Genomic DNA, 121,422 nt, shown 5'->3' with positions numbered 1-121,422 from the left:
TAACCCGAGGTACCATTGTACTTTTTAGGCTACAAATGTTTTTCCTTAGATCTTGATTGGGAGTGGAACATTTTCAAGATTGGGAATCTACGGGCACATCTTTCCCCAGTAATACGGGTATTATTTCGTGCCAGTTGTGTGCTAGACCCTACCAAAAAGTTGACATAGTCACGATGTGCCTCTGTCTCTAAAGCTGGTATAAGGCTTTTCAGTAAGGGTTGAGGCATCAAACTTCAAAGTGGAAACTGTGCCTTCTAAGTGATGGGTCCATAGATCTGATTAGCTAAGGCAAAAGGTGGGGAACCTGTGGCCCTCCAAATGTTGCTGGACTCCAGCTCCCATCATCCTGGCTCCTTTGGCTATGCTGGCTGAGGCTGATGGGATTTGGAGTCCAATTACCCATCTGTGGAATCTTCTCCCAAGGGTTAGGCGCCTGGCCCCACCACTGTCAGTTTTTAGGTGCAAGGCTAAGACAATTTTTTATTTACCTAGGATTTTGGTGGTTAAGTGTATCAGACATAGTTTGCAGTTTGCCTTTCAGCTGGCTTTATATGCTTTTTATTAAGTCACTTTGAGAAATTTCTTTTCTGACCGTTCATTTGATATGGAAGTTAAGCGTGTCAGATTAGATGAGAACTAATAAAAAATAAAAATTATTAATTACAGTAAGAGTGTCAGATTAGGACCTGGGAGTCCAGGGTTCCAATCTCCACTTGGCGACCTTGGGCCAGTCACTTCCTCACAGCCTAACCTACCTCACAGGGTTATTGTGGGGATTAAATGAGTGAGAGAACCATACACGCCACATTGAACTCCTTGGAGAAAAAGGTGTGCAGTATAAATCCAGTAAATAATTAAATAAAAAGTAAATAAATAAATATAGAGTGATGAAGAATACAATCAATCAACAACAGTATATGGAAGGGCAGAATTCCTCCTATCCCTGCCACTTATGGAAGACCTTCATCTGAATTAGAATGGCTTTAGGACATGTGGATTTCTCCAGAGTAGTTTTTGCACTTGAAGACAAGAATAAAACCCAAAGAACATTGAACTTGTAAGCACTGTTCCTAAGGGGAGTTTTCTATGAACTTTTAACCTCTTCCTCATAACATTAATTTCTAAGACTCTATTAGACAGGGTCCAGAAATGGAAAATGTGTAATATAAAGAACTCAAAAACGATCCTTTACAGGCGAAAAGCAGCAGAAATCCAAAAGTCCCCATTTCAAATCTCACCTCTGCCATGAACTCAGTAGGAGGCCTTAGGCAAGCCACCCTCTTCCTGCTCCAGTCCCCTCATCTGCATGATGGGCAATAAGAATACAGACTTACCTTATGGAAGCCCTCTGGAGGGCCCCAGGTTTGTGAACATTCCCATACAGGATTCTTGCAGAGGTTACTAGATTAACATTCAGTGTTCTGAAGAATTGAAATTGCTACGCACATGTTAAATATTACTACTGAACTGTAAGACATCAGGCAGATAAGGAGGAGTTGCTGTTTAAGTACTTATTTTTGCTCTCAGTGTTCTTGTGGGAATTATCCGTTGCCTTTTTGGAAGGAAAAGGGATCCATTTTAATACTTTTGAAACATTAAACAAAAGAAAGTTTAAGATTGCCTCTCATGGGAAAATGATGAAAGTTACTGACCATACAGTTCGATGGCCACCCCACCATGGGGCCTGGCTATGGCCCATCATCATCATAGTCTCCTCCTCCTCCTTTCTCCCAAGCAATCTGTTTTGCTGGCTTAGGGGAGGTTGTCTTTCTAAGTACTTGCCAGGCACTTCTAATCCCATGCAAAACCGGGTGTCCACAGGATTAGCTTTCAGCACAATAGGGGAAGGGCAGGCTAATGAAACCCACCCTCCAGCACTGCAGGTGGCTCTCATCTTAGGCCACTTGGCAGCGCCTGGGGCCAGGCACTGGTCCAAGTGCTGGCACTGGCCGTGCATGTGACAGCTGCTCATTCATGAGGAATCGCTCCCATGCGTAGCAGCTGAGCAAGTGCATGGCTGGAGCAAGAACCTCGGGGCCTGCGACAATTTAAGCATACAATTTGACATTGCAGGCACTGGTAGGGAGTCGTCCTTTTGACAGCTGGGTGGCATCAACAGGGAGAAGAGGGAAGCTCTGGTAGCAGCGCCTCGAAGCCATCAACACAGGACATTGAAGTCACACTTTCAACACAGTTTACTACAGCTCTCTTGTGTAATGTATAAAACATTTAGTGCAACATGGTACAAAGTTCTTTAATAATAATAATAATAAAAACCCCACACTGTTTCCCCACATCATGCAAAGGTAGCTTGTTCCTTTTCCTCTGGGTTTATTGGCAGAGAAAAAGTTGTCCATAAAGCTTCTTATAGGCAGTGTCCAACGTTTTGAAAAGAAACGAGATCCTAAAACTGGGCAGCAACTTGGCAGCGTAATGGACAAGTCCTCTGCAAGGTAACCTGTGTGATCATCGGTGCTGCTAAAGGGACAATCCTCCCACTTGTGTCTACTGGCTTTGATAAAACACCTGCATATTTTCCAAGAGTCCACAGCCACAGACTGGAATGACTGGCCGCTGGAGGCCGCTGTGGGACAGCTTTCCGTAGACCGAAGGAGCTGGGAGGGGAAGGGAAGGACTGCTGGTTATATAGAGAAGCATTGATGCTACTAGGTCAGTACAACAGATTTTTCAACGCGAAGATAAAGAGCAATGTTCTTTAGGGCAGGAAATCATCTTGCTGACTTGTTTCCTTTTTAAGAGCTGAAGTGAGTTAGAGCTCCTGCCCCGAAGCAGTATATGTACAGGACATTTTACATTTATAAAACAACAGACACAACCTAGGGGCTCTCTTTCTGCTTTGCTCTTCATTCCCATTCACTTTTTTTGTTTCCTCCCTTCTGTATACACTAGGAAGGCAAGGAGGGTGGAAGGGTGTGTGCGTTCTCAAGTTACACACACGGAGGGGGTTTTAATCTAGGAATAATAGTTTGCAGAGGCAGATTTGGTCCGGGGAACATTCTGAATGCTTTACTGGAATGCTACAAAGCCCTCCTTTGCGAAGGAAAGAAGATGATTTTTTGAAGAAGCATTAAAGCTTGGGTAAATACAGCAAGTTTACCCAGAGAGTAAGTGAGGTGAACATGTGCAACCAGCCGCCTGGCCGAACACATGGGTGACATAAAACCTCGGCGTGGACACATACCACTTGCAAAGCACCATTAATTAAAGCAAATGCGTTTATCTCCACAAGATGCTCTGATAGGGGCAATCAAAATTTACGATGTCACTCCACAGGAAGAGCGCGCTCTGCTGCCCCCCCCCCCCGTCAGCCTCCTCCTGCCAAAGCAGCTAAGCAGACTGGCATGTGTGGCTGGCAGCAAGTGCCCTTGCGTAGATTCAGTTGTCTCATGAAAAAGGTTGCAACTAGCTGCCAGGAAGACTTTTAGGAAGACAGCAAAACAGCAATTTTCTAGAAAGCACAACTTCCCCCCCTTTATCCTAGAGACTAGAACGAGGGGATGTAAGAGTGCTGGTCCACCAGGTATAACAAGCATTTCCAAAACAGCACAGGAGGAGCACAGCTGGCTTATTCTACTGAGCCCCAACATTGTTAACACCGTGTCTTTCACAGAAAGAACAGCAGGGCTGTGAGGAATGGTGGTGAAGGGTGTTGCACCTGGAGAAATAAAGCTGAAGAAGCAAAATGGCACACACACATAACGAGAGAGAGAGGAGGCTATTCAGAGGTCCTTGCTTGCCTGGTGAAAATTCCTTGGGGTAGTTAGTGCAACTGGAAGTAAAACTTGGGTCAACGTTTCCACACATTCTCTGCCCTGTGTTTCGGCATCCCAGAACCAAGTCGGAGCCAGGCCCACTTAAAGAGGCAGCCACCTCCCCACTTCCTAAATCATTACTTTGGTCAGTTTGAATGTCTTTAAAAAGTTCAGGTTTCCACCCCTGCAGTCTCCAGAGGCGTGGCAGTGGGGTTTAATAAAACCCAGAGGGCAACCAAATGCCTTTCTAGTAAACAGAACTGTGTATAGGCAGCAGTACTGGGGGGAATCAAGGCTCGTGGGCTAAACCTCAGTGACACACACACACACAGGCCGTTGCTGGATTGCAAGTGGCACAAGCAATTCAGTTGTGGTGCCAATGGCAAAACAACCTTATATGCATTTTCCGTCCCCAAAACAAATCAGAAACACCTGGAGACGGAGGGAGGTGGCAGAGGCTCTCTGCCCTGGAAGAACTGCTTGCTGCTTGGACTATAGGAGCAGTTCTGGTTCTATTCTCTCCCAGAGCAATAGGCAGCCCATTCAGTCCTTTCTGGCCCTCTCCCAATACCAAGGCTCAAGTTCTGTCAAACCCAGCCCATTTGATAAAACAAGCTTCCTCAAAAAACAACGCGCCCAGCTTTGGCACAACGAGAGCTCCAACAAAATCAATGCACTCTGGGGATTGTCCTCTGCATAATAATACAAGAAGAATATTGTGTGTCTTTGAGCAACAGAATGACAGGGCAAAGGACAACCGATGAGAACTGATGGAGGGGGAAAGCCCAATTAGAAAAAAACACTATATACAGTGAACACATGGACCTTCCATCTCCCTTTGCGGTTGGGCTGGGTCTTCACAAGCATTCTGGGGTGCCTGAGTTCTTCCAGTCCCAGAAGTTCAGAGGGACCTCATGGTGGAGCTGAGTTGGGATCCAAAAAAGTACAAAGGTTGAATAAAAAGACAACAAAAACACTTCCTTTGGGTTCCAGGTGCATCTTCACCTCTCTGTGGGTCTCTCACTTTTAATCTATAGTCCCTGGGTGGATGCTGAGGACAGGAGGCTCCAGGCAGGTGGGCGAGTAGTTCAGGTGTGGCTCTTTGATCCACAGCAAGGGGACTCCGTTCTTGCCTTCGGAATTCTTGCTGGAATTCCTGCTTTTGAATCGCACCAGCAATATGGTGATGATGAGGATGCCGAAGATGGGGAAGGGGTAAAAGAACACAAAGTAGAAGAGGGAGTCATTGGAGCAGATGACGGACTGTAGAGACGAGCCTGGAAGAAGTTCACACAGGGAAGGGGGGAAGAGTTAAAACATTCAGAGCAATGAAACTTCACTTTCTGAGCACCCGAACCCAATGGCCACTAAACAAAGGCAATGGTGGCTTAAATGGGGGACCAAGACAAGCCAAACCATGTGAAGCAGCTGCCATTTTTCCCCCTTGGCTTTTCTGCCTCAATACCCCAAAGTTTTATTTTGTTTACCCTGTGGAATGGGCACTAAAGTGGGATTGATTTTTTTAGATTCTCTGCTCCTATGAAAAGGGCTCTTTCCTAGCCCTAATCTGTTTAAAAAACACACATGGATACACAATGCAAAGGCTACAGCCTGTTATACTCAGAATTTTAGGATGTAAACTTGAGCCGAGCCTTGGAGATCAAGAGTAGTGTCCTGCCTATTTTGCCTGGCACTGGGCCACTACAGCATAAAGAGCTCCTGCTACACAGAGGTAGGGAGGGAAGTTGTAGTCCTCCAGCTGTTGTTATCGACTCCAACTCCCATCATCCCTGGCTGGCAATGCCAATGGTCAGGGATGATGCAGGTTGTAGCCCAGCAACAGCTTGGGTTGGGCCACAGGTTGCCCACTTTCATAACTCTAGATTTAACACTCATTACAAAGCCTCTTTGTCTGAAAGCTAGTGGGCTGTCCTACTTTTGGAATGCAACAGGTGCCCCATTGGGCTGCAGGAGACGTGCGTTCAGTGTCATCACAATACATACTCGCCCCTCTCAGCTGATTCAAGGAAAGCTTCAGCTGTTAATGGGCTACACAGAGTGCCACAGTCACTATTATTCTGCAAGTTGCTTCTATGCTCCACCCAGTGAAGTTTGGAACTTCCATATGGTTTCACCCTCGCAACACGCAGCATGATATATGTAATTCTCAACCCCTAAACACATAAGCAGAATTTGCAGGTGTTACCAGGAACAGCTGAGGGATTATGGCAAGATGCAAAACGGGACATTCTCTAAGAATAAGGAGACTCAGCCAAGCCCATGCCTTTTAGGCCCAACTGTAATCAACAGTGAGCGAGCCCTGACAGCATTGATAAATTGGGAACTTCTCAACCAAAAGAACCACTGTCTCTGTTAGGTTCTGGCTTCCCTACAAAACTGGAATTCCAAAATCTTCCCCATTGGCTGATATTTTGAAAAAACCTTAGCCCATTTCACTCCCCTCAAGCTGTATTGCCCAAGGGCCTCTACACACAAAATCTACTCCCTCCTAAAATGCTCACCATCACCTCACCTGAGTCTTGCACATAAACAGCCATAAGGCCGGAATCCTCCTCTGCGAGTTTGTACCATGCTCCCCTGGGGTTGGGCAGCCACTCTTCCACCCGGCAGGAGTAATTGCCAGCATCCGTAGACCCTGCTTGCAACACAGTCAGCCGATAGAGCACAGCCGAGAGCCTCTGGAAGCGCAGCCGGCCTTCCCAGGGGCTGGCTTCTCTGCTGAAGATGGCATCCTGGCCTACTCTTAACAAGGCCTCCCTTTCTTCTGCATACTTGCGACCAGCAGGCCCACTTTTCTCTTTAATCTTCACGCTGAACCACGTCACGGCAAAGCGGGAGTCCCGGCTGGAGAGGGAGAGGATGTTGCAATCCAGATGGAACTGCCCCTGCTCTGTCACGGTGAGGTTGGCCATGGTTGTGTCCACTTGCAACGAGGCATCTGAAGATGGTGGGAACATGCACAGAGACTGGTTAGCTTCTCTCACCGTACAGACATAAATGCACAGACATGGCTTCTTAAGGAGGCCTGATCACTGGCCAGCTAAGCAGGACTTAATCTCCCTCAAATTGGAACGGAGTTTGCCTGTGAGGGCTCTCTCCTGTCTTCAGGACTAACAGATCCAAAGAGGGAGAAGAAATGGAAAAGAGCAGCCTTTATGGATGCACTGCATACTTTTAGATCATTAAGGAAGAAACTGTAGGGAAACGAAGGGTTTGAGAAGAGAGTAAGCCCACGACGCAAACAACGCAATGGGTGGGGCTGTGCAGCCTCTTTTATTACACTGATTGCAACTTGCTGACAATGAGCTGAAGGCCATGTCTCTGTCCCAATCAAGGCACCCTCTGGGAAAGACAAGAAGTTGCTGTGTGGCCTATTCTTTACTCCAAGAGCCACCATTATAGAGAGTCATGATGTAACTGGAGATTCTGCAAAAAAAAATTATTCTGCTCTCCAGCCAGAAAGAGCTCCTAGAGTAGCTTACAAATAAGCTTGAGGTATCCTGTTGAAGGGTGGTATTTGCATTAACAGGAAGGACATGGCTACTAGGCTCCTGACACCTCTAGTAACATTCAAATGAGGGAGATCATGACTAAGGGCTGCAGTAAGGGCATATTTATAACACTGCCCCTCCCCACCCCCATGTCTTGTTCACCATTACTGGAGCTGTGGGGGATAGGACCCCAGGGAGCAGCAGAGATGCCACTTCTGGGACATAGGAACTGGCACCAAAATGCAGCCAAACATTTTCAAGAGTGGAATTTCATAAGCCCTAGCACATAGCAATAGGCACAAGGACTGCTCAATACATACAAAAACAGAGGGATGTAGTGCATTGGTATCATTTTCTACAAGACAAACGGGAGGGATATAAGCTATGTTATTAGAAATATGGCAATACTTATACTGTACATTCACATTGCACTTATTAAAAAACAAAAGCATTTCTTATATAATTAAGAATACAACCAACTGTATATTAATAAAGCCTCATCAATCTTTTCCCCTCCTTCAGAGTTTGCACTATTTCACTGGCCTCAGGGTTGGAAAATCTGATCAACAGCCTCAAATGATGTTTTTGGGAGAAGCAGAGAATTCATAAAAGTAAATGGACAGGACAAAGAATTCCTGATGTGTACAAAGACATTTAATTATTTACAAACCTTGTGAGTGAGTCAAAAAGTTTATGGGGCATAATGATTCCCACCACCTCTTTCCCATTCCTCACAACTCAAAAGTAGCTGTTAAGGTTTCCACCCTCAAATTAGAACCGTTGGTCTATCTTGGGGCTGTAACAGGTCATCTGAGAACTTTCAGCCCAAAAGGAAGATTCTGGAAGCTTAGTTGCAATGTGTGCAGTGTTCGCAATTACTAATGCCTGGAGACAGCTCTTTCCCCACAGAGACACATAGCTCTTTCTTCTTTAGCCTGAAAAATGTTTCTCTAGCAAAGATGTTAGTGATAAGATTTTCACGTTCTCCCAAGAGCTGGCTTGCAAATCCTGTCCTCAGCCCTGGAAAATCCTATTCAATCACAAGCTACGCTTTGGACATTCCACAGGCACCAACCAGTCTGGCTGAAGCACACAGGGACTGCGAGAGGCATCTGCAAGCAGCTGCACCAATCTGAAGGGTATTTCAGAGGCCAAATTTCACCATCTTAAACTTGTGCTGCACGTTAGAAGCTGTGACTGAAATGCGTACAGACTTAATTTAAGCACTTCAAAGCCACATTATTTCCCTAGTTCTTAGAAATTTCTTTTGTACTTTCATTTTACCTAATTTACCTCCTTGTGGGAAATTGTGTTGCCAGTAAATTCACCGTAAAACTTTCCGCATGGACATCTCACCAGTCAAACTGACTGTGTCCTCACCCTTCCATCCTATGAACTCTGAGGTTAAAATCTTAACCTGAGCTGCCAACCAAGCATCCAAAGTGTACAATTATCTCCCATTAACTCTCACACAATATCACAACAAACCAATGTGAGTTTGTAAACAGAAAGCTGTTTTATAACCCTTCCCCCCCCCCAAAAAAAACCCCATTTAAATGCATTAAATCAAAACAAGATGACCTTGTTTTCCAATCATGCCTAAGCTTCCTTTGCTCTTGTCAAGCTCTGGGGTTTAGGGGCTTAGAGACCTTGCAAATGGGGCGGGGGGGGACGGGACGAGATGACAGATCCTTCCTCAGTACCAGGGAAGAGAGATGGCAAATTTCAAAATCCTAGTAAAGGATCTCTGTGTTTGGAACACTACTGCATTCGCTGTTTCATATTTAGAACAGAGGGAGGGTCCTGAAGAAGGTAAAATGCGTATTACCAGCTGCATCCTAGTGGCTTAGCTGCAAATGGTAAGGTGTGATGAATCTAGGCAGAAAAAGAAAGGTGAGAGATATTGACCATGTCCCTACTCCTATTGCCCAGCTTAAAGAGCAAGCGCCAATATTTATGTAGCCAAAAGAGCATCGCCCATGCATAAGAGGGGGGTAAAAGCATGCTTGGGGGAAAACCTCAAGATCTGCAGAACAAACGGGAAAATAACTGAGGAAGCAAAAAGCTCCCGAAACCTGGAAGGGGGAGCAAGGACTGTGGGGTAGGGGGAAAGGGGAGGGGAAAGAAGTAGGGAGAGAACAAAGGTACAGCTGCCCCTAAATACTCAGCCTAGGCAACTTGTCTTTCTCCAAATATTAAGCTGCAGTTCCTGTATCTACATGGTGCGCAGTAGGGAGAGGCATTCTATATATATATAGCAGCTGGATGTTTCTCACAGCAAGTTCCCTCACCATAAGCAGTGATTGAGCTTTTATTTCTTGGTGGCCCAAAGCCCCGGACCCACAGATAACTTTACCTGGCTGTTTCACCACAATGGTTGTCAGCCCAGACAGGTCCTCTGCCCGTTTGTACCATGCGTTTGTGGGACCCAGTATCCACTCCTCCACCCGGCAGTCATAGGTCCCGCTGTCCTGCACAGTCATGTTCTGGATGGTGAGCAGGTAGAGGCCTGGAGAGGGGCTTTCCAAGCGCAGCCGGCTCTTCAGATCGTTCAGGGCTGACAGCTCTCCGTATAACAGGGTGGCCTGGCGAGTCAGCTTGAGCACTGCTTCTTTCTCCGGGTGGCCAGATTTCCACACATACCATTCCACAGACAACTGGGAAGCCTGGCTGCTCCGGTTGGTGACCAGGCACTCTAAGGTCACCCATTCATTCTCCAGGATTGTGATGTTCTTCTGAGTTTGGTTCACTTCCAAAAGGTTATCTGGGGTTTTTTTGGGTGGGGGGAGAAGAGGAAAAGCAACAACATAAAATTAAAAAGAAAACCAGTTGACAATGCAACAGGACTTAAGCAGTAGTCTTTGTTTTATACTGCTTCAGCATTATATATTTGCTTTTAATGGTATTAATCTAAAGAGATCCCTCCAGGGGAAGGTCTTTGGGTTCCTTTGTGCTCCGCACACTGTTCAGGGTGGCCCTGAAATTGGAAGAACAATAAGGCATTTTCGTCCTCCATGCAATCTGCAGACACAATACCTACTAATAAGATTTAGGGATTGCAAATGTACCAACCAGACTATTTGGAATATCAGCAGCAGGTCATCACCAGGGATTAGGAACTTCCTTTACAGCTGGCCTTAATTGGACACAACTTCCTCCAGACTGGCTGCCTGGAGCTCTTTTATACCGATTTAGTGTGATTTGCTCTACAGTGCCAACCACATGACAATGTGCTTTCTTGAATAGCATGGGCTCTGATTTTTCTTGCAGGTTTCTCACCTCTTTCTACAGAACTGAGGTTCAGAGGACTTTCTTCAACAAATGCAAGGACTGAAATGCAAAATTCCACAATATACTCCATCGCAGGGAAAGCATTAAACACCACTTGAAGCTCTCCAAATGCAACGTCAGCTAGTTACTGAGGACTAGCCACACCTTGGGCCAGTTACTGAATCCCCTGGCACACTCAGAAACCCAGATATTGTACGGCCTGGAAATTCAGGTCTCAGCCTAACTTGTGGGAAACTCCCCTATGTGCTTTTGTAATATTGAGGATTATTTTTCAATGCTGAGAAAGCAAATGGCCCTGGCTCCTTCCTCTTTGCTTCCTGTGTCAAAACTGTGACCTGTTCTTCTTTCCCAACTCTGCTGGGCCTGATATGAAAAAGCAGGTTGTTCTTCAAGGACAAAATGTTTAGATGTCAACACAAAGCTTTCTGGAGCAATGCTTAGCTGCTGGGAATTGCCAGCCCTCCCAGGCTCTGCTCTATAATAGACCTCACCTTTCTGCCTCTCTATTTGTTGGCTGGCGGTTCATTGATTTATTCAACACTTCCTTACTTCCTTCACTTTCCATTCCTGTCAGGGAAAGGATCGCCCCTTAGCAGCCAACTTCCCTCTTCATTAAACTCTCATTTCTAAGAGCTCAGCACATGAGAACAGAAACCATCACTCCACATCACCACTGGGACCCAGGCAATAAATAAAATTAAAGTGTACAGAAGGGGAGGAATTTGACACAGAGCTTTCCCAAGCAAACGGATACCTCTCCATCTGATCACTATCAATGAGATACCATCTCAGAGGCATAGAAGATCGTCTCCTTCCATTAAAGCCTGTTTGAGCAAACAGGGGAAAACACTTCCTTGCTCATGCACCAGGGCCATGAAAATCTAGACTCCTGTAGTCAGAAACAGAGGCATTCTCAAAGCCAGACGTTTTATAACAGCCTTCCCCAACCTAAAGGTTAAGGTCCAGTCGCGGACACTGGGGTTGCGCGCTCATCTTGTTCTATAGGCTGAGGGAGCTGGCATTTCTCCGCAGACAGCTTCCAGGTCATGTGGCCAGCATAACTAAGCCGCTTCTGGCAAACCAGAGCAGCACACGGAAATGCCGTTTACCTTCCCGCCAGAGTGGTACCTATTTATCTACTTGCACTCTGACGTGCTTTCAAACTGCTAGGTTGGCAGGAGCAGGGACCGAGCAACGGGAGCTCATCCCGTCGCAGGGATTCGAACTGCCGACCTTCTGATCAGCAAGCCCTAGGCTCTGTGGTTTAGACCAAAGCCACCCGCATCCCCAACCTAGTGCCCTCCCAATGTTTTGGACTACAACTCCCATCTTCCCACACTGGCTCAAGGCTGATGGCAGCTGGAGTCTAAAACATCCAGGTGAGGAGCTAGGCTGCAGAAGGCCGTTTACAGGCTTTCCCCATGAACCACAGTCTGCAAACAGTATTATCAGTTGTGTCCCAAAATACTTTCAAATAGCAAAAGCAGCAGTCTGGTGCAGGCAGGGCAGGGTGGCGTTGCTCACTTGCCTTCCCCACCCCAAGCGTCGATGCCAGTTCCTGAGAGGGAGAGGGGGTAAGTGTGGGGAGCTCAGCGCAGTGCAGGTATGGTGGTGGGGCTATTTGCTCCTGCTGGCAAGCCTGCACTGCGCTGAGCCAACCCATGCCTTGCCCTCCTCTCTCTCGGGAACTGGCATGGATGCTTGGCACTGGGAAGGCAAGAGAGCAACACCACCCTGTCTGTGATGCCCCACTGACTGCTACTGAGAAGCAGGAGATCCTGAGCTATACACAGGTTGCCAGAGTACGAATATGCACGAGAACATGATTTTGCTGCGAGAATTTACTGAAGGTATATTGCCCTTTCTTTCTCTCAGATTTGCTCTCCTAAATTTCCTGCGACGTGCAGAAGAATGGAAATGGGGCTACAGTGACACTCCTGCACGGATGTGTCCGTACAGCAAACGTGCAGTTTGCAGTTTCCCACATGCTTATGGTGGGAACAGAGGCTTAACTTTCCTTTGGGAATTTGCCAGGCAGAGTGTGCAGACAGGAAGTTGCTGCAGTTCAGGAAACAGCTATAGACATGAAGTCTTAGGCAAGCTTCAGACATGGCAAGTGAGAGATTACCTGGCAACTTGACAGTGACTTCTGTCCGGCCAGACACTTCCTCAGCCAGCTTATACCAGGCATGGTTGGGATTGAGCAGCCACTCTTCCACGTGGCAGTAATAGCTGCCGCTGTCGCTGACCTGGGCTCTCTGGACTGTGAGGCTGAAGAGCCCCCCGGACAAGGACCTCTCAAACTGCAGCCTCCACCTCAGCCCCTCTTCCTCAGCATAGGTGCCGTACTCAAACACAGAGTTGTGGGTGGTCTTCAGGATGAGCTTCCCGTCTGTGTCCGATGGCCTGTGGACATACCACAGGACAGCAAAGTGGGAGTCCGGGCTGGTCTGAGACTTCACAGAGCAGTTCAGGGGAATGGGCTTGTTCTCCACGAGGGTGATGCTCCGCTTGGATTTGCTGACCTGCAGCTTTGTCACTGGGGGAAGGGGATTGGGTGGGGGACACACAAAAGACAGAAAGTTTAGGACAAACAACAACCACGGCCATTCAATTATTTTTATTTGTTTACTTGTTCATTTTAACCTATGTATAGGATGCCTCTGCACATGTGAAGAGTGCCTTCCTTTCACCAAAATTCACCATGTCTGGGAATTTCCTTTCTTTCTTTCTTTCTTTCTTTCTTTCTTTCTTTCTTTCTTTCTTTCTTTTTCTATCTGCATCTGTTTATAGAGGTGGGGAACCCCTTTTGGGCCCAAGGCCACCCTATCCATAATCTGTGATATTTTACTGTATTTTTTGCTTCTATGGAAGCCGCCCAGAGTGGCTGGGGAAACCCAGCCAGATGGGCGGGGTACAAATAATAAATTATTATTATTATTATTCCAGGGGATACATGCCAGTGTTGGGCAAGGCCATAAGCAAAAGTGGGTGAAGCTATGGATGAGTTTCGCCTTCATACAGAGCAAGCATAGGCAAACTTGGCCGTCCAGTCGTTTTTGGGACTACAACTCCCATCATCCCTAGCTAACAGGACCAGTGGCCAGGGATGATGGGAGTTGTAGTCCCAAAACATCTGGAGGGGTGAGTTTGCCTATGCCTGATACAGAGGGCTACATTTCAGCCACAAGGTTTCTACAAAATACAGGCACACCTGTTCCATGTTCCACCAAAGCAAGCAATAGGTGTTTCTCCCAGTTCAAAGGCACATCCCAGAAAGACAACAGCACCCAATAAGGGCACAGAGCTGGGCTGATGAGCCGCAGTGCTTGGGGAGAGCCCTGAGTGACAGAGAGAGAGACTTGGGGAAAACATTTGCCCCCAGCTTTGAGGTTCCTCACCCCTGGGTTTATACACATCTACCTAAAGGTAAAGGACCTGTGGACGGTTAAGTGCAGTCAAAGGCGACTATGGGGTATGGTACTCATCTTGCTTTTTAGGCAGAGCAAGCCGGCGTTTGTCCGCAGACAGCTTTCTGGGTCATGTGGCCAGCATGACTAAACTGCTTCTGGTGCAGAGGCCCGTGACAAGGGCCAGAGCGCACAGAAACGCCATTTACCTTCCCGCCGGAGAGGTATCTATTTATCTCCTTGTGCTGGTATGCTTTCAAACTGCTTGGTTGGCAGAAGCTGGGACAGAGCAACGGGAGCTCACTCTGTCAGGCAGATTTGAACTGCCGACCTTTCATCTACCTACCTATAGAGTGCTCTCTTTCTCGTCTTTTATCTTAATTGGGCTGGCCAGGCCTAGGCTAAGTCCTTTGAGCATCACCTCCTTAAACTTCTTGCTGCTTGCTGCATTTAGCTTAGATATATCTGCCTTGTGCTTTGTTTTCTCTCTACTTTTTCATGTAATTTTCAGACTTGCACATCTGGCATTAGCTCAGCCCTCATTTTCTTATCTGATCAGCTTTTGTGGATGCAAGTTACCACTTTAGCATTTTGTACTGTTTCTTTCTTAGGACAAAAAGGTGTGTAACTGGATCCACTTTTTAACACCGTACTTTTCTTCCATTTAAGATTGCTTCAGCCTTGATTAACTTCTCTGAATGTGTCAGCAAACAGAAGATGGAGTTAGCTGAGGAGTTAATTATTCCAGGATAACCGATCATGTAAACAAACTCTTAGCAGACTTTACAATTAACTGTGAGTTTGAAAGGATAATTGTGTGTGTGTGTGTGTGTGTGTGTGTGTTTTTAGAAACCCCTGTATACTGCACCCATCCATGTCAATATGTAGATCATCCCAAGTTTTATAAACAGTTCTTCATTGATCATTAAAAATATATATCAGAGAATCCTACAGCAGTGGCAAAACAGGAAATATAATGCAATTCCCATCTCACTTGTGTCTGTTCCTAAACTGTTCCCTGGAGGAACAGACGCTACAAAAAATGGAACTCACAATTCTCTCTAACTGTAGGTCTGGGATTTCATCTTAACGAAACACACACACACACACACACACACACACACACACACACACGTATGTCTGACACCAGCACATTGCTACAAGTTTCAAAAGGAGAGAAGGCACCCTCCCTGGAGTCTTTCAAAAGCTCCCCAATTCCGTTAACCCTTCCATGCCAGACTGCTTTGGAGGGAATGGAGATAAGGTGAGGCACAAAACATTCTGATAAAAAAGCACTCTCGTGACAATAGAACTTTGCTTTTCCTAATACAGCATGCAAGGTTTATGCATCCTGGCAACACATTAAGAAGTTCCCCTGGAGCCTATATCGCCGCTGGCTTTAATCAGTATGCTAATAAAGACTAGATAGCTGTGCTCTGCAATGACATGACATATAGAGGAAAGGAGCCCTCATCTCCTCTCTCTAGGGAGCTTGCTTTAATAGGGAGGCTTAGGCTCATACTGCTGAGTAGATACTTTCCACCTTATTAATTTTAGGAGAATAACCTCAGCCACCAAGAGGGGGCAACGTGACCCAGTGCACCTTCCTGGCTGGTGCCAAGAAGAAAAAACACTATTTCATGTCTCTGCCAGTGCTTGGGAGTCCTTGGGATGAAAAAGCAACAAGGGAAAGGAACCAATTCACAGAAATTCTACTCCTCCTACTGCTGCCCCCCCTCCCTTGCTAACAGTTTATTTTTAATTGGTACCGGATTATTTTCTGGCACTGTTGCTAAGGAAACCTCAGTTGCTATAGTAACTGTATATGTTAAATGGGCAGCCTATATCTGCTAATAAAGTACCACACACACACACCAGCGGAGCCACGGTGTGTGTTCACACACATGTGCACATGCCGAGCATGCTATCTGCCCCTCTGGGGTTTTGTTTTTTTTGGGGGGGGGGCATTTTGCTGTGGCATTCAAGATTTTTGAAGTCCTCTTCCATTTTATCTCCCCTGAGTTGTAATAAGATGGAAACATGTGGCAGTCTCTGTTCTGCATTCACGTGCTGGGTGTTTGCTTCTCCAGACTGGAATGGTTGAGCTAATGAGCTGTCTTGTGCTGGCAAAAGGCAGACTTTGCAAGGTTTATTCGTTCATACCCACTTGGGGTGGCCCCTTGATGTACAAAGCATTTGCTTTGCGCCACCATGTGGCCTAACACCATAAGCCCCCCACCCCCACGTCTTTCAATTATAGGTGCCCATGTACAGTGTACCTCTGGTTAAGAACTTAATTCGTTCCGGAGGTCCATTCTTAACCTGAAACCGTTCTTAACCTGTGGTACCACTTTAGCTAATGGGGCCTCCCGCTGCTGCCATGCCACCAGCGCGCGATTTCTGTTCTCTTCCTGAGGTAAAGTTCTTAACCTGAAGCACTATTTCTGGGTTAGCGGAGTCTGTAACCTGAAGCGTCTGTAACTCGAGGTATCACTGTATTGGGAACAGCTAAAAACGTATCTTGCAAATGGTGGTCAGGGCATGCTCCGCAGGGTAGTGAGATCAGACATGTCTCACCGCTTCCAACTTCAGGGGCCCCCAGGGTCCTTGTCAGAGGACAACCAAAATCCTGGAGCCATAAGTCTTATAATTACATATAACTGTAGAACCTCTCTTGGACTTCTTGGATGGAAAACAAAAGGAATGAGTAAGTGCTGCCTGGATTGAAGACTGGGAAAACATCAGCAGAGGGAGGAATAAATGGATATTACTTTAAACTGAACATCGGATTAGGATGAGGAACACTTGCTAACACAACTGACAGATGGATAGCTGGAAGTCATTTCTATCGATCTCGCTTTCTCTTAGTATTTTGTTATTATTCTTATCTTTCTGTCTTTCGGCATTCTATTATTATTTCATAGAATCGTAGAGTTGGAAAGGACCCTGAGGATTCTCTTGTCCAATCCCTTGCAATGCAGGAATATGCAGTTGTCCCATACGGGGATTGAACCTGCAACCTTGCTGTTATCAGCACCATGCTCAAACCAAGTGAGCTATCCAGGCTCAGAATGATTTCTCTTAATATTCCTACTCGTTATATTTGCATGCAGATGAAGATGATTGATAGTTTGCAGGACCTTGTGTGAGACAGGGAAGGGGAGAACTGGGAGGGTACATCATTTTCTGTATGGGACAAAAAATGGGATATACTTGTGATAGAGAATCTTATATTTTTCTATCTTTCTTGTTTTCTTTTTGTTATCTTGGTGTGAGTTGGTGTGTCTTTTATTGTACTGTGAATTTTTTTTAATGGAACTTTATTTAAAACAAACAAACAAACAAACAAACAAACAAACAAAAAACCAATATCCTGGATTTCCAACCCATGTTAAACTCAGCACTGAGCTGGCTGCACGTTTAGCTCTGCTTTCTGAGCCTCTGCACTTTTAACACAATACCAGTTCTTCCAAGGTTTGAAAGGAGAAACCATGCACACCTATCATAATACTGTGCCAGAAACACATCCACGTTATGGAAAAGGGCATATTCCATGGGGCAAGTACACTTTGCCACTTAAGTGCTTGCAATTATTACTCACTCCAGACATGCATCAAGGTATGATGCTGAGTTATACACTGACACGTATGGGTGGCAAATTTGGGGTTTTATTTTTGCCTGCATCATTATAGTCAGCGATGGAATCATGACTGAACACCAGCTCTTGTCTAAGAAAGAAGCCATGCACCAAGAAATAAAGAACAGGGAGACAATGTGAAGTGCCACTAGCTGCACATTGCTTTGGGCAGATGTATCTGAAAGGCACAGAGACACCAAGCACATCAAAAGCCATAGCTGCTTCTGTGTTTCAGGTGGCTCAGCTTGTAGCAGCTTCCCCTACACAGCAAACCAATTTCACGTGTGGAGTAACACAGTTAACCAGTGGCTGCTGCTGAGATGCCAGGAGACCAAAGCCTTTCCGCAACACCTGCTCAATAAGCTCTGGGGAAATAAAGCAAGGACCTGAGAGGAAATCATACTTATGCCCGTTCATTCCTAATCCAATTGCTACACGATCACTTGGTAACCTGGAGGAGTTGAGCAAAGGAGTAGTTAAGCAAAAATAGTAAAGGGCATTAGGCACAGCTTATGTGAACATTAGGTTATTCCCAATGCCACCTGCTACTGCACCATTTTAACTATTTCTGGTCTAGGCAGCAAGGTTGCTTAAACTTGGTAAGGTGTAACAAGTCAAAACATGTTAAATATGGGATTTAAGATTAGCTGTGAGCAGTTATGGTTCCCTTGGCCCCAGGGCAGAATGCAATTGCTATCTCTCTACACACAAAAGAGGCCGTCTGGGGACCAAGAAGTGAAGAATGACCTTATCGGATGCTACTGAGGGAATTTGGCAAGGAGAAATGTAATTATCTACTGGAATTTGTCCGCAGGGATCCAGACTCCCTCCTCACATCCTTGCTCTTGCAACACAGGAGAGGAACTCCGACTCACAAGTGGCCAACACACACAGTTTAGATTTCTTTGGAATCATCTGCAGTTGGCAAGCAGCTCTGTTATGCCTGTACAGTGGTACCTCTGGTTACGTACTTAATTTGTTCTGGAGGTCCGTTCTTAACCTGAAGCACCATTTTAGCTCATGAGGCCTCCTGCTGCCACTGCGCCGCCGAAGCATGATTTCCGTTCTCATCCTGAAGCAAAGTTCTTAACCCGAGGTAATATTTCTGGGTTAGCGGAGTATGTAACCTGAAGCTTATGTAACTCGAGGTACCACTGTACTAGTAGTTTGGGGGCTATATCAGAGTCACCAGAACAGGCTATAACAGTATTCAGTGTGGGGTTGTTGTTTTTTAAATACCTCTTTCACTTAGGTGTTCCATTTTTTTTAAAAAAAAATGTGCAGAAGACCGGGGCTCTGCGGGGCTTGACGTCCTTCCACAGGGCCTGCAAGATGGAGCTGTTCTGCCTAGCCTTCGGTCTGGACCCAGTTTGACCGCCCCCCCTCTATGGGACCCTGTACCTCTTTGGCCTTTTTATTGGCTCATGTGGGATCAACATGGATAGCTGGCCCTGATGAATACTTGAGGTTCCCAACCCCTATGGTTGTAATTCGTGGGCAGTCATTTAATTTTATCCTGATTCTAATTTTTAAGCTGTATTTTAATCAATTGTTTGATTGTGTTTAGCTGGGGAGGGCAGGGTATAAATAAAAATTCACTTACTTACTTACGAGTTCATTGTCACAAAACAGTGAAAGTTCTGCAGTCACCATTCCTGTTTTTAAACAGGCGGAAAATTTCATTATTTTTCCAGAAGGCACCTAAGCAAGCCCACTGCTAGCTAAGATCTGAACCCAAGAACAAAGCAATACTCCCACTTCCACTGTATTTTTATAACTGCAGACACATTGTTCAACTTTGCTTCGCCGGTGTATAGTTCTGGGTGGCATGCCATCTGTCTCCTTTATAGTCCCTATTCTATCTGAGAGAATCACAGAATCGTAGAGTTGGAAGGCTCCCAAGGGTCATCTAGTCCACCCCTTTGCAATGTACGAATCTCAACTAAAGCATCCATGAAAGATGGCCATCCAACCTCTGCTTAGAAACCTCCAAGGATCACAAACCCCTCGAGGGAGTCTGTCACAGAGGAACCAGAGTAAGAGCACTCTATTTTTATTAATTTACAAACTTAAAACTGAATGTTGTATACTCAGTAGGAAAGGGCCACACCTCTTTGTCCTGGATCACTCCCACATGGGCTGCAAGGAGCAAACAGGAAGGCTATGCAGTCTTTGGTGCAAATTGCATTTTCCTCAGCCAGCCATGTAAACAGGCAAGACACTCTGAACTGCAAGGGGCTAAGGCAGGCTTCCTCAGCCCTCCAGATGTTTTGAGACTGCAATTCCCATCATCCCTGACCACTGGTCCTGCTAGCTAGGGATCGTGGGAGTTGTAGGCTAAAAAAACATCTGGAGGGCCGAGTTTGAGGAAGCCTGGGCTAAGCAATGACTCCATCTGTGACTGGATGCATCACCCCTTGGGCAACCAATTCCTAAGATAAGTATGTTGGTGTAGATGCACCTTCAGCTTCCTGCCCCTAGAGTGACCCGGGTCTCATAAAATACTTGGATCACGAAACATCTCATCTTTTAGGCTTAAAAAAAACAACAACATCCCTCCCATGTTATATTGCAAGATTAAAGAAAGAGAAAATCAGATCAAATACCGCAAGCTCTCTGCTAGGGATAAACTACAGAGGCAGGACACAGGCTCGCCTTCCATAATTCAACTATTAAGATGATTAATCTTGCCAAAGACACCCTTGGCAAAACATTCTATTTAAAAAAGAAATGGGAGGGAAGCAGAAGGAACTGGTCAAGAACTGAAGGGGGGGAGCTGGGGTGGGAGAAGGGGAAACAGAATGACGATTCGCAGAGCAGCTCCAAAACCAGCCAAGAGTCCCATGGGTTACCACATCTGAGCTCGAAGGGGAGGCAGTCAAAGGCTGCTTTGTCCCACTTTGAAGGCACTCTTCCCCAGAGGCTAGCAATCTTCAAAGACAGCCTTCTCCTGGAGAGAACTTATGAAATATTACAAAGTTTCCCAGAGCTTGCCCTAGTTTTCAGAGCCTCTGACAGAATTTGGCCTTTTTGATGTAAGAGAAGGGAGGGCAACAGGCAAAAGTGAAAAAGATACAGAGGGGTTCTTGCGAATCACAGGACAACCTTGCACATACGTGCACACGTACACCCCCACCACACACCCCCATGGCTAGTCCAATTAATCTGATGTGAAGTTACAAGACTTGGAATACAATCCTAGCACCACTTGACACTTACCGCAATGAACAGGCTAGGTAGACGTACTGTAAGGCCACAGATTTCCACTACAGGTTTCACACACCATTTGAAAATATGCAGTAAAACACAGCTGAGGTTTCCAGGAGTATTTATAGATTGTTTGCAGACATGAGAACGCCCTTCAAACACTAAAATGAACCTAAGAGCATAAGACCTCTGCGGGATCGTTGTAGCTTTCTGTTTTCACAGTGGCCTAAGGGAAGCCCTTGTGCAATAGCCAGAGCTGGCCCCTAACAATCTAGCTACCTGAAGCTCAAGGTGTATAGTACCCAAGGGTAGTCAATTTATTTTGGCACCTGAGGCAGAAAAGTCCCACAAGCGTTCCTCCATCACAACAGCAGTAAAAATACAACAACCATAATCACCATGAATTAAAATAACTAACCGATACTGCAGATCTGCTATCTGAGGCAGCTGTCTAACACTAGGGCCGGCCCTAGCAATGGCACTGTCCTCCTCATGTTCCCCAACAGATGTCATTCAAAGGTATGTAATATTATTTCTGGTGAACTACATTTCCCACTTCAATGCCCATTCACCAGTTTGGAGAGATCTTTTTGGAGGTTGCTGTTTTTACCAATCTGGCCAATTAGGCATCATTCAGCAAACCCAGTCACCACATTGCTCACACCCAACTCTTTATGAAAGAGTAAAAAAAATACTAGTTCCAATACAGCGACTTGACTGCTCCCATGTTCTGCTGTAATGCACAAAGACAGGCCTTGCAATGCCTAAACCCTTGGTAACCTCCAGGCTGGATTACGGCAATGCATTATATGCAGGACTGCCTCTGAAGATGGTTTGGAAACTTCAGCTGGTGCAGAATTAAGCAGCCAGGTTGCTCACCGGGGCAAGACTGTTTGCACATATTACACTGATCCTGGCTGGACTGCACTGGCTTGCTAATTAGCTTCTGGGCCCAATTCAAAGTGCTGGTTTGGACCTATGAAGCTTGAAATGGCTCAGGACCACAATACCTCAAAGACTGCCTCTCCCCATATAAACTGACAGGACTCTGCAATCATCCTCTGATGCCCTTCTTCATGTGCCTCGTCCAAGAGAGTTTTGAGGGTGGCAACATGAGAACAGGCCTTTTCTGCAGTGGCTCCCCATCCAGTGCCTTCATTATATTTCCTTTAGGTGCCAGGTAAAAATGTTCCCCTTTAACCAGACTTTTGGATGATTAATATTCTACAGCCTTTTAAATGTGTTTGGGGAAAGGGTGTTGTTTTGTTTTTGTTTTAACTACAGCGCTACCTTGGGTTAAGAACTTAATTCGTTCTGGAGGCCCCTTCTTAACCTGAAACTGTTCTTAACCTGAAGTACCACTTTAGCTAATGGGGCCTCCCGCTGCTGCTGTGCTGCTGCCGCGCGATTTCTGTTCTCATCCTGAAGCAAAGTTCTTAACCCAAGGTACTATTTCTGGGTTAGCAGAGTCTGTAACCTGAAGCGTCTGTAACCCTGTACCACTGTATCTCTTTTGTGCTTTTATCTATTTTTATCTTGTGAGCTGCCCTTAGATCTTCGGATGAAGGGTGGTAGATAAATAACAACAATACTTTGGAAATATATTAGAATTCCCACAAAATCTGTGCAAACACAGAGAGAGAGATATTGAGAGAGAGAGTACTAAGTCTTTAAGCCTGTCCTTCCTCAAAATAATAATATTATTACAGCTTCACTTCCTGTGGTTTTGTCCCCACAGGGAAAGAAAAGGTTAGGAAAATTATGCAGTAGGACTTGACAATGTTAGAGACTTTGTACTAAGCAATGCAGATGTGCACCTCCACAATATAATCCATTTTGTGATTACCTGCTTATGAAATGGCATGAAGTCATTATGGTTTATCTTTTTAACAGAAGGAAGCTGGCACATTTAGTTGCATTAAGGAAGGTGGTGCTTGAGAATAATTAAAGAAAAACAAGCAGAAGTCACTCTGGGGACAATCCCTTCTATGAAAGGACTATGGAAAAGAACAAGGAGAGGGGGAGTTAATTCACAACAAGGTTAATTTACTCTCTTGGAGAATCAAGGACAAATAAAAAATAATATAATTACAAGGAAGGGCAGAGTCACAAATAATGTGGCCAGGTCCCTAAGGTACATGGTACCCTGGCTCCTGCATGTGCTATTCTCTTGCAGAGCAGAATAAAATTCCCACTCAAACTGGATTAACAATACTGGAAATTGCATTAGGCAACATGGGCGGCAGGATGGTGCAATGAGAGTATGAGCAAGGGAAACAACATTAGGCTCTGCGACTATTATTACTGCCGTTATTAACTTGTCACTTTGCCGTAGTATTGCCTGAAAGCAGGCCAACATGATTGAATTACTGGAGAGGAGAGTGGAGAACGGTTTCTTGGTAAATATGACAACATTAACTCTTTCCTGAGATTCTCACAACTACTCCCTGCTTCCCCCTGTCCCTATACCCCTTCTCCAACATGCTGAAGAAAACCACTAGGTCAGATTCTTTGCTGAAAGAATCTTAACAAGAGAAGGACTTCTATTCCAACCTTCTTCTTTTTTTAGCATACAGTACTGCCACAGTAGGTTCAGCTAGGCAAAATACTGCCCCGCCCTTGCCTTGAATCCAATTTATTTATTTTATAATTTATTTCATGCATTTGTTTCCCACTTTTTTAGGCCTTCTCATTTTTGTGCTCCTGAAGTAATAGCTCTCAAAAGTCCTGTGAGAGCATGGAATGCACATCCCTCACTCTGGGAAGCTGACAGTGTGATTTCTTAAGCCAGTTCAAACAAAATGAATTGTCTTGAGTGTACCATGGAACAGCTTTCAAAAGCTGCAGTTAAAACTCCCACTTCAACTGCTTGCTGAATTTTCTGCACATCTGTAGTGACAACCTGCTTGGACTACTGTAATGCACTCCATGTGGGGCTGCCCCTGAAGATAGTGGTGGCGGCTGGTGCAGGTTGTGGTTGCCGGACTGGTAGGTGGGGCAGCCTATAGGACAATGTGCCACAGGCCCTGAAAGCCCTGCATTGGCTACCACTGAGCTACTGGGCTCAATTCAAGATGCTGGTACAGTGGTACCTTGGGTTACATACGCTTCAGGTTACATACGCTTCAGGTTACAGACTCCGCTAACCCAGAAATAGTACCTCGGGATAAGAACTTTGCTTCAGGATAAGAACAGAAATTGCACGGCGGCGGCACAGCAGCAGTGGGAGGCCCCATTAGCTAAAGTGGTGCTTCAGGTTAAAAACAGTTTCAGGTTAAGAACGGACCTCTGGAACAAATAAAGTATGTAACCAGAGGTACCACTGTACTAGCATATAAAGCCCTAAATGGTTTGGGACCCAAGTTCCTAAAGGAGTGCCTGTCCCAGTAACAGCCACCTTGGGCCCTATGATTGCCCAGTGGGGTTTTGGGGGTAGTACTGAAGAAGAATGTCCCATTTCCCTATATTTCTCTGTTTTGTTAATCACAATAGCATATATATTATTTTAGTGATTTACTGAATCCTAAAATGGATTCAGAGCAAGATGACATGAAGTGATGCTTAATATTTTCATAACTCTCTCTCTCCACCCACCCACCCCTGATTAGTGTAAGATAAATTATGGTGGCAGGATGGAGAGGAAAGTTCAGGCAGCTAGGTACTACTAGTGAACATCCTTTGTGAGATGAGGAAGAAAACGGTCACCGATTAGAACATAAGGAAAGCCTGCTGGATCAAGCCAGCATCCTGTTCTCACAGTGGTCAATCAGATGCCTGTGGAAACCAACAAGCAGCCTCTGAGAACAAGAGCACTCTTCTGTGGTTTCCAGCAACTGGTATGTAGAAGCATTACTCAGAGCCATCGAGAGCCATCTCCTCCAAGATCTTGTCTAATCCTCTTTTAAAACCACCCAGGTTGGTATCCATCACTGCCCCCTTTGGGAGTTCCATCGTTTAACTATAGGTGCTGCTAGTGATTTTGGCCAAAGCAACTTACATCAAAATAATTTCACAAGAAAGAAGCATGAGCAAGAAAACCCATCTGAACTATTAAAATATATAGACACTACCAATGTTTTAAAACACCCATTTCCTTAGTTAGGTCATTTAATTATCACATAGTTATTTGACACCCTTTCATATGGGAGAGTGGGAAGAATCCAACAGGTTGGGAGGGCCAACCAAGCCACTTAGAGTCAGTTTAGGGGATGTTGTTATGGGCTACACTAAGAACAGTTAGTAATGGTCCTTAAACAGATAAGCAGTGCTTTATAAGCACTGATGCATCAGAATCTGTCCATGTGGTTAGTGTGTGGGGAACAGCCTGCTGCAAGTACTAGCCACAGGACACACAAGACAATGAGATACTCTAGGCTTGAATTGAAACCTTGACAGAAATTCATGTTTTGAAATCATCAAGGAGATTTAGGGTCAACTCTAATTTTGAAAAGCAAAAGCTGATCTGAAATAAACAGGTGCCATATATATATATATATATATATATATATATGCTTTCGTAGATTTTCACGGGTACAGGAATGCAGGTTTTGGTGTCCTCGGGTGTCTTCCCGTGTAAAAGTTGGGGTGTCTAGGCGACGTTTCGACGAGGTCTCACTCGTCATCTTCAGGCTGGTGCTTTCGGCTTCTTGTTACTGGAACAGAGCAGGATCTCAGTGTTTGAGTTCCTATAAATACTGTTGAGGGGGTGTGGTGTATAGCCTCCAATGTTCTGGGCAGAGAGGAGGTTCCCAGGCTAGTGTGCCTTTTCTTCTTTTGTTCCTTAATTACTTGAGGGATATCTTGAGTGATTTCTTGAGTGATTTCCTGAATCCCACTTAGGTGGGTCATTAGGTGTGGATTAGTTGCTAAAGCCTTCGTGTCTTGAACTCTTGAACTTTGTGAAGAGTTTTTCTGAGAAGATGGCTGTACTGCACTTGGTTGTGCTCTGGCTTGGCTTCGTGTATAGGGGCGAGCTGTGGTTTTGTGGCCTGTGCCAGCCAGATCTGTGTAGGGATTGCAGGGGGGTGCAGCATCCGGAGGTGCCACCCTGGTTTGGCTACTGGATGGTGTCTGTAATTTATCTGTGGAGAGGGTCTGGGTTTGGGTCTGGTGTGGTTGATTGGTGATGGCGTTCTGTGTGCCTCTGGATCTGGTGTCAGATTTTGTGGGGAGGGCTAATTTCCAGATGTCTGGCAAGCGGGATGTGTCGTCACGCTTGTTCATGTTGTGAGGGTGTTTCTCTATCTCGATGGCTTCCATGATTATTCTCTTGTGGTGATGTTCCATGTTAAAGAGCAATTTGGAATCTGCAAAATTAATTTCGTGTCCTGTTTCTTTCATGTGTTGGAAAAGAGAGGAAGTTTTTTCTTCTTTTTTGACGGCATTCTTGTGTTCTGCGATCCGTGCATTTATTCGTCTGTTTGTTTGTCCAATGTACGTGGCTGGGCAGACTTTGCAGGGTATTTCATAGACCCCTTGGTTTTCCAACTGAATTTTATCCTTGGGGTTTCTGAGGATATTGGCTATTTTTTGGTTGGTGCAAAAGGCTGTTTTGATATTGTGTTTATGGAGGATTTTGCTAATTTTATCTGTAGTGCCCTTGATATAAGGAAGGAGGGCTATGCCATTGTTTTCTTCTGTGTCTTGGTTTTTGGGGGGTGTTTCTTTTTGGATTAGCTTCGTAACCCTGTTTTGCTGGTATCCATTGGCAATTAACACATTTGAGAGATTCTGTAACTCAGTTGTCAAGTGGTCTTCGTCAGCCAGGCGTTTGGTTCTGGAGATGAGAGTCTTGGCTACGGAGTTTATTTGTGCAGGGTGGTGGTGTGATTGTGCATGTAAGTAGCGGTTGGTGTGTGTTTTTTTCCGGTAGATAGTGTGTCCTAGGGAGCCATCAGGTTTTTTGTAGATTAGGACGTCAAGGAAGGGAAGTTGGTTGTTGGCTTCTATTTCCATAGTGAATTGTATTTTGGGGTGTAGGCTGTTGAGATGTGTGAGGAAGCTATCCAGTTTTTCTTTCCCGTGTGGCCAAATTACAAAGGTGTCGTCAACATATCTGAGCCAAAGTTTGGGTTTGTGTTCTGACTTGTCTAAAGCATTGGTTTCAAAGTGTTCCATGTACAGGTTAGCGATGACCGGTGAGAGGGGTGATCCCATAGGTGCTCCTTCTATCTGTTTGTATCTTTGTCCATTGTGGATGAAGTACGTGTTGGTTAGGCAGTGGTTGGTCAGGTCCAAGATGTATTCGGGGGGATTGTATTTGTTTTGAATGGCTGTCAAGGCTTCATTAATGGGCACTTGTGTGAAGAGAGATACAACATCGAAGCTCACAAGTAGGTCATTGGGTTGTAGGTTTTGCTTCTTTATTGTTTCTATGAACTGGAAGGAGTTTGGAACGTGTGAAGAGATGGATTCTGCATAGGGCTGAAGTTGCTTGGCGAGAAATTTAGCGAGATTTTGTAGAGGTGAGCCTATGGAGCTGACTATTGGTCTGAGTGGTGTTCCTTCTTTGTGTATCTTGGGGAGGCCGTAGAGTTTGGGGCATCTGGATGATTTTTCTCTGGGGATGATTCTTAGCTGGATTTCTTCACTGATAGGAGAGGCTTTTATTTTGGATTTGGTGGTTTTTTCCAGATAGGTGGTGGGATCTGTTTTTATAGGTTGGTAGGTAGGGTCTTGGAGTAGATTTGATAGTTTTGCTTGGTAGTCCGATGTGTTCATCACAACAGTGGCATTACCTTTGTCTGCTGGGAGAATGATTATGTTGTTGTCTTTCCTCAGGTTGGTGAGTGCTTTCTGTTCTTCTTTGTGTAAATTGCTTCTGGGTGGTTTGCTGGAGCAGAGGATGTTGGTGACTTCAAGTCTGATTTTATTGGCTTCATCTGGATTGATTTTGGTTAGGCTAGCTTCGACTGCGCATATGATGTTTTCCGTGGGGATGCGTCTCGGGGCGACTGCAAAGTTGAAACCTTTGGAGAGTACTTTGGTTTCAGTTGAGGTGAGGATCCTGTCTGATATGTTATGTACTGTTTGTTTCATGGGTTGTTGTGGAGGGTGGCTGGGCTTCTGGCGTTTCTCTAGTTTGTGGAGTTTGTTGGTGTGTGTGTCTGTCTTGTGTGAGGTCTCCGTTTCAGCTCTCCAGACGGCTAGTTGTTTGAGGAAACCTTCCAGCTGACAAGAACCTACGAGAAACTAGAAATCCGAAGAGCCACCATCTTATGTGATCTCTTGTTCCTACGCAACTGCCGAGACAACAACTTAATTCCCACATGCTTCCAACTTAAATTCCACTCTAAAACCCCAGCTACCGAAAGGATCCTGAAACGAACTGAACTATCTCTAATCAGAAACGAACTACACAAGAAAAGATACCTACTAAACCAAACCAACAAAGATCTACTCACTCTTCACCTCAAACTCTGTAACAAAATCCACCCTGCACTCTGGGACAAATGCAAACAACTAGCCGTCTGGAGAGCTGAAACGGAGACCTCACACAAGACAGACACACACACCAACAAACTCCACAAACTAGAGAAACGCCAGAAGCCCAGCCACCCTCCACAACAACCCATGAAACAAACAGTACATAACATATCAGACAGGATCCTCACCTCAACTGAAACCAAAGTACTCTCCAAAGGTTTCAACTTTGCAGTCGCCCCGAGACGCATCCCCACGGAAAACATCATATGCGCAGTCGAAGCTAGCCTAACCAAAATCAATCCAGATGAAGCCAATAAAATCAGACTTGAAGTCACCAACATCCTCTGCTCCAGCAAACCACCCAGAAGCAATTTACACAAAGAAGAACAGAAAGCACTCACCAACCTGAGGAAAGACAACAACATAATCATTCTCCCAGCAGACAAAGGTAATGCCACTGTTGTGATGAACACATCGGACTACCAAGCAAAACTATCAAATCTACTCCAAGACCCTACCTACCAACCTATAAAAACAGATCCCACCACCTATCTGGAAAAAACCACCAAATCCAAAATAAAAGCCTCTCCTATCAGTGAAGAAATCCAGCTAAGAATCATCCCCAGAGAAAAATCATCCAGATGCCCCAAACTCTACGGCCTCCCCAAGATACACAAAGAAGGAACACCACTCAGACCAATAGTCAGCTCCATAGGCTCACCTCTACAAAATCTCGCTAAATTTCTCGCCAAGCAACTTCAGCCCTATGCAGAATCCATCTCTTCACACGTTCCAAACTCCTTCCAGTTCATAGAAACAATAAAGAAGCAAAACCTACAACCCAATGACCTACTTGTGAGCTTCGATGTTGTATCTCTCTTCACACAAGTGCCCATTAATGAAGCCTTGACAGCCATTCAAAACAAATACAATCCCCCCGAATACATCTTGGACCTGACCAACCACTGCCTAACCAACACGTACTTCATCCACAATGGACAAAGATACAAACAGATAGAAGGAGCACCTATGGGATCACCCCTCTCACCGGTCATCGCTAACCTGTACATGGAACACTTTGAAACCAATGCTTTAGACAAGTCAGAACACAAACCCAAACTTTGGCTCAGATATGTTGACGACACCTTTGTAATTTGGCCACACGGGAAAGAAAAACTGGATAGCTTCCTCACACATCTCAACAGCCTACACCCCAAAATACAATTCACTATGGAAATAGAAGCCAACAACCAACTTCCCTTCCTTGACGTCCTAATCTACAAAAACCTGATGGCTCCCTAGGACACACTATCTACCGGAAAAAAACACACACCAACCGCTACTTACATGCACAATCACACCACCACCCTGCACAAATAAACTCCGTAGCCAAGACTCTCATCTCCAGAACCAAACGCCTGGCTGACGAAGACCACTTGACAACTGAGTTACAGAATCTCTCAAATGTGTTAATTGCCAATGGATACCAGCAAAACAGGGTTACGAAGCTAATCCAAAAAGAAACACCCCCCAAAAACCAAGACACAGAAGAAAACAATGGCATAGCCCTCCTTCCTTATATCAAGGGCACTACAGATAAAATTAGCAAAATCCTCCATAAACACAATATCAAAACAGCCTTTTGCACCAACCAAAAAATAGCCAATATCCTCAGAAACCCCAAGGATAAAATTCAGTTGGAAAACCAAGGGGTCTATGAAATACCCTGCAAAGTCTGCCCAGCCACGTACATTGGACAAACAAACAGACGAATAAATGCACGGATCGCAGAACACAAGAATGCCGTCAAAAAAGAAGAAAAAACTTCCTCTCTTTTCCAACACATGAAAGAAACAGGACACGAAATTAATTTTGCAGATTCCAAATTGCTCTTTAACATGGAACATCACCACAAGAGAATAATCATGGAAGCCATCGAGATAGAGAAACACCCTCACAACATGAACAAGCGTGACGACACATCCCGCTTGCCAGACATCTGGAAATTAGCCCTCCCCACAAAATCTGACACCAGATCCAGAGGCACACAGAACGCCATCACCAATCAACCACACCAGACCCAAACCCAGACCCTCTCCACAGATAAATTACAGACACCATCCAGTAGCCAAACCAGGGTGGCACCTCCGGATGCTGCACCCCCCTGCAATCCCTACACAGATCTGGCTGGCACAGGCCACAAAACCACAGCTCGCCCCTATACACGAAGCCAAGCCAGAGCACAACCAAGTGCAGTACAGCCATCTTCTCAGAAAAACTCTTCACAAAGTTCAAGAGTTCAAGACACGAAGGCTTTAGCAACTAATCCACACCTAATGACCCACCTAAGTGGGATTCAGGAAATCACTCAAGAAATCACTCAAGATATCCCTCAAGTAATTAAGGAACAAAAGAAGAAAAGGCACACTAGCCTGGGAACCTCCTCTCTGCCCAGAACATTGGAGGCTATACACCACACCCCCTCAACAGTATTTATAGGAACTCAAACACTGAGATCCTGCTCTGTTCCAGTAACAAGAAGCCGAAAGCACCAGCCTGAAGATGACGAGTGAGACCTCGTCGAAACGTCGCCTAGACACCCCAACTTTTACACGGGAAGACACCCGAGGACACCAAAACCTGCATATATATATATATATATATGAGAAGAAGGCAGCTATAAAATTTGGATGGGAAGAAGAAAAAGAACATCTATAACTTTTTCATATATGTACGTCTGTGTCTGTGAAAAATAGAAGACTTCACAGCATGTCAAAATTTGAAGCACACATAAATAAAAAGGCTATGAGGGAAGAATTCCAGTGCAAGATGCATCTGCCGTCAGAAAATGTGTACGCCTCAATGATCGCTGGTGAATTAGAATATGGAGATGTGAAAAATGGAAAACAGAACTTGCATCAAACAGCAGATTCAAAGGGCAAAATCACACACTGAGCTGTTTCATCAATGGCTCATCAAAAAGCCTTCAAAATAAATGGCGCTGGCACAAATAGGAAAACATTTAATTAAACTCTATTCGAATAAGTCATCCTATAAAGAAATATGCTTATTTACTCTGCAGGTTATTCATTAAGAGTCAACATTTGTAAAAAAAAGTCATTTAAAAAGTAGAAGTAAAGTCTGTGTGCTGCCAAACTTTTCAAAATTATCTGTAGGCAAGTTCAGAAACAGGTTTTCACTATTTATCACTATACTGTGTATATCTAAGCAATAAAGTTTCAAGATGGAAAAATGACTTTTGGCAAAGTGCACGAGCAACGAAGAGCAAAAAACCAAAACCCTTCCAATAAGGTTGGTAGGAGTAACACACGTGAACCAGATGAAAGTCAATCACTTTCAGTAAGTCACTGATGCAATCCTTGAGAACATTTTTATTTGTCTATCTCTATTGGAAGCCACTCAAGCAAACTGTCATTCTGAGGTCCATAGTGGGTAGAGCAGATGGTAGCAACAAAACCCAAGGGCCAGTGGGAAAAAGAAAAGCAAGGTATTAATCAAATGAATCACATGATAAAGAAAAAAAAAGCCCCTCCCTTCACTGGTACAGAAGAAAAATATGTAAACTTTCTCTCTCTCTCTTCTCCAGGAAGCTAAGTATGTACTGTGTTTAACAGCTGCATTGGCAACTTAGCTCAATAATAAAACCTTGAGCTTGTTATGATGCTGGACTGAGCGGTAATCCCTGCTGTGGTGAGCCTTCCTTCCCAACTTACTTGCAAACATACTGCCTTGTTCCGACAAGGTGTTAGAAAGTGAGAATCAAGCTTCTGACCTCACACGCCCCTTTCATGAAAAGTATTCCCATCACCAGAAGCACCTGATATCTCTCATTCAGTCAATTTTAGGAAAATAGAACTACTGGGCTTCAAAACACCTCACTAAGGTCATGGTTTATGGTTATCTAAATGGCAGAGGAGGATCTGCAGTAGGTAGATGGACAGTCCTCCTCTGCTCCAGAGGATTTGACTAGGGAGCCTTCTATTAAACCATTGTTGTTAAAATTATGCTTCAGTCCCGTCAAAGCTGCCTTTCGATGAGCTGAAACTCTGGCTATGATACTGTGCTCTAGCCCCAAACCCTAGAAATCCTTATTCTAAGACGAGTTGGAATAATTGCAATAAACAAAAGCAGGGCATGGTCTAAAACAACCCTGCTCGTGCACAAAGTGCATTTTGCTCTCTCCAGCCAAAACAATTCTAAGTCACACAAATATACCAGAGTATTTCTCGAGCTTTCCTTGCTTCATGCTCCCCCCGTTGGACTTGTTGAAGTCAGTCGGCCCATAACCTGTTATACTGGGCCCACCATCTGCTGTTGATACTACACTGCACATTGACCGGTGTGACCAGCAGAGTATGCACAGCTCCAGCAGAGTCACCCAGGAAATGTCAGGGTGTTTTTGCTTCCCAGCAGCCAGCTTTTCCCAAGAGTTATTGGTTGAGAAAACTCCTTACCCACTCAGTTCAGTTCAAAGTGTTTGTTGTCTCATGGTGCAAGATAAGCATAAACACACTATCTACATAAACTTAAAACATAAACATAAAAAAATGCTAGTACATCACAAACTAATCTACTGTAATGCAGTTCTCTGGTTTTAGAAATAAAACCTAGTCCAGATACACTAGCACTTCACCATGCTAGCTTCCCATGCTGTACTATCACCATAAAGTACTGAGCAAAAACCTCACACTCACGCCAATAGTGCTGACTCTTAACCCAACCCTTGCACCTACACCCATTCCGCAGAGAAAGGGAGGGTGGGTGAGTCATACAAACATGCAATGGGCTAGCACAGAAATATGGTGGGAGATGACTGGGCTATGGCAAAGTACATTTCACCCCCTTGACAGGTGTATCGGGAGACAGCTGCTGCACTTACCACTAGCTCTGCACAAGTGTCCGTCTTAAGAGGTAAGGCAAACAACTTTCAAGGAAGAGTCGCAGTAGCAGCAGCAGCTAATTGCAGAGCATGGATTGCCTTGAGCAATCCTGGACAGACGGGATATAGCGGTAGCCATATAGAGGTAACCATCTGTCCCTCCCTTTACTGGTGTCCCCGTTGTGTGGTTCACCCATGTCAGGCAGAGAAGACAAGAGAAGAGAAGAGAAGAGAAGAGAAGAGAAGAGAAAAGAGAAGAGAAGAGTAGGAAGGAATGCTTTTCTTTCTACTTCCTGAAAGCTGTGCCCTTTACACCATAGAAAGAGAACCTTCCCTTTCTGAATCAACAAGTTTATAGCCCCTCCTCCTTGTGAATGAAGGGGAAGAACCACTCCTGAAGTAACTGAAATGCCTCCCAGAGTCAGTGGAGAATAGATAGTATCTCAGAAGCTTGTAGGTTTCACTTTTGGCAGGAAGAAATAAGTCTTTAAGAAAGATCCCGTTGAGAAGCTCCATAAACAAACTTTGAATTCTACACATTTATGTTTTCTTTCATGAAATTGGCTGACAGAGTCAGTGACTGACTGCAGGCTATGCTTTAGTAGCCGCTGATTCACAGGGAGATAGTGCATACCCGGGACAGATTTTGGAATTATGTGCCTTAAAATAACTATTCTTTTCGGCCCACTGGAATTAGGAAATGGGTTTAGGTCCCTGCCAGCCACTCACCGCCAATTAGAGGCTCAACCAGCATACTGAAAGCGAGGTTGTAGGCCCTACTGCTGAAGTTAAATAATTTTTCATAGTCCTTTCCTTTTCTACAGTTGAGCACAGTTATACAAACTTATCATCCCATGGCAATAAGGACTGTACAATGGAAGACTTTGGTACCGCTGACTTTGGTACCATCAGGTAATGGCCGCTGGTGCAGGGAAGCGCCTGACCGGCAGGGCTTCTTAAATTAATTGGCCAAAGAGTTGAACTAGCTGAGAAAATGAAATTGCTCTCTGAGCCAGAAGTTCTATGATAGACCACCACCATGCTGCTGACCTTTTCTAACCCTTAGCTTCTGACTGTTCTGCTCTTTACTGCAGTTCCAATCAATTTGCCTGTTCAGTGGCCCGCAGTTTTCAGAGACACCTTAACAGACTGAACTGTCTTTACATTAACCACAATCCATATCCCAGCACAGAGGCTGATTTTCGTTAAATGCTGCTATTAGCTGCACCATTATATGGGGCTTCCTTTGATAACCCAATGCCCCTGCCCAGCCAATCTCTAAACCTGAGAGCCAGCAGGTGTTTGTCCAATCAGAAGTGTTGCCACATCTATACTGACCCTTAAATTTTGGTACCAACAGGGCTTTGCAGTAGTTTTTGTTAAAGCAATTCCAGAAGCACTTAGGTTTTATGGTTTGTAGCAAGAGAAGAGAGTATAAATGATTGCTACAGTTAAAGAGACCCTGAGAAACAGGATGTTCCATTCTCAACTCTATACTCAAACACACAGTGACAATGGGCATTGCTCCAGAACCAGTTCCCCAGTTCCCCAAAACATTTTTTAATCCTTACCTATCTCAAAGGTTGAGACAATGTGTCAAAGGAATAAACTTCAAACTCAATACTTAAAAGTCAAGAATGGTAGATACGTTTTTATTAAAGGGACAATTGACGGCAATTAAAAAATAACTGTTAGATTTGCATGTGCACCAACCTCAAAGCTACTTGACTTTATTCAGAAGGTATTATGTAAATTCAATAAATTGGCTGAGGGAGAAGCTAGACTAGGGGGTAACTTCAACTTTAATGTACAAGCAGTGTCTCTAAAAGCCTTGAGCAAGGGCACCACCTGGAAGAACCTTTTAAAAGATAAAAGACCTCCTATGACTTACTACAGCTCTTCCAAAAATGGGGCTTATACAAGATACAGAGAAAATACAAAAGATTTCATTTTGACATTTGCTTAACCCCAACAGGACTCCTGATCCATATTAGACTTATAATTGCTTAAAAGATAAAGGGACCCCATACCATTAAGTCCAGTCGCGGACGACTCTGGGGTTGCGGTGCTCATCTCACTTTACTGGCCGAGGGAGCTGGTGTTTGTCCACAGACAGCTTCCGGGTCATGTGGCCAGCATGACGAAGCCGCTTCTGGCGAACCAGAGCAGCACACGGAAACGTCGTTTACCTTCCCGCCTATTTATCTACTGGCACTTTGACATGCTTTTGAACTGCTAGGTTGGCAGGAGCTGGGACCGAACAACGGGAGCTCACCCTGTTGTAGGGATTCAATCCGCCAAATTTCTGATCAGCAAGCCCTAGGCTCTGTGGTTTAACCCACAGTGCCACCCATGTCCCTTATTGCTTACTCCACAAGTTAATTCCATTCACACAGTGAACATTGATAACATCACCGATCATGCTGCAGTAGAAGTGACCATATGACTGAGCAATGAAATCCAAACCTTGACATCATGGTCATTTAACCAGCCAACTACCTAAAGGAAAAGATAGCAGAAACCCTACAATTCTATTTCAAGGAAAACGACAATGACAACACCAATTCTACCAACCTTTGGGAGGCTATGAAAGCAGTGACAAGAGGTATCTGTATCAAAGAAAAAGCATATATTAAAAAACAAGTCTCTACAACAATAACCAAACTAGAAATGGAAATTACTGAGCTACTAACTAAATATAAAAGTTCAGGTTCAAAATACCTCCTTAGAGGAATTGAACAAAAGAGACAAGAAATAGACTCCTTAGAAATTAATGACTCTAGACTTTTGGCAGATGTAAAAAGAAAAAATCTAAGTCAGGGGCACACAGTATGCAAAAAAGCAATGGCATGAAAACATTTTTGCCTGACTTCTGCTCAGAATTTGCCTTTGATTCTAAATTATATACCTCACGATGCCCAAATTAAAAAAAGAGATATCCACAATTTCTTAGAAAACTTACCCATACCATCATTAACTCAAGATGAAAAAACCTTTTTAGATAGCCCCATCTCCATAGAATAAATTGACATTAACCGAAACTACATAAAGCCCAAGGACCTGATGCTTTCACTTCTGAGTTTTATAAAAGATTCAAAGAAATATTATTACCATATATGGTCCGCCTATTTCATGACCTCTCCCCCAAACAGTTAAGGAAAATGGCAGAAAAATAATTACTCCTGCAAAAGACCCATAATAAATGCCAAATGAAGGAGGCTGGGGTATTCCAAACCCTGATCTATATTTTATTGCTAACCAAGTAAGACATGCTGTCCCTTTTATCGTAGATGACACCTCAAAACAATGGCTCCAGTTGGAAAAAGAACTTATCAAAAGAATACCAACCTCTGCAAACCACTTCTTAGAACTGGGCTAAACGTTCTAAACAGATTCACACAAGCCATACTTAATGCACGGAAAGAGAAGGCAGGAATCCTAACTCTAGCACCGTCTCCACTGACACCCCTTGCCTTCCACCCGTGCTGTTTTCACAACATTTCATGACAATTTTATGTTGCAAAAGGTCTGTACTGGTTATCTGACTTTTATAACAGAAATATAGCACTATCAGACCAAGAAATATGGACTAAACTAGGAAAATTAAAAACCCCTTGGCTGCTACTCCACCAAATCCACACTTTCCCTGGCTAACCCATTTTAACAGTAAGGCAGTCACAAGACCATTAACCCCATCTGAAAGACTTGTAATATCCACAGAAGGACATGGCCCAGGTATAAAATCTGCAATCTATAAAATTCTACTCAGTGCATCGGTGGGTTCACTTGATCCTATTGAAGACCAACGGGAATGAGATTTCAACTATGAACTTGACCCAGGTCAATGGCTTAGACAAAAAACAACAACAAACCTTTAAATCCATTTCAGTGAACAATAGGAAATTAATCCCTAATCCCTAGGAACCTGGTAATGGCACCTCACCATGTTGCTAGAGGGGTGCCCCACACCCGGTACATATCTACACATGTGGTGGGAATGTACAAAAATCCAGCCTTTCTGGAATTCCATATTCCAATAAATTAATAAAATATCGAAATAACAATTGGAAGTCAAACCATAATTAGCTTCATTATATATATTTCAAGAATATATGGACTTACATAATAAATAATTAATAGGCCATTTATTACAAGTGGCAAGACAGAATGTAACCCGACACTGGATTTTTCTGGCACAATGGTAGACAATTGGTACAAAACAGTTTGGGAAATAGCCCTCCCTGAGAAATTAACAAAAAGAAAAACTTCAGTTGATGTGGACAGATCGAGAAAGATGGGTTTACTCCAGTGTGGTTTAATTTCATAACATATGCCAGTATCCTAGAAAATGAACAATCTCCCCCATCAGCATTTGGCTCAAACTGGTTGATCTAAATTTAACTTTAAACATAAATTATTACCTTCACTTCCACACACATACACACACTGGTTTCATTGATAGCATAATAGGAAAAATGACTGTTACTCATACTTAGCCTAAGCACAATCACAAGGGCTATGTGATGTTGAATGCTATTTGTTAACTCTCTTCTATCGTGTTTCCTCATTGTTGCTGTTATTGTTTAAACCAATTCACAAACCAAGAACTTGAACACTGACCACTGATAATGAGGCATATATCATAGATATTACAGCAAATTTATTATGTTGTTTTTTTGGATATACAAATGAGGAGACTTGTTCTACTTATTTGTATCATTTATCATTCCTATGATCCTTGTTTATGACCCCCTCGCCCAAGTTATTTAAAAAAGCAAGCAAGCAAGCAAGCAGCTACAGCATGATGCTGCGTAGGGATAAACCAGGGATTAGGCGATTGGTTAAGTTAATGGGCCATATTGTTCATGGTGCTAAAATGGCCTGTGGGCATCTTGTTGCACATTACTAGCAAACAAGCCTCCTGTGAACCCTGTCAGCAGTAGTCTTCAGTGGCTTTCAAGATATTTAAAAACAGCAAACCTGGAAACGCCAAGCAGGGCAAATTAAGCCACTCAAACCAGATCAGAGTCCTAAAAGCTTAAGGGCAAACCCAGGTTTCAGACATGATCACTTCTTACACCAGGCAGGTCCAAAGTCCATCTTGGGGGCCTAAAAGAAGCTCAACAACTTTGGGGTAAAATCCTAAAAAAAGCTCAACAACTTCAATCCTAAAAAAAGGTTAACAAGCTCCCTTCACTTCACCAAATCTGGCCCTCTTTGAAAAAAGTTTGGACACCACTGTCTTACATGAACATGTAATAAATAGTTCTAACATGGGGTTTCCCATTTTCTCCTACACAAATATTATCTCTGCAGGTAACTCATAAGTATGAAGCAGTCTTGTGGTTTTCTTCAGTTTATAGAAAGGAACCAGCGTGCCCTTTTTAGATGAGGCAAAACAGCAGCTTACAGTACTTCTCAAATCATTTCCCTTAATTATTCAAGTATAAAAGAAGAGCAACAAAGGTTACTGCCTGCTCTGGACGGGGACGTTGCTGATTTGCATGTATATGCAGCATCCTTTCACCCTTGGTCCTTTCCAAGCCTTAATGCTGCTCATGTTTGAAAACTCAAGTGCACTAATGATGATGAGGTCGGCAGCATTTGATACAGGCACAAATCATCTGACAAAATTCCCTGTTGGGGGTCATATATAAATATATCTGCAACACAGCCAGCTGTCATGTGCTCAGGTCCCAAAGTGGGTCTGTTGTCCTTGTCTGAGTCCCTCAGACGTCTGTGCTTCAGCTTGTGGCACCGATCACACCTTGAAATGTTTTGCAAGAGGATGAGGTAATCAATAAGCATCAAGCAAAAATGGAATAGGACATTCCACTGGATTCAACCAAACTCTTCAAGTCTTAACCTGAACTCTACCCTACTCCAGATCTACACAGCCTAAGTGCAACCATCTTTCACTCCCTCAATCAAATTTAGACATTGCAGTCATCTGAAGGGAATACTTCTGAGATGGCTAATTTGACATGTCCAGCCAAGCAATCAGCAACCAGCAATCAGCCAAGCTTGTAAAGAAGCCAGTTCTAATTGGAATAACTTTAAAAGTTTTATTTCCTTTGCTTTCAACAAATGTTTGCCACCATCTAGGATGGCTTGCATTTGCATGAAGGCAAAGTTTAGGTCCAGAATGAAAACTAAATTTGGGGAGTTAGTGGTATTCAGAGGCAATGTATTAGTTAATCCTAATTTCATGATTGCCCCCTGCCCCATTATTTTGTATCTAGCTCTGGTTAGTTGACTTTAGGATTCTGTTGCTACTGCCACTACTGTTTGTTGCATAGTTCAATAGATGTGGACACTCAGCACAGGGCTTTAAAGGTTTCAGAAGTCTGCAGACTAAAAACCGCTGTCTCTGGTTGTGCACTGGATAGGTTACAGTCCTGAACAAGATATGGTGCTGAGTCCTTCTGTATAGCTACTATTCACTATTAGCAGTGGAATCTGAGATCACAGAATTGGAAGGGGTCCTGAGGGTCATCTAGTCCAATCTCCTGCAATGCAGGGATCTTAACACATGGTTCGCCATCCAGTTTGAGATCATAAAGGACCGCACTTAGCTTTGCAGATGTGCTAGCAGTTTTATTGCTGCACCACTAGATGTGAGGAAGGAATCGCTATCTACATTTTAATAGGAATCAATGTCCCATTCATTTTATATAATTATTTGTAAAGTGATTTCAACATGCAAAACTTGATACTCTTGAGAAGCCTCAAGTATGTCATCTGTCTGGAGGACAGGAAGCATCAAGAGATCCCACACTTACAAATGCAAAAGGAACACATTTGATAAAGGAGCAGTTGCAAGAATGCAACTGAAGGGCAAAAACAACATGTCCTAGACACACGTACTTCTCTGATTTGTATGAGACACAGAATGAGACTTGCATAATAGATGCCATACACAAAAATAGTATCTAGTTGAAATTAGACTGAATGAGTTGGATAAACAGAATTACTGATTGATGTTGGATCAGAGCCACAATATTGTGCCTGACATCATCTCTCCTTTAAACGGCACTTCCTTGAATCCTTACTGACCACATTCATTAGAGGTCTGTCTTATTGACCGTGATAGTACATATCCTTCATCAATGTGACCAGACCACCAATCTCAAACCAGAGCTCCTCTTAAAACGTACCTTTCTCAACTGATTAGTTTCATGATTACTCAAATTAGCCAAGACATTTATGGGTTAATCTACACACAGAGAGAAAGCACTCCGGTGACAGTGCTTCTTCAGAATGCACATCCGAGGCTACATGTTTCATTGCTAGCCCCAAACCAGCTGACTGTGGAAATCTAGCTTTGTCTTTTCTCCAACATGTTGATTTTTGTTTTACACATGTGATCCTGCATGTACATTTTGTATTCCAAGAACAGATGCACCATCGTGTTTTCTGGACGTGTAAGATTGGTCATTAATCCTCATAAACCTAATGTGTTAAGCCACAGCACAAACTAGGAAGGCAGCAAACATTTCACAAGTGCTATGAACTGTGATTTGGATGTTTTCTGGAGAAAAAAAACCCCCACAAAACATAACTAATAGGCAGACAAGCTTTTCAAACCATTATGTAATCCGCATTAGATCCGAAGATAAGACGTGTGGGAGAGGATGGCTTGCCTAAGCTTAAAACTGAGTCCCTGTCAGGAAATGAGGAATGAAATTGGTCCTGGAGACACATTTCATAGGTACCACAAAGTTGCTCATACAACTGTGAGCTAAGAACACATCTTAAACTGCCTTTTAACAGACGTTTACACCTGCCTCATGGAGTCGGGAACGAGCACAGTGGCCCTACACTTCTTTACAGTGAAAACTTCAGGGAGGTTGAAAGAGGTCTCTCTTTTGTTTCTGTGGTTAAAAAAAAAAACACCCCGAGAATTCCTGCTCTGAAACCAACACAAAGCAAACAAAAACTGCATCTTCCCCATAGAAAGGTACCAAAGCAAAAAGCCCTATAACCCTAAACACAATATAAAAAAGGATGCGTGATTCCATGCAGCTGGAATGGCAAGCTTTCGTACTGAAGTCTCTGCACTAGGTAGAGTCTTAGCAGCATTGCCAATACGATACTTACCAGGCCGTAAGACCCTGATTTCCAGCAGGTTAGAGGTTCTGTCTGCCAGTCGTGTCCAGCTACTGTTGTAGTTCTTCCGCCAGAGCTCTGCCACACATTGGTACTTTCCCGCCTCTGTGTCACTGGCCCTGCTGATGCTCAGGCGCACGTTGTTGCTGGATTCCGATTTTTCAATGGCTGTCCTGGTTCGAAACCCAACGTACCTATCTCCCCACTGAACACCTCCATCCCGAGTGAAGGTGACCAGATCGTGAAACTCAGTGCTGCCTGCTGGCTGAAAGCGCCACGTCACAGACACTGGGACCCAGGATGGGTAATGTGGTTTGATGATGCATTGTAAATCAAACGACTCATTGTAGGTCACTCCAGGGGTGCGGGAGATGGCTGTAACTGCAAAGCCAGCATCTACCAAAAAGCAAAAGACAGACACACAAAGTGAATATTTCAACAGTAACTGTAATACCATTGGCACGTCAATTTCTGCAACTACAGTAAGAAGTGCTTTCCTAACTGCAGCTCACAGGAGGTGGGTCTGGTAAACTCTTATTCTCAGTAAATAAACACATACATTAAAACAGGGACGAGCAAAGCTGCCCCCCAGGATTCTACAAAACAATCCAATCCCTGAATTTTGAAATTCAGCAGGCAACATACAAAAATCTACTGACAAACCTCAGTGTTACCAGCAATCTCCTTTTGCGTTCTATATAGGACAAACAGGACAACCTCTGCACAATAGAAAAAATGCTTGCAAATCTGGCAATACTAAGAGACATTTCAGCCTCCTAGAACACCCTGTAAGTGACCTTAAGGTGAGAAATGACAATCACAGGAAGCCCAAAAAGCAATGAAAATGTGTAAAAAGTTATTTTTAAGATTACATGTAAAATGAACATGCATATATTAAAAAGAATCATTAGACATAAAATTGGATTGTTTCTTGCAGTTGGCAGCTGTAGATCCCCTCTGGTTTGATTTTTCCAAATTGTATCAATCTTATTTGCCTTAACGTATTATAATAAATAATGTCTATTAAGTCACCCCACTTGAATGGAATCAAAAATTTAAGAGAGAATAAGACACAGGTGGCACTGTGGTCTAAACCACAGAGCCTAGGGCTTGCCAATCAGAAGGTCAGTGGTTCGAATCCCCGTGACGGGGTGAGCTTCCTGTTGCTCGGTTCCTGCTCCTGCCAACCTAGCAGTTCGAAAGCACGTCAAAGTGTAAGTAGACAAATAGGTACTGCTCTGGCAGGAAGGTAAACAGTGTTTCCATGCACTGCTCTGGTTCGCCAGAAGCAGCTTAGTCATGCTGGCCACATGACCCAGAAGCTGTCTGCGGACAAATGCTGGCTCCCTCGGCCAGTAAAGCGAGATGAGCACCGCAATCCCAGAGTCGTCCGCAACTGGACCTAACAGTCAGGGGTCCCTTTACCTTTAAGATACCATTATAAATTAAATACTTGGGATAGTTGCTGCCAAAGACTGCAGTGTAACCCCCCCCCCAACCTTTTTTTGGGGGAAATTCCTATTATGCAGCTCTTGAGAGGACAATATTTTTGATGAAGTGGGCTTTAGTCCCTGAAACCTCTTGCCATAATAAATGTGTTGAATTGCTAAGGTGCTGCAAAAATCTTTGATGGTTTTGCTGCAAGAGGTGAACATGGCTATCCCTCCTGAAATAAAAATCCTCTGCAACTTTTGAAATGCTCATACCAGATATATGCGCACCAAATGTTGCTGCTGGCTAGCTTTAATCCACAATGCTATCCAATATGCAACACATGCCTGTGAATTCAATGAAACTTTTAACACCGCTCTCTGAACTAGGTGATAAGCTTGCACAAACCACAATTATTACAGTATGACTTTCCAGCCGGAATATGCACTGTTCAGAAGGCTAGCACAGGAAGGTTTTCTATGTGCTAGCAAATTCCAATTGTTTGACCATACAGGACGGTGTGAAGGCAGTAGCCTTTGGCTCTGTGCTGTTCAGGAAGCCTGTACCTCTTGACCCAAAGGCTACAAGATATTAATTAACAATGGCCAGGCAGCTGGGACATTAATTGCTGCAAGCAGATTAATTTTAGCCTGCCAACCTTTCCCCAGAGCTGCTACAGAGATCTCTGCACACTTTCAGCAAAGGGCTCAGGGATTCTAATCATCAAAGGACGTCACTATGGCACAGCTCCGGCCCATGTAATTACAGCAAAAACAGGTCAATCTTTGGGATTAAAGCCTTTTGAAAATGTGTTTAATGGTTATCCAGGAGAAGAGGAAGAGGCTAGGGGAGGGAGAGAGTTAAGCACTCTCTCTCTCTCACACACATATATATACACTGAACTGCAAGTGAAATCCAGGCACCTTGTGGCAATTGTCTCACCTGCCTAGGTATTTCAGACACAGCTGCAAGAGACTGGTAATGCAGAAGACGCGAGCACCCTCAGGCAGCACTATATTTGACCATTTCAAGCCTAAATTATCCTCTGAAGAACTCTTTGTGCGTCATATACACACTGCTCTAGCTGAGGAGTGGCAGTCAGTTTTGCAGGTGCATCAGATGAACCACCTGATGTTCAAGCACCGGGCGCCTCCTGACGAAAGATGGACAAAGTGGCAGCTCCTCTCGCTGAGAAAGCTACTCCTACAATCCTGTCACAATTCTAGCATCTAAAACTTCCCCACTTCTTATTCCAGACTTCTGGCACTAGGCAAACTAACTAACCTTGCTGGTTTTCCTGGGGAACATGTGGCTGACCTAAACAGCTTTTAGAATTGGTAAACATCTTGCTTCCTTTTTCATCTAATTACACTTACACTCTTCTAGCAAAGAGCTCCACAAAGCCTACATATGTTTCCAGGTAGCCTTCCAAACAGGTAGTTTTATAGGACCAGAGCTACTTAGAACCTACCTTTTAACTGCATAGCATTTCTTCAGATCATTGCTTGTGGACCCTGGCTCCATAGACATTTGAAGTGGAGCTCGCTGCAGACTGAACACAACTTCTTAACCTGACTCTTTCATAAACTTTTCTGAAAAGCTCAGTGACATACAAACCATTAAATCCTGCCAGCTACTTCTTGCCCCCAACACTTCACTAGAAATTCTTTAAATCTGCATCATGTAGCCTTCCTACACTCCAGCTGCCCCACTGAGCCTTAGTTCTGCAAATCTCACAAAATTTGATTTTCCTTATCTGCTCAACCTCCTCTTTTCTGTGCTGTTATTTCAAGTGAACTACAAATTACTGGATACTATAGATAGTTGATGAGGGACCCTGTGTGAGAGGCTGGGAAGGGAATATCTCCTGGGGTAGGAGGATGGGAGCAAAAAGGGAAGCTCCTAGTTGAGGCTCAACTATCTCTGTGTGGGACAAGTTAAGATTTACCTGTGAAAGAGGACTTTGTATTCTTTTCTTTGTTTTTGTTTAGTTTGTTTATTATTGCAACGTATTATGAAAAGTCTTAATAAAATCTTATTAAATAAACCATGTGTTCTATGATGCCATGGTGCTATGGCTCCCCGCTGCTACATATTGCCAGGAAGAAGGAAGGTGAGGGGGCAGGCAGAGTATGTTTCAATAACAACTACAGTATTTTTCGCTATATAAGACACACTTTCCCCCTCCTAAAAAAGGGAAATGTGTGTGCGTCTTATGGAGCGAATGCAGGTTGCGCAGCTATTGCTGAAGCCAGGAGAGCAAGGGGGATCGGTGCTTCAGGGATAGCTGCCCGAAGCCAGGAGAGCAAGAGGGATCGGTGCGCACCTACATCAGTGCACACTGATCCCTCTTGCTCTCCTGGCTTCGCTTTGCTGGAGAGGCGCTGCGCAACTTTCCCTCTCTGCACAGCGCTCCTTCAGCGAAGCGGGAGGAGAAATGGAAGGGGCTCCGTTTCTCCTGCCGTTTCGCTGAAGGGGCGGTGTGCAAAGAGGGAGAGCTGTGCAGCGCCCCTTCAGCGAAGTGGGAGGAGAAACAGAGCCCCTTACGTTTTTCCTCCTGCTTTGCTGGAGAGGCGCTGAGCAGAGAGGGAGAGAATTATTTTTTTCTTGTTCTCCTCCTCTAAAACTAGGTGCGTCTTATAGAGTGAAAAATATGGTAGTTTCATCCTCGAGTTTCCAGGGGAACACACGAGGAAAGAAGTGTGCAAGCTTTGAATAGGACAACAGGCTCCTTTATCTCCAGTCATCAATCACTGAGCTTAATTTTTTCTCTTACCAGGACATTTATGGTGTCTAAATAACTGAAAATGGGGAAAAGGTTACATGAAATGCTTAACCAGCATTGCATATATTTAATAGCACTTTTGATACCCACCCAGGGCAGTGATGGATACTGCAGAACCATTATGTCGCTCCCCGATCATCTGCCACTCCCCATCCAGCCTACGTGTCCACTCTGTGATGCGACACTCATAGTGACCCTCGTCTGCCTTGAGGCTGTTGAAAATTTCGAGCGTGAAGGATCCAGGACGTATCTGCTCCATCTGGATCCCACCATAGCTGCTTCGCTCAGCGTAAGACGGGCCAGGGCGTAGGGTGCCATCCCGGTCAAGTTGCACAATGTCACTGCGCCGGTTCTGCTTGTCCACAAGTTGCCAGGTGACAGAGAGCCGGTTCTGGGGTCTAAATCCTGTGCGGATACTGCAGCCAAATCGCAGGCTCTCTCCTTCTAAAACACTGCTGGCATTGTTGGTCACCTCCACAGAAATATTGGTCTCTGCAGTTAAAGGAGAGTGTATGCAATTATAGTTAGGGTTGCCTGGGGCCCGTACATATATTCACTGGCCACTTTTCTGAACAAAACGGCTCCCTAGGGACTGCATGGAAAAATACAACATGTGATCTAGCAGTAAATGGATACACTCAGTAGCTGATTTCTATGAATGTGGCAGGTCTACAAAGTGCTATTGGTATTGGTAATGCTGGGATTATGTACCTGGAAATGTTCAGAGGCAATCATGTCGACAAATGTGGAAGGTGATATAAACATCTGAACTACTTTTGTGTCTTCTACAGTTCTGCAATTGGAACAGAACAATGTATGAAAAGCAGCTATGGGGGCCAATTTTGATAGCTACCGCAGATTCTAAAGAATCTCTGCTTTCATTTCAGATTCAAACCATGAAACATAAACTTTCATGGCTAGAGATATGTCTGAAAACACAAGTTAAGCTGCCAGCCCTAGATGAATGCAAGCCAGTGCTAAAAATGGCTGAATTGTTGACCAGAACAGGCTGAACAGCACATCTACCATCAGTTCTTGAACGACTTCAGAATCTGCTAGTGAATTCACAACTCATAGTGTTGTGATGGCTTACCTTTAAAACCCTATGCAGTTTGTGATCCAGTCTTAATTTATGTGGGGTGGAAAAATTTTCCGAAATAGAACATTTCCACTTCTATATTTTTCTTCCCCCCCCCCCCACTTCTATATTTTTCTGCAAATAATTTTCTAATTTTGCATAATATTAATTAGAAATGTAACGAATGTACAAAATGCAAGTTATATTGGCCAACTGGAATGGATTCAACACCAGTCAAACCTAAAATAAAACTTCTAATTAGCTTCCTTCAGCTAACTATCCTTGGAAACACATATATTTACATGAACAGCTCTTTAGGGATGCTAAATTTAGTATGCGAAATACTTTTCAGCACCTTTGTTTTTTGTTTCCCTGGGCTGCAAACATAAGCACAGTTAGTAGACAGTAAGCCCCAATGAGTCTTCATTCTGAATAAACATAAATAGGATTGTGCTGTTGAAATATATATAACATAGGGGAAATATAAGCTATTGCTGTCATGCCTTACACATTTGCAAATATTCCAATAAAAATAATTTCCAAGAAAAGGTTGGGGTTTGTTGTAATACGACATTTACAGCACGGGGAGTACACATTATTGATTTCCCCCTTTATCAAAGGGAAATGTTGTATTTCTGCTGGCACTGCTTATTTGTATAATGTTAATGAATTTATTACGTGTTGAGCCTTTTGGGGAAAGTGGCATGGATAACTAACCAGTCAAATGAGCCTGAACTTCCTATGCTCATTATGTTCAACAACAGCCACGGAGATCAGCCCCATGAGCTGCTCTATCTCATAACGATGCCTGAAGCCCAGCAACTCCTACAAATGCACACACACAACAGAAACAACCAACATCTGTGCTTACTGAGGGGCAGGACGGTGATGGGTGTGTTCTTTGGTCGTTTGCTCTCCCCATCAATAAATTCACCAGTCGATGTCTTCAAGCGCTCCGTCACCCGACAGTTGTACTTGCCGCTGTCCTCCAGGCGGAGTCGGTAAATTTTTAAGACGTAGATGCTGTCACTTTCTTTCGCCACTTTCAGTTGTCCCAGAGCTTCTCGTTGGGCAAACTCATTGTTAAGGACCGGCACGGCATTTGCCCCAAAACTAGCAATCAGGGAACTGTTGAAGGCCCATGAGATGGAAAAGTATCTCTTGGCGACGTTCTGTACCTCCAGAATGCACCTGAACTCCACTGGTTCCCCCACGGTGTAAGTCCTCTTCTCTGTCTCTAGCCGGACATTGATATCCATATCTACAAAGGAATAGAACACACACACACACACAAGCACGCACACACACACATTCCCAATGAAACTGTGTCACAGCACTGAACACACAGAAAAAAACAACGAGAACTTGGAAACGAAGACAGTTCATACTCCACCTACCCACCCTGATTTTATCCACCTCTTTAAATGCTATTCTTCTAACTGTGTCATCTGTATAATGCTCAAGGCAGCACAGGTTAAAAACAATTCTTAGTAGAAGTTAATTTGGCACGATTGCCTATTAAATATATACCAGTTTTCTGCAAAGAAAGAAAAGGCAGGAATAGATCTGATCTTTCTTTCCTAGTATCTTACTCTGCTGTTTAACAAACTACAGTTCCTAGGATTATTTGGGGGAAACCATACGCCTTAAATGTATGGTTTTGATGTGCCTCAGTTTACATATTTTGATTCAAAGTGTACCAACTTAGCAACAGACCTTTTACAGGTCGTGCACTTTATTGAGAGGTCTTGGTCTGTAAAATGCCAAATAAAATTTCACCTGCTGAAAGTATCAATCAGGAAAACCTACCAGAACTAGAGCGAGTACTGACTGATAGGCCAAAAGAACACCACCATGAGCACAACAAAGGACGACGACAACAACAACAAAAGGTAAAACACTGCTTAGTAAGACCCTGAAAATAATTATCTCATCTAGATTTTGCATTAAGGAAAACAGGGTATTAAATGTTCAATATAGATAAATATTATTTGAGCATTAATTAATGCTTCACTTACTGGACATTTCCTTTCTTAACACCTATGCGCAAAAGCCATGACCTGCTGTGGTGGCTGAGGATTGCTCGTGGTCCAATACAGGTATATGCAATGCATCACTTCCAAACATTACCTGTTTTTAATCTCACAAGAATGACTGTGGACTGTACTAAACACTTTAAAGCGGTATTTCTCAACCTGCTACCCTCCAGATGTTTTAGATTCCAACTCCAATCAGTCCCAGTCAAGTTGGCCAATGCACAGGGATGATGGGAACTGAAGTCCAAATCAGCTGGAGGGGACTAGGTTGGTGAAGGCTGTTAAGGTACACTTTACAAATGTTGGAAATCTTGGTTCTGCCTTTCAGGAAAATATTATTCCACCCATTCAAGAACACATTCATACTTGAAAACTGAAGTCTTAATTACCTGGAAGAAAGTTGCACTAAACCAAATGGGGCTGACTCTTGAGTGGACAAGTATAAGGCTATACTGAAAGTCAGAGTTGTACACTGTCAAACCACTTATATTCACTACACTTTTCCCCAAGATCCAAATTTGCTTCTCAAACAGCAACTGAAGTTCCCTGCAAAAACTCCAGGTGTTTATTTTAATGCCAACATACCTTTATTTTGCAATGATACAATCAGTGTATGTCTGCTCTAAAATACATGTGGGCTGTTCAACAGTTTCCTTTTCCTTGTCATCTTTTCAAAAGCACTTTCAAAAGCAGACTTTAATACATTTTCAGAGTTACTAACACCTGAAATATCTAGGTCATGTCCGGTCAGTGTATCGTTAATTGAGCAGGCCCTTTTGATATATCAAAAATGTAGCGCCACGTCTTCCATACTGACAGCAACACTCCTTGGTAGCTCCTTCCAACCAGAGGGAAGAACAACAATAACGTGCAAGTAGAACGTCTCATTCCAAAATCCTTTTCAAAAGCAGTATCAGAAAGGAGCCTGAGTTCCGAGTTAATTGGAAGAGACTAACAGGCCAGATACAGAGAGAATGAAAAGGTAAATGAAATAAGATAAATTAAAGGAAGGAAGAAAAATGAGACTAAGGAAAGGGAGAAGAAAGCAAATCTGTAGGGACTGGGAGCGCCAAAACAGTACTTCTGATCTAAGAAATAAGAGGCATAACATCACCATGCTGAAATATCACTTAGTGTGTGTTAGTTACTCCTCCAGTGCCTTTTAACTAGTGTGATGTACCCACAACCCTGGTGGCTAAATAGCGGTAGTCAAGTGGATGTTATTAACTCAAGGAAAATATGCTGAGGGTCATGCTATTGTATATGAGAAATTATGATTAGAGGACCAACAGCAGGTGAGATGGCTCTTATCCCACTGTTTCTCTTCTCTTTCACTAATAAAAACAGACTGACTCCTCATACAGCTCCTCAAATATCTTTGTTTGAAAGGAGGGAGAGAAAAGTCATGTGAAGGTATTGTCCAATAAAAGTGATTGTGTAAACTCACCCCAGATGGCCTAACTTTGCAAACTCAAACCAATTAGGGCTCCGAAAATGGTAAACAGGGAGAAAGAGAGATTTTGGTGTGCCAAAGCTTTATCTTACTCATGCATCACCAGTTTAAAAATAAAAATGAATGATTATGGCTTCAGGGCTCCACTCACATTTCCTGGAGAAATTATTCAGCCAATAATCAAATGCTCTCAGTATCTGTTGGCAGAAAATGACGTCCAGGAATTTAAGTTATTTGCTAGGCAGTCCCAGCCTATCAAACATTTCCTTGTAAATGAATCTTTCCCACAAAATTGCACCCACTAGCTTCACTGTCATGGACTGGCTGGATGCAGAGCAGTGGTAGGACGCACCAGCCGGAGAACCCTCTAGGGAAACCCCAGGGGAAGAAGGCTCAGAGCCAAGGGATGGGTGATGGGATGAAGATCAGAGGGAGAAGACTGGTGATCAGAGGGAGATGGAGCAAACTGGGAGGAGGAGATGTCAGAAGCAGAAGGCAAGGTTTAGTGAACAGGAAGAGGCTGAGGAAGAGCACAGGTTTAGACTCTGAAGTGGGGGCTGGAGAGGAGTGGAGCCAGGAGAGGCAAGATGCTGAAGAAGCCAGGGAGTCCCCCGCTCCTGCTGCGAACACCTCGCCTTTCCCCTGCCCTCCTAGAATATGAAATGAGCAAAGCAGAGGGTGGTTGTGTGCAGATGCGGCCTGAAACTGTGTGGGAAAGACCCTAGAGAGGAGAAGTCCTATTGGGCTCCTGGGAAGGTGGGGACCTTCAGTCCTCACAACTCCTTCACTGGGGCAAGACCTCCTAGAAAGAGTTGCTGAGACCACTAGGCTGGAACTGTGGTTTGCTTCTTTGAATAAAGAATTAACTTCACTGTCCTCGGGTGAATATTGCTTTTGTTGCTGACCTACGCCTGACTCCAGCCCCAACATCCATTCAAACATTAATTAACGCTGAGCCATGGTTTAGTGCAGCCTTCCCTAAACTTGTATCCTCAGCTGTTTTGGACTAGAACTCCGATCATCCCTGACCACCAGCCCATGCTTGTTGGGGATAATGGGGGTTGCAATAACTCTGGAACCAAGACCAGGAGAGGCAGGTTTAGTGATACATGGATGGGCCTCCCTCCAAGGTAGAGTGAAGGACTAGGCTGCTGCATCCCCACCTCCCCTTTACTCCTCCAGCACAGCCAGGAAGACATCTGCAGAGTTAAGTTTCAATTTCAAAAAACCAAGGATCTTGGTTTAAAACCAACAGATCCATTTCACAATAAGCCAACTTCAAACCATTGAGTTATGAAACTGCAAGGTTTAGCAGTAAATTGTTTTGTTATAAACCACAAAACCTAGCACACAGGTAATGCTAAACAAAAACTTTTTGAAATCTAAATTCTCAGCAGAAATCCCTCTTCCAACTGCAAAGAAGGTGATGGTGTGGGAGCCGGATGTTTCACTCATCCACATAGTACTAGACCACAACTCAATATTGAATGTGAACTGGACTACTCTAAGACATAATGATGAGAGCACCTTCTCCTCTCCTTCCACTTCCCTCCTTCCCAACACTGCCGCAAAACCACAAAGAATATTACAGTCTATGAGAGAGGTAACAAAAAAGAAGCTTGACACACTAACCAGTTCCTTCCACATAGACCATGGTGCCTTCCGAGCGCTTGCGGGTCATTGCGTACCAAGTGCCATCAGGGTCCTGAATCCACTCTGCTGCCTCGCAGTAAAACTCGCCTTCATCAGAAGACTGCAGGTTGTAGATTGTAAGCTTGGACTGAGTCTCGCCTACTTTATCCAGGCGGATATCTCCACTGGCGTGTCGCTGGGTGTAATCACTGCCCGCACGCAATACGAAATCCCGGCTGAGTGAGATCACCTCCACGGCAGGCTCATCCGCTTTCCGTCGATACCAGGCGATAGAAATATGGCTGTGCTGCACGGTACTCTTGGATACCTCACACTTTAGCTCCAGAGAATCATGTTGCACTTTGTTTAGGGTCTGGGCTTCTGAGGTCACTCTCAGGGAGTCAGGAATAACTGCAGTAGAGAGACAGAGAAAGGACAAAAGTTAACATCTGGTGCTTAATGGGTCTTATATAGAGGATTATGTGCAGCAAATAAAAGTTAAGACTTTACAAAGCAATATGAAGGTATTTTCACATTTAGATCTCTAAAGGGAAAGCCCTCAGTGGGACTGTAGCTCAAATAGGAGAGTCTGTTATCACCTCAGATCGGGGAGGGGAATCCATGATCATTCAGATGTTGCGGGATTCCAACTCCCATCACTTCCAGCCACAGACGATGGTAACTGCAGCCAAACAACAACTGAACAGTGAGAGGCTCCCCATCCCTGGGGAAGTCCTGGGATCAATATCCAACTTCTCCGATTACAGGCATCTGTGGCAGGGACAGGAAAGGGTCTCCTTGTAGGTTTTCCATGAACATCTGGCTGGCTACTGTGAGAACAGAATACAGGCCTAGATGGGTCTTTGACTTGATCCAGGAGGCTCTTATATTCTCTTCCTGAGGCTCTGAATACCAGAGTTGGCATTATTGGATATGAGGGACAGCTTGTCTGAGACAATCTTATATCAAGCCACATTTAATCCTCAAGTCTGCTTCGCCAAAGCTGTTAGCAAATACAGAGCACTGTCTGCATATCTCCACTGGCAAATGATTGGATATACTAAACCAGTGTGTGCGCACAGCACCTCATTGCTACTGCAGAACTTAAGAGAGCCAACTTACTCTTAGAGATTTATTTTATGATTTTATGAAACTTAACTGTAATCTTTAAAATTCCAATTATGTTCTCAAACCTTCAAAAGGAACTCTTTCCAGAATTTTCTTTTTAACATTTATACTACCTTAGCTAGGTTTCCTTTCTTTCATCTTTCTCCATAAAAGCCATGAGATCAAATCTCTCTCCTTGTTGCTTATGTCCTTTCATTAATTAACAATGCCTGTGAGCATAATTAAGATGCTGCGCTCACAGGAAACCTATCTACTGCAAAGAGAGAGAATTACAAAATCAAGTATATATTCCTGCAATTTATGGGATTGGCTGTAGAAGATATGCAAGCACCCTCCAGATGCTGTGTCTTGCATGCAGGGATTTTGAGGCCATCACTATTTTCTTGCTGATATGGCATCAGCAAACATTCTTCTTGTTGGAAGACCTGAGTGGCAATTGAGGATTACAGTTCTGAAGAAGTAAACTGTGGGCACAGAAAGCTTAGGCCATGGGGATACTTTTACACATTCAAAATCCAGCTTGAGTCAGTGGAACATTATAGAGTATTTTTTAATTTTGTAATTGAACAGCAAACACTAGCAATATGCTGTCTTGGGACTAATTCTGGTGTACAAAAATATATTTATATTTTCAAACAGAATATAATGCATTTGGTTTTCTTTTCTCCCTAGACTTTGCAGGATGTGTCATGTGCACCCACTTCCCCTATCCGGATTATTAATAAATTCATCAGGCTGCAACTCAAAATTTTACCCATGATTCTCACATAATATTTAAAGCCAACTATGAATAATTTCAAAAGCAGATTAGATCTCTTCTGCCCTGCAGCCATGACACTCGCTTCGAACTTAAAGAAAATAAATAAATCAATTAAGTCAGATGCAAAATCTGTACAGCAGCATATGGCATTACTTCACTGATCTCTCGACTGATACATTAAAAGGACAGTAAAACTGAACAATATGTGGCTTTCCACAACCCAAGAGACATTTCCATCCTGGAATACAGAACTGCTTTGGACACAACCCTTTGCTTTGCCTTTGTGAAGATAAGCTATATGCAGAAAATTTCTACTGGAACTTGTGAATGGGTTCCTAGATTCCTGGTGAGTCGTAAACTGCACAGAATCCAAGTACAGTCATACCTCGGGTTGCGAAGGTGATTCGTGCGAGAGGCACGTTCGCAACCCACAACGTCTGCACAGGCGCATGACGCGGTTTTGTGCTTCTACGCATTCGCCGAAACCCAGAAGTAACCTATTCTAGTACTTCCGGGTTCGGCACAGTCCGCAACCTGAAAACGCACAACCCACAGCGTTCATAACCCGAGGCATGATGGTATTGTTACGTCTAACAACAAACTCTGATTCTAAGTACCAAGAAGTTTGGATAAAATAAGTAAACAAACAGGATTCCACCAAAAATGGAGCTACCAAGACAGAGGTATTGGCATGCCCTGGGGAACCACGGCATTTACAGAAAGACATTAAAAAAATAAGAATGAACTTAAGGGGAACCCCTCCCTGGGCAAAAAACCCCAGCCCAGTGAAAATGGTTGTGGATCAAAGATAAATGGAAAACCAGTGAGAGTGGGGTGACCAGCTTACAAAGAATGGCAGGTCAGAAGCCTGAACAGGAACATTCCCATTAGGATTGAAGACACTGCAAAATTTTGGTTTCATGTCTCCCTCACACATTTCTATATTTGATGGCATTTAAGGAAGGCTCAGATCTAGTCCAACAAGTTGGCTACTGAATAGTGATCACCTGATTAGTGTTTAAATGGGTCAAAAGCTACAAACAGGAGGTACATTAGGGATAGCGGGAAAGGGAAAAGGGAGGTCATCTGCTTTCAATGAAATAAACTGAAAAACCATTAACCAGCTGATAAATCATATGACTAACAAAGGACCTTTCCCATCCAAAACACAGTATTGTGTGGCCCAGTTCTGTAGAACACCACTCAAGGCTGAGATCAGACAGCCTTGTTGAACTTTTAAAGCTTTTCTGATTCTGTGGTTATTGTTAACTGATTTTTTCCTTATGTATTTCATAGCCTCAGAAGCTACAGTGTTAAGTGATATGTAAAACGTTGAAATAAATTAATAAACATGACACAAGCCCTTCTGAAGTGAATGAGACTGGCAGAGCTGAGGAATCTTTCTGGACAGCTCTCGTTCATTTGAATGAATGGGTTTTCAGTGGAAGATGTCCCCACTTTATTAAGCTTGTGAGCCACCAGAGAAGGTGGAACATGGGCCGCAAGCAAGCTTTTGATGGGAAAGAGGCAGGAAAGGGAGAGCAGAGCAGATTGGAAGCCCCCTTTAACCACGAGCTTCAAAAGAGCTAAACCAGACAGCACTTTAACACTTGAGATATTAAGGAAAGCTGAAAATACAGATGCTGCTGCTATTTTCAGTCTGATTAGGCGAAAGGAGGATTAGTACTTTTGTGGAGACAAGACAAGGGGAGGGAGACGGGCCATGCTGTTCTATTAAAGACCCGAGTCCACATTAAGAATGTTTGACAGCTTTTGTAACATTTGAGGTTACCACTAGGTGGAGTCAAGGTAGAAAAGATTGTAATTAAGCAAAGAGATTGAACTAAAACCACAAGAAGGAATTAACACAAATGAGAGAAATGGCCTTTTTTGAATACAGCTAACCACTTTTATTTTCCTTAGAAAAATCTCTTTTAAAAGTAGCACCCAAGAAAGAAAACCCGTGTGCACTCTGAAAATACACTATATGAATTATTAGCCTCATTTAGAGCCAGATAAATAAAATTATGTCATGGTACATATATTTCTGCATTTGCATGGAGAAAATGCAGCCTGAATATTGAGAATCATGAAAAAGAATTGGGAATACAGAGGAAGAGGATAAAAAGGGAAGCTGTTATACAAGGAAGAAGTGAAGTGAATCTGAAAGGAGCCCAGAGAAGGGCTAAAAGACAGGAATAGCATGCAAGTTAAATGTGAAAGGAGACGAAAGAATAGAGGGAGGAACAAAAATACTTTGAGAGGCATGTGTGTGGGGAGAAAACTTAAAATAAAAAGGCATCCCCCCCAACAGAGCAGCAAATTCTGCCCAAAATGAGGCTTAAGTCACAATACCTCCAAGAGCCAACGTTTATACTTAGCATTAAGAAAGCTGAACACCCTGCGAGAAGGAAATTACAAAAGAATCTAGCAATTTTGAAAGAAATATTAGACATCGAAGAAAATGTCAATAATTGCCAGCTGAGTATGCTAACAACCTCTGCTCCCCTTTACAAACATTTTGTACAGTGGTACCTCAGGTTACATACGCTTCAGGTTACATACGCTTCAGGTTACAGACTCCACTAACCCAGAAATAATGCTTCATGTTAAGAATTTTGCTTCAGGATGAGAACAGAAATCATGCTCCTGTGGTGCAGCGGCAGCAGGAGGTCCCATTAGCTAAAGTGGTGCTTCAGGTTAAGAACAGTTTCAGGTTAAGAACGGACCTCCGGAACGTATTAAGTACTTAACCCAAGGTACCACTGTAGTTGGAAATTTTAGCCATCTCATGTGGGCCCTTGGATAGGCTTTGAGAACCCCCTGGTTCATGGCTTACTGTTGCACCAGAATTTGGCTGGTGAGAAATCAAACCATAAGGGGGGGGGGGAGGTGATGGTTACCTTGCCCCTCTTCATTGCCACTTCTCTGCCAATCATGGCTGAATCGCAGAAGAGCGGTGGGAGCGGGGAGGAATGAGAGAGATTAGTGAGAAGCACACATTCATGCAAACAAAACAAGAGAAACACCAAATAAGAGCCTAGTGGAATATCATCCCAGACAGGTCACATGAAAATCACTCATGGTGCAGGAAGAGGGGGTTAAGAAAGGATATCTGGCATGCATATGCATACACAGGGGAAGCCACAGCTAAAGAAGTAAAGATGTTTCCACCTTAAAAAACGATTAAAGGAATTTCCTAGAGCCACTACACATTAGGAAAGTGCAACTTGTTAAAGGTAATTAACACATATTCTCATTAACCTTACATTTCTTTGTGCTCTGGTGAATTATAAATGATATGGAAGTTCATTCTGCTTTCAGTTGCAATAAAATACACCTATGAATTCTTTCAACATACAGATGACTAATGCACTTTTTATACCAGAGATTAAAGCATCCTTTAAATGTCTAAAGAGAGTCAGAGAGACGTGAACGTGTGGGGGCTGAGGGAGGGGGAGAAATAATTAGTATAAGTTGCTTTAACTTGTTTTTAATCCCCCCAGTGATTAATTTTTTTTAAACATCGGTAATCCTGTAATTTTGCTGTATATCATTTGCTGACAAGTTTTCCAATTGGAGATTAACCTTTTCTACAAGAATGTTTACTGTTGGGGCTTCTCTTCAGGAACCATGAAAAAACTATAGTTCTATACAGGAGAAATGAAGTACAATCCTCTACTTGGCTACTCAGAAGTAAGCCTCTCTGAATTCAATGGGATTTGCTCTCGCAAAGTGTGTATAGTATTGCAGCCTTAAATCCCTAACATACATTCTTTTGCGCCATCAATAAAGCCACATTTTCCAGTGCTCTCTGAGAAAGCGTATAGTTTATATGTATACAAACCTTCCCTACCCTGCTGGCTTCCAGATGTTTTGCACCGCAAACTCCACAGCCATGCTGGCAGGAGCCAATGGGGTTTGAAATCCAAAACACCTGGAGGGCACCAGATTCTGGGGGGCTGACTGGATGTGTGTGTGTGCGCGCGCGTGCATATACACACACACACACGTAAAACTAAAAATTACACTATTAAAGCAGAGACAGAGAATGATGATAGGCTCCTGAAAGAACGTATAGTTTGACGGTTGCCCAGAGGACAGCAGCAGCTGTGATACAAGCCTATAGGACTTTTGGAACTGCAGGCATGACCTGTCGGTAAAAGGAGGGCAGCTTTTCAAAGGCAGCAAGGTGATTATTCCAAGGACCCTCTGGCATGAAATGCTCAGAAAAGTTCCTGAATATCGTCTAGGAATTGAGGAGAGCACAGTAGGTGGTGTACTGGCCACAGATCAACTGGAATATTCCTAGTAACCTCTCCTCTACAGAATTTAGTTTATAGTTGGCTGTTGGTGTCTGCTAAGTTTTGCTGAGAATAAAAGATGGAGTGAGAGTAGTTTAGAGACATTTCTTAACAAGAAACATTGGGAAGGTTTTTTTAAAAAAATAAAGAAACGATCCCTGGAGAATGGTCTGAGGGGGTGGAGCCTAACTGGCAGAAGAAGCTCTCAGTTAGTCAGATGGGCAGGGTACAAATAGGTGGTAGTAGTAGTAGTAGTTGTTGAATGTGTAAGTATCTCTAGAGGAAATGGATAAAACAAACACCAATTAGATGTACTGCTGGGTAAGTGTTTAATGGTTATCATACAGTGGACACTCGGGTTATGTTACCTTCGGGTGACGCAATCCTCGGGTTGCGAACGCAGCAACCCTGGAAGTGTATGCTTCCGGGTTTCACCGTGCGTGCATGCACCAAAGCGCTCAATCGTGCCACATGTGTGCGCAGAAGGGTGCTTCCGGTTACAAAGCTTTTGGGATGTGGCCCAGCCTCCGGAACGGATTCTGTTCATAACTGGAGGTACCACTGTATTTGTATTTATTTAAAAACTAATACAAATTTGTTTTTGTTTTTCAGAAAACAGTTTATTGTTGTAACTATTTAATGCAAACACTATGATAATCGTTATTGAACCCAAACTTACTACACAGATTATTTTGTAGCACAAATATTTAAATGGCACATTTAAGAGCAGGATAGTGCATCTTTCACTTATTAGCAACTGTTTTAGCTCTTAAAAAGAAAAAGGAAAAACCAAGAACACTACTCTTTTAAGTTTACAGAGTTTCTTTTTTTCAAACAGAAGTAAACTTTGCAGTTTATTATAAATTTCTACTGTCCTGCTACAGGAGAATACTTTGTAGTTTATTAGATTTCCAGAAGGGGATAAAAATTAATTGGCTGCTCCTGCACAGGAGTACTGCTGATAAAGCCTCGATCACAACAGCATCCTTGTTTGTGCTTTAATGACTGTGTCAAATGATTAGATTGAAATAAATGCATCTGCCAAAGCAACTGGATGTGGTCAAATGGCTGAGGAAAAGGGGGATGGGCAATTGACTGAACCTTTCTTTTCAGACAGGAAATTAGGTCAGCTTTCTGACTCAAGGCCTTGGAAGGAGTTACTCCTCCCATGATGTTACAATCCGTTAGTCATGCACTATACCTGATCCACATGCTCATTTAACACAATTAAATCAACCATATCCAGCATTTACAAGAGTGCATTATAATCTGATGCTGCTAAAAAACATTACGGCACCAGAATACAGCAGATGCTTGAAGCAGGCCCTAATCTGCATAAGACCCTTGTTGGTGGAAGCTTGGGGAAACAGTATGAACATAATAAGAAGGGGCTATGGATCAGCATCTGTTGCAAGACTGGCTGGACTCTGCTTTCTGCGAACTGGTATAAGGTATAAGGCACAGGGGAATCACTTTCTATGAATAAACACAGCTTACTCAGAAGCTATAAGGCAACTGCTCCACTGGGAAATCGAGGCTCCAAACAAACAGCAAGCAACACCAAGAAAGAGGACACTTAGCTTGGCATCAATACCACCAGTAATAATCATCTTTGTAACAAGATTTGGAACTTTTTCACGGCACGGTTTATGGTGAATACAAATATGTGTTTGGAATGCTCCCACTAGAGGAGCAAGATCATGGGCATTATATCTTTGAAGCTAGGCTTGTTTGTGTGCGTAGCTGCCTTTGCCAACCTGGCTCCTTCCAGATGTTTTGGACCACAACTCCCATCAGTGCCAGCCAGCAAATCCATGGGAGTTGTAGCCCAAAACATCTGGAATGTACCAGGATGGCAAAGACCGGTGTGTATACAATGGACAGCACATATTTTGAGATAGCAACCAGGCCTTCTTGGATAAAAGATAAATTTATAGCTAACATTTGCTATCTCAGTGGTAGCCACGAATGATATACATGGGCCAGGACTGGATCATAAACTGGCAACACCTCCTCTGGAGTTAAGATGATTATCTCTGATGGGGACGCTCACGAATCACGCTGGCAACTTGCCAAGAGCCCAAGGGCTCCAGCTAAGCATGTTTAATGAGAAAATAAATGCATGCAGCTTGAATTCTGGCTTTTTTCCAGTGCCTACCTTGATATACATATAGAAGTCTCTCAACTAGGAAATGGTGGTGGGGGGGGGGGGGAGAGAGAGAGAATCCTCACAGTTCATTAGTTAATGCTGAAATGAACAGTTACGCGATAAAAGTACCTTGCTAATGATCTATGGCCTAGTTTCTTGTGTAATATACTGGACATATAGTTAAATGTGCCACACCCAGGAGATTATGTTGTTTTCCCCCTCATCAGTGTCTGTACCTCTGAGGCACATTAAGATCTCCTGCCATCTGTCAAGCCCATAACCAACATTCTTGGGCCAGAGTTTGCCTATTATCCTGCTGATGAGCAATATCTGTGCTTCATGCTTCAGCCCATTTTCCAGGCAGCTTCTGAAACAGGTAACAGAAAGCACTGGGAGGCAGGGTATCAACACTTACAATTTTACCTGTTCCCAACTCAATATAACCTTCGATATTCAATCCTAAATAGGGCTGTCAGTCGATTAAAGAAACCTTAGTGGATTAGTTGTATGAACTTTAGTTGGTTAATCAATCTAATTAATTTAATTATCCCGCTGCTGGGGCAGACAAGTTGGAGAGTGATATTGTGCTCATTTTCTGCCTTTGGGCTTCCCATATGCCTATGGTTTGTTACCAAGAGAGCAGAATACTGGAGTAGATAAGCTTTTGGTCTGATCCACCAAAGCTTATCTTTATGGTTTCAAATGTGCATATGAAACAACTCTGAAACAAAAAAGCTCGCCTTTGGTTAAGATGATATGTACTGTGATAAACGCGTGCATTTTCTAAAAATAGATATTCCTTCCTCTGAAGGAAAAGAGAATACTACCTCTTTTAAGATAGTGGTCAGCATATGTAAGTTTTCTTTCTTTTTTTACATCTATTATTGCTATTTTAAAAAATTAATCAAGGCATTGTTAATTGACTAAAAGTTAGGAAAAACAACAACAATTGAATAATGCGGTGCTACTCTGAAAATAATCTCCTCAGGGTAAAGGGGTATGGAATGAGTTTGGTCACCACAGGTTAAGTCCTCAATATCAAAACTGGAGAGGAATATGTGGGATGGCAGTGGGAATATGTGGGAACTTGGCCCTTAAGTAAAAGTGTCCCAATATTTTTAAATGGACAGGTGTACACCCAGAAAAAAATGGAGACAAAGGCTCTCAAGGGGAAAAAATTAAGCAGCAGCCTAGGAGCCTACTCCTAGGGGCTGGTCTCTTCGCCCCCCCCCAAAGTATTTGACAGGGGCAGGCCCCCTAAAAAGGTGATGGGCATTGCTCTTAAAATGGCATGTACACGCCACATCTTGTAATCAATTAGGTAGGGTGGTACACCCCCCCCCAATATTTTATTCAAGTTGGCACTCCTGAGCAGCAGGAGATCCCTCCAGAAACAACTTACAGTGTTTTAGCCACAGAGGAACACCCCTTTAACAAGGAAACTGGCTTTCACACCTACATACACTTTCACAAGATCTGTCCATTCTGAAAGAGGAAAGATTAATGCAAATGTGGCACTAATGGCTGACTCTAATAAGAAACATGGCAAGCTAGCTAGCTTTACTAGAAGGTGTGTGTCCTTGAAGTCTCCTTTGTGTGGGAAAGAGGAGAAGACGGAGTGAAAATCACGCTGAGAATACTGGGGGTGGGGGAAACCGAAGAGTGCATATACACTTAATGTAAGCTTGTTAAAATATTTTAGTTCTAATATTTTTGTTTAAAACTTGAATATTTTAACGCAACATATAATGATATGAACATATGTTATCTCAATTACAGTTTTCTGACTCACAAATTCAGCGCTTGGAGGGTTCTTCCTTCATGCCCACTGCCAATTTTGGCAGCTCAGAAAAAAATAATATTTTCTTTCTATACTGATTACATAATTTGTTATTCTCCTCCTCGATGAGGGAATGTGGAACACTTCTTCTTCTTCTTCTTCTTCTTCTTCTTCTTCTTCTTATTATTATTATTATTATTTATTACAAGCTTGCAATAAAAATTTAGGATGTAGCAGGGCAGAGAGGAATTTAAGAAGCAAAGCTATGAATATGAATCAGGGCTAAGGCAGGGATGGAGAACCTGCAGCTGCCCGGATGTTGCTGGAATACAGCTCCCACCATGGCTCACTGGTCATGCTGGTGCTAATGGGGCTTGGAGTCCAGCAACATCTTGGGAGCCATAAGCTCCCCATTCCTGGACTAAGGGATTAAGTCAGGGGCTTCATGAAATGATTCAGTTTTGGGGGGGAGAGGTTGAAGGAGACTGAAAGGTCACATCATATTGTGTTCTGGGAGGCAGTTTTAGTGAAAAGCGGCAGGAAATGAGTGGAGTCGTAAGGCAGTAGGAGACTGAGGCTCCCAAAGTTGGAAAAACTGAAAATCATAACTGCAGATAGTTCAAGGTACAAGGCTAGGGAGAGTTTTTAAGGACAAGACAGTATTTGTACAGGAGGGAGAGGGAGAAGGGACGACACGGTAAAGGGTTTTGAAAGGACCAAGGTGAGATCTGAGGGATAAGGGATAACTGATTTTGGCAACAGAATTATAGAAGTTTTGTAACTTTCAGTCCAGGTAGGACCACCTTGCTACTTGTTTGATGGCTTTTCGTTGCATTCTAAATAGCTTCCTTTTTAGGAAGGCTTTTGCTTAAGTACAGTGGTACCTCGAGTTACAAACGCCTCAGGTTACAAACGCTTCAGGTTACAAACTCCGCTAACATGGAAGAGTTACCTCGAGTTGAGAACTTTGCCCCAGGATGAGAACAGAAACAGTTTCAGGTTAAGAATGGACCTCCAGAATGAATTAAATTTGTAACTAGAGTTACCACTGTATTTCTTTTTCAGTTGCTTCTCTGGGTGTCATAACATAGGAAGAGACCTCAGTTGCAGCTTGTGGCTTGTATGCAAAGCACTAAACCATGAGCCCAGCTTCAGCTGACAGGTTAAGTTGAACAATGACAGCAAAGCATCAAAATGAATGGGGAGGAGAAAAGCAGCTGTGATCTTGTGGGAATGAGGGCAGTGTGTCAACGCTGTGGATGGATATTTTCAAGCAAAGGTAGATAAACCTCCTGGACAGAAAGAAAAATTACAGAAAACCTGTTTTAGCCTCTATATCAGCTTGCACCTCAAGTCCAAATGCCATTCAACCTGTGGGAGAAATAAAACTATGCTACACACATGGCAGCTTCCTTTTTCCTGCTTAAGTATTGCAAGTAATAAAATGATTCTGAGAGCAAGGAACATGGGATCTTTAACAGCATTCTCTTCTATTACATTAATCTGCAGTTCTTACTGTAATGGAACCACCAGTAGACTTTACAGCCAGATGAGGTTTGAAGGGCAGAGGAGAGTTGTCAACATCCGTCTGTCTTAAGAGACAATGGAGTGCGCCTCCGGGGGTGAAGCCGAACTGCTGCGTTAGCAGCACTGAAGTGATCTTCCCAGGGCACAAGCCTGGGTGCACAGAGGTCCTGAGCTGCTCAGGCAACAAGACCACCCCGCCCCACTGGCCTCGCTGATGTGGTCCAAAGGAAAGCAGAGCAATAACTTTTGCAACAGCTTGACTGCAGGAGTTGCCAGGAGGAGGTGTACAAGGCGCCATCCAACCATTTTAGGGGCTCTACTCTGCTTTTGTGTAGGGTTTACTCCTTAGCCTTTTCTTCTCCCAAAGACATCCCACAAGGCAGCAGAGGTTTAGTATCAGAATTTTCCTTCTCCTAGATGGGCTACAGAACCAGGTTGATGAGCCCCATCTGCCCCTCACTTCCCTCTACAGCAGGTGCAGAAACAGCCTTCTTGACCATTGGACATATCTAACCTGGCCATTTCTTTATTTTATTTTGTGTATACAGATCATCCTTTCTCAACTTTTAGCTGATTTCGACTACAGCTCCCAATATCTGGGACCATTGGCCATGTGGCTGGAGCAGATGCCCAATAAAACAGGAGAGGCATCAAGTTGGGGGAGGAGCAGCAAATCAATTGTCCATCTTGTGCAGGCAGAAATCTTCCCAGGGACTGAGCCTGGAAATGCCACCTCCATCCGTGTGTGTGTGTGTGTGTGTGTGTGTGTGTTCTAGGTGGAATAAATATAATCATAGTGACAGCGGATCAGCACTGTTGGAGAGGTGCAACATAGCCACTACCCAATATACTCTTCATTTTATAAGCCACCTAGACTATGATTCCTAGAGGATTCATTGCAGCGGCACAGCCCACACTAGCTTTTGTCTACCATAAAATAAAAAGTTTGGGAAAGGATGCATCTGAAATAGTTGTGGTATTGAAAATTGGTTTCTGGAGGCACATGAAATAAAATGAAGCCAATGCCCCTGCCTTTTCTTTCCCTAATTGATTGAAAAAAAATGTTCTTGAAAAAAACAGCAGCATACACAAGCCTTTTACAATAGCTAGTTATAGGGCTTTCTCAGCCTCCACAAACATTTTTATTTTATTGTGTAACAGTGAGATTCCTTCATTCTCATTATTTTTGTTGAACCACCAGGACGGGTAAAAAATTCCATAGTGAGTACGAGGATTCTATTATTTTCTGCTATGATTTTTAAATAAGCACAGCTGAGTATCCTAAACTCTTTCCTGCTTCTCCCACCTTAGGCAGTCAACCTTTGTTGATAATACTCCCTTTACATTTATCTCAAGCTGTACCACTCAACCAATCTTAGTAGTAAAGATGAAAAGTTGTATTAATTTAAAAACAAAGGAGGAAGTTAGCCTTTGTCTTAAGCTTCATAATGAGCCTTAGCTCTAGTCCTGCAATGTCACAAAGGGGGGGGGGGGGACCACTTTTGTACACAGTCTACAATTTTATTCCTGTGCAATGCCAATTAACGCTAGTATTCTGCAGATCTGCAGCTTAGCAATTACCTGGTCTAAGTGTAAATTTCTCCCCCCCCCCCTTGCAGTAAGTTATAAAAGCCTTCTTGCACATGAGTCTAATGAGATTTATTGGTTATGTTTTTTAAGCACCTCTACTACAGGAACATAGTAAGCTGCCTTATTCCAAGTCAGTTCACTGGTCCATGTAGCTTTGCATTGTCTACACTGCCTGGCAATGGCGACATTCCCAGCCCTACTTGGAGACGCTGAACCTGGAACCTTCTGCATGTAAAGCAAAAGATCTACCATTGAGCTATGGTCCTTCCACAAATGCTTTCTTTGGATGTACTGCCTGAAATTCCAGTCTTGACAGTGCAAGCAAAGAATGGAATCAGGGTACAGGTTGTGCATGGCCCATAATAATAGTGCAACTCAGCTGTCAGAGAGTACAGATTTATCTGTTCCAGAATGTTGTTTTTGACTTGGAACATCTGCAACCATGTAGAAATAATTTGTGCAGGTATCATTCGTCATCCTTCCAGAATTCGATACACAGAATTTCAGCCCTCCCCATTGCCCCTGCGTGCATGTTAAAAATGAAATGCCACGCTTTTGCGCAAAACACAGTAGGCCTTTGTTCTAGATAATCTGTCCACCAGCTACTTCAATCTGATACAAAACATGTGGCTGAGGAGATCATTCACACAGCAACTCATTTCACTGGAATTTCTAGAGCTCCTTCCTTAAAAGGTAGCGCAGCATATGTTAACCCAAAATGGTCTGGCAGGCTAAGAGATGACAGAGGCAAATTCCCACTGAAACTACTCTGTGAAGAGCTTCATCTGCTGTTTCTCCCACACCCCTTCCCCCACATGAACGTCACATGCCAGAAACTTACTAACCAAGGCATACAGTCAACAAGACAACAATTTCTAATTTGTTCTCCTGCCAGGATAATGCAAGCCAGATATTCTTTCAAGCTTCTTTAGCATTTATACCTATGTTCCCTAAGATAAAGGTAAAGGTAAAGGGACCCCTGACCATTAGGTCCAGTCGTGGCCAACTCTGGAGTTGTGGCACTCATCTTGCTTTATTGACCAAGGGAGCCGGCGTACAGCTTCTGGGTCATGTGGCCAGCATGACTAAGCTGCTTCTGGCGAACCAGAGCAGCGCACGGAAACACCGTTTACCTTCCCACTGAAGCGGTACCTATTTATCTACTTGCACTTAGACGTGCTTTCGAACTGCTAGGTTGGCAGGAGCAGGGACCGAGCAACGGGAGGGATTCGAACCGCCGACCTTCTGATCGGCAAGCCCTAGGCTCTGTGGTTTAACCCACAGCGCCACCTGGCTTACTTATTTAAAGAATGAACTGATGACAGAGTACTGTTGCTGCTTTTGACTAAGACTTAGGGGCCAACTAAACTCAGTGTTGTGGAGTATTGATGCCTGTATCTCAAGCATACAGCAAGGTCTTTATATATTATTTAATATAGATGAGGGTGTGGAGATGGACCTGCTTTATTGGATAAGGAGGGGCTATATACCCTGGACCTGACCTCCATTGTAGCACCTAAGAACATAAAAACACCATGTTGGATCAGGCCAGGGGCCCATCTAATTCAGCATCCTGTTCTCAGAGTGGCAAACCAACCATCTATGTGAAGCCCATAAAGCAGGACCAGAATGCAACAGCTCTCTCCTCTCCTGCAGTTTCCCACCAGCATACTGCCTCCAACAGTGAAGGTACTTCTCTCAGTCCAGCACTGTGAATCAGGATGCAGAGAATAGGGAGAAAGGTGGGAGTTTAGCTCTCCTCATCCATTTGCTCCTTTTAATGTAAGAAGTGCATCCCCTTGTTTTATCTGTGAATGGGTCTGTCATGGGCAGAAATACTTGTGGGTCCCCCTGCCCCCAAAAAATCTCATATTTCTTGGCGCTCGCCTACAGTCCGCTTTGCTGGCTTGGCTCCTAAATAACACAGTCTTAACTCTTGCCTGTTTGCAATCTGCTCTCTTGCTTTTGCTGCTGGCTACCTGAGGGCTGCCATCCATCTGTTGCCCTGTAGACTTCAGACATGAGTCAGAGCAGGACATGTGCCAAGTCTTAGCATGCTTAATGGGTGTCACTCTCGCAACCACTCAATCACTCTTGATTAGGGATGACTGACTTTCCAGGGGAAATCGCATTGTGGCTATTTGAAGCAGAAAGTCAGTCAAGAGAACAAGAAGCCCAAACAAAAGGAATGCTGTCAGCTTTGTGATTAATTAAAGAACTTGAGTGATTATCTCATTGCAGAAAGCAGAGAACGCCAGACTTGTAAAAGGTGCAACATTAACAAATAGCTTAAGAAGATTAATTACAACACACGGTAAATACTGTGACATTTTGTCTTACCTTACTACACATGCACACTCAGCGCAAAAAAACACACACTTGCTGCACATGGAGCACACCAAATAACACTTCTGCACAGAATGTTCAAATTCATAATATGGTGTCACTTCTTTCTCTCTTACTTTATACCCTTGTCGTATCTGACTTCTTTCATGAAGGCTTTGACTTTAAAAATATTACTATTTGGTTAGAACAAGCAAGTTCTTGGTTTAAAAATTGTCAGGTGATTAGTGGAACTTGTGTGTGTGTGTGTGTGTGTGTGTGTGTGTGTGTGTGTAGGTAAAGGTAAAGGACGCCCGACAGTTAAGTCCAGTCACGAACGACTCTGGGGTTGCGGTGCTCATCTCACTTTACTGGCTGAGGGAACCGGCGTTTGTCCACAAACAGTTTTTCCGGGTCATGTGGCCAGCATGACTAAGCTGCTTCTGGCGAAACCAGAGCAGTGCACTGAAACGCCGTTTACCTTCCCGCCGGAGCAGCACCTTCTTATTTACTTGCACTTTGACGTGCTTTCGAACTGCTAGGTTGGCAGGAGCTGAGACCGAACAACAGGAACTCACCCCGTCGCAGGGATTCAAACTGCCAACTTTCCAACCGGCAAGCCCAAGGCTCAGTGGTTTACATCACAACGCCACCCATGTCATGTGTGTGCATGTGTGTGTGTATACAGTGGTACCTCGCAAGACGAATGCCTCGGAAGACGAAAAACTCGCAAGACGAAAGAGTTTTTCGTTTTCTGAGTTGCTTCGCAAGACGGATTTCCCTATGGGCTTGCTTCGCAAGACGGAACGTCTTGCGCCTTTTTTTAAAACCGCCAATGCCGTCAATACACAGCGGTGCTTCGCAAGACGAAAAAATTCACAAGACGAAAAAACTCGCAGAACGAATTAATTTCGTCTTGCGAGGCACCATTGTATATATATCCATATATATATATATATATATATATATATATATATATATATATCCATCCACGGACCCACAAAACAGTTTCAAAACAAGTTACAGTTAAGACAACCAAACAACAGGCGAAAGACACCGAGGTAGTCATTTTGTTATGTCTAGAGCATGATGGTCTTTTTTTCTTGCAACCTCCGAAAGAAACTTTGCCAAGGTCAGTGTAATATCATTTGACCTATCCTCCAGAAGATATTTAATATGGGAGGTTTCAGATTTTCCCGGTAAATTTGCTAGTATGGGTATGATCAGTTGATCGCTTGCTTGCTCGTACTGCCTACAATGCAGATATGGTTCATGCAATCGACGTCCTGAGAACATAAACAAAGCCTATTCTGATAGGAGATGCCTCTCAGTCTACCATTTAAAACTTCTGAAGGAAATACATTTAATCTAACTTTGGTAAATAAACGCCAATAGGTGGGTACAGGCAAATTCCTAAGATATGAGGCTATTCCATTAGCGGAATTGTTGATCTTCTAAGAAAACTACTAAAATGGGGCTCCCTAAAAGCGGACAAATGCTGGCTCCCTCGGCCTGTAAAGCGAGATGAGCGCTCAGAGTCGTTCACGATTGGACTTAACTGTCAGGGGTGCCTTTACCTTTGCTAGAGGATAGAATGATAGCTTTTTTAAAAGAGGGATCTAGAGGAGATCCAGGTAATTTTAATCACATTGGCTTCAGGTTTGTCCAAGTTAAATGGCTATATAATTGGTATATATAATAATACTATGCCAGCACTGAACCATATGCACTGGTTATTCAATTTGTTTCTGAGCCGAATTCAACACACTGGTTTTAGTGCTTGAAGTGCCAAACAGCTCGGGGCCGGGCTATCTGAAGGAGCACCTTCTAAATATACCACTGTTTAATCATAAATGATTAGCACTCAGGAATTAGGAGTTTGCAGATGACCTCAAATAATTCTAGTGAAATTGCAGCAGGAGCTCCCCAAATTGGGTGAGTGGGCAACCAAATGGAAAATGTGGCTCAATATAAGTAACTTATCATGCATACTGATGTGATCTCAACTGGCAGTGACTAACGAAGAAAACTATATTGGTGGTTGCGTGGGATAGCTCGGAAATAAAACAGTCAATATCTTGATGCCTTAATATAAATTTATAATGGAACACTGTATACAGTCCTGGGCACCAAAACGCTAGAAAATGTACAGGCAAAGGCATTCAAAACATTTGGGTGCCTTAAGAAAGGCTAGACTCAGTTGGAGCTTTTAAATTTGGGGAGTGGGTATGGGGGGGGGGGACACTTGCAGCACAACCCTTTACATGTTTGTCACTGGAACGTGCTACATGAGGTTTATACCTAGTAAGTGTGCTTAGAATTGCAAGTTGAAGGGCATCATTAGAGACCCTTATAAAATTTGCATGGTATGTACTATGGTACTATGGATAATTCTTTCTTTCTCTCTCTCTTTCTTTCTTTCTTTCTTTCTTTCTTTATCTTATGATACTGAAACTTAGGATCAATCTATCTTCTTGAACTCTTAAGGCATCATTTTGAGAGAAAGATGCTATTTAAAGAAGTACCCCCCCCACAAAAAATTGTTGACATGAAACAAGTGCTTCTATGAAAATTCTCCTAAGCTTGTTTGCAAAGACAGCATAATTTTAGCTGAGATTTCCAACTTCCAAATATGATTATATAACAGGGGTCAAGACCCTGTGGCCTTCTAAGATGTTTGCTATATCATGACTCTCATAATCCCTTAACGTTGGCCATACTTGTGGAATAATGGGATCTGGAGTTCAGCAGCGTCTGGATGGTCACGGGTTTCACACTCTTGGCACTACAGAAAACGCAACCACCAAAAACCACAATATGTTGAGGAATCAAAGGACAAAAGTTAAGACAGAGATGATCAAGCTTAGCTGTGGGATATTTAAAGTCTGAGTTTTCATAGCTAGCAGCCAGTTCTGGCAGCTGAAGCACAGAAAGGGAAAGCTAAACTTGCACCATAATTAAGTGTCTTCTAGTGATCTATATCCAGCTAAATAAATTGGCTCTGTTTCCTCCTCCTCACTTTGCATGACCAAATTTAGCAACACACAGGAGGACCTCTAACACAGATTTCAACAGAAAAGCCATCAAAGTATGAGTTGGGTAGGGAGGGAATCTTTCACATACACATCCTGTTCTTCCTTTAAAGGATCTCATTATACCTTAATATATGGATTCTAGGAGCAAGGCTGAATATGAAGCAACATCCAAAAGGACATCACAGGGATACAGGTTGCTTTTAAAGGGACAGCAACTACTAATAAGCGTGTTATTATATACCAAGCCAAAGCAAATGTCCAAACCAAAAGAAAAAGGAGATGTACGAAGTGGACCGTGATTTTCAAATGGAGTGCTAGCACCTGTCCAGTGGAATGAGAGTATCAGTGATCACTCCAGGGCCCACAACTGCTTGTTGGCCCTGGAGGCTGCCTAGAACAACTAGATTTTCTCATTAGTCTTTCTTTTGCAATGTAGGAACACAGATTTGCATCAAATGCTGCACAGGTAGACTCCCTTTTCCTGTCCTTTTCCTACTTTTAGAAAAAATTGGCAGAATGTGGGTGGCTTCAGGGACGAGAAGAGGAAGGGGATGTCCCACTACATGGGCCAAAATCTGTTCCATTCACACAACAGCTGTGTTGGGTATAACCATAGAAGCCAAGTACAGAAGGCTTGGGCGGTGGGTGGCGAGAGAGAGAAAATGAGGGCAGGAGAAAACTCCAGGTATTGGTCGTCTAAGATATTGATGTGGACCTTCAGGACTCTTGAAATATTGTTGAGGTTTCAGGATTGCAATCATTGAACGTGCTTTCAATAAAAACACACTCAAAACCACCCACATATCAGGATTGTTTACAAGAACTGCAACAGTAGTTGCCATTCCTTTAAAGAACAACCTGTATTACTCAACACTATTATTTTAGACATTTCCTGGAAGGAACCAGTGCTATGTGACCACATCAATTAGGATTCAGCCTGAAAGGAATCTAAGCTGGCAGGTGGCACAAGAATATCTGTAGCTTGCAGAATATCTGTAGCATGCCAACGGAAGAAATGGAAAAAAGGTACCACCAATCTAATATAGCCTCATAGCCAGTGAAAACTAGAGTGATTTGAAAGAAAATTCATGCTCTTCATAGCTTTATCCGCCCCCACTATCGTTTCTCCATAGAGTCACTTCTTTAAAATTATTTTGCTGAAACATATGAACCGAGACACTTGAAACTTCTTCAAAATATTCCTGTCTGCACTCCTAGAAATATGAAGTGTCCAAAGCAAACATGCTGCCTTCACCAATATGTTTCTGGTTCCGCCACTGTCTGCCACTAATGTCCATGGTAAAGGAAGAAATCACAAAGGGGGGTGGAGAGAGACTGAAGAAACACAGATGGTCATGACAGTGAAGGACGTCTGGCACATGGTGTGTAGACTTCCTTGCTCTCTCAAGCAATCAGAGGCCACTCTTAATGTTAGTCATTTATTTCATTTTTGCTTTTTATTTCTCACCTTTCCTCCAAGGTGGCATACATGTCTCTGTTAGGATCATCCTACTTGCTTGTAGGACCCCGGCAGAGACACATGCCCGACTAGCATGTTCTCTCCTTCCTGGTTGTTCGTTTGGGAGCTTCAAAAGCTTTCTCCAGCCCGAACATCACAGTGACTGATACCAAGAGGCATTAGCACGCTTATGGATCCTGCAGAGTTTGCATAACAGACTGAGCAGCACAGGATTTTGGCTAAACTATGTTTATTTACATATAATACACTCGGAGCATTCTGACTTAACTTCTTCCTCTTTCTCATCAGACAGCATCGCTCTGGGAGCTTGCGTGGCCTGAGCTTCCCCTGACCCCCAGAACAGGAGCCAGAGCGATGCCGAAGCTGAGCGCAGCTTCAGCATCGCTCCGGGAGCTTGCGCAACCTTCGGGAGCCCGGCGCGGCTTCGTGCCGGGCTTTGGGGGATTGCACAGAGCTGCGCCAAGCCCGGGAGTGCAGGCAGCTCAGCGTAACCTTCGGGAGCCCTGCACGGAGCTGCGCCAAGCCCGGGAGTGCAGGCAGCTCTGCGCAACCTTCGGGAGCCCGGCGCAGCTTTGTGCTGGGCTCTGGGGGGTTGCGCTGAGCTGCACTGAGCTCCTGAAGGTGCACAGAACTGCCTGCGCTCCCGGGCTCAGCGCAGCTCCGTGCAACCCCCCAGAGCCTGGCTCTGCACAGAGCTTTCTGAAGCCTGGAGAGGGAGAGGGGTCGGTGCGCACCAACCCCTATTGCTCAACAGGCTTCAGCAAAAGCCTGTATTTGCCCCATAGGACACAGACACATTTCCCCTTCATTTTTGGAGGGGGAAAGTGCCTCCTATAGGGTGAAAAATACGGTATTTGAAAGAACACCAGCTGCAAAGCCACAATCACGCTCTGGGGCTTCTCTACAAGAGTTTAAGCAGCTGCTAGTCCAATGGGGAGCCTTCTACGGATCTTACAGAGGACACAATTCTCCAGATCTCTATAAGAATTCTCCTTTTCAAAATTCTAGTATTCTGTGGAATACTATATTGCCTCAAATGCTAGCTGATGAAAGAACATAGGAAGCTGCCTTATATCAAGTCAAACCATTTATTTCACTGACTTGCAGTGGCTTCTCCAGGGTTTCAAAAGGGCTCTCTCCTAGACCAACCTGGAGACATCGGGGACTCAACCTGGGGCCTTCTGCTTGCAAAGCAGGGGCACTACAACTGAGATATGGCCTTTCCAGTAAGAAAGAGGGAAGAATTATTTTTGAAAGACCCTTCCTAGGCAAAACAACTAAGAACCAGAAGTACAAGCTGACAGCCCCCCTGTTTGAACATACAGATCACGTCACGAACTATGAGAATGTTAGAGGGGAAAGAGTGCATCCTATTCTTTTTCTAACCAACTGGCCAAGTTTGGTCCCAGCCCTCTTATTCAGGAGACAGAGAAAATGCCTATCTCCAACAGACAAACGTATTTTACTTACAGTGTACACAATGACAAACCCTATTTAATGCTATGGTTGTAGTGGGAACGGCTTCTGGTGAAATGGCCTGCAGCAACATTGCTGTAGGCTGCTATCCTGTCGGATCTGATAAGCTTTTAGGTCAGGAACTGCACTCTAGGTTTTCTTGCAGATCCATTACAAACGTATTCTAGAAAGTAAGATAGCCAGGTCAAGAAAGCAGTCATCTAATAACTATGCTTATCTGGCTATTCTTCCAGCTGAAAAAAAGCATGAAAAACTGGTTGGCTTAAGAAACTATTAGAAGCATTGGTTAAAAGGTACATTCTCCTTGGCTTATTTTTATTGGATAAAGGTAAACTGGCTGAGGGAGAAGCTAGACTAGGGGGTAACTTCAACTTTAATGTACAAGCAGTGTCTCTAAAAGCCTTGAGCAAGGGCACCACCTGAAAGAACCTTTTAAAAGATAAAAGACCTCCTATGACTTACTACAGCTCTTCCAAAAATGGGGCTTATGCAAGATACGGAGAAAATACAAAAGATTTCATTTTGACATTTCCTTCACCCCAACATGACTCCTGATCTGTATTAGACTTTTTATTGCTTAAAAGATAAAGGGACCCCTGACCATTAGGTCCAGTCGTGGCCGACTCTGGGGTTGCGGCGCTCATCTCACTTTATTGCCCGAGGCAGCCAGCGTACAGCTTCCGGGTCATGTGGTCAGCATGACTAAGCCGCTTCTGGCGAACCAGAGCAGCACACGGAAACGCCGTTTACCTTCCCGCCGGAGCGGTACCTATTTATCTACTTGCACTTTGACGTGCTTTCGAACTGCTAGGTTGGCAGGAGCTGGGACCGAGCAACAGGAGCTCACCCTGTCGCGGGGATTCGAACCGCCAACCTTCTGATCGGCAAGTCCTAGGCTCTGTGGTTTAACCCACAGCACCACCCATGTCCCATTTTATTAGATAGGCAGGCATAATTACAAACAGTATTAATTGCTAATATTTCAAACCGATGACCAAAGATGTCAAAGCCTAACACTGGGGGATTAGATACCTTGCAGGGAAGTTGTTCCAAAAGTTCTCTTCTTGTGTGTTTCCACGCTGCGAGCAAAGAACTCTTGTCATATTCTCAGACACTGGAGAGTCATGCTGCCTATTCACCGGGTGGGGGGCGCGAGGAGAGGTTCACCAGCTGTGCACCTTCATCTGCATCCTCCCCTTCCCTCTGACTCCTAGATCAGTCATAACCTTATATGTACAAACCAAAGCATTTTCATCAACCACTGTATGAAGGCTTGGACTCTTGTTCATCGTTGCCACCAGTTGTTGTTTTAACACTGCATCTACCTAGAACCTGTATTTTGAATATATTTTTGTTTCATTCCACAGGTTGTTCACCTTAAGACAGAGTAGTCTGAGAAACAAAGAATGACTCTGAGAGGTTCCAACATTATTGCTACGGCATCTGCTAACCTTTTTTCCAAAAATTGCTGAGTTAGAGAAACTTTTTGAAGTCGCTTGCAACTGCTGAAAACCAACTTGTGTCACATCTGTAAAGAACTAAACACCACCAATCCCTTTTTAGCACACACTCTCTCAAACATACCCAAACTTCTAGAGGTTATATACGGTGTACTGAACCTGTATTCAAAATTCCCCACATTTTGCGATTGGCACGGGTCCAGTTGAGACCAAGTGAAGATATTTTGTCACCAGGTATGGTGACTGACATCTCCACCATCTGGCTGGTGCAACAGGGTTTTCTGCGTCCCCCCACCCCATGTGTCCCAGCATCAAAAGATGCTGCTGTGTGCCAGCCAGCCAGCCAGGTAATTTGTGGGGATGTCTGATCACTGTTTTATTCTGGATTGTTTTATTTGATATTTTAATGTGCTGTAAACCACTTTGAGACTTGTTTCTTTAAAATATAAAGTGATGTAGAAATGAAATGAATAACAATCATCATCATCCTCTTCTAACAAAACCCAACAACCTGTAACCTAGGTTTAAGGTGCCATTTGACTTATATAACTGAGTTTCTAACACTGTACCCAACACAGGCAGCAACAGAGAAAACCAATTTAGTCATGTTTCCCTCACTGCAGGACAGATTCTTACTTACTGCTGGTAATCAGCCAAGTGGACAAAGGTAAAAAAGGTAAAGGACCCCTGGATGGTTAAGTGCAGTCGAAATCGATTATGGGGTGCGGTGTGCATCTCTGTTTTCAAGCTGAGGAAGCTGTCGTTTGTCTGCAGACAGCTTTCCAGGTCATGTGGTCAGCCTGACTAAACCACTTCTGGCACAACAGGGCACCGTGATGGAAGCCAGAGTGCACGGAAATGCCATTTACCATCCGCCACAGTGGTACCTATTTATCTACTTGCACTGGTATGCTTTTGAACTGCTAGGTTGGCAGAAGCTGGGACAAAGCGACAGAAGCTCACCCCGCCGTGCGGTTTTGAACTGCCGACCTTACCACAAAACTTTAGAGAGAACAAATTAATATTATCACTGAGTGCTTCTGGCGCACAAAGCTAGACAAAGAAAGCAAGACAAAAACTTAACTGACTCTCTCAAACAAGAAAAGAACAGTACCAGGAAACGTCTGACACCATCCAGATATGTACAACAAAGTTCACTGCCACCTAATGAATAAACTATATAATGACACTATCCACATCTGATAATAGGATTCATTCTATTGCAGTCATATTTCAAGCACTCCCTTAAAAGCGAATTTGAAGCACATTTACAGACAACAATAATCTATCTTCCATACACCCCAACTTAAAACCCTGTCTTCCTGAAGCTGTTTGAAGGAGAATTTAGTCCAAAGAACATGTTGCATCCTGGTAACCCTGGTCTCCAAGCAACAAGAAACCTACCACAGATGGTACGTCCTGCTACAGAGTTTTCCATCTCTAAATCTGCATTTGAGATTTTAACTGTTTCCCTGGGTCCCTTTGCAGCACAACATTTTTGTATTACATGCACTGTTTCTATGGCTATCCATCTGTTTTAGGTAAAATTATGATATTCTACTGGGGATTTATTCCTCATATCATACCAATCACAGTCCTTCAGAAAGGCAGGCCCCAAAAATTATCTGCCTTTTTCTATTGCTCTTTCTCCAATGATTTTGGGATGGGCTATCTAGTCTTTCCTTTACCTTCACATCCACTTTGGGAAGTAGGTTGGACTAATGACAGAAAGCAACATGCTAGTGCATGTACATAAGGCTCTGAACATTTATCAGACAGTACTTCCGCATTTTAAAAAACTTTTCTTTGCAACTATTAATTCTACAAACGTATTTCTGAGATATTCAACAGCATGAGATCAAAAAACTTCCAACACTTATTGAAGTCTGACACAGATCCTTTTATTATATCCGTTGGAGGTCCTTTTGATGTAGTAGAAGAAACTTCATGGCACATGAGTCATGCCATACAGTCTTCTAGTACATCAAAAGGGCTTGCCTCTTAACACAGGGATGGGGAACATCTTCAAGATGCTGTTGGACTCCAAAATTTCATCAGACCCAGGTAGCTTAGCCAAGGATACAGGGGGTTGTAGTCCAATGATGTCTGGACAGCCACAGATTCCCCATAGTGATGCCTAATGGATGTGAAGGGTTCTACGTCAAAGTTAGAGAACAGTTGCTAAAGAAAGAAAAATGGGAGTAGAACCAAGATCTCTTATCCTCCTCTCTCAGATGATGTTTCCTTCACCCTCAATGTTTTACTTCTCCTGAAATTGGACTCCCCATAAACAATTCAATGATAGCCATTGCAGAAAAAAATTAAACACAGTTAAGCTCATTTTAAAATAATCTCTGAAGGAATATTATCAGCTAGAGGCTGCTTGTTGACTTATAGTAATTCCCCATGGCCCTGAAAAATCCTCTTAAACCCGTATCAGATAAAGACTGTAAAACTGTTATCATCCTAAGCTCACTGGACAGCTACAGCAAGTTGGAAAGCATCTTCCATTTGTTTCTCAACACCAAGAGGGCAGCTTACTGCTAATAATTCAGGCCACAGTTCCTGAACATCCCTTTATCGAAGGTGGCGCAATGAGACCAAAGGGATTTGCTCCAATGCTTCGGATGGCAGAGGTTCTTATACGGCTTGTGAAAGTGACCTAGAGCTATTTGCCCTCTCTATAAACATGCTTTCCACACTGCACTTGCTCTTTGCTCACAACACAGTGCAGATTGGAATACTTGGCTTGCTCTTTACTGCAGAGTGGGCATTAGCTGGTCAACAGAAGTGCCTGTCTGAGGTGTGGACAAGATGGCTGCCTTCAGGGCCTCTTCCATTCTAGGAGGGCAGGTTATTAAATGGAAGTTGAAGGGAGATGCAAAAATACATAATGTCTGCAGATTGTTCTGTCTGAACTCTGTTTTTCAACACACTCTTATTATATTCTCATTTTGTATACAGAAACAGAAGATACCAGTTACTTGAAGTCCTAACAATTCAGTAGCACATCCTTGCTTGGTCTCTCTGTTTTCAGTCCTCCCAATTCATCTCAGAAACCTCCCTGTTTAAAATTACTTGGCATTCATTTGGATGTCAACTGGGTTCCTTGAGGCTAGAATTAGAACACCACAGGAGTCTTTCATCAGAACTGTTTTATCACACCTCCAAATCATCTGACTTTCACTTCCCTATGTGGGGTAGAAAACTTAGAAAAGCAACAAGAAAAGAGGAATAATCCCTGATTGTTTTGCTGCCCCTGGAAAGTGTGGTGTAGATGGAAAAATCATATGCCCACAAGAGTGTGAAGCAGGGTTAAGGCAGCTGTAAATATTCCAAAAATTGTCCAAAATTGTTTCTGACCAAATGTATTTGTCGTAGTCGTAGAGGAAAGGTGAAGAACAGGGTGAAGTAAAGAACAGTAGTAGTAAAGTTATTTTATAACAGGAGCTGTTTTTTGTCACTTGTTAAGGAGCCATCACTTAGTACAGGAGTAGCCAGCATTGTTCCCTCCAGTTGCTTTTGAACTACAACTCCCATCAACCCCAGCCTGATGGCCAATGGCAAAGGATTACGAGAGCCATAGTACAACATCTGGAGGAGCCCACACTGGCTACCCCTGTCTTAGGGGCATGGCGCCATGTTTGTACGCAGCAAATTCCAGGTTCAACCCCAGACAATTCCAATTTATGGATCTCAGGGTCCAGGACTGGTAAATGATGCTAGGCTAAATGGATATATGAAGACACACTGTATAGAACAGCTACATAGGTTAACACGGTTAGATTGGTTCTTAACCTTTCATTCACTACCTCCCACCAAGTATGTAAGATCAAGTAAAAGGAGGGGGGGCACATAAAAACAGAACTCCAGACAAGGCAAATTTATGATATCTATGACACTTGATATTATATATGTATATATTTATGATATATGTATCCATCTCAGACACACACTCAATGAGATCCTTGTGCCTGATGGCTGCCAGCCAACTCCTTAATATTAGGATCAATATTAGTAGACAGCTTGAGCCTCAAGTCTTCGTGATCTGGCCTTGTTCCTTGCCAAACACATTAGCAATGGGTACACTTGACTAGGTACAATGAGAGCAATAGCAAAAGCAGGTCCTCTCATTGTTTGAGGACAACTGACAGGAATTTCATTCCTCATTGCTGTGTACCACTTCAAGTGGGGCACATATTCTACACTTCACCTCTGCCGACTGTCACAAGCTGCCACGGGAAGAGAAGAGGCTGCCAGAATACCAAATGCCCCCCAATTCCCTGTAAAAGTTCTGAATGTGTACCACCTCAGTGTAATTGCTCCGGGGTGGGGTGACCACATATGGTCACAGTTACAAATCACTAGGCTAGACCTTTGTTCTTGCCTGCAACCCCTTTGGGAGCCAAAGCAGACTCGCTCAGTACATCAATCACAGTTGCCAAAATAAAACTCTGGCATCAACTGCAGTAACAGCTGCCCCTGCTCCCCCGTCCTCAAATGCAACAGGCAAACTAATACAAAATGACTGAGGTGACAAGAAAGTGGAGGCAGAGCAAGGGAGTGAGCCAGCCTCAGGGGGGAAATGAATTTTGAAGAGAGTGTTGGGTGGGGGAATAGAGATGAGGGAAGTAAGTATACTAAAGCCTCCTCAGAGAAACAGCAGGAGAATGACAAAGTTGTGAAATGGGAAATTTTCACTGGTAATAGAATAATGGCTTCTTTCCATTATAGGGTTCCTCAGAGCTGCATCTGGCTGAAGCTACAGGGACCACATTCTGCTTTCAGAGTTCACTGAGCAATTGCTAAGGCAGGGGATGGGTGCCATATGTTACCAGCTGCACTTACGGTTATCACTTTCCCCACTTAATGCTGAGAGACTGTTCTGAGGCACAGAGGCAGAGAAACCTGCCCAGCTCTGGCCTCTCTTCTTGCTCAGACAACCCATTATTCTTACATATCTGCCAAGAACTGCAACAGGACCTGTCAGCAAGCTGAAAGAGATCCCCAAGCAGCCTCAAGTACCAGAGGGCTGCCAAACCATTGCAACCACTCATCAAGAGAAAGGAAGGAAAGAAGGAAGGAAGGGTGGAAGAGACAAGAGTTTCTTAGCTGTCATCGAGGAAGCACAGTGCATGCTGCAAAGTGCCACCCTGCCAACTTTACGGCAGTGCCCATGTAGACAAAAAGGGTGCATTCTGCATGTGTGCTTTCTTATTCTGCAAGAAGCATAACTGGATTCTGCAACCTGTGAACATTATTGTATCAGACAAATTCACATTCATTTGGCCATTTTGAAGGCAAGAGGGAGAAAAACATGACACCAGGACCATCCCATCTCCCCATACAGCCATTTACCACCAGCTGTCATGTGGGAAGAATCATTTTGACTTGCTGCATGTTGGGTGTGTGTGTTTTAATGTGCATTGGTTTCACTTACTTCACTTACTTTCAGGGATTTGTATCCTGCAAAGGATGGTTGACAAAGCAGAAAATCTAATATGGAAGAGCCAGCTGTTGATGTGCTTATCTTTTAAGGCCATGATCAAATGGTATACATTTGTATACCCCTGACCTGTTGTTTTGGTAAAAGCCAAGATAACAGCATCAATCATTGCAAATAACAGAAGACAAGAAACTAGAGCGGTACAAACCACAGGAGGTTATAAGGAAACATCAAAATCAGCAGATCTAGTAGTTCAGAGCCACCTTTAGACCGTGGCATCTTTGGGCATTCCAACAGACCCATCTATAACACACACAAAGCAGCAGCACTAAGTAGCTGGGAGCTACCATTTAAATATTTCCCATGATGCTACAATGGGGACATAATGGAAAACTAAAATGGCTTTCCACTGCACAGCATTCATTTAGAGTGCTTCCAGAACCCATCAATGTAAGAGAAGCCCCCAAAGGCCACTCCAGTGAGAACCCCAACCGCAAGCGACAGAGGCAGAGTTCAGGTTCTGCTGCTTTCAAAAACAGGGCCTCACGTCATGGTACTTTTCAGGCTACAATAAGTAGTTTTCAGATTTAAATAGTTTTAAAAAGCAAGGTGGAGATTCCCCCACCCCACTAGGGTTGGATTAGAGGGCGAAAAGAGAACTGTGGCACCAGAACTATTCAGGGGAAATAGTATTATTCTGCTTCGAGAGCATAATTTATTTCACAATATTTATATGTACCACTTGGTTGTAACAAAACCTCATGCCTCCTTGCTTAAGGGAGAATCTCTATTTTGTCTATTTAAATATGGTAAATTTATTTTTCGATTTTATATCCCACTTTTTCTCCAAAGAGCTCAAAGCAATTGACTTGAAGTCCTCTTCTCACTGACTCCCACGGCATTTTACCCTCACCACATTGTATCTTCAAAGGCCTGGCCCAGGATATTTTGCTATCTGAAATGAAGGAAAAGATGGTGCACTCTCTTTCCACATACAGAAACCACATGGAGAGAGGCAGGTGAATCTTCCTTCAACCCTGGTATGGGATAGCTTCCTCCATCAAATCTGATGACAGCTCGCTAAATCCAGGGGGCATAGGGCAGGCCACATAGTACAGATGCAGCTCTGTCCTCTTAACACCTCACAGCTACCCAGAATTCACAGCCTGAAGCAGCTGCTTCACTCTACCAAAGGGTAAGGTCCGGCTGAATGTTGATTGCCCTATGGCCACCTAGTGAACTTCAAGGTACAGTGGGGATTTGATCCTTAGTCTCCTCAGTCCCCATCTGACATTCTAACCACAATGCAGGACATGCTTGACTTGTAAGCACTGAATAATAATTGGCAATCTCTTGATTCTTCGAAGAATCAGGTTTGAAAGGATGTCATCCACAGATGCTACCGGAAGTATTACAGTTCTACAGTATTACAGATTCCCCATCCCTGTTCAGTTGTATGCTATTTATTATCATCATTTGGTTACTGCATATAGTTAACATTGCAGTTGATACCTTGGTTAATAAGAGGCTGAAATGCCTGTGATACTTATCAAGTTCTGGCAATGTTCTCTTTTTAGGGTAAATGGCTTCTTAAGGCACCTGCTGCTACAGGTTCTGAATGTAATTTTTAAAAGCGAAGGAGGAGAAGGAGCGAAAAAGATTGCCAAATTACACGGTGAAAATCAAGCATATAATGCATATCTGATAAAATATCAGATGGCATACTTTATCAAAAGGTGAATAACTGGGTGTGTTTTGCTTAGAGCAGCTGAGCAACAAGCGCACTGAATAAGCCATGCAAACTAATGAGCGGAACAGAGAATGCAGCCTGGGGTCACTCTTTTCCTCCACAGAGCAGCAGCAAAGCATCTTTCCATAAATTGAACAGTATATCATTTAAGCAGAAACAGCAGCTCTCCACCCCCTCCCCAGTCCTCTTGTACGCAATGTACCATTAGCCTGCAAATTCATGGTTACCAGACAAATCAAGAGCAGAGGAGAATCTAAAAACAAACCAACATAAAAGTTTGGCAGGATCACAAAACATGTCAGTTCCAAGACATAACATACCCCTTAGCTGATGGGAATTAAAAAGGCGCTTCCTCTGTTATGAGGCAATTTCATGCACTTCCGCTTGGAGCATCCAATATCCACCAATGTCAGCGAAAATGCTAAGCTAGATGGATCGCGGCTTGAAGCTGCTGTAGCAATCCCTGTACTCCCAACAGAATGCCTACTGCACTTAAGTGCTGTGAAGTGTCTCAAGAAAGCTAGAGACAAAGAAAGGGAGCCTAGGTGAAGTAAATCTCCATTTAGCTGGGTCCCATTTAGACATAACAGCTGCACATTATTTGAAGAACTTCCGCTGTTACCGTAACATTGCTATTTAAGCTGGCAAAGTACTATATCCCACTAGTGAGAAGGAAAACAACAGGGGTGATGGACTCTAGCTTTTGCCAACAAAAAGTCATAGCACCACGCCTAAAAATCTGAGCGCAGAAGACTCTCAATGCCAGCATTCCATACAAGCCCAATAGGCCGGTTCCCATGACTAGAGTTGAGTTGACAAGATTTAACGCACACCTCTCTCTCTTTTTTTTAACTTTAAACAGCATGAAAGGGGAAAAGTGAAATAATAGGCTCTGGCATGTGCCAGGTGTACATTCAAGTTTGCTCAAACAGAAACAGAGATGGAAAAGTAGGCTGCACGAATGCAAAAATAGCTAGGAAGAGCAGTGTGGTGAAAAGTAGGGTCTAGTAGAAGAACAGCTGCACAGTTGCGCTCTCTTCTGCCTTTAAAACTAGGAAGAAATGAAAAACACAGGGAAATATTGCCCCTGCAAAGAGAGCTGTGATCCAGGCTGTCTCCAGTCATCACCAGTTTACTTGTCATCCAGCAGCACGGCTGTGGCTAATTTTGTTCTTCCTCAAAAATCATGGGAGTCCCTGGTACACACGATCAAGGGAAACCATGCCTGCTGCCATGGGCTGATGGGAGCTGCAATCCAAAACATCTGGAGGGCACCAGTCTGGCCAAAGCCAGTTTAGGTGATCACGAATGCGAAAGAGTGAGCCTTGGGCTCGTGTGCTCTCCCTTCACTCTCTTGCTGTGTCCATGAAAGGAGGTGAATGCTTTTGCAAGAAAGTGAAACATTTCACTCTCCTCTTGCACACAGAAGGGGTGAATGCAAGGCCAAGGCTCCTCACACCTCATTTGCAGCCACCAAAAACTAAGGTCTGAACCAGGCCCTAGTCTGCTCAATGTGTATTTTGCAAGGATATTAAGCCAAGGAATCTCTTAGCTACCAAAGAATGAAGAGGAGGGTGTGTAAGACGACAGAGAACTATCCCATCTGGCTGATTGGTATCTCAGATTTTTCCATCTATAAGATGCCCCCATGTATAAGACCCCCCCCCCACTTGCGGCAACAACCAATCGCCAGTCTACCCCCAGCACTATCGGTGTATAAGACACCCCCTAATTTTTGACATTATTTTTTAGGGGGAAAACCTAGTCTTACACATGGAAAAATGCGGTACTTTGAGTTAAGTCCCATCAAGTTCAGGAGGATTTACTCTGATGTTCACTGCTGCCTTAGATAATGCAAGAGCTTCTATATAAATGAAGGGGGATTGTGTGTGTGTGTGTGTGTGTGTGTGAAAAATAGGTCCATCTGTCAAACCTTAGTTATTCAAAACTTCTAATTAATTATTTGACTATATCAGAGCATACCTGTGTTAATATCATTTGGGTTGAAGTGTATTGCTCACAAATGTTGAGGTAGTGAAGTTCTATTAGCATGCAAGAATATGAGTGTTTATGGGATTAAGCTACTACTCCCCATTGACCATGCTCTGTATCTCTGAATCAACAGCACTGTTAACATTAACAGCAATAATAACAGTAATACATTGATTTTATCATTTATGACTGCTCTTTTAACGACATAGTTAATAGAGCAAGATGTGATGTGCACAACATATAGGTCAAAGTTCGTGATCTGTTAAACACTGCAGCCGCAACAGACAGCTGTCACCTATATTCTATTGATAGTAAATTATCATCATACCAGATTTCCAGTTTTTAAGCTTCATACTAAGGAAAAGACATATCTTCTAGCAGGGATGGAACACTTCAAGAACACATAAGATCAGTTACAATCCAAAATGATACGGAAGGATCTCTGAATTATAGCATCATCTTTCCACCAATTTTCCACTGAGTGAAGCCACCTGTGTCCTGGCCGGCAACCCAAATAAAATAAAGAGCTATTCATGGCCACAGGCCCCATTAAAACATAGCTCAGGTCCAAATGGCAGCATGATGTTAATGAGAACCAGGAGATATAAAGCCAAGGAGCACAATGCAGCATGATTTATTCCTTCTGCTCAAAGTGGTTGCCAAGTAGAATCAGCCCATGGCAAATCTTCAAACAGGAGGAGGAGAATTTGCATTTAGCAATGCAAATTCTCCTTACTTTCTTTTTAGCCTTCCGAAGACCCCTGCTTACTGGGGTAGAGAAACAATTTTCCTGGCTAAAGCTGCTAAGAAAGGGAGGGAAAATGGCATCTTGTACTGCACTCCTCCAGCTGTTCTTCTTATGCACCAATCCAGGAAGGGGAAAGACCCCAACAACAGGCTTCAGCAAAAACTTCAGTTCACATTTCTAAAACAAATCCACTAGAATGCTTTTCCTGTGCTTCTTTAGTCAAATACCCCTCATAATGTACCTCAGGAGTGATTGGTCTGATAAGCAATGCCTCAGATGTGGTTGATGCTGAACATCTGTCATATCCAATAATCATCCAATGAAGATGAACAATAAGTTCCTGAGAGGTAGTTTGGGTTTCACAATCAACCATAAATCTCTTCTGGGTTTTGGCTCAATATTTGTGGAGACATCTCCAATAAAAATACTATCTATTTCAACAGTAAAAATAGCTGTTGGGCTGCGCTTGCCCCACAATATAACCATAAAATTTGATAATCATGTAAATCATCCTTGGTAATCCTTTGTTCCAAAAGCCTAACAAAGTAGTTTGAAGCAGGGAAACTATAGTTTGGATAGTTAAAAGTCACATGGAGGAAGGTTCTGTGAAAAATTACTTCAGAGAGTGATTATGACCCCTCCAAAATAGTCTCTCAGCCTTCAAGTGGAGGTGTTCTTGTGATTGATTTAAACATCTTTTTTTTCTACTTGTGACTTTAAGATGCGTTCAGAGAAAATAGAATATGGAGAGACTGGACAAATGTGAGAGAAAGAGACCTTCATCTGATCACAGGCAACCCAATCTGGCAAAGCTCATCTGAGAGTTGACTGAAAGTAGATTGCCAGGTTTCCTCCAGGTGTTTTGGGATACAATTCCCATCAGCCCTTGCCAGTATGGAATTCTGAGAGATGTAGCTCAAAACATCTCGAGGAAACCAGGTTCGGGGGAAATGACATAGAGCAACATTCACCTGGAAGCTGCTTTATGACAACGTGATAACATGGAGAGTGCCTCGCTTAGTCCATTTGTATGAGCACCATAATGGTGTAAAAGCTGGATGCTGTCTCAAGCTGTTTTTTCATGGCAAGCAGACTGCTCTTTGCTTTAGCATTTCTGTGGCTTCACTGGATCAGTCCCCATCTTTAAATAACAGCAAACAAAGACAAAATAATCATTTAATGTTTACCACAAACTACCAGGGCACTAAGTGGTATGATGAACCAGCAAGTGCATGGTTTTTTTGTTTTTCTTTTAAATCCTTTTTACTCACCCTTCCCCCACACACTTCAGAGCACTCAGAAAAACTAAAACTCCCATCTCCCCCACAGTCCCTTGGGCAAGTCTGCTGCCAAATAAAAGCCGCTGAACCTAATGAGGGAATTAAAAATTCATAACTTGATGAAAGAAGAAAGTTTGGTTCCACTTCTGAGAAAATGAAAAACAGTAATTCACTCATAGTTCAGAAGTGTTTCTTGAGTGGGTTTATCTAGCTAACCCACATATGATAGAGGAAAAGGATATTCCAAGGTTTTTCAGAAATAATTAGCAATGTGGTCAAAGTCTACGATTACCTGGTTCGGAATAAGAATTTGCCCAGTTCATAATGATGAAATTACAAACTAAGCAACGATCTCCCCAAATGTTCTTTGCCAGCTCAGAATGTAAAATGTTTTTTTTTTCTGAGCATGTGTGGTCAGGATTCAGCAGACCACATACCCTAAGACAGCTACTTTAAAGGGCCAAGCCTCAAAGTCCTTTAATGTTAAATCTCTTTCTTTCATTGTAGCTCACAAGTTAATTACTGTGAACTATGGAACTTTACCAAGTAGGTTTTTCTGTTAGGCAAGTATCTTCTTTGGGGGCAACCCGCTTGATTTTTTTTCTTGTAAGTGTTGCCCACCCTAGCCCCAATCATACCTAAAATTCCCACACATATCTCTCCCCCCGCCATTTGGATTCCTAGGCAACTTTCAACCCATGACTATAATGCTAGAATGATTAAGTGATGCATGCAGCACCTTCTGTGAGCATTGCAACCACTTTAAGCTCAGACTGAACTCTGAAAACAGGTAAGCTTTTCCACTGACAAAATTCATAATTACCAGATCAAGCTAAGGGGGATTCTTCTATCACCTTCAAAGCAAACGGCATCATTCTCAATCACATGAAAATCCCATGAGAGGGGATTTTCAAAATAAAACTGCTTAAATTTTCTCTCCTTGTCACTTTTCTTACCAAAACAGAAAACGGGGGGTGGGGGGGTGTCACGGTCTTTCCCCCTCCCTTAGACAAACCCTTACTAGGCTTGTAGCATTCACATGAGTGAGATTCATTCTCTTTCCACATGGGCCATGTCACCAGCCCATATGGACAGCTGAGAACTGCCTCTCAGGAGGATCATCCATGTGATAATTTTCAACAGATATGAAATGCAGAGGGAATCTCTAAAATGTGACTATGGAACTCCCTTTCTGCAAGTCATCCAAAAATCAAGGCTACAGGCTGTTCAGAGGCCATGGTGGTATTGAGTACTAGAGAAGAACACAATGTGCACCACCTACATCCTTGTAAAAATGTTAGCAAATTCATTCTTGTAACATATAATTTTCTGTTTGGTATTAGTTATCCAGCTTCAGCTTTGAGGCTAAACTAATTAATGCTGTACATTAAAATTAAGTTTTGCCCTGCATGGCTGGCTATACCCCCAAAAGCGTTTCTGTACATTCAAATCACTAGTTTTCAAAGACTGCAAGAGATGCTAATAAATACAGGAGCTCAAAGGGTTTGGTGCCTCCAAGTGTGGGTCATATTGCTTTTGCTATTCTGCTGCTTTCTCTGTAACAGGCATGTCCAACTCCCAAGAGACTGTGATCTACTCCCAGTACAAAAAAAAACTGGCAGTGATCTACCCATTGTCATTTGTGGGAGGAGGACTGTGCGTGGGGTGGGTGGATTGCCCAGAGTTGTTGAGCTTTGTGGGGAGAGGATTACACAAAGGGTTTTTTTAGCTCTTCCCCTGTAACTTTTTGTATACAGTAAGGATCCCGTGATCTACTGGTTGGGCATCCCTGCTCTCTAACAACTGGATGCATGCCTTCTCCTTCAATCACCTCCCAAGTGTACTTTTCTACTGGTGCATCAATCCTTCACTTTATGTAGAACCATTATATTATTCAACACCTCTCTTCTACACTAATTTCAGGGGCTCTTCTTTTCCCCCGTCATGTACTTGCACTATTTCGCTCCCATTCACGAGTATTTAATTAAACCAATCTGGATTTATACTGAATTATTAAACACTTTGAGACACAGTTCTGCACAAAGAGTCACATTTGCACAGATGGGGGGTGTAAACAGCTATTTTAATACTACTGTCTATATTATCTGTATTCTCTTTATTACTAAACATTTCTGGGGATTAGTAATTCACCATTAAAAGCCAGAGTGCTTTCTTGAGAACCCCATCTGTGCCTGCTTGAAAAAATTATAACTGATTGGTAGATATTACTGACATAAAAAGCTACTGCTGCTTTAGGAGTGAATTCTGGGGTTGGGACAGTCAACAAAGCATTAATAGGAGGTAAAGGAAGGCACTTCTGAAGGTACCTGGACCCCCCAAGTTCTTTAGGGCTTTAAATGTAATCATTATTCAAACAAACAAACAAACAAACAAACAAACAAACACCTAGCGCTTTGAATCTGGGCTGGAAGCAGACAGGTAGTTAGCAAAACTGTTGTGAAATTGGCAGTATATGATCAGAGCAAGCTGTCCCAGTTAAAAACCTTGCAATTGTATTTATTTTCTGAATTCACACTTCACTGTTCAATATAATTTCCCGGACATCTGTACTTACTGTTTAGCCAACAATATGCAAACAACTTACACTGTTATAGTGCAAACAGGGGGAAAGTTACAGGTGAGACTTTCTAGCAGCCCATCATATTCTATGGTGACAGTGAACTGACCTTTGGAATTATGTTTGGAATCATCTGTAGCTCCTGGTATTGCTCTCCCTGGTCGCAATTGGTTCAATTTAATTTCTCCTAAATTTTATTCACCTTAATTTATAGTCATTATAATACTATTTGCCATCTTAATTTAAACAAGAGAAAACAAGGTAATGTCTTCATGCAGGGTAACGTCAACCTGAAAAATAAAACAACTTACCCATTAGCTTCATCTTGGCACTGTAGCTCCCAAAGTATCTGTCATCAGTGGTGGGTGTGTGACATTCATACTCGCCAGCATCCCTGTCTTGGAGCTCCTTGATATGCAACAGAGCAGAATCCCCTTGGACCCTCTCTACATAGATTTCTCCGCTCCGGACACGTTGGGTGTAGATCGCATAAGGGAAGGATGGGTCCATGGTGCTAACAATTTGTACCTCCCTTTCTGGGGCAGATGGGAGATATATGGACCACTGGAAATTCTGTTCTGATGGTCCTTGGTAGCCACTGACTTTGCACCAGATAGTGATGTGGGAATTTTCAGTGCGGTATAGAGGTCCGTCTTGAACGGTGACTTGACGTTGTGCAAATGCCAATCCTGAGGGGAAGAAAACAACAAAAGAGTTCAGATACATCTAGCTTATTAAATAAAATAAACTCATATACTACTTTTTAATTAACTGTTCCAAAGTAGTGTCTTTCGTTACACAACTCACTCAGGTTTTCCAAAAAAGGCCATTATTAGAAAGCAGGTGAAATAGGTCCATTTAAGAAGAAAAAGAGGGGAAGTTGTTTGTATAACAATGTAAATTTATTGTTCTAGCCAAAGGCCATGACAAAGGCCATGGCAGCAATGGTACCAAATAAAATAATACAGATAATGTATCCATAACAGGAGCCAACATCCATGATACAAGAGAAAAGCTGTTTGTTTCTCAAGGTCATGAGGGGATCTGTGATCAAGCTACAAACATTTACACTTCTATTGAAACATTTTTACTTCTATTTCCACTTAAGTCAATAAATAAACCTGCTTCCTAGCAAAGGAGGCTCTTGTGCAGAAATGAACATCAAAATTGATTGATTTTTTTTGATACTGAAGTTCATGGGCAAATCCTCAAAAGGTAGCTTCCAACACATAAAAATACAATCAATACTCAAATTTAACCATAATCTTCTTTTTCTCCATAGAGGAAATTGCATGAATGTTTGTGTGGATTTTTTTTTTATTTCAGAAAAAAAGAACCGATTTAAAAGAATACCCACCAAGTGAGTAACAAGGTCCTTGTAGTTTTCTTCATGCACAACTGCTGACTAACCATATATGTGACCTCAGGGCCCGTCCATATCCTGGCTTAATGTGGATTGTGAAGCCATTGTGCCCAGGGGCGGCCTGTCTCATTTAACCTCAACCTGCAGCTCCCACCTCCTCTGCTCCCCCACCCTCAATGCTGAAGCTGGGATCACATGGTTTCAGTATTGGCTTCCAGGTTCCAGCAAGATGTCACTGGAACCCATAACCCCTTCTCCTCAGTTCTCTGGTGATAGGGTGGGGTGTGGGGCAACTGCGGTTGAGTTGAAGAACTTATCCAACACCACCAAAGGCACCTCCCACCCACCCACCCACCCTGCTGCTGGAAAAATGGTGGCACCAACCAGAGCTCATCTGTGGTGGCGACGCCCATGGCAACTCCCTCAGTATGCTTCATGGGTGGGCAGGCCCTGCCCTTTCTTTAATTCTCCCTCATCTATGCAGGATTCTTCTACAACAGGCTTCCTCAAACTCAGCCCTCCAGATGTTTTTGGCCTACAAATCCCATGATCCCCAGCTAGTAGGACCAGTGGTCAGGAATGATGGGAACTGTAGTCTCAAAACACCAGGAGGGTTGAGTTTGAGGAAGCCTGCTCTACAACGACTGCTGTCCCACACTTTCTACTCCCTAAATCTGTAGATTCCCTGTGCAATCAATGTAGGTCTCCTATTAGGATTTTCAAAGAACAGGGATTTTATTAAGTTCTCCTTTATCCTTATTGACCTACATACATCAATAAATGAAAGTTTCAACATGGCCTCTTAACTCTTCTTACAAGGTACTATTCAAAAGTTCCTCGGGGAACTGACTGTGAGTAACTTTTGTCACCAATATATTTTTCCTCTTAGTGCAATCCAGCATCTCTCTCTCCCAACTCTTAAATCTCTTGGGAAACATTCAATTAGAACTGGAGAATCAGATGCGTAATCCAAATGCCTTACTAGCATACATTATAAACATTATAAAACCACTAAGACAGAATTCTATGTATGGATGTAGTTAAATGCTCCCAAATTATATAGCGACTGAGAAAAGAGCCAAGTTACAGTAATAAATATGCAACAGCAGTAGAATGGTCAAATTGTAGAGTGTTTGGAATGGAAACTACTGGACTAACAGCATTCTAATTTTTAGTCAACAGCCTTTAATTGAGTAATTTTAATATTTAAAATAAATCAATGAAATCTATTAGCCTACAAAACATCTACTACCTTGCTAAAAGAAAGGTAAAGGGACCCCTGACCATTAGGTTCAGTCGTGACCGACTCTGGGGTTGCAGCACTCATCTCGCTTTATTGGCCGAGGGAGCTGGCGGACAACTTCCGGGTCATGTGGCCAGCATGACTAAGTCACTTCTGGCGAACCAGAGCAGCGCACGGAAAAGCCGTTTACCTTCCCACCGGAGCGGTACCTATTCATCTACTTGCACTCTGACGTGCTTTTGAACTGCTAGGTTGGCAGGAGCAGGGACCGAGCAATGGGAGCTCACCCCACCGCGGGGATTCGAACCGCCAACCTTCTGATCAGCAAGTCCTAGGCCGCCCGCGGTTCTTACTACCTTGCTAGTGGGTGGCTAATGAAGGGTTGAAGACGTGCATTCCACTTCCAGCAGAGGGATTCCCTCCTATGACAACCCACTCTTCTGTGCTGAACACAGAAGGGCCAAGTAGTGCTCTGCACAATCCTATGCAGATTTATATATGGAATACTACCTGGCAAACTTATACAAGAACACACTGAACAGCTTTTAGAGTTTTAATCAGCCTAGTGAAGCTATATGCCTCTGAACAATAACATATGGTCTCCGAGAATAAAGAGGCAACTTGAACTTCAGATTATGGAACTCCCCATGGGAGGTGCAAATGACCCCAAGTGCTCCAAATTTTAAGCAGGGCTTAATACACAATGTTTATCATTTTTCTAAAAAAACACACACACCATGGGCTGTTATTTTGAAAATCTATTCTTGAATGGACAGCATTTCTGTTTGCTGTTTGATTTAAAATCGCTTGTGTTTTGAAATACTAGTTGTACTACTGCTTTTAAAGTATTCGTTTCTGGGTGTTATTGAGTTTTGTGGGATATAAGTCACCTTAGGTGGACTATGTCCCAAAAGGTGGTCCATAAACTATGAACAAATAAACTCTAGGCCCATTTAAAACATGATGTACCCTGGTTGATGTTGCTAAGCAATATCAAATAAAGATGCTTAAAACTGCATTTTTAAAAAACCTGACTTCTTAACGTTATCTTTATTTTAACCATTTTAACCAAATAAGTTTCTATATATTTACAATTTCCATATTTAACATACAATTGCCAGTAAAATGTTTTTGCACCAAACTTCTACCATAGAAGTGATATTATATGGAGGATCACATTCCGTGGTGACAAGTGAAAGACACCAGGATTTTAGCCAGCTAGTCATGCCTCTCCTAGGATAATGCATTCCATTAAATGTCCCCCCACCCTCAAAACTTAATGTGCAGTCTGCACCCACTGAGCATGCTGAATCCACATTGGGCTCTATGGCTATGGTTTATGTGTGTGAAAGGTGCAGTTTGGGCTAGAACCCCATTGAGAACGAGTTTGAACTCACACATGCCTCAGTTCAAAGAACATTCCCCAAGGCCATGGGGGAATAAACAAGAGGCAAGCATGTCAGTTTCATTTCTAACATATCTGTTAAGCAGCAATTAATTTCTCTAGGATGCTTGCAAAACTGTGACAGAGAGAAGAGTTGTGATGAAGATTACTTATGAATGTTCAGCTAACCCAGTAGATGAACATCCAGTCCACATTATCTTAAACACACACACACACAAAACCCTAAGAGGCTGGACTTGAAAGAGCATTCATGTGCATGGAAAATAGACACAGAAACCAACATGTTAAGTAATATAGGACAGGGATGGACACTGACAGTGGAAGAGGTTTCAAAAGGTGGCTGCATATCCATGCCAAAAGGTTAAATTTCCATGTCCTAAACATTTGTGTACACAGTTGGAGATCACTGGATATGTTGTGGTAACTTTATTACGTTAAAAGAAACAAACTCAATCAGCTGTACTGCTGGATAAGTGTTTGATGGTTATTGTATTCACATTTGATTTAAAAAACCAATAAAATTTTGTGTTTTTTAAAAAGTTGTATCTACCACCCATTTTATTACACTAAGCCTGCAACGTACGTGGGGGTTACGTTCTGCAGATCCCACCTAAAGCAAAAATCGTGTATAGTCAAAACACGTTGGGTTCAGTGGTGAGTGGGATTGCCAAGGTTCTTTGCCCCAGACTCACTCCCCCCCTCCTTCTTCCCTCTTTTACATTTTAAAATTATTTTTTGCCAAGCATGTAAAGCTGAATGTGCACAAGTTAAATGCGCTTAAGTTGCGGCCTTACTGTACATCTTTTCTCCCCCCCCCCAATAGTTCCTGCATTTGCTCAACATGCCAATGGATGCTTAAAGGCAACAAATTATGGATACATTCATGTGTTCAATTTGTATGCCACTCTTCCCCCAGAGCACTCAAGCATAGTGGGTTTAACCAGTTTGAAAATTGCTTAAACAAAAGGCTCAAACACAACAAAAGCAGAACAAACCCCCCCCCCCACCAATCTTTGCTGTTTGGCTCAACAGTTAAGTATTGTGTTTTGGGACATGAGATTATCAGCAAGCTGCAACACTGGCAGAAAAGGAAAGAATAAGACAGCTGCTATCTGCTTCATTGTATAGCAATTATATATTGCCTGAAGTTTCCACCACACTAGCAGTAAAGCCAGAAACTTATGCTATAGCAGAGACCCTGGGATTTGGATCTCATAAAGATCTCTCCTCAGCTACTGAATCACTTGCAACACAGAACCCAGGTGAAGCCAATCAGCATTGCTCTCTCTCTCTTAGAGGTTTTAACAAAGAAATAAGCCATTTGCAATCATTGTAGTGTAATCATGCAAAATATGTTTAAAAAAACAATTATGGAATGTAATATTTGGGTTTTTTTTAACAATACATCTGAGCTACTGAAAGAAAGAGGGGCAGTTTGCTATTTGAGGATTATTAGCTAAATTGTCTTCTCCTACTGGACTACAGGCTCCAGATATTAAGTTTTCCCACCAGAAGCCTTGGAACAGGTCCAGGAGAGAGTGTTCTTACCAACTCTAAAATAAATTGTGAAAAATGGCTCAGCAGATCCATCAGACCATGCAGCTGAACAGATGGAGTGCAATTCAAACTATTATGCTGGGTAGAACACATTGCTGCTCCAAATTATATTTCCCCTCATTATAAAAGAATGTGGTTTTAAGAGGAAGACAAGGAAAAAAAGTTAATAAATTTTTAGCTAATGGGTACTGGAAAGGGAGTCTAAGAGGCTACTTTGAAGCCTATTATGCTAGATTGACTAGTACTCCAAGTCCCCATTTGCAAGAAATAAAGCCAATTTAATGCACACTGAATTAGGATCTTTGCACTCAGGATTAATAGTGCCTTTTAACAGGTCACTACAGACAGAGTTAGATATGCGTATCTAGCAACAGGGAAACATACAAATAGTACATTTCACAAGCAGAAAATAAACCCCATGGAACAAAATATATCATTAGGGACAGTGTTTCAATACATTTTCCAAATTAAATCACTTCTCAGTCTTACTGTATAGAGGCTTGGATGTTTGTGCCCATGCACATTCCTTTGAATAAGGGCTCTTTTTGGCAGATAATTTTAAATCTCCAATGAAAAGAGGAGGGAAGAGCTCAAGGAGAGAGTCAGTTTGAATAGCCTGGGTTACAATTAAGGGTGACATCTGGCTAATATGCCAGTGACACAGCTGGCATCCCACTGCAAACCCTTGAACAATATACCAACAATACAATAACTGCTATAAAAAATAGGAAGCTGCCAAGCCGTATTCTAATGGGTACAGAGAACAGAATGCGATTGGAGGGGATTGTGGTCTTTTTCTCCCCCCCCCCCTTTAAAGCAAACCAGAGAACTTGTAAACTATTTTATAGCAATATTTATTTTTGTCATATTGAGGTTTAATTATTATTATTATTATTATTATTATTATTATTATTATTATTATTATTACATCTGTGCCGATTTACGCTTTAAACCACTTGTTTTGAAGTGTTGTCTGTGAAGGTATCCCATTAACAAGTAAGAACACAACCGTGACAGGCCCATACCCAATCCATGCAAATGCACACCAGCATCAACTGCTGTCTGCCACGAGAATGCTGCATACATATGTCCTGGATGAGATCATTTTAAACCTTACACAACTGTGTGAAAGGCCTATACAGAAATTGCTTCTACACTTTCCTAAGTGATCTCTGTCACATTTAAGTTTCTGATGGGCAGGTGAAAGGGGCAAGAGAAGAAAGAACAATGCAGGACAGCCACAGCCTTGCTCCAAGAAACTCAGAGCAACATACATGAGGGTTATTCCATATACGATTCTCACAGCAGCCACAGCAGAACTACTATGAACTGATAAAGTGTGACACATCTGCTATAGGGATAAGCAGGCATCTGACCCCCCAGGTCTTCCTAGTCAAAGTCCAACCATCTAACAGATATACTACTTTAAGATCTATCACAAGATAATGTAGTGACCAATTTGTACCTCCCCCCGACCCCAGCCTAGGGGTCAGATAGCTTTGCAAGCAGAGCAAAAAACTGTGGTTCCAAGGAAGCCCTCCCTGCCAACCTTTTGTGCAAAAAAGGCAAGCGGGTAGCATGCTTGGCAGCTACTTGAAGCACTGAAACCAAGCAGAAGTCCATCCTCCCAGCTGAATTTCCCTGCCTTGGTTTGACCCACCTGGCAAACAACCGCCAGGGAGGGAATGCAGATCTCTGTTCAGCAGCTGGGACCATCTTTCTTGCCAGCTTCGGGAGGAAAGCTTGGCTTCTTGGGCTCACCAGAGGCCAGTGAGAACGCTTGCCATGCTGAGTGAAAACAAAGCCTGACCAATCAATTTGCCATAAATCAGGTCCATAATACTGAAACACCTAAGAGAGGGGAGGCCATAAAGGGAGCACAGCAGAGTGGTTTTGTAGCCTTTACTTGAGAACAGCACTGTACAGAGTGCTTTATCATATTCAAGGTATATATTTAATCAAAAAGTACATACATCTTTCACCTAGGCCATGAAAACAAGGAGCAGCTTCAGTGTATATTCCACTACAGTGGCAATTTGGGTTAAGAACTTAATTCGTTCTGGAGGTCTGTTCTTAACCTGAAACTGTTCTTAACCTGAGGTACCACTTTAGCTAATGGGGCCACCCGCTGCCACGCAATTTCTCTTCTCATCCTGAAGCAAAGTTCTTAACCCGAGGTACTATTTCTGAGTTAGCAGAGTCTGTAACCTGAAGCATCTGTAACCCGAGGTACCACTGTACTGCATTAGAGACTCTTATTCCTCCCCCCTGCAACTGGAGACCAATACTTTAACTTAAAACAAATCAAAAGTCATGACACATTTCCATTTCTCTACATTTCTGAGAGAGATCACAACAGGTCTTAAATCTTAGTCTCACGAGGTAACAGGTATGGATTCAGTCTGGATGCCAATAATTTCTCAGGGGTCAGCAAACTTTTTCAGCAGGGGGCCAGTCCACTTTCCCTCAGACCTTGTTGGGTGCCAGACTATATATTTTTTGGGGTGGGGAGGAATTAATTCCTATGCCCCACAAATAACCCAGAGATACATTTTAAATAAAAGCACACATTCTACTCATGTAAAAAAACGCTGATTCCCGGACTATCCGTGGGCTGGATTTAGAAGGCGATTGGGCCAGATCCGGCCCCCGGGCCTTAGTTTGCCTACCCGTGTTCTAGATAGACTTGAAGAAGGCTCTGAATAAAACAAGTTTCCATGTAAAGTTTTTTGGTCTGAGCAAGAACATATTTAACTGTGCTGTTGCTTCTTGCCGCACCCTTGACTTGCCTCCTAGCCTTTGGATCTCAACATGGCTGGGGCCATATCTGACAGGCACAGAAATGTCACAGAATGATAGAATTGTAAGGAGACCAAAGAATCATTTAGTCCAACCCCCAGCAATGCATCCCTGGCAGAGGGATATTCAACCTGTTAAAAAAATTTCCAGTGAAGGAGAGTCCACCACTTTCTGAGGTAGTTCATTCCACTGTTGAACATCAGAGTTATTCCTAATGCTTAGTTGGAATCTTATTTCTTGTACTCTGAATCCATTGGTTCAGTTCCTGAAGCAGCAGAAAACAAGCTTGTTCCATGTGACAGCTCGTTAGATATTTGGAAATGGCCATCATATCACTTTTCAGCTTTATCTAAACATACTAAACATACCCAACTCCCTCAACCGTTACTCATACAACTTGATTTCCAGACACTTTATAATTAATCCACAGAAGAGCTACACCATTTACAGAAACTTTAAGGCCCAGAAGTACTGAAGAAACTATCTTGCAAGCAGATGCTTTCTCAGGAAGCAGAAGCAGCTGTAGATGCTGCAGAGAGAGAAAAAGCAGCATAATGATTTTGGAAGAGAGCAAGGCTATGCCTTCTGCAGCAAAATACAGAGGTGGAGCTCTGCCCATCAAAGGTGTAAAAACCATAGGAGCAGCCTGCCACTGGATGCAAGTAACTTACAGGCAAGGAAACATATCAGCCAGATAATGAGAAGAGAGGAAAGTTCAATGGTCTTTTAAATAAGCATTCTGAATCAGGTTAGCCAGATTCAAAAATACACACTCACACACAAAAACAATTCTCACTACAACCAACCAAAGACATCCAACCACACCCAACCTCTCTCACCACCAAGAAAATACAACAAGTGAATAGTAAGACAACCCACACAAGTAACAGTCACAACAACCTCTCTCGCACACTAAGTAGAATAGAATAATAGACGCATAACCACCCCACCCTACGGCACTTGCCCCTCCCCTTTTTTCCTTTTCCTTTTCTTCTTCTTCTTCCTAATTGTTTAAACCAATTCATAAACTAAGAACTTATACACTGACCACTAATAATGAAACATATGTTGTAGATATTTTTCCACATTATGCTATTTTTGTGATATACCGTATTTTTCGCTCTATAAGACGTACCAGACCATAAGATGCATCTAGTTTTTGGAGGAGGAAAACAAGAAAAAAAATATTCTGAATCGCAGAAGCCAGAACAGCAAGAGGGATCTGGCTTCTGGGATAGCCTCTTGCTGTCCTGGCTTATGGGATAGCCGCGCACAGTCTCTCCCGGGCAGCAGGAGGAAGCCTCCGCCAAGAGCCGCGCTCCCTTTAAAGAGCACGCAGAGCGTGTGTGCGGCTCTTGGGGGCCTTTCTCCCAGGAGGGAGAAGGGCAGCCCTTCTCCCTCCTCGGGGAAAAGCCCCCAAGAGCCGCACACACGCTCCATGAGGCTCTTTAAAGGGAGCGCTGAGCAGAGCCTCCAACCTGGCATTCGCTCCATAAGACGCACAAACATTTCCCCTTACTTTTTAGGAGGGGAACAAAGTGTGTCTTATAGAGCGAAAAATACAGTACAAATGACATGAGAAAATTCGGTATACTTGTTTGTATAACATTATTCTTGTTTATAAAATTTAATTTTTAAAACCCCCCCAAAACCTAACCATTCTGAATCCTGGCACAGAACTAGGATGGGGGAGAGATCCAGAACTGCACACACCTCATTTGCAGTGTTAGAAACTCAGATATATAATTTCATTGCCAAATGGGACCTTAAACCACAATGGCATGAACATCCTAAATTGGGCCAGGAAACCAACTAGCAGCCAATGCAGTTGTTTTAGAACAGGGGTTTATAGGATTTCTAAAGACAAACCCAGCCAGCAACCTGCCTGCTGCATTTTGCATGTTTAAAAGCCTTCAAATTAATGTATGCAGGTCAAGGAGTATTGTGAGCCACTTTTCCTACCTGCAATGAAAGGAGATCTGTGAGAGGCTGCTTCAAAAAGCAATGATAATACGTCTTGCTGTATTGTTAGAATTTTCTATTGTTTTCTAAGATGCCCTCATGGTATTAAAACCATCTCACACTATCACTGCTTGTTCCACATTTGATTCACTGCACCAGGCAGACTGTATATCCTTGACAGTAGGTCTCCCAAATAAAATCCTTCACAGGAACATCAGAATAACATTGCTTTTGTATTTTCAAAACACAATCGCTGTTTGCCCAATCCGCCCATTGTACACAGCAGCTTAAGGTTCGACACTAAATCTAGGGCTAGAGCTACAATCACAGAAGCTTTACTATAAACTGATTTTGCAATGAACGGCCAAGCCTCAGCTACTAAAACGATTTGCATAAACTTTGTTAGTTTGCATTGCTGCCATAGAATGTGGCAGGCCATATCTTTGTGCCAACTGAGCTCCCTGTCTTACTTTCAAGTCATCCTCCTCTTCCCTCGCCCCCCAAAACAGGACAGTATAAGGGATGGTTTGCATGTTATCAGAAGGGAAAAGAGATGCACTGCTATAATCTGTCAAGGAGGATATTAGAAATACAGAAATGGCTCTGAGTACTAACCCACAAGTGTTTCATTCTCAGAAACATGCTACAGTCAGTTTAACACAAAAAGGAGGAAACCAACCAGATTCCACATAGACACAAAATTTAAAAGTAGCTAGTACAGCACACCCACCCCACACTTGCAGTTTTGAAAAAGCCAGGTCCTAGCATTTAATCCTGCTCAGATTATTAAGGATTTAATTACTGCTATTTGCAATACATAGAGCAGCATCAGTGTGCATGATGCATAACAGAATACAAGATGAAAGGTTCCTTCCACAAGGAGCTTACAAACCTAAAGTGTGAACTGCAATTCCTCCAGCTCAGTCTACAATTTTATGGCAAGTTCCATCTGCTAGATCTGTCCATCACTGCAACTGCTGAAATAACACCCATTATTAAGTGCTTACCTTGCGTTCTTTTTATTATTATTTTTATCAAATATGACTATATTTTGTAAACAAGTCCACAAAAGTTACTATCCTCCTGGGAAATAGTGGAGGAAGGATGGAGAGTTCTGTTGCTCTTGCAACATCCAATCACTTGCCTGCCTGCAATTCCTTATCAGCTATGACCTATACCAGGCGAGTGCTGAAGTACAAGGTTGAGTTTTCTATAAGTAGCACCATTGGGTACTACTACAAACTTGATACTTTCTTTCCTTGAATGAAGAGGTCTCAATCCATTTTTATTATTATTAGCTCATGCTCTGGACATGCTCAGTTCCTTTTCCAATCATGTTTGCCTGTAGTTAGGGGAAGGGATGTAGCTCCATGACAAGAGCATCTGTTTTGCATTCAGAAAGTCTCAGGATCAATTTCTGGCATTTCCAGGAAGGACTGGGAGAGACTCCTGTCTGAAATCACAGAGCCACTGGCTAGTCAACAGAGACAATACTGAGCAACGTGGACCAATGATCTGACTCGGTATAAGGCAGCTTCCTACAATCCCAATTGATTTTCACAAATGGCTATTTTTAATTCTAACTGGGAGGGGGGGACAGACACTCTCCTTTGCAGTTAGACAAGTAAAGTTATCTCTATATCAAGCTGAAAAGGATGGTATATATAGTGCTTGTTTGTGAAGCCTATCTGTCAGGGAACTGCCATCGGCAGGACAGGAGGTGCCAAGGCTCTCTGAGGTAGAGAGAGACTTGACACCTGAAGAGGGAACCAGTAGGGGGCGAACAGGAACGTCAAGGGAAGGAGAGTCGGAGGAATGGCTCAGAGATGCTTCCAGTGAAAACAGTGGGGAGGTCTCAGGACCTCCTATAGGAACACCCGTTCCTCGGCGGAAACTGTCACGCAGAGAGTCCAGAAGACGTGTTTCCGTTAAGGAGCTTTTATGTTGGAAACGTTTCCGAAAGCAGCCACTTTCGGATTCTGCCAGCGACTGACGCAGCCATGCTGGAGGGGCTCCGTCACAGGCAGAGGTTTGAGAAGCTGTTCAAACTCTGAGGGATTGCAATTTACACACAAGCAGCTCTTCATCCCATCACACTATCCTATGGATCTACAGAAAATAAAAAATTGCAGATGTAACAGAGGACCAGAGAGAGATGGTCAAAACATGGCCTCAGCCTCCAACAACCATTATTTTATAGCTCAAAAAAACAATTTCTGAACTGCTCCTGTCAACATAAAGCAGAATTTTGCCGTAACTTAATTAGGCTGGTTCCAATCCTCTGCAATATTTCAGACATACCCCTCAAGGTTAGGCTTACTGAATTGAAAGAAAAGAAAAACACTGATTGAGTATACGCTTGACAGCAAGGATATATGTTTTTAATTGATAAGGAGAGCACACACACAAAACAAAGGCAGAAACTATCCACAACAACAGGATGACTGCTCCAGTCTAAATTCCCTAGTTATATCAAGAACACAGAAGCTTTGATCATCCTCTACTCCTTTACATATTTGGTCCCTTCTGATTAGAAACTGGAGGCAAGGCTTACATAGCTAACAAGAAGAGAGGATTTTTATTTATCTGATTTCAGTGTATCCAATATAACAGACTCAAGTGGGATTTATTAATGAATAAAAACACTTGAATGATTCAAGACAGAAAGGTACTTCCTTGTTGCAAACATCCATAGAGATGTTAGACTGAACACTGGGCTACCAATGCGTGTTAAAACACAGCTACTAAACAAGGAGGCTGAAATCCAAACTGGATTCTTTGCTGTGGTCTTGTCACCTGGAATTTCCCCAAGTGGACAAGTGAACCCATCTTGTTCCTTACTTCGAACTTAACAAGTCTTGTAAGTTCCAATAAAATGTCTACCATCTACAGGATAGGGCAACTGTTTTCAAGTTTCCTTTCTTCAAAGAGCACTTTCCACATCAACTCACCAATCAATGAAGTCATGAATATCTGTCACAAATCCCCTGAACATATTTGAAGTGGCACACCCCAGAATACCTGTAGCACCTGCAGAGGAGGTTCGGTAATGGTAGAAAAGCCATCTTGTGGGTAAATTTGTCCCCCATTATGGATTTTTTAATGGATAAATAAATCATAGTTAGATTCCATGGTGCCTACTCCTCTAACAATTAACCCATTTAGCTATAAGCAGGTATTCATTCTCCACACTACACTCACACCAAGTTTAAAGTACCAGGAGCTAAGAAACAACAAACCCTTTCTGCTCCCTAAAAGCAAGAGGTGCTTGTTATTTCCTAAAACACGAACAGTTTTATATGCAATTTTCAAGTAATGCTTCCTCCAAATATTTCCTTCTCGATAGCTTGTAAGTGAGAACCAAGAACTTCATATATTTCAGAGCTAGTCAATTCATTTGCTGCCCTGAGGCAATGTAGAGCGGAAACTTTCCCAAATGGAAAAAATTTCCAATACTTAATTTCTCCATGGAATGTTTCCCATTTTGTAAGTTCATCATTAACAATAAATGGATGACAATTTCAAACACGTATTAGGCACAGCAAGCTTGGCTTTTAGCTTTGTTTACAAAATGCGAGTAAAACAATTGTACTAAATTATTTTGCTCTCTAGAACATCAGAAAATTTTCTGATGCAAATTGTAAGTTTTTGTGTGTAAAGTACACTAACGTGAACATGTAAAAAAAAATCCAATTCAATTTTCTCCCAGGAAACCCACATCACTGCTCCCCAGCAATAGCACATTTGAGGTGCACTGAAAAAAAATACTGGTAGCTTAAGTTCAACTCCAAACAAATAAAGTGATGCACAGCACTGATTAACAGACACCGTTAAGAGGAATCGCAGCAAAGGGCCACAAGTGTATAGACTGGTAAGAAAATTGCAGAGAAAATTACGGTACCCACCAGAGCACAATCACAAAGTCAGACAACAAGACCTGGGATACAGGGAGAGCAAGACAAAAACAGAATTTAAGAACCTTCTTTAAAAGGGGACACACATTTGCCTCACCAAAAGGCTATAAACAGAGCATTGTTTTAACCTGTTACAAACCACCACCAGTCTCCAGAACAAGCATTAAACAAAAGCAGAGCAATTTTTAAATATCCAACAGGTTTGCAGTTATGAGATGCAGAGTGCAAAGGTTATCCAACAGTACTGCCTCAATAGATATATCCAAAGCAATTGAGAAAATTAATTCTATCTCTTCCAGTCTTTTCCAAAAGCAACCAAGTCTTAATTTTCCCCCAAAAAAGAAAAAGCCTAAGAACATTTTTAAAATGAAGCTGCTCGCCTCATAATAAACATATGCAGCTGTTTGAAGGCGATGTGGATGGTCCCCTAATCAAAGCAGCAACATAACAAAATCTAAAAATAAATCTAAAAATACATGAATTCAAGTATGAAAGCATGTCCTTATGGAGGCTTCAATGGATTTTATGTTGCTACGTTTGTGTCGAGATGCTGTTCTGTACTGTTTGTATTTTGGCTGCTATTTTTAAAACTTTTTTTAAACAACAACAACCAATGTTTGTAAACTACCCATAGGACTGAGATAATGTAATACTGTATCTTAAAGAAATAAAGAAATATTTATTATTGTTATTATTTTTCTCTCCCCAACTCTTAAATTGAAGAGCCTAGCTGAAAGATTTATCCATGAAATGTGGGCTGTGGTCCCTACCACAATGACTTCCAGGATTAATGACAACTGCCCATCTTCCATAACTTTAGAGGACTCCTTTGGAGAAGGTGATTTTAAACACACAGAGACCATACAATAAACAAAACTGGCTACATGCCAGCACAACACACATACACGTGTGTGTTTCCTTAATATTTAAGCTTGCAGAATGTATTTCACACTGTATAACATCATTCATCTATCCAGCTATTTGGATGTATAAGAAATTTAGTTTTCAGCAACCAAAAGCAATGTTGTGGAAACCCCTCCAAGTGAATTTCCAAAGCTCAAATCTATTACATCAGTATCATCCCAATGCTTTTAGCAGCATCTCTATGGAATTTCTAAAGTAGCTATTATGCCTTACAAGCTTGTTGCGTGGTAACTTATGAGCATCACCACCAACCTTGCTAACCTCAAGGGCCATGGAGGAGAAAGCCAAATTTAGCATCACTGTCAGATTATTCCAGATCCATTTGTATGACAGTTTGAGGAAGTGTTAATAGGAAGGCCTAAGATGCAAGAGGAAGTAGTATTCTATGAAAGTCATATACTGAACCACAGTCTCAACCAGGTACTGAAATTAATACTTGACAGGGGAGCAAATCCCCACTAGGTGCTTGGCAGCTCCTTCCCTGCACCCTAATACTCAAATCTTTAAACCTGGTAACCTAGTTGTTTACTGGAAAAATTAAATCTGTATTGCATTTCCCCCTATTATTTAAAAAGAATATTTTCAATGTGCTGCTTTTAATATGGAAACCCTCCCCCAGCAAAATTGGAAAAAATAAAAATACAATAAAGACCTTTTCTTTTTGCTTAGTCAGCAACAGTGTATAGGCTGCAAGATAGCTCAGTTGGTAGAGCATGAGGGTTCAAGCCCTACACTGGGTGAAAATTTCCTGTACTACAGGGGGTTGGACTAGATTAGCCTTGTGGTCCCTTCCAACTCTACAATTCAAGAGTCACCAGGAGCCTAAACTGGGGTTTTGGTACTCTCAAAACAGAAACATGGTCAATTGCATCATTTATTTACTACTTTTTAACTTTGCATAATGCTGTTAACCTGGTTTCAGTAACCCAAACAGTCATACAAGATATACAGGGTAGCATGGCTCTTCTTTGTCTGTTCATAATCATGTAGTTTGCTCAGCGCATTCTCTGTGGAGCATCTTGTAATGGTGCAAGTTACCAAGGTTCTGTGCGTAAAGAGCCATGCTGGGAAATGATGAAATCTCTGCTGTCAGCTAGAAAGGCTTTATGAAACCATTAGTTATATTGTCTATGTCATGTTGATAGGTTGTAAACCAACTTGAGTACAGCGATGTGGAAGAGCAGTATACAAATTAAAACTGAAATTAGAATCCATAATTTTTCTGGGGTTTTTGTTCATTTTTGAGTCACTGTATCTTTATCTTGAATTTCATGTTTTCTCATCATTATATATTATGAATGTACTTCATCATTTGTAAATACAAATGTTCCAATATGTTGGGCTGCAATGCCACTTTACAGGAATCCAAAGCCTGATTCTCACACACCTTGTATGTGTTACACCTGCATTGAATGAACACAGTTTTTGCTCACTGCAGATAATTCTTTGGTGGGTGAACACATCAATTTATTTCATCATGTTACAAGCATTTCTTTCACTACGCCACATTATGTAAAAATGATCTTGTGGTGGTAGCAAAAGGTAATCTAGCACTGTGGTGTAAATCTTAGAAATTGTTGGTTCATCAACAATAATCTTGTTGTAAAATTTATTACGACACGCAGACTCATCTTCTTCTCTGCAATCAATGTCATTCTGTGTAGGCATGTCCAAAACCCTCTCTCATTTTGAATACAAATCCAACTTTTATCACTTCTGCTGTAGTTCCCTTTGTAACTTCTCTTAGGATTATCTGCACAGCACCCACCTGCATGACCACTTGAAAAGCTGGGATAACAAGAGTAGATACTTGAAATATTTTCAGGCACATTAACACTCAAGGTGCATTCAAAATTGCCAACCTTTTTTCAGTGCTTCTGCAGCACTAGTTTTAGGGAATTGGTGTATAGAATTTGCTGCCACCAAGGTAGTAAAGGAGATTAAACAAATTAATTCATGGAGGAAAACTATAAATGGATATGAGCCATGATGTGCAACCTCCAATTTTCAGAGCAATATGTCAGAACCAGCCCAGATAATGTGAGCAAAAATAGGGGGTTACTGCTTTCGTGGTCCATTTGTGTGCATTCCAGAGAAATGTTGGTGACAACTGCGGGAAAAAAGGATGTTAGACCAGAGAGAACTTTGGTATGATTCAGAAGAGTTCTTCTTATGTTCTTCTTAATATTGTTTGTCCCTGATGTTGTCACTGCTGGGAATTCATAGACATGGTAAAGGCAAGAACATTTGCAACAACATGCTTCAGTGTGTTCACCTTTGTTCCAAGATTCTTCTGAGAATTGAAGCAAAGCCAGCATGGAGGTAAGACCAGTTCATCAGTTCATACATTTCTTCATGAAAACATGTTTCACAGCGCCACAATATTCAGTTTTCCACAGCTTTTTCAACAATCAAAGCCAGTATTTGTTAGAAGCCCCAAGGGCAAGTGCACCTCTCCATCAAACGGCCAACATCTACACATAAAGGTCAATATTTGAAAGGGGAACCTGCATATGCTGGCTCTTCCACTCCATCAACTGGTATACAGCTGCCATTTTGCCTCTATGAAGAATATTGGGTACAAATTCCCAGAGATACAGCAGCAGCCAGAAGTTTTTCACTCCAAGTTCAGTAAATAAATATTCCTTCCCTCTACTTCTCTGCCCCATTTGAGCACTACTGCTCTCTGTGCGTTTCTGATGTTTGTCACTCTGAATATCCTTGACTGTGATCAAATGTACTTCTTAAATATCTCCACACTGTACTTTGGGTAAACTTAAATTAACTCACAAGCCATCACTGTTGGCTTGACTGGAGATCCATCGGCCTTCATTTCTCAGTTCAACATTGTCCCATCTTAAGTGATGACACGGGTTAACTGTTATTAGTTTTGTGCCGCTAGTTTTTATAATTTTGCTTTTGCAGACCTATTCTGACCCGAATCACAAGGACTGCGCCTCTATTTTTTTGGCAAAAAAATAAAAATACATTTTCCTACTACTACAGTTTCAACAGTGAGCTAGGAGCTGTACTAAAAGTAGGACCTATTTACATGGTTGGTTATCCTGGGCTCACTTTCCCCTTCGATGACATCAAATCGAATTCATACCAGTAGAAGATATATGCCTCCATCAACCTACATCTTTGTCAACAACCTGAGTTAATTATAGTTACTGAGGTGCACATACAACAGTTCCCAAGCCACAGCTGATCTGGGCATTTGATATATTGCAGTTTGGGTTTCAGATTGTGAATATGTGGCCCTTTTTTCAAAACATGATAATATAGGTTTACCCTCAGAGATTTTTCATGTGAGATAGGATGACATCAGTTGTGTGCATATTAAGTATAGGACAACCTGCCTTAATGCTAGCCATAGGGGCTAGATAGTCCATGTGTATGTTTCCCAACTTTATAGTTCTATGCAATATCTATGCAAACACATTTTGTGCTTTTTCCTCCCAAAAATATTGGGAATGTATTTGCAGTATCTGATGCAGAGCTGTGTAGGATATACACAAGATGCAAGTAGGAGTAGAAACAGAGAAGAGGAATGGTGGCAGTAGGAGGAAACAGGAGCAAGCTCTGCAGGAATGAACAGAAGTATGAGCACTTTCCACCCACATAGTGCTGTAGAATAAGAGAGCATCATTAGGCAGAAATAGATTACAAGAACAGTAGCAAACTGTTATAGTAGTCCAGAGTCTCTTGCTACCCTACCATCGCAAATCAAAGCAAATTTTACCTATAGCAGCTAGAGTGAGCTTTTGGCAGATTAGTGCAATAGTCTCACTAATACATGCCTCAGTTAAAGCAGCCACGCTTCTAATATTTACAATATGAATATATGTCTATATATAATCAGAGAGACACATTACGTGGAAAGCACTCACAAACTTATGTTGCCTTTTGTATATTCTTCCTCCTTCTAAATTTTAATGCATACTACTGCATATACAAGCTGAACAATTCTTTCCAATCTTGGAAATGCAAGTTGTCCTGTTTTAAACCAAGAAGAGAGTAGTCCTTAGGATAGGTATCTCTTTGCTTGCATTGTACCAAGTACTGCACAGAAGAAGCTTCTTTTCAGGGTACACAATGGCTTGGTTTGCACTTCACGCTAAGCCAAACCATGGCTTTGTGCATGTGTGCAGGCTCCAGAAGAATAGACCACGGCCACCCCAGTCAATTCTGCTGTTTCAATAAACCATGGTTTGGCTTAATATGTCATTCAAACCAAAAATCATAGTTCTCTGAAGACTAACCACAAGCTGCAACCAAGGTTTGTCCTATGGTGTACAGCTTTTGATTTGTCTGGGAGAGCTAAACCATGAGCCTGCGTTCAGACAATTTGTTAAGCCAAACCATGGCAGAACAATCTCTGGAAGGCCACACATTTGAACATTCATGTTAAGCTGTAGTTTGGCTAAGTATAACATGTGAACCAGGCCTAATCCTCTAAGAAAACCTTCAGTTTTTCACACACACCTCCATACATTACTTATACATTACTAAGGCTTTAACTCGTTTTTATGCTCCTGAGGCACACAAAAGCAAGTTAAAGGCTTGTTTAACACAAAAGAATATGCATGAACAAACCTACGCAGAATGTCATTGACACCAATGCTGCAATAGGTCTAGCAACAGCTGTTCAAACTACTAGTGCCTCAGCTGCTCAGATGAAGTCTTAATTAGTGGATAAATTATCAGCCCTGAGAGGACAGACAAGTTGGTAGCATATTCCACCTTAGGAGTATTCCAGGCTACTTATTTCCTTCAGCTTTGGTCAATTTCTGAAGGACATAATGGGGCACCACAGTTTGCAGATCTTTTTTCTATGCTTACTTGCACCTCGGCTTTGTGTTTCCTCTCCTGACCATACTTGTCAACCACAGTCTCTCACACAAGAGAAAGCCCCAGGCTTCATCTTAAACTCTTTGGGCTACCTTGACACTTCTCTGATTTTGATTCCATTTAGGTCACAAGATTCAACCTCCATCATTATCTTGCCTGGATAATTCTGATTGCAAGAGCAAACAAATCTTATGTTTGCCTGGATTCAGCCACATCTCTCTTTGCTTGCCTCTAGTGTCCACTCACATCCAGCCTCCAAGTAAGACCTGAGATTGGAAAACTACATTACAGTGAATAACGGAGCTAAACATGTGTATTACTGGGACTTGTTGCCACCTCCCTATTCACTGTACAGTTTTGCTCAGTACACATATCGGAGGAGGTCTTGTGAATACAGTGGTACCTCCATTTATGAATTTAATTCGTTCTGGAAATCCGTTCTTACACCACAAGTATTCTTAATCCGAGGTGCACTTTCCCCAATGAGGCCTCCCACTGCCGGTGCCCTTCCACTGGTCGGCTTCCGTTTGTGTTCCGGGGCAAAGTTCGCTAGCCGAACACCTACTTCCGGTTTTGCGGAGTGCGTTGACCAAATCGTTCGTTAACAGGACTGTTCTTAGACGGAGGTACCACTGTAGTTACTAGACAGACAAAAATGTCCTCAGGAAAGATGAAAAGCATTTTTTAAACTTTCCATTCCCCTTAAGAATGGAGAAATCTCAAGTTTGCCTGGGGAAACAATTCTGCTTCCCTACATCAGATAACCAGCAGCTAATAAAAACTTTTCCAGAACAGTTATCCAGCAAGTATCTAAGAGCACTGTATGGAGACAGAGGAAATGGATGCAAATACAAATATAGAGTCCATATACACACCAGGTTACAAAAGGGTATCTAGCCATTTAAAAGGCAAAGACAGTCATACTATTGCAATTCATGTCAGACAATGGCCTGAGGCCCTATATGCCCTTGATGGACACAGGCAGGTCAATCAGTGGTATCTGGGAAGTTTATCCTCCTACCAGAGAATGCAAACGTCTGGCACAAGAAGCAGGAGAAAAAGATCTGCAGCCTAGAAATTGGGTAACATCGGAGTTTGCATTGCACCAGAGAAGGCATGTCAGAATTTATGCTTCATTAACTTATTGTAAGGCTGAGTAACTTTGTGTTCTACCCTTCCCAGGCAACTGTTTGTATAGACCTTGCAGTTTACTTTGCAGCAGAAGCAACAGCAGTAAAAACAAAACCCCTTTTCTGAAACTTATGCTTCAGAGCCTTCTTAGTTCTAAGAATTCATCAACTTCTCAGGTACTGAACAGAGGCTCTATTTTCTATACTGACTCCTAGCCCAATACTTCTCTATGAGTTGGATCCAGTCATGACCTACTGAAATAATTGAGAATTACCGTATTTTTCGCCCTATAGGACGCACTTTTTCCCCTCCAAAAATGAAGAGGAAATGTGTGTGCGTCCTATGGGCGAATGCAGGCTTTTGCTGAAGCCTGGAGAGGGAGAGGGGTCAGTGCGCACCGACCCCTCTCGCTCTCCAGGCTTCAGGAAGCTCTCCGCAAGCCTTGGGAGCCCGCGGGAGTTCCCGTCGGGCTCCCTAGGCTTGCGGATAGCAGCCTGCATCTCGAAGCCAGGGGCATGCACAGCACGCCCCGGGCTTCGGTTCCCCGACCTGGTTTGGAGGCTGGCGACGGGGAGAAGTGCACTTCGCCCTGCCGCCAGCCCCACAAGCTCGGGGGACAGCGGGGAGGTGGAACGCCGCTATCCCGCTGCCCCCTGACCTGGTTTGGAGGCTGGCAGCGGGGAGAAGCACGCTTCTCCCCGCCGCCAGCCCCACAAGCTGGGGGACAGCGGGGAGGTGCAGCGCCGTCATCCCGCTGTTCCCCGACCTGATTTGGGCTTCAGGCAGATATCCGCAAGGCGTGGGAGCCCGGCGGGAAGTTGCGCCGGTCTCCCAAGGCTCGCGGAGAACTGCCTGTTCTGGGGGCTGGGGTCGGGGGAAGCTCGGGCTTCCCCCACCCCAGCCCCGCACCTGGGGGGAGAAATAAAATTTTTTTTCTTTGTTTCCCCCCAAAAAAACTAAGTGCGTCCTATGGGCCGGTGTGCCCTATGGGGCGAAAAATACGGTACTACAGCATGACTGCTAAACACATCACTGAAATAAAGTAGGAAAGGCACAAAAATAGAAATCTCCAGAATTAATCTGTGATTTGTTGTTGGCCATTAGACAAATTTGTTGTTGGCCTAGAAAAAAATTAATAAAGTTAAAGAGTAGTCTCACAGAAAGCAAGACACCTCACAGAAGTCTTCCTACTGATCTAGAATCATTTACTTCAATAAACAGTATACCAACATACACTCTTCCAGTTTAGAACAAATGTATTATCTCAATGATCTCTATAGCAAGATCAAAGCTCACCACTAAGGCTCCAGAACCAAATTTCAATGCTTTGTCTTGGAAAATATCTAGCAAAAATGTTTGTATACACACAAAGTGCGTTTTCTCAGCACTAAGTTAACAAACCCAGTTAGAGCGGTTCCAGAACAAATTATATGACTTCCTAGTTAGTGGTGCTAAGACAGGTCTGGTTTTACTTTGATTTAATTACTTTGATTTGTATTATTTGCAGAAAGTCGCATACACAAAGATAACCCATATCCAAGAAAACCAATGAAATTTTCCCACAGACCCCAAAAATACATTAGGAAAACCTGTATTTCCATCCATACAACACACCTTATAAAATGTGTTTTACAGATGTATGCATCTGTAAAACACGTTCCTATTACATGATCCACACGTTTGTTTAAATATTTGATATTTAATATTTGATATTTAAATCTTTGATATTGGGCTTCAGTTTCCTGGGGTACTTGTGAACAAAATAAAGCTCCACCATTCTCCTGAAAAGGTATACTTGTTCTTTGTCCCTCTTGATAGTCTCAATTTGTCCATCAATTTTTCAGTCACGGCAATACACCATACTCTCTTGTAACAAGTGCTCACATTTGCACCTTTTAAGTCCTTCCAGAATGTGGCTTTTCGTGGGCTATGGTCTCATGCACAAAGCAAGAAACATAAAATATCAAGAGTCTGGCCTAGATGAAATCAAAGTGTAGTGCTGACGTACTGAAGTGTATGTCTGCCTTGTTTGAGTAGCTCTGTTAACGAAAGTCAATTGATGTGAAGATTCTCATATTTCACAAAACACCGATTTAAGCAATTCCCTGCCTTTCCCTGCCTATTATGACCAATAGTTTTAGTGCCACAGAGTGCTCAGTCTCAAAAGATCCTTATGAAGTAATTAATTTCATTAAGGGAAGGCCAACAGTGCATTGGCTCAAACTATTGTGTCCCTAATTAAAGGATTACATGCAACAAGGCTAGAAATGTGTCTTTTGCATGAGGGCCAGACCATAAACAACAAGAGGGATCTATTATGGCATCTTAAGTAACTTTATAAATAATGGCAAAGAGCTCCCTAGGGGATGCTATTTTCCCAATTTTAAAAATCCCCCCATCTGCTATTTGCACCTTTAAGAGAAACCTACATACACGGTCCCTCTGCATGCCAAGTATTCTCTAATGGGCAAAACAACAACTGGGGGAAAAAACTTTCTTACAAATTTAAATAAAAAGAAGACCCACTATGGGCGTCCCGTTGTCTCAGCTTCTTAGGCAGTGGCTTAATGGCCTGACTCAGCATAAGGTAGTGTCCTGTCTCCATTCTACAATAGCAATTTGCTCATGTCTGGAATGGCATTTAAATCCAGAAGTCTAAATTCCAAGTCCACCAGCATCCACTGGACCACAATGTGTGTCAAGGGGCAGTTAAGCAGCTATTAACACACCCATCCTATTTTATGCCTACTTTAAAAACAACAACCGCAAAACAAATTAACCGTTATAATGCAAGCGAACACAGAGGGAACAGAAGAAGAGCTTACATAGAAATTCAGAGAATCCCTTTTGTTCACAGCACACAATTTACAGTCCTTCGGTGTTCAGTCACTGGTGGGAGTCTAGCTATTATGAAAGAAAGAGGGAAACTATTCATAAACCAGCCAGGGGAAAATGAGTTCCATAACTTTCTCTAAGCCTATTATGTTTTGTTTCCTATATATTACACTGCTGATATTGGTATCAGACTTTGCATCTTTGGAGGAAGCAAGTAAATCTCGGAAGTACACACAGGCCCAGCAGCGCCTGACAGAGGCATTAGCAGTCTCATTACTGCGCAAGGGTTATTTACAATACTTTACCCTATTTCGCCCCATTATATACTCAGCATGATGAAATGCCACTTGCTCAAAGCCTTGTAACTGAAGCACTGCTGTGCAAGGAAAAGAAACTCAGCAGTACCCTCTGTACGACACCCACATGCCAGATGAGACTTTTCAATCCATGGCTCCGCAGGGCATTTTCCCCCTCCTGACTTCTCCCATGGTTACACCAGAGTTGCGTTTCATCCTCCGTCCCTTTTAAAATTCCCAATTTCTTCCTTCCCTGCCATTCTAAAATGCTAAATGAAACGGTAAAAGAAACACGAACTACGCCGAGATCTGACGTCGTAAGTTGCTGCAAGTTCCGAGCCACACGATGAGCGCCTTCAACAAAAAAGGGCTTTCTAAACCGTTCAGTTAGAAAATTCGAGTTATAGAACAAGATAAAAGCTTTTGACTTCACGTTACCCGCCTCTCTTCGGAGAAGCAAATCAAGGTTAGCCTACGGATGAACCCCCCCCCCGAAAAACTTCCATGTAGCACAGCGCCTCCAAGTATCGCAAGACCTTCAAGGCATCACCAGATCTGTTGTGTGTAATTTAAAACATCAGTTTAGCATACCTAGCAAAAGTGCCTGAAGAAACAGAAACAGCCTTGTGTGTTTCAAATCTACCCCACATAGACCACCAGAAGCATTCATTCTTTTCGTCAAGGGTGGAGACGAGACAGGAATTTTGACATTTGAACAAAAAATACAAGATACAGCTGCACTGGTTGAGATAAAAGTTGTAAGAACGGGAGCTTTGCAGAGTGGCTTGTTGTTTTTTTACTGAAGCTGTCAGAGAAAGACAGTTAAGAGGTTGGCACTGAACCAGGACACTGGGGCCAACGTTTAAATTATTTGAAAACTCCGTTGTCAGATCCTTGCTTCTCTATCACCATAGAAGACAGCTCCTCTAGTAACACAGAGCCCTCTACTGTTGGGCTGGGACACTGACATTAAAAGGAGATCAGGGAAGCATTCACACCATATTAGGAATACGTTACTCACAATGATATTGTCCTTAAGCCAAAGGGATTTAGTGCTCAAGCTAGTCATGTTTACTGAATAAGCAATTCCAGTTCATCCATGTCAGCTCTCAGAAAACAATAGAATCACTTGACAGATTATGCCTTAGGCTGCAACCGTACGCACCAGTTACATGGGAGCAAGTCCCACTGATTTCAGTGGGGCTTACCTCCAAGCAAACATGCATATTGCTGGAGCGTTAAGGGTTCCCCAAAAACTTTCCCGTTAGTAAATAAGGTCAAAGGAGTTGCAGATCAAACAGAACAGTTTTGCAAAGGTGTCTTGCTCAGAAGACTACTGATTTTTTTTTTTAAAAAAATAAGCATTGCAAATAAGCACAAGATTTATTCACAAAACACCAGCAGACGCACCTGAGAGTATCCATATGTCACAGGTCTGAGTAGCAGGTCTGGAAAGCTACTCACTACTGATAAACAAGCAAGTGACTAACTGCACGGCTGTTTTAAAACCGAGATTATAAAAGCCACACTAGCTGCTTGGCTCATTTTCCTTCAAGTATTCAGAACTGCCTTTTTAAAAAGTCATAGTGGATAGTGGGGGTGGGGAAAGAGAGATCTTATCAACAAAGCACAAACATTTTTGCTCATCTTCATCAACCACACTCCCCATTCCAGCCATGTATTCTGCTGCATTTTCCCTATCCCTGGTTTTATTCAATAAGCAAACTGTATAATTACCAGACTAACCATGTGAACCTCGCCGGAGACACATGGGATTCTTTCACTGCCTTGCATTCAGTCCCTCTTAAACGTGTACAAGAACAATTACAGCATTGTAGCATCTCTCATCCAGAAAAATCACAATGCACTTTACGGAACTACATACAGTTTCGCTTCATCTACCCATAGTCACTTCTGGGATATGAACAGCAGCTGTTTAAGAACACAGGCAAGCATTGCAACAAATCACTTGATAGCAGACAGCGAAGTATATTGTACCGAGAGCGTCCCTTGTTCCCCGAGTTGGAATTTAGCCAAATCACTACTTCTACTGTGGGGGGGGGGATTCCCAGAGGGCAGCTATCTTTGTTGTTTTACTTTTAAAAGCCTAGAAGGCTTGTGGTGCTTTAGACATCAATAGAATTATTGTAGCGTACGTTTTTGTGGACTAGAGCCCACTTCATGCACAGGCAGAGCTATTCTGGGGTCAGGGGTGCACAACAGCAGGCCCACCATCACATCCCAGGTCCTGCTGGCTCATGTTGGTTGGCACAGGAGGGGTGGGGAAGGTTTAGACATATTCTCTACGTCAGCTCTAGGCTGATATAGCTGACTGGTACCCCCAGGGGATCCACAGGGTACATTATCTGGAAAACTGGGGTTATAAGTCTCCACCAAGTGGGGCCCCACTAGCAGTACTACTCTTCTCTGGCAGAGGCCAGGAGGCACCAAGGGGCCATCTTAATGCCACCCCCTCCAGTCATCAACATAGGGGGAAAAGCATTGCACCCCTAGTCCACCTAAGCTTATGGCACATGCCACAATCAACCTGATAAGTCTTTGCAGTACCATGTCTTCTGTTGCCCACTGGCTCCGTGCTTGTCCTCAAAACTCAAATACTTCCTTCGGCATGAAAGCCCTGCTGACTGAATTCAATTCTGTGTGTGGCATCTCAAAACCAGACACAATTCTATTTAAAGCACAACAGAAAAAGGGCTAGAAACTACAATATAAATTAAGCGAGTTCATGATGATAAGTCTCCTGTCTTTAAGTTGCAACAACAACAATAACTCTGCTTTTGGAGGGAAACAACATGTTATATACCAGAAGGAACTGCCCAGAAGACTATGATAAAAGGCAGACTTGCTATAAGAAAGCGCTGCTAGATATTGGGGGGGGGGGGGGAGGAAAAGGGGCTAATGGCGAGTTAAAAACTTGCCAGGGACTGCTGACAGAGAATGGCAGCCTCTTACCCAGTAGCAGAAGAGATGTCAGCTCCAGCAGAAAGCACCTCATTTTTGTAGAAGAGGGAAGATAAAGGGGCATCACTCTCATTCCCAGTTCACCTCTTGCTTATTCTTTTCTCTTCAGCTGTCAACCGCCACCTGGTTTATATTTCCAGAAAAGAGTGTTTTGGTAGAGTCGAAACACAACAGGGAGAGGGGGTAGGGTAGATAACCAGCAGGGGGAAGGAATAATACTAAAAAGACAAAGTGAAGGACAAGCTTAGTGGGAGGCGTGAATGTGTCTTCAGATGCTAAATGATTATTCCAAACAGACACTGTTGCTTTTCCAACACATTGTGCTTTGCAGCATCTACTTTGATTTCTCCTACTCCGTCTCCCACCGCACAGTAAAGAAGTACTGTACACAGTTCCTTGCTTAATCAACCCTCTCCGGAAAGAGAAAGGTGCAGGAAGATCCCTCTCTCGGCTCAAGAAGTGGCTATGTGTCCAAGGATTAACAACCTGTGCTATTTTGCAAGCTCTTCACGCGCACAAAAAAGAGCCCGAAGGGTCAGGTCTGCCCACATCCGAACCAGTTTTGTAGGTGTCTCTTGCTAGTTTTCCTAGACGAGAGGGAAAGCGAGGCTGAGATCGTCCTCTTGCACGGACTGCATCGACAGTTCGGGAGGGGCTTCGTCTCTTCTGCTTGCTGAACTGTAAGGATGGGGCAGATCAGCAACCCGAGCTGGGATGGCCCCGTTCAGCCGCTGCTCGCGCTCGGTTTCGCTCGCTCGCTCGGGTGCCTACAGCTCAGGTCTGCTCCTCCCTAGAAAAGAAAAAAAGAGGCAGGGAAACTTATAAAGCCAAGGCATAAATTGTTGCTCCTTGCTGCTAACTGCTTCTCCAAACACGCGCGGTGTGTGTGTGGGGGGGGGGGGGTACATACAGAGACGAAGGGGCGGGAAGAAGTGGGGGTAGACCGAGCACCAGTTCCCGCCCCGCCGCCCCTCTAAGACCCCCATCTGCGCGCGGGGAAGGAGACCAGCCCGCTATTGTTTCAGCCTCGCGCGCAAGACGGCCGCCTCCCCTTTCCCCAAACTGGAGGAAAGGCTCGAGCAGGGCGCCCTCGAGAAGGGAGACCGGCGACAGGCAACGGCCCGGAGCTTAGGCGCTCTCTTTCTCTCCCCTTTCCCCGCCCTCCGGTCATAAAGCGAAGCGTAGCCCACTTTCCGCGCGCCACAAACACCCCTCGAAGACAAGCGCCTCGCGCGCCCCGCGGGTCCGGGAAACCAGGGCGCGCTCCTCAAGGGGGTCTCCCTCCACCCGCGCGCTCTTCCTGCCGCCGACCCACCCTAGCCACTCCCTTGCCCGGCTTGCTCGGCTCCACGTGCCGCGGCGACACCGGCATCCCCTCGGACTCTTTCCCCCGTACGGCTACTCGCCGCTCGCCTCAGCTTTGCTCTCCGCCCGGCGAGGCGCCACCTCAGCCTACCTGGCCGCTCTGGTTGCTTCCCTCAGCCCGCCGCCGCCGCTGCTGCCGCCTCTCCTTCGGCGTCTCCGCTCGGGCTTCATTCTCTGCTCAGAAGCTGCTGCTGCTGCTGCTGCAGGGGGTGCCAAGCGCTTCCTCCCGGCCGGGAAGCTCCGCCTTCTCCCCCCTGCGTCCCTCCTCGTCGGACTCGTCGTCCTCCCCTCGCTGCCTCGTTCCCTCGCCGCGTCCCTCCCCGCTTCTTTCCCGGCTCACCTTCAGCTCCAGGCGGGCGCTGGCCGGTGTGAGAGAGAAAAGAAACGGGGCAGGGAAAAGAGTGCGCGCGCGCTTCTCTCTCTTTCTCTCCACAATGGCCCAGAAGCGAAGGAGGCTTGGGGAGTGCGCCGCGGAACCTGGAATGGGATCATATTTCACCCCCGGCTGTTGTGAGCCTTTGCTTCCAGCTGGCAGCGAGGTATAGAGCAGGGCGGGAGAGAAGGATAAGCCTCCCTTTCAATCATTAACCATTGCGGGCCAGTAAAAGCAATCACTGCACGTATGTCAGGCTAGACCGGTAAAAGGCCGGGTTGGCACCTTTTCCCTCTAGTGCTGCTGCTTGTGTTGTCGCTTAAGAATTAGTCCTAACAGGACCATTTCAAGAACCCCAATATGGTAAGCATAATCATTAAAACACACACACCATTAGGTTATAGGGCTTGTCCCTTCTGGGATGCTTTGAATTGAAAATTTACAGTTTTAGAATGAGTAAGGCTGTGGGAGCAAAGGAGACACCACATTCCAGTCCTGTTTCCGCAGTTCTGACAACAAATGCAAAATGCTGCAGCCCCAATGACTTAAAACTGCTTTGTATTTGGAGTAGTCCCGCTGGGAGTTGCTCCAAGCTAAGTGGTTTGAAGAAAACAGCTGTCAAATGGCCAACAAGTTCCACCCACTCAATAACCCGTTAACAACCCTTGTGTGTTGAAGCGCAGTGTGAAACAATAAAGCGAACCTGGTCAACAAAAGCCTGCGATACTTCATGAAGTGGGATGTTAAGAGCTACGGTAATGGGACAAGTTCTATCCCTAGATACCTGTTTTAGCAGTGCAGTGGCGTGCTTTGGGTGTACTGCTGCATCATGCATGTTGCAAGAGCAAAGGTGACTGCATTTATGCATGAAACGCAAGTTGCAGCATGACCTGGCACAGCACAATAGACTTGTTACCGGTTCTTACCTGTGGGACCAACTATTCTGGAAGTGAAAACGGATGCTTCCAACTGAGTAGCATGGGCGAGTTAACTATGTTGAAATTCCATATGCTGACTTGGCCATAACCAAAGTTCTTTTGAGTCATGATGTTATAACGTAAGATGTGTCTAATGTGGGAAAGAGTGAAACAGCAGGTTTAGAGGAAGTTCGTGCAAATAAACTGGGCCTTTCCTTTTCCTATGAAATAGATGGAGGAAGTTCTGTGCTGAGTCAGCTGAATGGATGACGCAGTGGCGCAACATGGATAAGGGATGGAGGGGATGGGTTGGGCAGGGTGGTACAGAACTGGTACATGAGCCAACCTGGCCCAATGCTAAATTTCCAGTTCCAAGTTTTAGGATTCAGCCAACTCACTCTGAACATGTATATAAACATAAATTTATTCTAAGGGAAGTGTACTTAAAGGAGGTTAAATGGAAGGATTGCCTCCTCCCACATTTACCTCCCCAGAGGCTTAGATCATCTTCTGAGCAGTGGCGTAGGAAGGGGGCGCGGAGGGGGCGGTCTGCCCAGGGTGACAAGATGGCCCCTGACTCCCCCTGGCTGTAGGGCGAATGAGGGTGCCCGCAGTCCGCATGGGCGCTGCTCACGTGGTGTCTGTATGGGCTCCCGCTCTCATGTGCCGGCCATACAGGCATCCGGACGGGCTGCCACTCTTGCCTGTATGGCCGCTGTGCAAGTGGCAGCCCATACAAACTGTGCACGTGCAGCAATATCAATTGATTGATAGGATGCCTGGTCCTAGAAAGAACTGTGGAGAGAAAGAAATGTATTTGTGATGTTAGGAAACAAGTGACAGTGCCAAAAAGAATTGGGTCTCCAGTGGATTGTATATATTTTATGTAGCATACCCCTATACTATTTTAATTGAGCATTTGATATTTTTAACCAGGGGTAACCATAGAAATATGTATTCTTGGATATTTGGAAGAAGCAGAAAATTAGCAAGTGCTGTCAGAAAGCTTATTTAGCTGTTACACCCTGCTCAGTCTTCTTTCAGACTATTGCATTCATGCATAGTAACAATAGTATATATAAAGAGACCATGGAAATGACTTTATAGCATTATAATATTAAGCCCATTTCAGTTAAATTAGATTATTATAATAAGCACAGTCTGTTAAAGACTGTTAATAGGCACCTGTGTGCTCTGTCTGGATCCCCTTAATCTCTTTGTCAGCTCTTTCCTGACCTCAGTAATAACATAAAAATAGCTTAGCTCTCATTCTTCTTCTTTTTGCCTTCAGAATTCTTTAAAAGTAGGCATTAATTTTTCAAAAGCATTTTTTAAAGCCCAACTTGTTGTTTATTCCCATTGCACAGAAGGGTCAAACGAGGCAAGGCAAATTCACTCCTTTTCATGGCCATTCCAAAATAGAGTTGTGACAATTCAGAAATCCTTCTTTTGCTGCTTGGTGGCCCCCCTGCCTCCCTCTCAAAGCATTCATCGGCCTATGCCTCATCTGTCAATTTTCCATCGTACCGCATAGAAAATGACTATGATTCTAAACACAAACATAAACTGATGTAGTTTCAAATTCAATGTTTTGAATTGGTTAGAGAGTTCAAAGAGGATCTTCTCTTTCATCAGCTAAACTACCAAGCGCTAAAGAACCACTTTGCATATGCATACCAGAATGCTACTGCTGTTCTTGCACACACATTTCCACATAACAATCAAGTAGAAAACAGGCCCATGGTCAGATGTGCATTAGTGAAAATAGCAATGAGATACTACTGTTCTCACCCTGAACAGTAGGTACTTGTCCAGTGGTCGTTTGGTAAGGAGTTTCCACTAAATCAAGTGTGAATAACCTTTGACCCTCAAGATATTGCTGAACTACAAATCCCATCAGCCCCAGCAAGCATGGCTTTAGGTGATGGTGGTTGTATTCAGTTCAGCAAATCCAGAGGGCCAAAGGTATCCCACATCTAGTTTACTTTTTCTGACAACCCAGAGGCTTAAGTAGAATGTGGATGCATGGAGGACTCAGAATGACTCCCAGGGAAAGACAGGTTGAGATATCCTTATCCAAAGCAATATCCTTTCATTTTAGCTGTAAAGAATAATGGGGCAGTCATTATCGGCATACTTTTTGGAAAGAGAGAATCTAGTACAAATTGAGAGTTATCTGATCAAAAATAATTACATTGTGCAATCACAATTAGAATACAGTAGTTATGTGTAGCCGTAATAGAAACATGATTAGTCTGGGAGAACAGAATGCATGTTCATTTAAGATAGGCTCGTGGTGATATGACTCTGACATAAAGGTCCCGCTTGTTTGAAACATTAATTCAAGAGCTCGTTTGTTTTTCTAAAACGCCATTGGATGCAGGCAACGCTTTGAAATAAATGGAACTAGATACCTATATAACTAAGGAGGCTTCTACTTTGATCCTTCCTCACTAAGACTTTGTGAAAGAGGATTAGTTGGGAGTAAGGTGTTTGGTGCTTGTACTATGTGGGTTAATGGTGGTAGCCTTCTCTTACCTTTGTAAGTCCTCGTCAACATTCACCCTATCTACATGAAGGCCTCTTGCTGGTTTGACACTGAAGGAGCCACCTTCCTTATCTTTCAGTAAATTGCAAATTCATCTATCCCTTTCATTATAAATCATTGAATTGCTTTACTTGATTCAAACTGCTATCTTGCAGTCATACACGTGCTTAAACTCTTTACCTTGAGCAAGCATAATACGCTTCGATTTCTCAATATTATGCCCCAAAATATTACCTAATCATTGTTGCAAAAAGGTGACTCTCCCACTGAAAACTGGGTACACTGATTCTTAAGTGAGCATCCTTAAATAGCCAAGTTTAAATCGTTCTTTGCTTACAGTGTTCTGCTTCAGTATCATCTAGTGATTTTTTTAAAAAAATGACTGATCTTTAAGTTCTTAGAAATGCAAGCAGCTCAAGATCATGTTTAGAAACCTCAGTGACTTTAGCTGTGCAATAGCAGCACCACTA

The 121,422-nt window shown here is 43.2% G+C and overlaps 1 protein-coding gene across 2 annotated transcripts; it reads right to left on the bottom strand.

The window, feature by feature from the left end:
• Positions 1–2,177: 2,177 nt before the first annotated feature.
• IGSF3 (immunoglobulin superfamily member 3) lies at positions 2,178–117,637 on the bottom strand. 2 transcript variants are annotated; one of them, XM_083439218.1, is made up of 12 exons: positions 117,206–117,637; positions 115,741–116,539; positions 88,796–89,173; positions 51,680–52,090; positions 48,368–48,388; positions 47,430–47,819; positions 45,571–45,972; positions 41,256–41,660; positions 12,705–13,115; positions 9,642–10,049; positions 6,307–6,732; positions 2,178–5,050 (listed from the first exon to the last, which is right to left on the bottom strand). In XM_083439218.1, the coding sequence occupies exons 2-12, from the start codon at positions 115,820–115,822 to the stop codon at positions 4,800–4,802; spliced, it is 3,585 nt and encodes a 1,194-aa protein (XP_083295344.1). In that variant the 5' UTR covers positions 115,823–116,539; positions 117,206–117,637; the 3' UTR covers positions 2,178–4,799. The 2 variants fall into 2 exon arrangements, with proteins under 2 accessions (XP_083295344.1, XP_083295345.1); XM_083439219.1 differs by lacking the exon at positions 48,368–48,388.
• Positions 117,638–121,422: the final 3,785 nt, after the last annotated feature.

The sequence above is a fragment of the Podarcis tiliguerta genome (assembly GCF_965153285.1).
Source record: "Podarcis tiliguerta genome assembly, chromosome: 4".
Taxonomy (NCBI): Eukaryota; Metazoa; Chordata; class Lepidosauria; order Squamata; family Lacertidae; genus Podarcis; species Podarcis tiliguerta.
Note: the sequence above shows the minus strand (reverse complement) of the source record. Positions and strands in the feature narration are given on the sequence as shown.

Excerpts from the sequence above, each read along its gene's own strand:
- IGSF3 (XM_083439218.1), bottom strand. The coding sequence starts at position 115,822 with ATGAGAGTGATGCCCCTTTATCTTCCCTCTTCTACAAAAATGAGGTGC. Across the intron at positions 45,973-47,429 it reads CATCACCGTCCTGCCCCTCA|AGACCAATATTTCTGTGGAG; the intron begins GTAAGCACAGAT and ends CTTTAACTGCAG. Across the intron at positions 13,116-41,255 it reads AATCAGGGTCTTACGGCCTG|TGACAAAGCTGCAGGTCAGC; the intron begins GTAAGTATCGTA and ends CCCTTCCCCCAG.